Consider the following 121,896-nt stretch of genomic DNA (forward strand, 5'->3'; position numbering starts at 1 on the left):
CGGTACAAATTTGTCGCAGAGTCAGTACGCCGATCAAATAAATTTTCAAAATTAAATTTTCACCGTATAAGCCGCACTCCCGCTTTCTGGCGGGATCTCCATTTCTCGCAGCGAGGGGCGTTGGGCGAACACACCAAGATGATAAATTACGATAAAATAAATTTTCAAAATTAAATTTTCACCGTATAAGCCGCACTCCCGCTTTCTGGCGGGAACTCCATTTCTCACAGCGAGTGGCGTTGGGCGAACACACCAAGATGATAAATTACGATAAAATAAATTTTCAAAATTAAATTTTCACCGTATAAGCCGCACTCCCGCTTTCTGGCGGGATCTCCATTTCTCGCAGCGAGTGGCGTTGGGCGAACACACCAAGATGATAAATTACGATAAAATAAATTTTCAAAATTAAATTTTCACCGTATAAGCCGCACTCCCGCTTTCTGGCGGGATCTCCATTTCTCACAGCGAGTGGCGTTGGGCGAACACACCAAGATGATAAATTACGATAAAATAAATTTTCAAAATTAAATTTTCACCGTATAAGCCGCACTCCCGCTTTCTGGCGGGATCTCCATTTCTCGCAGCGAGTGGCGTTGGGCGAACACACCAAGATGATAAATTACGATAAAATAAATTTTCAAAATTAAATTTTCACCGTATAAGCCGCACTCCCGCTTTCTGGCGGGATCTCCATTTCTCGCAGCGAGGGGTGTTGCGGGAACACACCAAGATGATAAATTAGGATCAATGCCCATCCCAAAGCACAATTTGCCTAAGGGGTCATTCAAGTATTACGTCAGGATCGGGGAGGGAGTTTCGGATTTGTTGACTTTTGATGGCGGGGGGGGGGGGGGTTGAAGGTCGCTTACGTCATCAACCACCCCTTTTTGAAGATATGAAATATTCTAAGCTTCTGGTGAAATTTTGCTGACGGGGGAGGGGATGGGGGTCAGTGTTTTGCTGATTTTTGCTGACAAGGGGGAGGGGGTCAAAAATGGCTGAAAATCTGCTCACGTAATACTTGAATGGCCCTAATTCACTATTGAATATGTATCTGCCATGTAGGGAATACATCTTTGAGGAATTTTTTACCGACAATATATCTAAGGCTAGCATTACACTATGAAAGTGTTCTAAAAGTCCTTTTATAAAACTTGAAAAATTCAACCAATAAGATTATCGGTTGCATTTGCTCGAATGTAACCTATGAACTTTATTGGTTGGATTTTTTGAGTTTTTAACTTGAGCAACTTATCCGGTGCAAATTAAATTTTGAAAATGTATGTGATCGCAATTTATCATCTCGGTGTGCGCCCCAACTCCCCTCGCTACGAGTAATGCAAATCTCGAGAGAAAGCGACAAGTGTGGCTTATCCGGTGAAAATGAAATATTAATTAAATTAAATTATTAATTATTTCAGGTTCTTGTGGAGATACTGTAGTGGTTAATGTTGGTGGGAGTCTCGATTCCACATGGGACAGATACAAGTTTACACTTAAAGACAGCCTCCGCTGTACTGTAATTTGGGGAATATCATAAACACCGACATTTTTTTACAGAATTTTAAAATTTTATCATAGAAAAAATGATTTTTTTAACATTTACAATAATTAAATAATAAAACATTAATATCAATTGTAATTTTAATTTCGATGTAATTTCGATGATTTTTTTCGAAATGACAAAAAAAAAAATTTAGTAAACTGTGTGCATTTCTTGATGGAAAAAAACTTTTCTTCATGTTTATTTTTTCACGTATGAGACAAAAAAACCTACATACAGATCGCGTGACGAGTTGACTCTGCGATAAATTGACGTCCCGACGAATTGGTTACACGACAAATTGTCACTGCGACGAATTTGTACCGCGACGAATTGGCTCTGCGACGAATTTGTACCGCGACGAATTGGCTCTGCGACGAATTTGTACCGCGACGAATTTGTACCGCGACGAATTTGTATCGCGACGAATTGGCTCTGCGACGAATTTGTACCGCGACGAATTGGCACTGCGACAAATTGATGCGCGACGAGTTGAGCGCGACAAGTTGATTGCGACAAATTGACCGGCTACGCAGCCGGGCAAGCATGCGTTGTGCCTCTTCAGTGTAATTTTGAATAATTGTAAAATAATTTAGCGTCTCCTCAGGTCCAGCACCCGGGGCACCAGATTCACCTGCACCCTTATTTTAGGGGTGGGGTTCCGTTATAAAACCTTATTCAGAGGGTTCGATGTTTGAATTTGAGAGGTCTTGGACAAAATTTTAAGCGATTGCTTTATGAAAAAGTTCCTCAAAATGTAATTTAATTGTTTTTATCCCGTTTTTGCGGCCCCTGAAATTTAGCGGTTCCTCTTCGCACATGTCTAAGGTCTGGCTCTGCTTTATTTCACTGGGATAGATGTTCTCAAACTATGCTCTGCACGCGTCTTGGTAAGGTGGTGGGGGAGAGGAAACACGATACGTCTCACCAGATTTATTAATTCAATTGGATGACAGTTTATCAAAGCGTTTGTATTTTTTCCCTATACAATGCATTTTGTTTGGGAATTCGAATAATTGTCTTGAAATGAACCAAAACTGCACTGTAGCTGTGTAGCATAAGGTAAGCTTATGCTGTGGTTCAAGACAAAAAATTTTCATACTTTTCACCAGTGGCGGATCATGATTTTGGGAGGCCCCAGGCGCAACCTGATCTGGAGGCCCCCCCCTATCAGGGGCGGATTAAAGGTAGGGACTGTCAACCCCCCCCCTTCCCCCCCGAGAGCAGAAAAATTAAATGGAAAAAAAAATGTTTTCTACGTTTTTGACTGAGTAACAAACCAAGAAAATAAATTTGCTTAAAAAAGGGGGGAAATTCAGAATTTTTTCCAAAAAAAATCAGAACCGTCCTGAAAAATTGAACACATTGTCACAACCACCGCCCCCACCCACAAATTTGCGTTTATCCACCACTGCACCCTTTTGGCCCTAATAAGAACGAGATGGTTCACTAAAATGAACAATATTATGAAAATCATAACTTTTTTTTTATTTTTGCATCACCAAAACCATAAACACAAAAATAAGATAAGGAAATATAATGATATTCTCTGGTACTAGATGAAAAATAATCACACTCCCATTAAAAAAAAAAGTCACAGTAAAATTCTGCATCGTATTTTTAGTAATCTAAGATGTCCGTCCTGGTGCCTTCAGCCACACGGCAAAAATGGAGATCCGTCATAGTTTTAGTAATTTAATATTACTGATTAATAAAGATTTGATAATATCTCAAATATAATATATTTGATTTGATATAAAGATACTGATAATATTTAATAGAAAAACATTTCTTCAATAGAGGGAAGAAATTATATCAGAGTAAATATAAGAATTATATTTTTAATGGAAGAAATTAGTTCAGAATGAATTAAAATTATTGTCAATGAAAGAAATTATTTAAAAAATTTTTTTTAGAAATTATTATTTTTTATTTGTTTATTCTATTTTATTTTTACTATTATTATATTATTATTATTTTCTCTTTCAGCCACCTCGTTGGGCACTCTGCCTGTTGTGGCCTTTGCCTTTGTATTATTTGTATTCAGAGTGAATAAAAATCTTCTATATTATGCCCCCCCCCCCCGTTTCGTTTAATAACGAAAAATGCCACAGTATAACATTGTGGCCCGCGTACTTTATAAAATGTTTCAATATGGCCTGCTATGCCTCAAAGGTTGAAGACCCCTGCAGTAGACTCTCGCTAATCCGGTACGTATTAGACCACGGTGTGCCAGATTTTACCGAAATTGCTGGATTAACTTTGAAGAAACCCATTGAAATAATATATGAAATTTCGTGCAAAGACATAGTCAGGACTTGATCAGCAATTAAGAAATATTAGAACGTGTTAAGGGGTTAGGGCATCAGGAGAAAAGTGACACCACACCACCTAAATATCCTGGACTACTGGACGTGCTGGATTAGAGCACGACCGAATTCTGGAGACTACTGTAGTTGAATTGAAATGCTCAAATAAAAATTTATCAGATAATTTATATATTTTTAGTTTTGCTTACCGTTATTTTTGAAGACTCTGCAATCTATATCCTAAAGGAAATCTTGAGGATCGGCATGAAATTTTTTTTCATTACAATAACACACATTACAATTACATTAACAATAAACACTTTTCGGTCTGACACAAAGATGTTGTCTACCCAAGCCTCCTTGACCAATCCAAAAATGTAGCTCTTTTTTTTAGAAAGAAGGAAAAGAAACCCCCTTGATTTTTTTCAGCCGGGGAGGGAGTGTTAAAAGAGAAACAGAAAAATCACGTGATTCAGAATGCATGTCATTCAGCATTCATTTCAAACCCCACTTTTTTTTTGTCATATGGTCGTATGGTTCCAGTCATAGATTGCAAATGTATATGTTGTTTGAACCAGCTTATAGTATTTCATTCAAACAAGTGGGAGACAAAATCACAATAAGAGCTCTACTACATTCATTTTAATTAGTACGAGTGTCTCTTCCTGTCGATGTCGCCGCTTGCCGATAGCCATCTTGTCATCCATTATACTGTATACAAAAGCTTACACCAAAGCTGTCGTATTATTGGCGCCTATAAAAGCATTTAATACTGTGGAATGAGACATCTGTTTATGCCTTCACTCCAATTTTCATTTCGGACAGACATTAGGACCTGCTGTTCTCACCCCTCCTCCTGCTTGTGCGCTTAGGGAAATACTGTTTGAAAATGACCCTCCCTGAATGATCGCTTTACAATGTCTCTTCTTTCTTTGTCGGGGAAGAACTGGCCCTTGAGAGCTGCGTCTTGTAAATTGTTCTTTTCTTTCAGTTCCCGTTTTTCTTCCATAACTCTTATACGTACAGTATACATTAAAAAAAAAAAAATTGCGGTTAAAAAAAAAAAAGGTAGAGCAGATACTGTACTTAGTTCAAGAGATTTGTTGATGCGCATGTAAATTCATATGTAGGATGAAGCACACAACTATTTGGAGGCCCCCCGCTCTGCCGAGGCCCCAGGCGCGCGCCTCATGCGCCTGTGCGGTAATCCGCCACTGCTTTTCACACCTAAAGGCAGGGACGCCGGAAGTGTGTTCCTTTGCAAAAAAATATATATATATTAATATTTATTTAAAAATTTTATTTTTTTCCTCTATTATTATTATTTTTTACGAAGAGAGTCGACACCTCTTCCTCCCCCCCCCCCCGTTCCAACGATCTGGTCCGTTCGTGCCCAACCCAATCTTTATTTTAGACTTATTAGCTTGGACTGTTGGACAGAGGCGTCCTGCACAAAGAGCACCGAAAACCAAAAATGTTTGGGAACTGTGGCAATTTTTATGACTGTATTTTAGGAAATGGAAACACTTGTGAGAAGAAAGCATTTGAAAGAAATGCAGAGGATTTTTTCAAGAGCAGATTGAGTGGTTTTTATTGCCATTAGGAGAGATGTAGAACAGTTGAAAAAGAGTTATACATATACAATCAGTTCAGCTTTGTATGACCATAGATGGAACTCTTTTTCAGTACCGATCACATTGAGGGACGAAGTCGCCAATGTAAGTTGTCTTTTTCTTTAAAGGGGGGGGGGGGTTGATAACCATGCATCGGTTTTTAACTATAGGAAGCTAGATACAGCTATGTTGTCGGGGCGGAGTGAAAAGACAGGAATCGAAAGCGATTGTAGTGCCTCGTTTTTTGTGACTTTTAAGTGAGGGTGGGCTATTGATCGCTGTTCAAATGACAAAAAACATGGGTCACTCTTTTTGTCTCGCTCTGACCTGTCGTCTCTCACTCTATAGGCCGTCACTCTGTCGACCGAACTTGCTCTTCCAGGTCACTCACGTGCTTACATACTATTCAAGTCACTGTACATGTTCGCAAACTCTTTTGGTTTCCTCACTCACCTGGGCCCTCGTGCTGTAGGTCATTTTTTAGTCACTCCCAGCCAGGCTTACAAGCTCTCTCGGTCGGTGTTTTGGTCCCGCGATCTTTAGGCAGAAGAGGATTTGCGGTTTAACAGCCTGTGGGCAAAACAAATTTTTCCACCTTTCTCCGGTTATACTAATTTTCTTGACCACCCATTCCTAAAATTTACTGCCCTGTAAATACGTCTCTAGGTTCAAATCCCAGCGAGAGTATTCCACGGCCTCACATTATGGAGCCGGATCCCTAGGCCAAGGTCTTTGTCGACAGGCTTTATATGGCATAAAGACGGACTCGCACCACGAGGACTCAGGTTCGAATCTCACCGTCGCCACAGTGGTGTTCTTCTAAAGTTGGTTTTCTGTGATTCCCAACTTCGAAGTGCGATCGCGAGCCGATTTCCCCGTTGAAAAGTCTCGCCTCAGAGAGCAACAGGCTCACACAACGATTCGCTTATTCAATCTTATACCTCACTCATAATAGTTAGAAAAATTTATGACAGCACTAAAACAAGCATCACAACACACATTTCATAGCATGGCCCTTCGACCACCTGATATAATTTCTTCATTGAGACAGAGTGGCGGGACATGCATGATTCGGTTAGGAGGAACAGTGGTGGATTAAAGTCGGTCGAAGCCCCGGGCGCAATAGAAAATAACTCCTTTAAATTAAAGAAAAGTGCGAAGTTTGTTTTTTTGGGCCCTGGGAGCGCGCCCACCAATGAATCCGCCTCCGAGGCGGAGCCTGGATACGACTCTGCCGAGGGGCGCATGATGTTTTTCAGACCATAGGCGTAAAGCGCTTGGAAATAGTTTATTAAGGGCTCGAAGCCAATAAGGTTCATGGGCTTGAGCAAGGGGACAGTTACTCGTATATATGGATGACCATAAGACCAGTATTTTTGGCCAAAGCTTTTTATAAAATGTTCCACATTTTCAACGAGGCTTGGTTGCAAGTTTACTCTTTACTGAAATCAAGATAATTTTTATGCCTCATAGATTATATTATGATCATGGCTCCCCTCATCCTGGAACAGGGCCTTTAGGCTGGAATTTTTTGTGGGGCCCCTCGTCAGACTTTTCACGGGATCTTCTATAGTTAATTTATAGTAAGAAAAAAAAACCCCATGAGAATTGTCCTAGGCCCCAGGGCTGGAGCCTTGTCAGCCCCGCCCTTGGGGGGGGCGGCATGATTATGACTGTGTGATACTTAGTTGTAGTCATATAAATGTATTCGTGTCCCCATATTTGTCAAACACCTTCTTTTAAATTACATTTTAAGGAGACTTGAGGTAACCCTCTATTTCCCGTCTTTCTCATTGGACGGTTTTTCAGAAATTTTAATGATAGTTGGCAACGCGGACCGGAAATTGTGCACCCTGGGTTTGAGCCAGTGCCGTCTTATTACAAGGGCTTACCCGGGCCCCTAAGAGAAGATTGGGGGACCCACAAAAATAAGATCCGGGTAGGAGGTCATCCGCTGTGGTGGTCATAGTGACGGACCCGAGTTCGAGCCCCACCGTCGCCATAATTGTAGTCGGCTGAAGTTGGTTTTCTGTGGTTTCCAACTCCAAGGCGCAAATGCGAGCCGATCTCCCCGTTAAAAAGTCTCGCCACAGAGAACAACTGGCCTACAAACGGTACAAATATTCAATCATTACACTTCACTTCTGAAATATGGATGGCAGCACTGAAAAAAAAAAATAATCAGACACAACACCAGATATAATCACTCAGACTTAGGTACACACACCTACACTTTCGGCAACTAGATGCTTCGTCACCCGGGGCAAGTGCGCATTTTGGGCTCCCTTGTAATGTTGGAGATATTTAAGAATAAAATTTGCGCCCCCCCCCCCGCTTCCTCCCCTAGTTGTGGCCCTGAATGGCCCATGGCGATAGACCTGAATTGTGCTCGGTTAGAAAGTTAGGAGCTCGGAAAAATCGCTTGAGCCTAGGGCCAATGCTCTTGAGCCTTCTCCTGATGTTTCCCCACCATCTTCATAATACCGAAGAACAATGAATTTGACATACACCCCCCCCCCCCCCCCTCTGAAATGTCTAATAACCTACGCCTATGGGCCACTATACTACCATTGAAAAACAATTCATTCGACGATTCTGAAATAAATGTTTCGAAAGCAAAACTTTTTTTTTTCCCAAATGGCCATTTATCGAGCTTCAAGTTCGAGAATGATAACACGTGAGACAGCGACGTATTCAACACATTCAATTGTCTCTACAATACAATCTACGGTACAGTTACATAAATGTTCACGTGGCTTCGGAATGAGCGCGTTTCCACGACGACGAAGATTCCCGACGTGAGCTTCCCCGATGAAGCTCCAACTTCAGACGCGTGTTCTCGCTGACCAAGCTCTCGATGATTCTGTTGTGCACCGACTTCTCGCCGTCCACCTTTTTGATGTAGAGGCTGGCCTGCTGCATCAACTCGTTCAGCAGCCCGCTCAGCTTCCTGTTCGCGACGACAAGCTCCGCGAACAGGGCCTTCTCCTCGACGGCGTCGCCCGCCCGCTTCAGCGACGTGATGTCCAGCTCTATCTTCTCGCGGTGAACGGTCGTCGGCTGGCTGTCGGGGTGATGACCATCTCCGACGTCGCCGATCTTGGACGGCTGCGAGCGACAGTTTCCTTGTTGTTGTTCGGTCGCCGCCAGCGAGTCGAACGCCACGTCCACGGCCGAGCCGCCGTTTTCGGCCGTCTTCAGTCTGTCCCGAAGCTGCTGAGCGGTCTTGACCCTGCTCCTCATCTGGACGGGAGTTTCGGCGCCCGAGGAATCGGAGAACGTGATCAGGTCGACCCCGTTCAAACTGACGCGCCTCGACATCGGGGTCGCGGCGCGCTCGGGCGTTTTGTCCAAGTTCCAATGAGAAATCGGAACGTCTTCCGATCGCTCGAAATCGCGCGCCGCCGACGGCTTGCAAGGCGTCGAAAAGAAATCACCAAACTGATTCTCCATGATCAAGATTGATTGATTACCAGACGAGATACAAATGGACTTAAAAAGTAAACGACGATACTACAACACATGCACACGTATTTGAAGCACGCACATACACTGCGAATGAATCAGTCGCAACGGTTTGTTTTAGCCTTTACAACAGCTTACACCTAATGCAATTCAAAATAATATTGGAAATCTTTGCTGTCATCTATGAAATATTACAAGAACAGCACATGATTTCGTTTTAGTGTTTAGTTTTGCTTTTATTTGATAGAGGGCAGCAGAGATTCCAGTATTTAACCATTTCTGCCATTGACTCATCAATTTGTGAATCACATAGTAGGGGGCGGGAAAGGGGGTTTCGGATTTGCTGACTTTTGAGGACAAGTGGGGGAGGGGGGTTTGAAGGTTGCTTACGTCATCACCCACCCTTTTTGCAGATATATTCTAAGCTGCTGACGAAATTTTGCTGACGAGGAAGGGGGGGGTCAAAAACGGCTAAAAAATCTGCTTACGTAATACTTGAATGGCCCCTTATAGATAACAGTAAAAGTTCAAGGGTTCAAGTTAGAGTAGAGTTACCAGATCCGAGAGAGAGAAAGAGATGGCGCCACTATTCCGAACAACAAAACCCACCGCAACAATAATTTTCCCAACACAAGACACCACTGCTAAAAAAATTCTAGAAATTTCGACGGCTATTGGTGAATGCGTGTTTGGGAAAAAACACAAAAACAACTCGTATCAATGAAGAAATATATGTTTCAAAGTAGAGATAAAAAAAAATTTCCCCAGAAAAAATGAAAAATAATGCCGGAAACCTGGAAAGGAGGACAAAAGGATGGTTTTCCGGAACGTAGGAGGACGCGTGAAATGGCCCATGCGTTACGACGGCACTGCGTCGAAGTCTTTACGAGAAAAACGGCCATTTCTTAAGCTTTATTGTGCATTGAGGCTAAGATAACTCAAAAATCCGATTTTGATGACGTTATCAATGACTTTGGTAATATAGGAGTGCAAAAAAAAGGTTTTATTTAGTCTAAGATATTTCATAAAAAATTTAACATTACATTTTTCATTTTAAACAGTGCATATCGTTTTTTCATGTGTATAAAAACAACATTTACTGTATTTGCTGACGTACCAAATATCTTCGATCGTAGTCGAAAAGGAAAAAGAAGGAGGTGGTCACAATACCACCTTTGCCCCAGGCCCCATGAGGTGAAAGTCGGGCCCTGGAAGAAAAATCCTGTAAAACCTCGTCAAAAGTTTCACTTTGTCATTTCAACTGTCTTCGTCCGACACAAACAACATGGTTCAGGCAACCGCTTTTAAGGGGAAAAAAAGTTACGTCATTTCGGTTCCTTCGTTTCACTTTTTCTGACGTGGATCTGAAAATTCACTACCCCACCTAAAGAAGTTTCACTGGAAAAAAAAGACCAGTATTCAATATGTTATATCCCCTATGGGGGCAGAGCCTGGGCCATGTCTGGTACTACAGTATCCAAGAGGAATTTCCTATGTGTTCAGTTTTTCATATATTTTAATTTTTTTTCCGGTTTATTGCTTTCTTACCCATACTAATTTGATGAGCATTTTCCGGAATGAGTAATCTTTCTCGACAACTTGGTAATTTTTTTTCCCTTTTCTAATACATTATATTGTTGCATTAGTATAATAATACCTAACAAAATAAACTAGTATTTGAATTTGAATATTCTTATTTACAGTCGTAACTATCACTATGTAATTTATGAGCAGGGCTGGATCTCTTGAATCCTGCAAACTACGCGGCCGCAAAAGACGCCAACTTACAGGGAGGGCGATTTTCTCATCACCAAAATATCATTCGCTTACACTTTCTTTCTTTCATACCGAGCGCAACTTAAATCTATCACAATGGGCAATTTACTACTACTACTACTTAACCGAACATGCAACTCGCACACATTCCTCTACGGAATTTCTGACGAATCGGCACATGCCGGAATGTGTGTTCTGAGTGTATGCTTGGCTCTAACGTATTTATGTTGTCGAATTGCGCTTGTTTCGTGTTCATGCTGCCACCTGGCTTCCATTTTCTGAAGTAAAGATGGAGATGCCCGAATTTTTAATGTTATGTCAGTATCGTGTTGTGGGCCTGCCTGCTCTCTGCGGAGAGAATTTTTTTTCTTCAAACCGAGATCAACTCAGGTCTATCGCCATGGGCAATTCACCACCTAGTGAGCTGTGCCGGAAGTGTAAGTGTGTGTACCTAATAGCCTGAGAGCGTATTCGGTGTTGTGTCTGATCTTTCAGTGCTGTCATCTATATTTCAGAAGTTAAGTGAGTGAAGTGTAATGATTTGATATTTGTACCGTTTGTAGGCAGCACCTCCTAGAGATAGAAGGCCTCTGCACTGTTTGCCATAAACGTCATTTGGACTACCTAGCAAGTTTGTCACATTTTGAAACACAGCATCCTATTTCGTTTCTTCTTATTTTGGAGTAGAATATTCCTGATTGGCTCACAAATACCGTATAGTGATTGAACGTGGGGCATAGAAATCGCCAATTCTGAGACCGATCATTCATTTTCCTCACAACGATGATACTAACACGAGCAGGGAATTTTTTTCCCCCGAATATTCTGAAGAAAAATGGACTACTTACTGACGTCACAAGCAGAGTGCAGAGGCCTTCTATCTCTAGGAGGTGCTGTTATAGGTCTATTGCTCTCTGTGACGAGACTTTTTGAAGGGGAGATCGGCTCGCATCCACGCCTCACCTTGAAGTTGGGAACCAGAGAAAACCAACCTCATGGGACCACCACTGTGGTGACGGTCGCTTACATTTGAAAAATGTTCAGAACTGACCATGTTTATGAGTTGGAAATATAATTTTAATCGTTCGACTTCAATGAAGAATAAATAGCAGAGAGTTGGCTTCGTTGAAAATGCGTGATATAAACTAAACATTTTTCCAAAAAAAGAGAGATATATAATAATAATAATAATTTCGAGATAAACAAAATCACACGGGAATGCAAAATATCGTAAACGGGACGTATGGTCATGATAGCGACACTGTTCTTCTGATGACGTCATGAAAGACCTGAAATGCTTTTTCGGATATTTATCATATCCATGTATCGTCTATGTATCGTTTCAAAGGCCACAAAACATAAAACTTAATGTTTTGTTTCTTTAAGCGGTTTTTTAAATAGCCGTTGAAATATCTCTTTTTTTATGCATGGAGTTCATGTTTGTTGATGCAATTAGTTATTTCCCATAAGAAATATATATTTGTTTTTAATAAACCGTTAGTTTTGTATTCGGTGATGTGTCGTCATCCAGTGAAATAAATACAGACACACCACAGCTCACAAGAATGGAGATCTCCGAAGTGGTGGAAGGAAGAAGCGTCGAGGACTTTTGTTCCCTCAACAAACTCTTGAAAGTTTGTATCACTGTACTGTCCAGTCATGTTTTAAATTATCCAATCATTTACTAATTCGTGCTGTGAACTATACTTTTAGCATTTGTAGTTTATTCATTTTTAAATGATCAAGGGTTAGTCAAGAATAGAAATCAAAGTTATCTTGGCTGGTCGATAATTTGGCGTGATCTTGGTGAATTATCAATTGATTGGCATAGGGTCTTTGAAAAATTAGCATTGAAATTAAACTTTGGTTAAATGGGAGTGATTAATGATAAACGGAAAGAGTAGGTTGGGAGTTTCCTGTTCGAAACAACTAAATTAATCATGTCCCCCCCCCCACATACACACACACACAAATCCTGCAGGATGGCTTCTAAGCTTTGTCTTTGGCAGGCTCTACGAGACCAAACATTTCACGTGGAGGGGGGGGGGGAAAGCCCTTTTCATAGTGAATTTAATATCATTAATAATAAATCTCATCCTGGGGCCCTTGGACTGGAGCCCTGTTAGCTCCTACCATTGTCTGAGTAATGAACTAGTAGCTAACCAGTGTCGTCTTTGCAGTATCATAGATCCTTGACTTAAGTGGTGTTCTAGGGCATCCTACCCAGCTGAAGGTACCAGCCTTCTGTTAATTTTCCATAAGCGTGGTCAGCGTCAAAGTAGCGATTTTTTTTCATGCCAAAACTGGTGACCAGTGTTTGACCCTTCATCAAACTGCAATAATTAACCGCATATTGTTCGTCAATTCAATTTTTTTCGTATCATTTCTTCGTAGTTTATCTCATTTCCCGCATATATCAATTGATTTTCACACATTACAGCATATTAGATTCATTTGATGTAATGATTTTTTTGTGCAATTGTATGTGTTGTTTGTCTGCCTCAAAAAAAGCAGATGTTATTTTGGCTCCACAAAAGTTGCCACGTTGGCAGTCACCATGCTTTTGGAAAATTGACTCAGCCTTCTAATTTTCAAACATGCTATAAAACATACATGCTCAATCCCTGGCCAGCAACCCGCAACCCAATTTTTGTATATCATATTTCCAGATCAGTTAAGGAACCCGTGGCACATTTATAGGCTACTCAAGCAATCTGTGGCATATTTACCTTGAGTGAACTGTGCACAGCACTGAAGTGCTTGTGTCGCAGTTTTCCATCACTTAAATTAGCCATGGTATAGTTCCAGATCACTCAAGTGGCTCATGGTAGATTTTTGGATCTCAGGTGATCCATAATACACTTACAGATTACGATCTGCATCACTGTTCTAGATCACTTAGGGCGGTATTCACCGTCAAACCGAAAGATACCCAGGCCACATCGCCATATCACAATATCGGCTCATTGTCCACACGGACTGGATACCTCTGGTAATTTATTCATAAAAAAGCATACATTACAAAATATACATTACAATCATAACTATAAAATCATAATCTAAGTGTGAAATCATAATCTGAGTATAAAATCAATTGGGAGATCACAAATCTACGTATACAATCAGAAATCAAACATATAATCCTATATATTCCATATTAAATCTTAATTCGAATATAAAGTCCTAAATCACTTATTGAAATCACTAATAAATCAGATAAAATTCATAATCGATTTCATCCTCAATTTAAATCGTTCGATTTCCATGACATTATACTGGTCTTGTGCTATCAGTCAGTCTTCTTTGTAGTTGATCAGTTTCTTTTTTCTTTGTGAGCGGCGAGATGGTGCAGTTTGTACTTGTGCTATAGGCTGGTAAGGCGTCCGTGGGATCACTTTGTCTTCATTGTCTTCTATCCATCTAATTATTTTCTTGACTTTATTTATTCTACTTTTGTTTTTAAAAATCTCTCTGATCCAGAGTGTGGCATTTTCAGCAGCGGGCACAGCCATGTGCTTTAGATTGTAACTACAGGTACAATCTAAAGTACTACATTATATTGTTACTACATAAAGTTTACTACATAAAGTTACTACATTATATTGTAACTACAGGTTTAAACCATGTCAGTGAATACGGCCCTTAAGCAGCCTGTAAAACAGGTATTTGAAACCAATGAAGGGGAAGTACCTTTGGATTTGTCTCAAGAATATCTAACATACAACACTGTTAGCTTTTATTCACATTGCGAACATCCCTCTTCCTAACCATATCGTGGCCTGCCGCTCTGTTTCAATAAAGAGATTTTAGCAGGTGGTCGAAGAAGATAGGCCGTGCATGTATGTGTTTTGAACCTAACATGAAGTCTGTTTCTGTGTAATGTTTCTATAATGCATTGCAAACCTCCTGAGAGAGAGCTTCGTTATGAAAGTGGGCCATGGGCCTGTTGCCCAGACTAGAAGAGGTCAAAATAGTTTTAATCTTTGATTTCAGTGAAGAACAAATTCAAGTAGGTTTCATCAGAAAAAAGCAAGGAAGTGTACCAGATTCAAGAAAAAAACAGGAAAATACACAATGTCCCTGGAAAAAGGGTTATGGGCTCCGAAAGGCAATCCCAAAAAAATCCATATTTCTCCTTTTATTTGCATGACATGTTTTTTTCGGCAGCGAAGTATTACATCACATGCAAACTACAGATTTTTCATGCTTGGGAATTGGCAACTATGAGCGAAATTTATATAAAGCCTCTTAAAGGGTTGATACCATCAAGCTTATATTACTGGAGAGAGCATCCCGCTGCCCGCGACGGTTTCTTTTATTAAGGCTGAAATTATTTTCATTAGTTCTGGAATTATCTTTTATTAATTATGGAATTATCTTTTATTAATTCTGGAATTATCTTTTATTAATTCTGGAATTATTTTTTATCAATTCTGGAATTATCACTTTCATTAATTCTGAATTATCTTCCATTAATATTGGAATTATCTTTCATTAATGCTGAAATGATATCTTTCATTAATTTTGAAATTATCTCATCAATGCTGAAATTATGTCTTTCATTTATTGTTTTAAACTCCTATTTATGTCATAAGAAAATAACGGGGGATTGTGTGTGTTTTCACTGAGTCATGTAATCTTCTGATGAATGATGTTGTGGACAATGTTCTCAGCATTGCCAAGGCAAAGATCGCTGACATCATGTACTCCCTCCAGTAATATAAGCTCGATTGTTGATACTGAATGAACTTTGCCTGTTTTGAAAGCCATTAGCGTACAACAAGAGGTTTCGTGTTTTAACTTATTTTATGTTGCTAAATCTCTCAATGACTTGTTTTTTAGTTGCCGAGTATTCATGATTTCACTATTTCGAAACCAATTAGCAGAGGTGCATTTGGGTGAGTAAGATTTTTTTTTTTTTGTATTTGTGCCGTATTCATTTTCAAATATGAAAAGCAATGTGTGTATTTTTGTTTATTCAAAATAATTATGATAATTTTTTTTTTCCAGAAAAGTTTTCTTGGGCTACAAAAATGGCAAACCCGATCAGATGTACGCGGTGAAAGTTATGAAGAAATGTGACATGGTGAACAAAAACATGATTCAGCAGGGTAAGCTGTGTTCGTTATTAGATTTTAACACTTTTTGTCAAAGTTTTGTTCTAGTTAATTTTCAGGCAGTTATAACCTTTTCTTACTGAAAATCTTTTAGTCGACGTTGTGCACACAAAGTAAAGTTTGATTCACGTACATCAATCATTTCTTGGCTGTGCTTTGAAAGATCTGCCTTATTTTAGTTTTAAAATGGTTAGGCAGTGGCACAGTTATTTTTGTGAAAACATCAATCGTTTTTATAGTAAATTTGAATTATAATTTTTTATAATTACAATATAAATAATAATTGATGGCCACAACCGGCATAGATTTTAAAGAAATTTCATGTTAAATTTTTTTTTTTTATATATTGTTGTCTTACCAGTCCAATTTCAGGCCCCTGCCGCTGCATTGGGAATGCCAACAGAAGTAAGGTCGGGTCTGGGCCGACCTCTGTTTATTTTCTCCTATCCATTCTTCTCTCCTCCGTTTATTTTCTCCTATCCATTCTTCTCTCCTCCGTTTATTTTCTCCATGTTTCCTCTTTAAAATGAGACCGAGATGGCAGTACTATGTCTATTTGTGATGGAGTTATTGAAATTTAAATTAGTTAGACATAAAAACTCACTCATTTGGATGCAATTACCTCCCCACAACCGGCATCGATTTTAAGGTATTTTCGAGTCAAAAAAAAAAATTTCTTCCTCCTGCCAGCTTTTCCATTCATACTCATTGGATGCAGTTCAGAAATGTATTTTGTAGAGGTGAGACCAATCTCTCAGAATGGAGACAGGCATTTACATCCAGAAAAATTTCTTCCTCAATGTAAGCCCTATTTCATCGAGAAATAGAAACAACATTAGATAGAAATAAACAACATTATCCCTCTATACCAGGGGTGCACAACCTTTTTAGTCAGTGGGCCAGACACTTGTGTATATACGGTGACCATATTTTCTTATTTTATGGGATATTCCTATAATTTTGGCGTCTTAACTTTTTTTAATAAAATGTCCCATTTTCCCCTTATATTTAGTGAGACAGTTAAATTTTCGAAATCAAGAATTATGTTTATTTTCCTGATATAAATTATGTTATGATAATCATGGCTCTACAGAGAGATGCGGCTGTACTCTAATTTACCCATTTTTATGCGCCTTTTTCTGAAATTCCAGATATTTGATGCGCTATAGTACGTCAGTGGCATCTCTAACTCTTTCATACTAAATTATAGTCCAAAATGTATTCATTTCACATATTTGTTGCACATAATTTTTTTGGTGAATATCTTTTTGACAATTTTTTGCCTATAATTGGCAACTCTACTTGCTTTTTACAATTTTTTGGATATAATTGGTGATATATCCCGTGTGAATTCCGTATTTTTATGAAGGAAATTTGAACAGCTTATCTATTTATCATGTTGAATGTATTGGTACTTTTCTACCAGAAGACCTTCAATAGACCGTATTTGGCTTGGAGGTTGTGCACCCCTGCTCTATAATTTCATCACCTGGAACGGTTATTGCTGTAGTTAAGGAAGTCTGATGTCTCCACTCTGCACATCACGCTACTAATGGCTGAAGCATGATGAACCATTTTTTTTGTATTGGCTGTGAAGATTGTGCATACAGAAAATTATAATTTATAATTGTGGATGTAAATAATACACATTAATCCCTACGTTGGAAATTTTAAATGTGTGTTAAAACTTTCTATGTGTGTGATCACTAAATTGGGATCTGAGGATAACACAAAATTAGTGGAATTCATGTCTGCGTAACTACTTACATGATCTGATTGCCTTTCAATGTTTTTAACACTTCCATTTATCAGTAAAATCAAGGATTCTTGACCTTTTTCAGCTGTGACCCAAAATAAACGCCTTGATAAACTTCACAGCCCATTGGTCTATTTTTGATATTCGACCCCATTGGTCTATTTCTTATAAAATATTTATTACATCAAATTTTATATGGGCATCTTATTTTCTGCCATCTCGCTGGGCATTTTGCCTGTTGTAGCTTTTGTATTTGTAAATTTCTAATTAACAAAATAATAAGTTTTTGAAGTAAATAAAACCAGTTCATGTTGCTTTAATGAGTGGGCTAGCAGGGCTTGAACCTGAAGACCTGAATCAAACAAGGAGCCCTGAAATTAATGAAAGCTGTCACAAATTCTGAAATTATTTCTTTCAGAATTCAAATTTTTTTGTCTCATTAATTTCTGATTATTTCCCATTCATTTTATAATTATTTTTCATTAGTAATGGAATTATATTATTTTTCATTTTCAATTCTCAATTGAATTTCAAGTAATATTTGGTTAATCTTTTGCAATCCTATGTCAAGGTGAAATCAACATCAAGAACAAACGGTACTGCATTGTTTTAACAGTCCTTTACGATTACAAGACCCAGTGAATTCGGCTTCCTTGCAAAACTCATAATCTATACAAAAGACAATAATAGCTAGCATACAGAGGCCTTCCTCATTGTGGGGAAGGCGCTATAAAGTACAAGTTGTACCAATGAAGTACCTAAAAAGAGCTCTGGACCGCAAAGGATTAATGTGCTTATAATTTTACATCAATAATTTTCAGCATTCTGTAATAAAATCATGTTAAATACTAAATTCTTCCCAAAAATGCTGTACATAAAACATGCCTTGAGAGGGTCCCAAAATGGTGAGTAGGCTGTCTAAATCTTTGAGACGCCTCTGAAACCAGTGGTGAAACAAATAAATTTATTACTGGATTGTAAGTAGAGTCGTGTCTCAGGAGCATCTGCGACCCATAGGTTAAGAACCCCAGAGTTCTTAACCTATGAGTTAAGGCTTACTGTTATTGTAATGCATTTTCAAAATTGAAAATTTTTTATGAACCTTTTTTTTATGAACTTCCTTACATCATTGTGCACAACTTTTTTTTAAACACAATTTCTTTTCTATGTAGTATTAGCAGAAAGAGATGCTCTGGCATTAAGTCGTAGTCCGTTTGTAGTGCACTTGTTTTACTCGATGCAGTCGAAAAGTAATATATATTTGGTAAGTTCCAATTTTTTTTTTTTAATCTCTATTTTATATCTGTTACTTTTTTGAACTTAATATTTGCGTAAATACCAATGGAACAACAAGTTATAAGACGAACAACTAGTTGGTGGCTTGTGAGGATCCACCTGATGAAAGAACTTCCCAAATTGTGTGTGGCAGAAAGCTGTGGTTGTAATAATTTGTGGGCTAGTAAGGATAGTGAAATACAAAAGCCAGACATTTCCCTTGAAGAGTTTGAAATTGGCGTGCAAGAGTCCTGAACAAATGTAGTGCTGCCCCCACCTTGAGTCACACTAAAGTTCAAAGCATTTCAAAATTTTTTTTTTCTGAAAACCTTCACAATAATACACAAATCAGAAAGAATAAATAGAAGAAAAAGAAAGCTACTTTATTTGTCTGATGGGTGAATGGAATAAGAACATTTGATTTCCTTGATTAGCATACAGTAATAATCTGAAGTTATGTGATAGTTGGGGTGATGAAAACCGTGTAAATAAAATTTGCATAAGTACAGGTATAAGGGGACGTCGTGTCGGAGGTGCATCTCTTTTCCGTGAAATGGCGGAATATCCCGATACACTTGATATTGGAGGGGTGTCCAATTTATACATGAAACTACAGAACTTAACGAAGAAGCTTTTATTTTGAAGCACACTCAAAACAGACAACCTTCCAGGACGGAAGCCATATTCCAACTCACGTTCTCTTCTCTTGGAAGATAGATTTTCTCTTCTCACCTTCTTTAACAATGTATAAACAAACAAAATGCATTAAGTGCTGTAAGGCCACAGAGAGTTAGTAAAAATATCCATACTGGGAAAATAGATTCGTTACACAGGTACATTTTCCATAAAAATACATATAAATATAGTAATTAATTGGGACCAAATTTTAGAAAATACACATCTTTTATCTTCCCTACTGTAACTCTTGTACTCTTCTATGATTAGTACTTATGATTCATAAACTCCAACGTGTCTTGAACTGAAATTCGTTCCGGTAAAAGAAGATTATTTTTTCCCTTAAAATCTGTATAAATGAAAGTCACGTGTTAAGCGCTTTGAATGTTTTGATAGCATTTTGGCCCATCAAAAAAAAAAAGGGCTGCTTGTGTTAGGAGGCGCAAAAAATACCACTTTCAGCCATGGGTTGAAACTGGCGTTGAATTTCAGGTATGATATTATTACCTTCTCTGTAAAAATGGCAGATATTTAAAAGCCTTGGAATTTCATTTTTAAATATCCACAAAGTTTTCATCTTTATGTACTGTCATCTCACAAAAATCTGTGTAGTTTCATTTGATTGTGTACTGATTGAATTAAACAATTCTTTACAGGTTATCACTTAATAATGTCTACTATTTCAGCAATAATTCTTGATTATACTTGAATTTTGAAAATATGAATTTTTCACAGAATATCGTGTATCTTGAAATTGCATTAGTCGGGGTCCTACTGCATTTGAATAGATGCAATGATTATCTTTGTGCATGATTGCCGCTTACAACTAGTCATAAAAATGATTTGAGAAGAAAAATTTTTGTTTTTTAAGTGTATTTTCATTTATTTCCAAGGTTTAGTATGGAGGTATTTTCGTTGTGCTGTTTTTATTTCATATTTTTGTTGTGTTCGACAAATTCAAATCACAAAATTTATATCCAGACCAAATTTTTATATATTTCCTATTCTTTTTGTTTAATGTACAGCAGAACCTTGATTAAAATAGATCCTATCAACCAAGGCTTCGATTGGCCAAATCATGTTGCCAGATCCAGGTCAGCTGCTCATGTATATTTTTAACAATTACAGCCCTAAAAGACTCGAAAATGAAAAGTATCAAAAGAATTGCCATGGTAAATGGTAATTAACAACTGTTGGAGACTATAAATGGCGCAAAGTAAAAATGAAAGAGTTTCTTGCTGAGGGTGACTCAAATTCAGAAATGGGGATGCATATTAAAAAAGAAGTCTGGTTTGACAAGATTGGTAAAGCAGTTTTTGTTTGGTACAGACAGTGACATCCGGAAAGCTATCATTTCTCATGCCATTTTGCAGGACAATGATCCTCAATAAAAAAATAAAAGAACTGGATAGGCCTATGTATTAAAGAAAACAAAATAAATTTAACATTCTTTCTTTTTTTTTAAAGTTTTCAGAGTCGTCTCTATTAACTTGAAGATATATCCGAGCTAACTCCAGACCCCAACTAAGGTTCTGCTGTATGATGATTATGACAGTTTCATTTTTTGTTGTTTTATCCTTTTTTGATAAGTTGTTGCATCATGAATTTCAATTTCTGTCATTATGTTCCAGGTGATGGAATATATGATTGGTGGAGATTTGAAGTCATTGCTTCATGTATATGGATTTTTTGATGAAGAGATGGCAATATTTTATACAGCAGAAGCTGCAAGGGCTCTCGAGTATCTTCATCATCATAATATTGTTCATAGGTATATATTTCCAATATTTCTTTTTTGTTTAAAATCAGTTTACTTTTTCTTCTCACATTATAGTCCTCTAACCGCCAGATGAGAATTGGCTACGCTCCCTTATGTTGCATTGGACGATTCTTTCTTTTACTAGAAGGTCAAGCCAAACATGAAAGCTGAGTCACTGACAAGTTATTCAGCTATTCTCAATGTGTACAATCGTTTTACCTAATTGAATTTGATAAAATCATCCAACATGACATGACGAGACATGACATAACTGCCTTAACTCGTAGTTGGAGAACTGTATTTTAATGTTTTACATTGCAAACATGGTTATATTGGTTTTATTACTTATATCGATTAAAAACAGCGTAATTTTTTGAATATTTATAAATTTTGTACTTTAATTATTAGCCTCTTTGATTTTGCTTTTTCCGACTTCATTTAATTTTTTATATAATTGTCCTTGATTCCAAATAATTTTGCCTTGTAACAATTTCTACTGATTCATTGAGAATTAATAATACCAAATCAAATATTGCAATTGAAACTGTGACCTACATCATCACACCTGTGGCAAATATCGATAACTTCATGACATTTTTTATCATTATTTGGGACAGATTTTTGTTCACTAAAAGATTGCTTTTTGCAATAACAACCAATATCATTTGCTATGATCAATTATGTGCATTATTTGATCAATTGCATGCATTATTTTTGGTGACTTGCTTTACTCATGTATATATAACATTAATGAATTTTATCACCAGTGTGTAATTCTTTTTTTTAGGAAGCTCTTACTTAGATTTCTGTGTCAGTGAAAATTAGTTGTATTGCATGTTATTGAAAACTTGCAAGGATAATGTTATGCTGCATCAAATGTTTGAAATTTATATATGTTTTTAGGGATTTGAAGCCTGATAACATGCTTATTTCAGCAAATGGTCACATGAAGTTGACTGACTTTGGACTTTCCAAAATAACAGTCAAAAGACGTAGGTACTCTAATGATTTTTAAAAATGATTTTATTGATTAAAATTACATTTGAAAAGAAAAAAAGTACATAATAAGTGCAAGTTTTGTGGATCTGTTTAATCAATTCAGTTTCAAGAATCTATTCACATGGCTTCTTTTTATGTACACCCCCTTCTTTTTTTTTAACTCTCAGTAAAATTGAAAATGAGGAATATAATATTTTGTAATGAGGTCCATTGTATGATTGTGTTATCCACTAAGTTATATATTCTTGAAATAGTAAATGTGATCTATCCTGAGTGCAAATATTGTTTAATTTTGACCAAGCACATTCCATTTTCAAGTCGGTAAAGATGTAACAAATTTTCCACAGTTCCCTTCAACTGCATTCACCCGTGGTCAGGCTTTATCACTAAACCCGACTGTATTTGTGAAAAGTAATAAATTTCTCATTGTACAGTCATGCTTGATTTTAAATGAACATGTATTTATAAACTAGTCCTCTGGTTTCCAAATAATTCTTTGAATGTCTTTCTCATGTGTGAACTTTCAATTTTACAAACTAATCATTTTAATTCATTCAAGTATGTAGACTTTATTTTTAAAATTTTTTTAAATGATAAGTTTTTACATTTCAAGCTATACAGTTGAAAGACATTCTCGGTACACCTTCCTCGAATGCTGCTGGTGTCAAAGAATACTTGAAAAACCGCACACCTGGACAGCTGTTGTCATTGACATCTTCTCTAGCTTTTGTAAGTATTTTATGTAAGGAGTGACAGCTAGGAGATTTAGTATCACAAATCACATCTTTATTTCTGTTTCAAATAACTGATATTCTATAGTATGTTATGAGTCAAAAAGTGATAGCATATCAATTTGACAACTGGAATCTGAGTGGTTTAAAAGGTCTGGGTTCGAATTCCGGGAGTGACATGCTAGAACAATTATTTTGAATTTGGCTTAAAAATACAGATTTTGGTAGATTAGCTCCCCCATGCACTTATAAATAGGCCGAGGTGGGACAAAGTTATAAAATTAATCCAACTACTTTGGCATGTAATGCCACATTAATGGTATTAGTATATTTTGGTTGAAAACAGATTTTGATTGTCATTTTTGGGTGTTTTTTCTTTTTTGACGAAAAGCTATGGATTCTTGTACAATGAAACCCCCCCCCCCCCACCCGAGAGTCACACCTATTATACAGCCAAATAATAATAAAGTTTTATTTCGAAGGTGTCAATAATGCCCTCCTCTCTACTTTTTGTTAGTCACTTTTCTTTTGTAGATGATTTTTTTTTGTCCCGCTAGTGCCCGCAAAACAGGTGTTTTACTGTATTATTCTCATTGGTCATGTTTATTCAGTGTTTTTTCCCCCCTAATTATTCCTAATGCAGGACTGTTTGGGCATGTATATAACAAAAATCTATATACATTAGAAATAATGTTTACATCATCTCATATTTGAAATATTGAATTAAAGAAGCAATTTTCATGTGGTTTTTTCCCATTTTGTTAAAATTATTTTCATATGAATTCATTCCAAAATTATTTTTTTTTTTATTAGCATACTGCTTATAACAATAGTTCCAACTTTGGCATGTCAAGCAGCCCTAGTGCATCAGACATGGGAAGTCCATTGCTTACTCGGAGCCATAGTATTGGTGGAGAAATGAACTTGATGAGTCCTCAGGAATTTGGAAATTCAAAACATATGGAGGAGCAAGAAAGAATAGCTATGAGTGGAAGCATGTTGAACTCTCTCAAGGTTTCAAAAACACCACCAAACGATGGTAAGTGAAGTGCATAAATAACATATTTTTTGCTAAACTCTATTGTTGCAACATTAGTAAGCATAGGTCTTAGCATAGATTTTCAGAAAGAATAATGTTGATAATGACACTTTTCAGGATTTTCGTTTTTGCTTTGGTAATGTTTTTCTAAGAAATTTATAGAATTCAAAAAACAATGGCTGTTTTACCATCAATTCATATTTTAAAGATATGGTCCGCATCTCTGTGTACAGAGACTTCGTCCAAAGATGTAGTTAGCTCTGTTTATTTATGTATAATTAATATCAAGTTAAAATAGGTTGGCATAACCATGGTGGCATCTGGTTGTATAAACCCTGGTTCTCAATCTTTTTTGAAGGTGGGGAACTCTGGCATTTTTGTGTGTAACAGTTACAATAAAACACAAGCTTTGAAGCAGGAGGTGGCCACCCTTTTTGAAATCAAGAGTGCAATGAAAAAAAACTCATTGCTCACAAAAATAACTCCATTGCTGAAGAGGAGGAAAAAAAGAATCACGTCAGGGTGCATTATAGGCAGGGAGTTGGCAATCCCTACTTCAAAGTGTTACTTTTATGAAAGAATAAAATACTGATAATGATTGATGCTAATATATTTATTCAAGAATCAGTTAAAAAATTGCAGTACTTGAAAAAAATTCTCAAATTTAATGTGATATATTAGCTATGTGGTCTTTGCAAATTCTGGCAATATTAGGATGAATAAATTATAAATTATACAGCCACTTGCATCGCATCTTCAAAATTTTCTAGGCTTTCACGTTTCTTTCCTTCAATATTGGCCATTGTTGAAAATTCAGTCTTGCTAAGATATGACTTGGAAAATAATAGTAATGAGTTAATATATATATATATATATATTGTTTTTTTTTTATAAAGTTTCTCCACAGATAGCACTGAGGCCTAAAACATTTTAAAAATTCATGCATGACACAAGCAAAAAAAAGAAAAAGAATAACAACCAGCCAATTTATCTGCTTTCGAATTCAGAAGACAGATAGCAGCACTTGACAAGCAACTCAAAACAAGCATTCTACAGAAACAAGCTTCAGCTTAGGTTCATAACACGTACATGCACATTCCGACATATAGCCTACCCATTTTTTAGATATTCTGTAGAGAAATATGGAGGAGGTACATGTGCGATATAGTAATAGTAGTACAGAAGAGTTTCTCAAAAATTTGAGTCTCAAAAGTTCGAGTTTCGTGCTAATCTGAGGCACTGCAAATTTTTGAATTTCCTTCTTCAGACCCTTTTTCTTTTTTTTCCTCCAAGAACCCAACTTATTTTTTTCCCCAGGAATACTATATAGTACATACATATTGTGCAGTAATTTCAGTTTGAAAGGGACTAGGCAATCCCCCAGCCCTAAAATGGGTAACTGGTGTAATAGAATATTAGACTCTCTTGAATGGACGTAGACCATTTAAACTTTTGCAGGGTCGCTGAGAAAGAGGAGCAAGCAAGTTTGACCGTTTTCTTTGTAATGCAGGACAATGGTATTAATCCCTAATTGCTTATACTGTAAAATCATTGGAATTATTAAAATTAGAAAATCTGTAAAAATCAACTTTTTCTTATTAAATTGAAATTTACAGCAGTTTTTTTACATATTATGAATCAATTTTTGCTAATTGTGCCAAAATTGTTTTTATTATATTTGCGATTAGGTTCTGCAATGTTACAAGATCATTGTGTTTCTGGAGTGTCAAGTTCAAGTCGAAGTTCTGGATCAAGTAGCACCACTCCATTTCATCCGAAACACAAAAGGAAAATACTTTCTGCTCGCTCTACGAAGAACTTCAGGGAGATGAAGTCTTTGAGTGGTGGTTCTTCTGGCAGCTTGAAAGTTCTACAACACAAACCGAGAAGCAGTCTGAAAAGCCCATTGAGCTCTGGTGGAAGCAGGAGCAAATTATCATCGAAAGATTCAGTCTCAAAGCTTGATTCCAACTCCAGTTCAGAATGTTCCAGGGGTTCTAAACGAAAAGCCTCGAGTTGTACGGGTTTGACCTCTGTCCTGTCTGATTTGAGAGTGATAGAACTTTCAAAGCGACGGAAGTCCTCCAAGAAATTCCCAGATACATGCATTCCTATTCAGAATGAAGAAGAATTGGAAGATAATGTGTTTCACTCAACTCCATCTAGTCCCAAGCCTCGCCAACCATTATCAAAAATTTGTCCAAATAACAGTAACATCAAGCTGGTGTCCAGAAAACTTGGTGAACAGTTGTCGAGTATATCTTGTATTCACTCTTCTTTGGTAGAAGAACAAGAGAAGCCGAAAAAGTGTGAAAAAAATGTCAACTTTTTTCTGAGAGAAAACAGCTGTGATGCACACAGTGAGAAGGGGAATTTTTCAATCAAGAGCGGACATTCTGATATTCATCTTCACAGGATAAGTGAGCATAGCCCTGTGCGCATTGGGTCAGGTTTGGTTAAACCTACAAAAGAAGAGAACATCAGTCCCTTCATGCACTCGCCGTGCCATCTTTCACCCCGAACGACGAGAACACACTCTGTAAGCAATGCATTTAATTTTTTATTTATTCCTCCAAATGTTTTTTAAGGAAATTAAATTTTTGCCAGTTTTGTTTGCTTAAATGTTATTCACCATTGATTGTTTTTCAGATACAGTAGATACTGCTTATTAAAATCATAGATAATGGTATTTCATATATTCATATGCATTTTGGTATTGTTATCACTTTTGCTTAGTATGGAATGGATCAATATCATATCATGGGGAAAAATTATTTTTACTATCAGGGTAGTTATCAGGATTTCAGTTCACGTTATCAATTTTTTTCCATTGAAAGTTTTTTCTTTTTGCATATTTCAGAGCTAAGGGTGCACCAGACTAATTGTTTCCCTGTAATATTGTTATCAATCTGCAAGACTATGCAGGTCAGAAGGTTCTCTCATTGACAAAAATTGCCATAATTAGGTTCACAATGCCTTAATCAGGCTTTAATAGCTGATATGATCCATGTATATGTAGCTCATCTTTTGCAATTTCTTTCCTATACTGAAGGTATATGTAAGATAAAAAAGTCCCTTTTTTTCCAGGTCATAGTTATTCTTAAACTAACCACATTCACAGTTCCTGTCCCGGAAAACGTTCACAAGGGAATCTATAGAACATACCATTTATTATAAAAAGTATTGTAATTTGTAATACACAGACAATTCATTTCAAACTCCTCATAATTTCTGAATAAAAAAAAAAAGAATTTTAGTTTGTAGGGGGGATATGTTTTTGAATGATTGAAAAAAAAGTGAAATACAGGATTTAACATTAAAACCTATGATGTTGGAAGGGGGAAACAGAGTTGACCCATTTAACTAAACACTGCATATGGTCATTGTATTTACAACAAAGATTTTTTGATTTTGTTATCAATCTGTTATTGCTATCAAAAACCCTGCATTCTGATGTGATCACATTAAGTGGTGCGCACTGTATAACCAGAAATTAAGTTTAAAAAAATTACATGAATTTTTTCCCTTACATTTTTAAGTTGGTTTACAGAAAAAATATCACTGTGAGACTAAAATAATCGAATAACCCCATACCAAAATTTGTTGAATAAATAAGTTGAGATTTTCTTGAAACTGAATGATGTTTTTGTGGAAAATAAAAGTGAGGAAAACCAAAATAAAGTGAAACTTTGTAAAAGTCTTTTAGGACTATCAGTTGTAGATGTGACTACAAAATATCTGTCTTTATTATTATGTGTTGTTATCGTAAACTCTGAGTTGATAAGCAATTTTCAAATTTTGTATTTGTGTGCTGGTGTTTTCATTTAAATTATAGACACTGTGATTACTTTTCATTTTGCTACAGACCCCTGTTTCGTACACACCATTTCGAACCCCAAAAAGTGTCAGAAGAGGTCCGGAACCACTTTCGAATGACAGGATATTTGGTACACCCGATTATTTATCACCTGAATTGCTTCTACACAGAGAACATAGTGAGTTTATTCAGATATTTTCTCTCTCTTCAGTATCAATTTTCCTAAGATGAAATTGCGTGCTCACTAGCTGTAATTTAAAATACAGTTTACGCTCGGTTTTACAAACTAACACGCTTTTAAAAACTGATCAGGTCCTCTTCTCCCAAACATCATGTCATTTCTTTGAGTGTCTTTCTTATTTAGGAACTAATTTTTTAAATTCTGTCCAAGTTCCTAAAAGTGAGCATCAACTTTAGTAGCCAAAATAGCATATTTTTTCATACAGTGGAGAAGGTTTATGGGGCCCCCACATCCTAATGCTGGACCTCTGATCTAAGATCTTTTGAGAGACAGATTTTTTACTGGCGCTGTACATGTGAATTTGCAATGTGAAAAAAAAATAAGAATTGCCTCAGGCTCCTGGGCTGGAGCCCTGTCAGCCTCACCAGGCCATGAGACGAACCAGCTTATATCCCCTAGGGCAGGGGTCAGCAAACCGTGGCTCGCAAGTCACATGCAGCTCTTTGGCCCCTAGAGTGTGGCTCTTCCACAAAATGCCACTTTCGGGCTCACAAAAACTCCAAAATTTTTTTAAAAACATGTTTAGACACGCATTTTGTTCTCGTTCCTTTTCACTCTCTAGTGTGTCATCTTTTTCGCGGGCTTTTGCCGAAAGCCTGATGCTGCTGTCCTGTGACACTTCTGCGACCAATCAGGTGGCGAAACTAGGATGTTCGGGAAAAAGTTGTCGATAACGAGGCTTTTTTCTTAAGGTACTCAGGGACAGATAGATGCAAAAGACAAGATTCTCCTCTCGGAACTTGAGAGGGGGGGACATGCAATGTTTTCCATACTAAGGAACGTCAACCTCTACCCAGCCAGATCATAGAAGACGAAGCTCCTGGGCCACAATCTCTCATGACGATTCCCATGGTCACCTTTCTCCACGGGAGAGTTGTCATGAGAGATGGTGGCCCAGGTGCTCCCGTGGTCACCTCTCTCTGCCGCTGTGGTGGTCGAGTGTTCATAGTGATGGACTCGCAGGATCCTGGTTCGAACCCCACTGATGCCACAATGGTGGTTGGCTGAAGTTGGTTTTCTGTTTCCAACTTCAAGGCGCGAATGCGAGCAGTTCTCCCCGTTAAAAAGTCTCGCCACAGGGAGCAACAGACCTACAACGTTACAAATATTCAATCATTACACTTCACTCACAATTTGAAGTATAGATGGCAGCACTGAAATATCAAACACAACACTAGCTACACACTCAGACTGTTAGGTGCACTCACTTTGTCCCAGATTCTGCCATGAACCCAGGCTGGAAGAGATCTCAGCAATGGGATGAGTCTGGTGGCAGAGCCCCTGACGTTCATTCAGTCACCTCTCTCCATCCGCATCCAACATCAGTCATCACTGCTAGGAGCCATTCTCCCATGAGCCACACCTTTAAAGACGACGCTGCTAGGCCACCACCTCTCATGACGACTGTCCCGTGGCCACCTTTCTCCATCTGCATCCAACATCGGTCATATACAAGATGAGTGTGGATGGGAGAGTCTGAAGGGGCCGACCTCAGCGAAAGTACCTCAATCAGATCGAGGACGTTTTTAGCAAAAGCCAGCTTAGGGGAACCCTAATTAAGTTAATAACAATGTACCTACCTATATAGTTTAAGTTTAAAAAAATTTGGCTCTCGAAAGAAATTTCAATCGTTGTACTTTTGATATTTGGCTCTGTTGACTAATGAGTTTGCCGACCACTGCCCTAGGGGAACAGTGGGGCCACGGTCGGTCTGGAGGCCATGAGCAGGTTTCTGTTCTCAACTTGTTCACATTTCATTTCATTGTTCTTAATTGGCACACCTTTGGTTTATCACAATGATAAACATTTTGTTTTATTTTTTTTTATCCACATATACTTTATGAATTTCTTGTGAGCTTTCTCAGTGTTTCAAAGTCTTAAAAATTTATCTTTGTCTTAAATGATTAGAAATTTTGATGTATCAGCTTGCTATAGGAAGCTATTCTAAAATCAAGTAATTTCTCAATCACTTGAGTTTTTAAAAAATATCATTGATTTAAATCACAAAATTTAAATTTCACTTTTTTCTTTATTTAACTCCAATGATAATGAAGTAAAAGTAACCCAGTATGGTTATTGAATGCATGTTATGCATTTTATATGCATATTATTGAAATGTGTAATAAAATAAATATAGAATTGCTAGATACAATGCAGAAATATAGTTGATCTATTTCTGAATTTTGTGCATGGGAAAAATTGCAGAAAAATATAGGAAGCTGAACTTTGTGGTATAACTTTTCAAGCATTTGCAATGCATTACAAAGGGGCACTTGGGTTCCTCTGAAAAAAAGACAACAACAGAGAACTTAGTTTTTGTATTCTCTATGCTCTGATTACTGATTTAAAATAATAGAGGTTGTACAAACATAAATTCCATAAGACATAAAATTTTAATACATAAAGTTTGATTTTTTTTTTTACCAAAACCCATTGAATCTGTGAAGGAATGAAATTGAGCAAAATAAATTACTAACCAATATCATGGAAGTCTAAAACACATAATAAATGCATCCATTAATTGTGCAAGAAACTATCTTGTCAATGGAATGCATTTTTCATTTAGTTGATGCCGAATGACTCTCTGGTTGTATATCGAGTGAATCAAGAAACCCGCACTATATATGATACTGAGTCGCCAGCAGACATTTACTGCAAGGGGGGGGGGGGAGAAGCCCTCATGAATAAAAGCACTCTACAAGAAAAATTTTACCCATGAAGTTAGTTCAAACTCAACAACATTTCATGTTATGTAAATACAGATTTTTGTTCATATTTTGTGCTTGTAGTTCATTTGTTGATTGTTTGTTTGTCAGTTTATCCATTAATGCTGAATTAAATTTGAGAGATTAAGGGGGGAAAATATGCGCTCTCATTGATTAACAAGATTTTTTATATAATTAATAAGCAGTCAGTTAATTATTAAAAAATATGATTTAAATAAAAAAAATATGTTTTTTTTTTAATTGTTTAAAATAAATCATGATTTTTTCATACCTTGAAGCTGTGCTTTGTCTTTGAACTTTTGTGGATGTTTATTTCAGAAAAATAAATAGTGATTTCTCTGATATACAGTCTAACCCTGATTTAATGAATCTGTAGAATCCAACATTTTTATTCCTTAAATCGAGGAAGATTATATCGAAAAAGTTATATCAGGGCTGAGATTGAACAAATATAAGCCCAGAAACTTCTAAAAAAGAGGTTAATAGAGGATTTTGTCATATTGGAGTTCAACTATATTACTATGTACCAAAATTCTTCTTAAATCATTGTGCCATAAATAGTTTTCCCATGAATCGTTGTACCATAAATAGTTTTCCCATGTTGGCAAATTCATTCGCTGTTTTGCCACTTTCAATTTGTTACATATTAATATATTTTATTATTATTATTCTGTCGTGATATTTTTTTTTACAACAGGTTTTCCTGTGGACTGGTGGGCATTAGGAGTTTGCTTATTTGAGTTTCTTACTGGTGTCCCACCTTTCAATGATGTGTCTCCAGAAGCAGTGTTTGATAACATATTACGCAGAGGTAACATAATTTTGTTAAATCTTTTGATACATTCTTCATGTTTGTCATTCTTTAAGTTTTTTAGAGCTGCTTCAGCCTTATGATGAACATATGTTTTGGGTTTGTGTTATTTCAAGAACTGAAATATTTTTTTATAGACATTCCATGGCCAGTTAACGAAGAAGCTCTATCTGAAAATGCAAAGAGTGCTATAGACCTGTTGCTGACTTTTGAAGCTGAAGATCGACCAGATGCTACAGGTAATTATTCTTATTCATGTGTGATATCATATCGGTGCAAATACGTGAGATTTGTGTTATGGTGTTTGAATAAAAATTTAATGGATGTTCATTTTACAGAATTGAAAACATGGCCTCTTTTTGCAAACGTTGAGTGGGAAAATCTCCTTCAGAAGAAAGCTCCTTTTGTACCTGCTCCAGATGGCCCGAGTGATACAACATATTTTGATGGTAATGTCAAAATTATATGCATGCAGTCGATGCTCGATTTTATAAACCTTCAATTTACACAAACTGCATGTTTTTATGAACTAGTCTTTTTTTCCCAAACAATATGCCATTTCTTTAAATGTCATTTACATTTATGAACTTTTGATTTCACAAACTAATTATTCAAGTCTGTATGGTTTTGTAAAAACTAGCATCTGTAATTTTCAAATTTTTTTGTGGTTTCAGAGGTATACATTTTCTTCCAGAAACAGGCTAGTGGTCTTTAGATTATGTAAGATGGCATATACTGTGTCTGATAATTTGAATTAGCAACTCTATTAAATACCTGCGTACAGGCATGGTATACCTACATCTGTTGTGAACTGAAAATTAGCATACCATGGGCCATTGGATGGTGCAGATAAAATAATTGAAAATCTTCTACCTTTTCATGAATAGTCTCAGGTGAGACATAAGGCTATGTTATGGTCAGAAATTTTCATATGGGGTAAAATTTGCTATATGGGATTATTGATAGCAATGCTTTTCAAGGATAATTTACTGGAAAACTATAGCTGTACCAACCAAAGATTCACAGTTATTGCATGTCCGGAATCAACTTCAAAAAGTAGAAATAATTTCATCCATGAAAGCTACACAACATGCTTCCTTTATGCTCCTGTGATCTTTTTCACAATGTTTGCATCTTTGCCAGCCAACAGTCCATGGTATACAGATACAGTGGAACTTACGTTTGAAAGCATAATTCATTACCTAATATTGTGCTCACATAATTTGAAACATGAAACAAATCTAACTTCTCCCATAAAAATAACTGAAATGATTTGTTCCACAATCTTTTCCCTCACTCCATGACTTTTTCAAAGATATAGTCAGGTTGATTTATTTTAAAGTACTATATTGTATTTTTACTTATTTTGTATTGAAAGCTCAAATACCCCCAGAGCAGAATGTTTTGCAGTGTTCTGCAACAAGCCCTCAGCTGACTGAAAATGCTTTATGGTAAAAATTCCTATAATAGTACTTTCCACACTCTTCTGAAAATTCTTCCTGAGATTGTTCTACAATGTATGCTGTAGTTTTCAGAATATTCTGCTTTGAGGACTTGAGTATTTCTAGAATGATTCAGAAGAGCAAGGAGTTTCTCATTGGAATTCCCCCTTACATTAACACCCAAAAAGATTGTGCGACTGTCTTTCATGAGCTCATGCTAAGAATGCCACTCCTTCAGTCAGTTACTCCTAACGAATAACCCCAAGAGATAATCCAAACTCTGGAAATTTCACTATTTTTGTCATTGTACAAGGAGTGTTTGGAAAGTAAAGATACAACAGCTACTATTTATTCAAAACATTTTTGTTTCATAAAACGCCTATTACAAATTACTCACAAGTTCATGCATTAATTTTCTGAATAATTGCCACCAAAATGTTCCAACATTTATTCAGTCTGGGTATTTGTTTCTGTACCCCTCCAGCTACCGGAACCATATTGTAACTTCATTTTTATTGTGTCATGAATGCGTTATTTCTGAAGATGTTTCTTCAGTTAAACAAACAAATTAAAGGCACTGGGCAAAGGGTCCATGCTGTATGGTTGAAACTTACTACTTGGATCTGCTACAGACGTGTATTGGTGACATTCGCTGTGTGAGCCCGAGTAGGAAAACATCACTTGTCAACATAATACACTGTTTGTTTTGATTAGCCGATTGAAGGTGTTGTAAGCTTTAGCAAAACACAACAGCATTAATTATGCTGCTGGAAGGTATCAAGCCAATCAGAAAAATGCCTGCTCTGTCCCAGAAAACTGAAATCACATTCCAGAAAGGATTTTTTACTGATACTGAGGTTTTAAATTTCTTAGCTTTTGATGAATGCGCATGGTGCCATTGCTGCTGATTAATGTTTGAATTCATGAACATTGGTCCTTTTACCATGAGAGAATCCACAAAAACCACATCAATATATTTTGTTGATTCAGTTTTCATAAATGGAGACAATTCCTTTGTATGTTGGGCACTCTCACATTTGAGGAAATATATAACCGAGCGCTATTCACAATTGACAGGATTCTGAATCCGAGCCACCATTGTAAATTTGTGTCACTTGAGCCACATTAAGAGTAGTAATGGCAAAAGACCATGAGGGAAAAGCTAAAAAAATCAACATTAAAGTCAGCATTGCCAACTTATGCAATGAAACATTACTTTTCTGCCTATATGTTAAGTACCATTACTTTCTGAATAACCTTTGTAGTTCTAGCTCTACTATATTTCTAATGTTGCCATGGTTAATTGTTTTATAATATTATTCTTTCTCTCTTTCTGCCAATTAGCAAGGAACAGCATCCAGCACCTTGAAGTTTCAAATTTTGAGTTTTGAATTGATAGGCTTCAAATCCTTTTCGTGCAGAGTATTGCATATTTTCCAGAAAACCTTGGTATAAGAAAAATTTAGAAAACCTTTATTTGCCTTTGAAGAATTCTGTTTGAAAGGCAATGAAAGAAGTTTGTTGTTTTCTGTATCTATTAATCTGTCTATAGTTTCTTTCATATTCCATGTACATTGTCAAACTTAGAAATTATGAAGAATCCCATTTCTAGAAATGTGGAATATGATCAAAAGTGGAGTTAAAGTATGTACTTCATTTGAATGTGATGTGAAATTACAAGAAGCTGTATGGTCATAAACGTAAACCCTGATTCTACAATAGCTGATTGACTTACTTATTCATTTGATAAATATTGAAGTTCAGAACATTTATGATTTTATTTGTGGGGACAAAACAATATTTTTATCTCAATGCACTCATGTGTTCCCATGAAATACTGACTTCTTGATATTCATAAATGCATGCATTGTGATTGTTGATATTATAATGATTGTGTGTGCTTCAGAGAAGCATTTGTGTTGTTATAAATGTTCGTTCATTTTTTTAAAAGTTGTTTGTGATTTTTCCTTTATTTTATTAGACGTAGTTTTATTTAGTTTCCTTCCATAGGGTATGCATGATTCACATGGCTTTTTTTTACACATGCAAGTGATGTTTATTGTCATTCCTATCATTAACTTGATTCATGTGATTTCTACTTTTTAAATTTTTTTTAGTGAGAATAATACTTTGTTCAATCCTGTTTAAAAAAAAACCGTTTGTTATCTATTGAAAATTTTGCGCAAATTATAAAATGCTTTTTCTAATGAGTTATTATTCACCAAAACACCTTGGAAATTATACTACGTGTATTTTTTCTTCATGAACTTTAGAAAATTATCAGAAGTCAAGGATAGATTTCATTTCTGTAAAGATGAGGCTCAAAGTAAATTGTAAGTTTTGAGTTAATTGCCATTCTTTTTTTTTTAATCATCAAAGAAAGGGACGTTCTGGATATTAATGCTGAATAGTTGTAATTTTATTAATAGTAATTTTTCCTTACACAAAACATAAATTGCAGTGCCATAACAACTTTGTTTTCCATATCTCCCAAATCGAAGAGACAGAAAGACCATATCAGTTGAAATTGTCTCCAAAGGACCCATATCTATATATATATAATTGATTTTCTGTGTATGTGTTCTCTGTACAAATCTACAGTTTTAGACAGGCACCAAATTTTGCATATACATACGAAACAGGACCCGCGGATTGAACGATAGACTACTTTAAAAGTTTGTCAGAGGAGGAAATGCCTGAAATGGGTTAAAACCCATCTGTGACAAAAATGGTTCGTGGGGCCTCAACAATGACTTTCAGAATGTTTACTTTGGTTGCCGTGGCAATACTTTTCAGACATGTATATGCCTTTATAATTGTTTGTAACTTCTTTAATGCTTCCCGTGTATAGGAAAAAACCAGGGCAGTGCCAGGTATTATAGCCAGTCCAAAATATTCTCACTATATTTTGTTTTCAATAATTGGATGTGTCACATTATCAGATTCCAATGATGTTTGGCAATCATGCCTACCTCAACAAATAAGATTTTTCATAGACAAGAACTGGAGTTGAGCAAGGGATGATCACATACACAGTTGCTCAGGGCTTTCAGGAATGAACATGTAGTTTTAGAGAGTGCAAAAGTGTGCTGAAAGCGACACTTCCCCCTTTTCGGCTTATCATGCAGTAAAATAAGGACTCCTTTGGTTTTGTACAAAAAATATGGTGGTAAGAGTGATCCCATTTATTTTAGGGTTTTCCAGGAGTAAGACCACTTTACAACAAAAATTAGATTTTCAGAAAAATGAGAAATGAATTTGTATAGTGAAGTGGGTTTTTCCCCAGTATACCAAAACTTTATAGTTTTTTTTGAACGGCTTTACAGTTGTTCTACCCTAAAAAAAGAATGTTTTAGGAATAGTAACAACACACACACTTTTGAATGCTACAAGATGGAACAGCTATTTCATTTTTGAAAAAATTGCTATCAAGTGGTTTTACTCCTGGATCAGAGCTGTAATATGCCTCCTTGGGGGCCCCCAGGGCAGACCTTTCCCTTGGAGCCCTTCTTGAAAAGGTTATTATTATGCAAAACAAATGTAAACTTTTGTGGGGCCCCCATTTCACTCAGGGCCCAGGGACAGTGCCCCAGTTCCCCCAGCCTAGTTACGGCCCTGCAAACGACTCTTCTGTTTATTATTATTTTTTTTTTTGACGTTAGTTGTTTCACCATGATGTGAATGTTAGCTATTTTTAATTGTAAATTACATTGTCTGGATTTTTATAAGCCAAAGAGTAAATCATCACTTTATAATGAAAACCTTCTACATCAAAAATTCCCAACTTTACAGGAAGAGAAAAAAAGGAGGTTGAGACGTCCCATTGAATAACACACACAAAGAGGAAGGATCTATTTATTTTTCTCAAAAGAGAGCAAATAGTTGCCGATTTTTTTCAAAAGCCGTAATTGGTGAGATATGATCTCAATCTAAAATTGTCAAAAAGTCATTTTTAAAAAAAATTGATGAATTGATGTATGAGGTTTTCATTATAAAGTAACAAAATAGTCTTCTTTCTTAATTGGATTCGGTGTCATTAGTTATGTAGAAGTGTTGGTCAATAATTAATTGGTGCTATGCTTTCTTGGCCAAAATTTAAAATGTGTTGCAAGTTTATGTACAACTTTGGACTCTCAACCTTGTTGCGAGTCGTCAGTTTGATTACTCCAGTCCTTTGGACTCTCAACCTATCTATATTGATTAGTGCACTTACCAATGGATGCAAAAGAGCCGATCTCCCCATTAAAAAGTCTTGCCACAGAGAGAGACAAGCCTACAAATGGTATAAATATTCAACCATTATACTTCTCTCTCACTTCTGAAATATAGATGGAAGCACTGAAAAATCAGACAACACTAGATACGCACTCTCAGACTGTTGGGTACACACAGTTACATTTATGACACAACTCATTATGTAGTGAATTGCCCATGGTGATAGACATGAGTTGTGCTCAGTTTGGCAGAAAGAAAGAATGCAAAAGAACCATGGTTCGATTGCTGCTGGAGACAACAAAGTTTTCTTTCCGAAATTTGTGTTTCAGCATTAATATCCAGAAAGTCTCTTTCTTTGATGTGTTGTGAGCTGAGAAAATAACATCTTTCTCCAAAAATATTTAACGTTTTGTGGGCATCCTGATTTTTGATTTTCTTTGGAAATAAACAATGGTTATGTTTTTGAATTGATTTCGCTTTCACTGTATTGCCATCTAATTCTGTTCACTAAGCTTAAAATTTCGTTTAGATCAGTAATTGTGATCAATAACATGTGATGATGAAATGTGATGATCAATAACATCACATTATGATGTGATATCAATCATAATGTGATGATACTCTTCTTTTGACGAATTTTTACACTAAAATATGACATTCTATATATAATTGCCTTAACCATCAGAATGCACTCACCATCCACAGATGATGAGCGCATGAGCCTGCTTAATCAGCCTGTGGTGATCTGAATTTTTCTTCGTTTTAAAATGAAGTTCTTAAAATGACATAGATGGCATATGCTTATACAGGAGGCACAGGTAACAGAGCTTATGGCATTTCACTGCTGAACCGTTGTCACATAAATTAATGAAATTAATATATATCTAAGTGAATATTCACTGAGATATTTGAATATCTCAGTGAATATTTCACTTAGAATGTGGAATGTTTTTAGTTGACATCAGGTGAGACAGGGCAACGACTTGTAATTGGGCTTTGTATCTGTGGGGACGGTATAAAAAGTTAACATTTTTATTTTACTAACTATACAATCCCTTGCAACATGAATGACATATCTGAGTACTACATTTTGTTTGGAAATATGCCCCCTCCCTAGGATTAATGGTTTGCTAGTAAAATGTCATATGCCCTATTACCTATACACACTGTATATTATTCTTTTTTATTAATTATTTCACTGTTCTCTAACAGATTTGTTTGGACTATACAGGGTGATGCAAAACTCAAAGTAAAAACGTTAAGGGGAAGTATAAAATGGAATCGCATAGGAATGTATGACCAGAAACCCCTACCTGATCAGTTGGACGATAAACAAATATGCGGAAATGACAAGCCAATGTTAATCAAGCCAAAAAATTTTTATTTAGTGATACTTTACACGAGGACAGTACATGTATGCAGTGCCCGAGTGGCATGGTGGTAAGATGCTCGTCTATCATCGTGAAGGTTGTTGTCAGGGTCCCGGGTTCGAACCCAAGGGAGGAAATAGATAAGTTATTTTCCCTGACGAACTCAAGGCGACCACCGATAGGCAGCGCCTTCACTTCCAACCCATCTCACTAATGGCAGTAAATTGCAATATAGCGATATGGCCAGAGTTGGTGTTTGGTGAAGTAGTATGTGTATGCATTAAGTTTAACAACAAGTGCTCAAAGTTCTTACTATCCACAGTTATACATGTTTCGCAATGGTGATACAATAATTGTCGAACCCTTTAAAAAATACCTGGCATTTTGTGGATCTTTACAGCTGTGGCCGAGATTCTTGCGACGAGGTCTGTGACAGAGTCAATGGGCATCTCGTAGACCATGACTTTCAGGGTCCCTTACAAGAAGAAATCCAGTGTAGATAAATTGGGCGATCGTGGTGGCCCCACCAGGATAGCAGTGCCCTCAAGCATGCATAACTGTGGATGGTAAGAACTTTAAGCACTTGTTGTGAAACTTAACGTGTGCACGTACTGTCCTCGTGTAAAGTATCACTAAATAAAGTTTTTCCACCCATTATTGGCTTGTCATTTCTGCATCTCCATTCATCCTCACTGATTAGGTGGAGTTTCCGGTCATACATGCCTATGTGATTTTGTTTTGTTTTTGTGTTATTTACCTCCCCTAAAAGTTTGTACCTTCAGTTTTGAATCTCCCTGTATATAGCAGACATGCATTATTTAGTGGTAGAGTGCCTGTCTACAGCTAATCACTATTTTCTCAGCGATTGTGAGTTTGAACCCATGTTCTCTATTTGTATCACATCTTTCTCCCGATTGTATTATACCATGAAACCTATATGAAATATAATGCCAAAAGACTGAAATAATGTATTTTAGACAGGTTTCTATTTTATAAAGGTGCTCATAAAAGCATTAATGAACAATAGGATTATTTTTGATTCCGTCGAAGATAGGTTCCATCTCATTGTGTCCGTCTGAGGGTGGGATGACAAAAAATTTATATAAATGTTCTATAAAACTTGATAAATATAACGATACAACCAATAAACTTATCGGTTGCATTTGCTCGAATGTAACTGATTAGCTTATTGGTTGCATTTGCTCAAATGTAACTGATTAGCTTATTGGTTGCATATGCTGGAATGTAACCAATGAGCTTATTAGTTGATTTTTTTCAAGTTTTATAAAAGTTTAATATAAGATGCTTTATAAAACTTGAAAAAAACAACCAATAAACGTATCAGTTACATGGAATGTAACCAATAGGCTTATTGGTTGTTTTTTTTTTTTTTTGCCTTATGTAGATCTTTTATCAAACTTTTATAGTGTAATCCTGGCCTTTGATAGGTTTCACTGTATTTTCAATTGTACGAGTTTGAGTTGGAAAAAAAAGGGAAATTTTTTTACTCTGCCGTTTTGAGAAAAGCATTTTTCTGACTATTCTAGCAGCCTAGGGGTTAATTTTTCAGCTGATATACAAGACTAATGTTATGAAAGCAGCTGTTAATATATTTATTATGAACATTATTGGCTAAAGTCGTTTATGTGCCCTTTCAATGTTTTATATGAGTACATATTAGAACTGTCTTTTACAGTAAGAGTCTGCATTTTTTTCCTTTCAAGGATGACACAACAGTTTCGGTTATATAATATAATATATATTAATGTCTTGTGGATGGAAGGAAGAGTATTTCTTTCCCGAGATGATTTTTTCAAAGTCTTTCTTCCGCTATAACTTCTTTGTCTGATGTTTCCTTGAAGTTTCCGGATTTAATACTTTCACTTTTGTCGTAGACTTGGAAACGAACGCTCCGGTGCGATGTCGCTGCGGGTGATCGACGGTCCTTGGGCGACGAGTGTCGGCTTGGCTCGAAACTGTCGACGGAAGAGTCATTATCGTAGCCGTCATCGGTGATTCCACTGCAAATGCTTCCGTCACCGAAAGCTTTGTTCAGTCTCATCAGGTCGAATCTTTGACTTTTGGTCAGAGTGGGCGTCGTTGCCCTGGACAAGACATGCTCTGAAGCTCTTTTCTTCAAAGCTTTCAACGTCTCTGGGTTTCTACTGAGTCGTCTCAGTTTCTGTATCACTGGCGAATCTGGGTTAGAGAGAGAGAGATTTGTATCTTTTCACTTTCAAAATTTTACAAAGTTACAGGAACAAGCATGCATTTTGATGCATGCTCCGTGATGGTTAACGAGTGGTGAAATAAAGGATATTTGGCGCCCTCACCGGTTCGCGGTGCGAGGCCTTCTGCTCCCCTCCCCTTCTAGTGACGGCTCAACTTGACAGTTTCATTTATAATTGAATTATTGTGATCATCGGTACTTTGTGTATCTAACTAGGGTCGTCGTTAAGAGGTATCATATATAGGCCCACCCCCTCCTACCTATGTAGAAATACATGCCAACCAATTCACTTACTCTCAAAAACTGTAACCAGATCTTATAATCACGAGGTGCTTCTGTATTTGAGGCTTGGGTGGGCCCATGCTTTTACTTTGTGTGAACCAGGGGTTCATAACTTATGGCTCGCGCCACTTACGCTTGGGTCGCAGGGGCTTCCGAGATTGGTCGTTCAAATCCACTTACACCTAGAGATTCTTAAGTTATTGGTCACGACCCAAATTTGATTCGCAGGGGCTTCCGAGACGGGTCGTGCAAATTCACTTAGTGAGAAATTCTTGAGCTATGGGTCGTACAAATCCACCTATAAATACTGTTATAAATGAGCTTCCACTAGTCTTAATTTCGAAAAACAAGCAGTCCCATGGATCGCGAAGCAGATCTTGTTATTAATTTAAGGGTTCCGGCTGATCTAACTTGTAAGGAATTCGGTGACATATAGTAGCATAGGCGCCGGAGCTTAGGGCTGAGGCCATTTGAACCCCTCTCAATAATTTCGGAAAAACAATGCAATGCACCTTCCCTCTCCTGCATACGCGCTTGAATCTCGTATGTGCAGGACGACCATCAACTTTCAGCCGCCGCCCCCCCCCCAATGTTTTCTTAATGCCATCACCTCTGTGTAGTACATTTTATCAGAAAAGAAAAACCTTAATTATATATACCTGGTGGTAATGATACTCCGAGAATCTGGTACCTCTCGCGGAAGGCGTCGTCTAGAGTCTGGTACTTTGTGGGTCTTCTCGCGTTGGATGCTACCACTTTCTGGACCGATCGACTTTCGTCCGGCCTGAGTTTCTGCAAGACTCGCGCTATGGTCACGGCGTTTTCGTCGATCTTGTTCTCGGCGTTCGCTGCCGGAACCCGCTTGCGATCGCAGCAGCTGGCACCCAGGTCTGTCGACGCTAAGATATGCGTCACGGTCTCGAGTCTGTGGAAGAGCATCGCGACGAATTGTATGACTAGGATCAGAGTGAAAAAGAACGCGAGCACCAGGTTGACGGGTTCGAGCTTCATCGGGTCGGTCGCCACGAACACCTCGTTCAGTGACGGCACGTAAGTTATGTTGGCCTTCGCGTTCAACGGCCAGTCGACGTGTAAGGTCTCTTTCTGCATCTGCAGCAAGAAAACGATGAGTATGAAGAGCGAGTTGAGCATCAGGAGCCCGAAGACAACTTTGTTCCGGAGATCTTTGAGTTGCTTGGCGATTCTGGCTTTCTCCTGGGGATCGTCGTCCAACGGGTGCAAATATATTCGTATTAGATCTTTCCAGAATTCTGTCTCTCCATCTGCGAGGTATTTTATTGGACCGTTCTTCAGGTGTTCGTCGGTCAGCCAAGAAGGTATCGGATCTGGTTGGCTGTAGATGTGATTCTCTTCTGTAAAAGCGACATCAGGAAACATTAGCTTGAGATTTAACTCCCTTCATGTAAATGCTTTTGGCAAAAAATATGAAGGATGTCTATTAGAAGTATCGGCGATAATTCTAAAAAACTGGTTTCCTTGTTCGCATCATAGAAACAGGAGGAAGAAGGGGGAAAACATTGCTGTTGGCAAGTAAAGGATGCCCCATAAATTCGGAAATAGTTTAAGAATGCGTAAAAATTGAAGGAATTGGTATATTCAAATGCGGTTTGGAAAAAAAAATTATTCTCACAAAGTGATTTTTTTTGGTACTGGGAAAAAAAATTCAAATTTTTGTCGATAGAGCGCGCTGCATGAAATGACCCGAACCTTTTTTCAATCTCTTTTGTGTCCGAAACGTTCGTAAAGTTTCGGTCGGCGATTCGTAGCTAAGGTAAAACAACTTCACCAATAGTGCTTTCCCCACCAATGTCAAGGTCACAATGAGAACCTTAGGTAAGCGCCTGGAATAAATTCAGTAATTAGCTGTGAATCGTACACCTTGCATTTTGTAGGATTCCGATTTGCATATTTCCAGTGATTTGCTTTCGGGCAGCGCTCTCTGTCGACAAAAATGTAAACATTCTTTTTGTGTAACGAAAATAATCCCCTCCATGATAATAACTTTCTCGCGAACCGTAGCTATTCAAATACACAAATTCCTTCAGTTTTATGAATTTTTAAACTATTTACGAATTTATGGGGCATCCTGTTTATAAGAGTGCAGCAGATTTCTCTTTCCCCCATCTTCCCCTACGTATTTTTTTTCTCTTAGATGTGTATATAGTAGAAAGATACATTATTATTGGGGGGAAGGGAGGAAAAAAATAGCTTTTTCGTTCATAGATTTACAATAAAGCTTCATGGTGATGAAAAGAGCTCACCGTCCATGTAAGCTCCAGGAGAGCTGGGGATAAATTTCTTCCAATTGCGTTTGGACGCAATAACGTTTATCTCGTCCGAGATCGTTAAGGGGTTAAAAGATAATGGAGAATTATATTATGAGAAATCGAATCTTTCTATCTAAATGCTGGAAGAGAGTTTTAACTAGGGTCACCGATCAGGGTATTTTTTATTGATGAACGGCTTAGGTTTCCTGCACATTGTTCAGCGGTGGTCAAAAAATCGGATAGAATGCTCGGTTTCATTCTCAAAAAGGTCTCTGCGCTCACCAAAGGTGATCATTCCACTTTTCCGGGACTTAGTTCGTCATGGATCGGAGTATGCCACCAGGTTTTGGAGACCATACTTACAGAGGGACATTGACTTGGTCGAGGGGGGTGCAGCGAAGAGAAACGCGTGCACTTGATGGCACTCTGGGTTTAAGCTATGAACAAAGATTTGATTTTTTGAAAATGTTAACATCTTGGGGAATATGACAAGCGGTGAGTTATTAATGCATCGTCAAATCAACTGCTTCGACAAGGGGACCATAATTCTAGGTTGTGGTGTCACAGGGAATTTTTCTCTAATAGGGTTGTCAGTAAATGGAATAACTTACCTCCGGGGGTCGTGAATTCTAACACAATTGACACGTTTAAAAAAACGATAAACATATTAGGATAAATGGGGGTAATAATTATTGGTTTTTTATTGCCGGTTGCTGTATTTTTGATATAATTTAGATATATATTCGACATTCATATTGTTTATGGACATCTTTTTTCAATTTTGCCTGTTGAGGCCTTTGTATTTGTAAAAGAGTGCTCTCGTACCTTCTTCGGGTTGATTTTGATCGCCATCTACGACGTCATCCGTTTGATAGCAGTCGTCGTCTTCGTCATCCTCACCCCTATAGTCTTCGTATTCGTTCTCGGAAACTTCCGGGACACTGCGCAGGAGTTCTTTCCGGATATTTGGCATCCGGATCAGTGACGATTTCCTTCTTACGCCGAGAGTTCTATTGGCGAACTTTTCGAGCTGCTTCTGGAGACCATCGACTTGTTCCCCGAGAGATGTCAGCTTTTCTCCAATCATGGCAGACTGCCTGTCCACGCTAGAGGTCGGGTGAGCGCAGCAAACGCAGCGAAACACGTCTCCAAGAGCGAAGGTTACACCACCTTCATCCAGATTCGGGGTTCCTTCATTTTTTCTGTTACGCAGGATCCAGCTCTGGTATTTGTTCACCTTGACCTGTGGGTGAGCCAATGAAAACGGTTATTCATGGAAACGCCAATCAGTTCGAAGACAATACGTTAATTGTTTTCTAATCCAAGCTCACATGGACACCGTAAAATCTGTCTAAGGATCCCCAAGAGGTCCGTGGACCTCCTGGTTAAGAGCTTATACTCTCAATTCCTCAAACACAGTCTATTATAGACGTCAGAAGATGCATAAACTATGCTTACATAAGGAGTTCTTAACCTTTTGCGTTCCATGAACCCCGTACAATACTGCAGGGGTTCTCAAACTGTGTGCAGCTGCACCCTAGTGCGACTCCAACCTTTGTCAAGGGCGCAGCGGAGCTGTCACCCTAACAAAAGTTTTTCGAAAATATTCTTTGTTAAACAGCTCTGGGGAGCCGGTGGAGCTCGCCGCGGATAAACATTGCATCACTAAATAGGAAACGGGCCGCGGGTGGAAAAGGTTTGAGAGCCCCTCTGCAATAATGTATTAATAAAATGAAGGTAACGGACCCCTTCTATAAACAAAATGAAAGCCATGAACCACCTTGTTTCAATAAAATTAAAGATTCTTGTACCAATAAATGAAGGTCATGGGGACCCCCCCCCCTTTTTTTTTAGAAAAACATTCAGTACATACTAAAAAAATTAGTTAATCGTTTTCCCATCCAAAGTAAAGCTAGAGCCACACTCATGTCTAGCCTGGCGAATAGTCATTCACAAATATTTGCTTCCAATGTTTGCCTTCCTCTGCTAAAAAGAACGGGGAGATGGGGGGGTGGAGGACGAATCACCGAGGGTGTGTGTAGGGGACGAAGACGAATGTCCATACTCGCCCTTCCGCCTATGCCAATAATAAATTTTTCACAGAAAGGGGTGATCACCCCCTTCGCCCTTTCCCTGTGTCCGCTTATGGTATGGTGTTAAGAGAGGAAATCGTGCATACTTGAACAAAAACATTTAAGATTCGTGCTTGTCAGGCTATTTAAAAAAAAAAAATCAACAAAATTTATTGTTCTTGTTATTCTTTTACGGAGTCTGGCAACGATTTCTCGTCTGGAAGGAAGGAAGGGAGGGACGTCTTAAATGAAACTGATTAAGGATACTCACTTTGTCCGGTTTTTTAGCTTCCTGTTGGCTGGGAGGAGCTTTAACGGTTGTCGCCGCGACCTCTCTCGTGCCCCAAGACACCACGTACAAGTTGATCATGGAGTACAGGGTCAGCAGCAAGTACATGGACGGTACGCTCAAGAAGTAGAGGAGGCCATGCGCCACGCACCAGAATTCCTGGGGATGGAGAATCGCAGATACGAGGAAGCTGGCTGCAAGTGACAGCAGGAAAATGGCCGACGGTGAACTGATGCCGTCTTCGACTAACTGCAAGGAGATTCCCACCAGAACTGCCATCATCAGCAGAGCGTATCCGGCGCTTAACACTTCCGCAATAAAGATCTGCAGGCGACATTTTTAGAAAGTTGAGGTACGTTCAGATATTGCAGTAGCATTTTCAACATCCATTCAACCATTAGATAAATTAAAACAATAATATACTCATACAAGGATGACGTCACTCTCCGCTACCATACGAAGGTTTTTTTTAACAACTGGCTGTTGCGAAGATATATTTTGGAAAGAGAGAAAATTCAACTGCCCCTGCGGGGAATTGAACCCACGTCCTTTCACTTTCCGGGTGAACGCACTAGACTACAGAGGCACCGAATCCCTCAATCTTTCCTTGGAGCTCGTGTACACTGAAAGGGACCGTACATGGACGGCCGAACCAGACTCAAGCCAAGCTCACAACTGCTGACGCTGCCACCAGATGGTGACTTATACAAGGATTCAGTGTACACGAGCTCCAAGAAAAGATTGAGAGATTCGATGCCTCTGTAGTCTAGTGGTCTAGGGCGTTCTACCGGAAAGTGAAAGGACGTGGGTTCGATTCCCCACAGGGGCAGTTGAATTTTCTCTTTTTCCAAAATATATCTTCGCAACAGCCAGTTGTTAAAAAAACCTTCGAATAATAAATATACTCCCCCGGTCAAAAAAATAATGATAATAATAACGCACCAAGAAAGAATAGTCGAATCGCTACGAAATTAGACAAATAGACAGGCAGTTGCATTATATTTAGTAAGCAAATGGTTGGAATTCGCGAAAGAATCGTGCGAATGTTCCCGCCACCAGAGGGCGTAAAACTGTTTCTCCCGTTGCTGTTCAAGATGTCCTCGGAGACTGCTTTTGTGAACTGTACCTCTGTTTTCACTCGATAAACTATTGTTGATTGCTGAAAACTCCTTTAACCACTTCGCTTACAAGCGATTGGCAAGAAATTCGGATGATCTCCGTTTGACAAATTGGCGATAAATATGATGCCCTTGTTCTAACGTAATGGCATGTTAGAAAAAAGAAGGAAAAAGTAGAAAAGTAAGAAAAAATAGTAAGGAAAACGGCATATTATACTATTCTCTCTTATCTGTAGAGAGTAGGTATGAAATATATTTCTCTTTTCACCCTCACCTACCTGTTCTCTTTCCCATCTTATGTACATGTATACAGTAGAACCTATTTAACCTTAGAGTAGAAGCTTTTCACCTCCTCATCACGGTGGTGAAAAGAACTACTTTTTTTTCATAGGGTTGCAACAAAGTTTCGAAGTGATGGGGAGACAGGAAAGGAAACCGAGAGACTTGTTTGAATTTATTCCACTGGCTTTTGGAGGACGCAATATTACATAAAGTGGTTAAGACGCATTCAAGGACTTCTTACGCAACTGCGGGACTTGGAACGAAACGAGATGGCATCATCGAATTGAGCCAAGCGGGGTGGACAAATTGAATTATTGCCCTCAACTTGACCGTTGTGGGCAAGCCGTTAGGAGATGCTGGAAGCAGTGGATGTGTAAAGGCATGCACTGGCGTCAAATAGGCTCTCGGCCTGGTCGCTAAACCGTAGGGAGGATAGCTTCATCTGTAGGCAACCCCAAGCAGCGATACCCTCTACCAACGATGGCTGCACCGACCGTGCAATCTCAGATGCCGTATCCGCCAAGAAACTTTGTATCACACCGTATCGCTTCCAGACTGTTAAGAGAAGGAGGTTTTTTTCTCACAGCACAAGCTGTATCTGTGCCATTTTCAGCCTGACATCGTCTACTCCGTTTGTAATGGCGTCAGCAGCGACAAACCTGAACAGCTGTGGATTGGTACCTTATAGTCTTCAGCGCCGAATTGCTATTCTGTTTAACGTTCCAAAGTGCGGTCGGTTCGCCAACGACACCCCTTTGACCAGCGGACGAAGAGTGCCTATTCTTTGAAAACACATACGGTCCCAACTGTAGGTGTGGTGGTCTAGGAAGCCATCACTTACGATAGTCGGTGATCTCTAGTCGTGATACAGCGAATCATAATTGCTCAACGATATTGTCTAGGAAATCTGTCACACGTTTTATCACTAATAGCAGGACTATCAGCAGGAACGTTTCAGCATGTCTGTGCCGCCGCTGTGGTGGTCGAGTGGTCATAGTGACGGACTCGCATCGCGAGGATCCGAGTTCGAACTCCACCGTCGCCTCAGTGGTGATCGGCTGAAATTGGTTTCCTGTGGTTCTCGACTTCGAGGCGTGAATGCAAGCTGTTCTCCCCATTGAAAAGTCTCGCCACAGAGAGCAACAGGCCCTACACACAACGATACAATTATATAATCATTACACTTCACTCGTAGTTGGAAAAACTGGTGGCAGATGGCAGCAATACACATAACAAACATTACACAGAAACAAACTTCACGTCAGGGTTTCACTACACGTACACGCGCATTCCAACATGTACCAATTCGTTAGAGGTTCCGCAGAGGAATATGGACGAGGTACATGTATGGTTCAGTAGTAGTAGCATGTCTGTGCCAAATTGAAACGCTTCCCTGACCGGCTTACTCACCTGACTCATTGCCAATTGAGCAGATACGGGACCAGCTGGGACGACGACTTCACCTACCTGCGAGCTTGCAGGAACTAGAGGCCCAGTTGCAACAAACATGAAAAAATCTACACCAGATCAACACGCGGAACCTGTATGCATCAATGCCATGCCAGACCGTATTTTCTTTCCTTTTTCCTGTATCCACCTTAGAGGCGGCTCAACAAGGCACTATTCTTTTTGTGTGTCACTGTGCTGTTCAGCACTTTAAATTGACATTTTGTGCTGATATTGTTAACATTAATACACTTTGGATTCGACCGAAACATGGCTCATGTAATTGTTATAGTAAAGTGTATTAATGTTAACAATATCAGCACAAAATGTCAATTTATAGTGCTGAACCAAGAAGAAAACTTTGGATTCTACCGAAACATGGCTCATGTAATTGTTATAGTAAAGTTTTCTTCTTGGTGCGTTATTTTTGTTTGACCAGGAGTATAAGAATTAGGTGTCTTCAGGGGCTGTGTCTTTGTAGTACCATAGTCTCCTGGGCCAATAAAAAAAAGAATTATCCAATAACCTTTCCTCCCCCCATAAAAATTTCCCCAAAAGTGGGTAATATCGCCCCCCATTATGTTCTAGAAACTACGTACAGGGTGTTCTGTTAATGGACCGACAAACTTAGAGTGTTGTTAGTGGACATCAAGAGGAACAAAAATTTGCAATGGAACATGGTGTCGCAAACCATGTTGAGAGAGTAAAAATCGCGAAAAACGCATGCAGGTTTCGACGTCACGCTGGAACGACAAAAAGTACAATAATAACTACAAAAAAAGATTTATTTGATTAATTATTACAAGAGTAGCTGACGTCATTGCACAGTCTACAACGACGTAAAAACGATTCTCGGACGCGTTCGAAGATACTGAATATGCTTTTGATGTCCGTTTCGTCGTCCGCAGCGCGCGTGATCCTACCCCAGCACACGCGTTTCGCGACGCTGCTTACAATGATATGGTGAGCGAACCCAACGAACGCATTCAGCGATCAACTGACATCCACGTCAGTTCGTCTCCTCTGGACTCAGAGCCCGCATGCGTTTTTTCGCGATTTTTACTCTCTCAACGTGGTTTGCGACACCATGTTCCATTGCAATTTTTGTTCCTCTTGATGCCTACTAACAACCCTCTGAGTTTGTCGGCCCATTAACAGAACACCCTGTATAGAAGGAAAAGCAGTTATTTAATTTTTATTCTGTCTGTATTGTATCTGATCGTACGTTGTCTGAATGACGCCATTCTATGACTCCAGGGGTTTTTAAATTGATTCTTGGCCTCTCTCTCCCTCTATTGGCGTTCAAAATATTAATATTTAAAAAATCAATTTTTGCGCGACCCATAATTGTTCCGCTGGATTTTTTAAAGTATTTTGCGCATGTTTAAATGAGTAGAACCAATGGCGATTTTTCAAAACATTTTGAAGACGTCACCTTGGGACCTTTATTCGTGAGTTTACTCCTTTTCCACTCAAAATTATTAGAAGGGTTGTGCCGAAATGAGTACTAGAGGGTCGTACCGTGAATGGGACAGTAAATTTTCGTTTCTGGTTGTGGCCCTGGCGCAAGATAATGTGTATTGGAGGGGATATATGCACCAAAGTCAAAACTCGTATACTGTATAGGTACATACCTGAGTGTCGTTCTTTGCGAAGAAACAGATCACGATGAAGATTCCTATCGGCACGAAGTTGGCGACGAACGACTGCCAGTTCGAGATGCCAAGCGCGGACACCATCGCTCCGAGCAGCATCAAGAATATCGTGCCGGGTCCGAGAATCGTCCCCGCCATCAACAGCGCCTGGTAGGCTATGTAAGGTAGGGATATGCTGTCGTTGCAGGCCACCGTCCTCTTGTAGTGGAGGAGGAGGTCCATAATATTGGCCATGGTGGACGGCGCCCATCGACGCCTCTGCGTGTAGAACTCGGCGAACGTTTCGGGGCAGTGCGTGTACGCGTCCGACGCCGCACTGTACTCGACCCTGTAGCCTCGTTGCAACAGCAGCGTGCACAGCCAACGATCTTCACCTTGAGAGGGAAAAAGTGCCAAAATTTCATTTCCCACGTTCGTCCATTTCCCAAGTAGGCAGAAATCGAAATTCTGTGGAATACAACCAGTGTCGTATTTAAGAGGAGGGGGGACTTATACCGGGCTATACCTCAGGGTGAAAAGTTCGGAGGGGCGAAACATTAGTAGAGTAGGAGGTGTGCGGCAAAACTGGTATAGCTCCCACCATAAATCCGCCCTAGTCCAGAGAGCGAGGTAGTAGGCCACAGAATGTGACCAAAAGAGTGATTTAGATAGTTTGAAAGCATGTGAGTGAACAAAAGAGTGTGCAAGCATTTTAATGACCAAAAGAGTGACGCAGTGTGTGCAAGTATGTGAATTATCAAAAGTATGACTTAAAAATCGAGGGACCAGGTTAGTGAGTGGCCCAAAAGCGTGACCTCGAGAGAGTACGAGAGCATGGATCTGATCAAAAGAAAGACCTACAGCGTATGAAAGCACGTAAACCTGAGCTAGAGAGTGAGACCAAGTCAGCGAGTGACCGAAATCGTGAGCCAGAGTGTGTGTGTGTGCAAGTGCAAGCATGTGAATGACCAAAAGAGTGACTTAAAGACACTGGTTTATTTGTAGGAGAGGAGGGTTTAAGCGGGTTATATCAGGGGGGGAGGGTGAATTCCATGAATGAGTGATCAAGAAAATTAGAATAGAATGGGAGAAGGGCCGCCAAATTAGAAGAGCCCACTGGTGGTATAAAAACGTAAATCCGCCTCTGAATACAACTCATGATATAAATTACTAATGCGTATAGGAAAAGATAATCACCTTGGTCGTATTGTATGAAGTCCATGGCTTCTTTAGCCGTGGTCGTGTAGGTTTTCATGACGTTGTCGTCCATCAGAGCTTTTGCCCTGATCAGCGAGAAGCAACCGGGACTGCAGAGGACGCACCCGATCATGTGCTCCGTCGCTTTCTGCAACCAATGCCCGATCGCGTACTCGAACTTCTGATAATACGCCATCGCACCTGAATACCGGAACAGAAACAAAAATGTCTGCATATAGATCGAATCAATATATATATATATCTCTATTCTATAATATAAAATCACAAATTCGAAAAGGGCCTGTTTCTATGCAACGGAAATCGGTGACGATTTTGGGTGAAGTTTTCATTTAACTCTTGAATATATCGGGAACCGTTTGACCCATAGGGACTGAATTACGTGTATGTACCGAAAGGCGTGCCCCCCCCCCCCACACCCTGCAGCAGGGCCCCTTGGCTGGGATAGTTGGCCCCCCAAACCAGATTTTTCTCGGGCCCCTCTGTGGTTAATTTATGTTGTTAGTTTTTTGCTGCCTTCGTCTGAGGAGGTCGTGTTACATTGCTTTTAATAAAACTTTCCGGATACACCCATCCTTCGGGAACGCTTCGATATCTCTACGAGATGGGAAGCGGGGTGTGTCCGGTCGTCAAAGGTTAATTTATAGTGTGAAAAATCAGAAAGTGGTAAAAATCTTTCCGGCACCTGTCAGCCCTGCCCTTGTAGCAAGTTCTTTACCTGTCGATTCTGGGGCGATCACCGATGGATGGAGCCTTCATTTCCCACCCAACTCCTCTGGTTGGAAATTGCCGTATGGCGATATATAACCGGAGTTGGTGTGCGGTAAAGAGAGATTCCTGCCCTTGTGGGGGGGCCATGTCGAGAGGTATGTATATGTATAATATACATGTATCACCAGTGCTCGCAACACACAGGGTTGGAGTACCCAGGGCGTGGCATTGCACATATACCTTCATGGAGAAGTTAAATGATTTCATTTCCAGGGGCCTTTGACGGAGTATAAAAAGTAAAATGAGTATAAAAAGCTGAAAACCTGAAACCCTGATTGGTGATGCAGAGGTTTCAACGAGTAGCAATAACTCGTCAAGACCCTCTCCATCATCGCTCTGCCGATTCAACAAGCAGTAGTGCAAAAAATGTCATGGCTGGATAAGTTAACTAATTTTGGGGACACCTTACGTTCACCTGACGCCTTAAAGGTCTATGAGAGGGGGGAAAAACAAACATAACCGGGTTCCGCCGGGGCTACCCAAACAAAACAAAATAAATTGGTCACCCCAGTAATCCATAATGAAGGATTAGAATGCTTATTATGAGTAAATACGATTAAATATGAACGAGTGAAAGCTTCATACTTATGTACACTAGAATTTCCTACTCATAAAAAAAGACTGCCGTTCGGAATCGACAGCAAATTGTAGGTTCCGGTCTAATTAGCCCTCGTGTGCGGAATATGACGGTGGTGAGACAAAAATGATCATTGATCTAACAGGCACAGTAAAACTGCCGAGTGGTTTATTTCTGAATTCGGAAGACAGGTGGCAGAAATTTTCTTAAAAAAAGAACGCGCGAATCTTCTGCATCATTTATTTAGGGTTACCACACATCCTCTTTTTTATTTATGTCATTTCAAGCGTCTTCCTACGTTTCGGGAAATTCTTTTTTTGTCCTTTTTTCAGGTTTCCGGAATTATTTTTCTTTATTTTCTGGGGAACGTATTTTTTTTTGCACTTTGAGAAGCACACATGTATCTCTCTTCATGGATATGAGCGCTTATGTGTTTTTCCCCCACACACACGTTGACCAACAGCTGACGAAATCCCCTGATTTTTGTTTTCTTTACTTATTTAGCAGTTCTGTTTTAGATGGGCAAAATTATTGCTGTGGCCGGTTTTATTGGTTAGAATAGGGCTGTTGTGAAAATTTGAAAAAGTGACGTACTAAGGGTGCACGTGCGGGCGTCCTCCTTTCTTAGTTTTCGAATCCGTTAACCCTACATTCATTCGAATTCTTCTTCTGTACAAATATTACAAAGGCCACATCAGGTGTCCAACGAGGTGGCTGAAAAAAAAGATGCCCGTAAGAAATATGGATGTCAAATGTAATCGAGATCAGGAGGAAGAAGATATTGGAGGAACTTCATCTTTTTGTCGTTGCGCAGGTCGCGTGGGCCTCGCAATGGACTCGCATCGCGAGCAGCCAGGTTCGAATCCCGTTCGAGGCACAGTAGTGGTCTGCTTAAGTTGGTTTTTCGTGGTTTCCCAACTTCGAGGCGAGAATGCGAGCCGAGGGCTGGTAGACCTTCAACGTGATACTTACATAGCACGATAATTCACGCATCTGCCATTTTAATACAAGATTCATTGAAAGACTGGTTATTTGTGGAGATGAAGATTACAAGGAAGAAAATTAATCACTGCCCCCACGGGAACCGCATGTGGCCATCTGGTGGAGAGGCAAAGGGGCAACTGCCAATACAAGACGGAAAATTTTATGAGGAAACAAAAACACCCTTATAAAATAATTGTATTGTGAGTAGGGGTAGCAAAATCATGTTTGTAACACCCCCTTCCCTACAAAAATGCAATCGGGCCACGCACACGTACACTTAAAATACATATTCAGGCGTGTACCAATTCGTTAGAAGTTCCTCAGAGAAATGTTTACGAAGTGTATGCGCGGTTTATATAATAGTTTGGGAGCCATGTTCTGGTTTGGTGGTTTATATAATAGTAGGTAGTGTGTATAAATTCACTTACGATCCTGAGCTTTTTTAAATACCCTTGTTGCACCGCTAGTTTCACCATTTCGAAAAGTAAATTAATGAGGAATATTTAATAAGCATTTTTAAATGGAAAATAGACAAATGGGTCGCGTGCGAAGTTGATCGTGTTGCTTATTTTTGGTCGCGGCTACAAAACTCCTGCTGTACATGATGTGTATATACACCACACAATTAAGCACAAGTGTCTTACCAGATCCCACGGGATGGATCCTCCCGCAGGCGGCCCCGAGGCTTTTGTTCCTGTTCATGAGATCGACGAGTAGCCGGACCGCCCTGGGTCGGAAATCGATGTCTCCATCCAGCGCTAAGATGTAAGTGTTTTCGGCCAAGATGGTCTTCTCCTCGACACCCAGGTCGAGCTCGATGAGTCTGTGGCCAAGCAAGTAATACATGTACATCACCTGAGATGAAAAAAAAAACTCATCTTGTACATACAGAATATATACAGATATCGATTGCATTTATCGATTTATGCATCCAAATTTTGTGTAGTTTGCGCTCCTGTTCACGTGTGCTAATCTGGAAAAGAAATGATCCAACGAGCACCGATTATTTTCACGCAGAAAAAAAAGAGGGGTTCAAGGGATAGAGCGATCCCTACCACGATTGTACTCCATGAACAACAAATGAGTGGTGGTTATAATTCGATCAAAAATCAGATCGGTGCTTTCGATGAGTTGATTCAGAGCGGAGGATTCACTGCAATGATATCTACATTGCAGTGAAGACTCACACACACACAAAAAAACTGGTGTCCATTTATAAAGGAATTCTCTTCAGGGGCAATTTGAGGGCTTTCAATTACTAATTTATTTGACTTTCAATCTTGATCACATTTTTTCTAAATTTATATTGAGTTTTGAAGCAAGTTAGCACTCATCACCCTTCCACGCGACAAAGTAAGGAGGTATCAACTGCATGTGTGTGATGGGCCTGTGAGCAAAGTAATACTTTGGGGCCCTTCCTGCCTGGTTGGAAGCACCAGTCTGTCAATTAAGATTGTTACTGTTATTCTCGATAATCATAATACAGTCGAATACCGTTGAGCAAAAATCGCATTGTAATGAAATTTTAGATTATAACGATAGAACCTCAAATAGACACAACTTCTTGTATTCAACTCCAAAAACAAATATAAATACCTTGTTCAAAAAAGTATAAATTACCCAGGACCAACCATTTGTAACAAATTCGGAAGAAAATTATCAGACCTTAGAATAAATAAAAACATCTCAAGAAAGAAATTTTCACGTTTTTGAACTCTATAACGAATTTTGAAAAGTTCATTGAAAATATAAATAGGTATAAACAAGGCAAAATTTGAAATATCTATTATAACATAATAATAATAAATAGATAAAATGAAATAAATAAATCAAGACGTGCCGTTTATTATACATAGAATTTTTTTAAGCTCTAGGACGGACCAAATGGGTAGAAGGGCTGCATAGTATATGTTTTGTCTTTTGTTCTGTTGTCTTTATTTATTTTATTTTGTATATTATTTGTATTTTGTATTCATGCATTTATGTGTGCTGTTTTGTGCACACACAATTAAAAAAACTTTTCTAATCCCTCAAAAAAAAGTTTACATAGGAATAGTGCAGTGTTCGCCAATACGCCTCTAGATGCGTGATTCTCGCATCAAAATTCAATTTTACTTCTCGAAATTTCATGGAGGAGTGAAAATACTCAAGCAATCCTCCAAAATTTTAGGTAATTTTTTTGATAGTTATATTTCGTACTGATAAAATAATAATAATGCATATAGAAATGTCCTCTCCACTTGTCAATACAAGATTCATCGAAAGACTGGTTATTTGTAGAGATGAAGGTTATATGGAAGAAAATTCATCACTGCCCCCACGGGGACTCGAACCCCGGTCTCTCGCTATTAGTTGATTGTTGACACCGTCCATGTACGGTGCCTTTCAACATATACAAGTTGTACATACGCTCCAAGATTGAAACATTCTGTCTGCTTCCATAGCTTAGATAGTAGAGCACTCGTCCGGCAAGCGAGAGACCGGGGTTCGAGTCCCCGTGGGGGCAGGTGATGGTTTTCTTCCATGTAATCTTCATCTCTACAAGTAACCAGTCTTTTGATAAATCTTGTAATAATAAATATGTTATAATGAGTTTTTTCAAACACAAATTTCTGAAAATCACCAAAAGAAACAGAATGTTCCAAAAATGATCCCGTAAAACCTGTTTCAGAGAATTAACTTGTTGGGGAAGAAGGGTTGCTCTTCTATGGATTGTTGGGAAGAAATTTTAACCAATACGGTATGCCCAGTGGTATACGCTTTTAGGAATGTTTCATATTTCTGCTGTTTCAAAAAGGAGTGGTTTCGAAAATAAATAGTTTTCGATTAAGAAAAAGATCACGTCTGAAGTTGATGCTGAACTAAATAAAAACAACGTGGGCATTAAAATACGGCATATCTCCCTCCGTGTACTCTTTCAACATTTTCGAAAAATCGGAGTAAATCAGAATGTAAAATTCAAACAGCAGTTATAGAATCCCATAGAAAAAAAAAAGACTAGACTTTTTTCAAATTTTCAAGATGTGGATGCAGCTGTCTTTACATTCGTTCAAGGTATTTTCTAGAAACACACATGGTTTCAGGACATTTTCGTTTCCGAAATGTCCCTGCTCACACTCATATGAGAAAAAAGCTTTGGGATTTGCATATGTGCTTATGGAAGCATAATAGCATTCGATTCAAATATAGCACGCGTATACTTAAGAGGAATTTGTTATTTCCTCCAGTTTCCACAATACTTGTACAAAATAATAATAATAATAACAATTACTGATTATATTTGCCTCAAATATGTTAAGTAAAACTTATCCAAAAAGAAAAAACCCAATTCCCGACTGATTTGATTTGCTTTGAGTTACTTTTTAACAACATTCTTTTTATTATCTGGAACGTAGACATGGGCGGAGATACGGGGGGGGGGGGCTCAGCGTCAAAAGTGGAGTGGGCAGATCTAATGTATATGTGAATCGACATCATCATCATCGTGCCCTCCCCAGCAATAATGGCTTTGCTCCCCCCCCCCCAGACTTCCAAGTCTATATCCGCCTATGAACGTAGATAAGTAACTTTTTCCTTAAAATCAAAATTCCGTTACAACGAATTTTTTTTAACGAATTTTAAAATTCGTAAAATTGAAAACTGCATTAGAACGAAATAATTTCTTCAGTTCCTTGGAGTTCGTTATAACGGGATTTTACAGTACCAAATAATCATTCGGTTCTCCTTGCCCATCATGGGTTAAGAGGAAGCCCTGTTATATAACAAGAACTAATGATGATACGGATCTTTCCGTGTTGTTGATTCATTCATCTCGTAGTTGTTTAAATTGTTCTCAACTTTTAGTTGAGTAAAGGTCTGGACACACATATCCGCACCGTGCCCGACACGTGCGTCGGCCGAGTGTATGTCATCACACGGTCAAAGAACAATTCTTTGCTAAGCAATGCTGCCGTTCACACATATCCGCACCGTAGCCGAGCACCGTCACCAAGCAGTTTATGTTATATTTCTACGGTGACGGTGCGGTCTCGGGAGAGAGAGCAGATATATTTTTTATATAAAAGAGCTCACATTTTTATTTTATTTCACTTCTCAATTTTTATCAATTGCGGAATTATTAATTCTATTTATTTCTCGATTTTCCTCAATTCTGGAATTGTTATTTTCATTATAATTCTGAATTTTCAATAATTCCGAAATTATTTCTTTTGTTAATTCTAATTTTTCATTGGTGCTGAAATAATTTCTTTCAATTATTTTTAATCCATCGATTCTAAAGTTTTCATTAATTTCGGAAACGGTTTCTCACATTAGTTTAAAATTACCTCCATTAATTTTTGTGTTAATTCACATTTGTGTAGTTGTTTTTTTTTGTATGGGGTATTTCTTAGCGTTCGTGTATATTCATGATGCCGATTTTCTCTTCTCCATAAAATATATGGAATCTTGTTAAAGGGAGGTGGGTGTGTTCTAAACATTTTCCGTGCCCCGAAATTGTTCAGGCACACCTGGCCCCGGTTCTGTGGCACTAGCGTAATATGTAGAAAACATATGGATAAACATTTTCACAACTTTGATGGGAAAACAAAGTTTAAAAATTATGTTTCATAGCATATAACGAAATTTTGCCGGGGAGATTTTTGTTGAAATAATAATGTAAACTTGGAAAACTAACTGGGTTTAATTTCCGATGCTCTATAAATGAATCGGAAATTAAACCCAGGTTTTTGTTTGAACATAAATTAAATAGAAAAAGGTTCGAAAATTTTTGGGTTTTTTCTTATGCGAAAATATGAGACATTTTATGTTCTCCTATATGTCTCACATAAGACGCAACATGTTAAGCCATAAATGCTCAACCCATGTCCTGTGCTCCAAATGTGGCCCTCGGAAGCATTTGATGTGGCCCGTGACAACAAAAAACAAAACAAACCTCTCAAGTGGTCTCAAGCACATTTCATAATCACTTGAGCGACTAGCGGCACACCTCCAGTTCACTTAAGTGGATCGTGATACATTTGCTATTGAGTGGTTAGTGGCACATTTCCAGATCTCTCGAGTGGTCCGCGGCACGCTTGCAGATCACTTAAGCGGCACGTGACACTTCTTTTTAGATAATTTTGGAGGATCGAGGCTCATTTCTGGATAACTCAAGAAGCCCGCGAAATATTTCAAAACAATGAAGTGGCCCACACCTTCCAAAAAGTTGAGCACCTTTGTGCTAAATATCTGACAAAGGTATTTCAGCGACTGGGACTTCGGCAATGAGTGCTTTAAATTATTATCGAATACTGGTTAGGCTTTATCATTGAATCAAGTCCCGGCAGACTAAACACCCCAATCGTTATTGATTTTAATAACCATTTGCCATCTGCAGAGGAGCCAATTTTTAGTTTAGAAGATTCCGCGTATACACACACAGAGTAAAAGATATGCGAGCTCTTTCGTACAATGTGCTCCTACTGAGCTGAGATACACTTCTCCGAGGTGTTATCGGAATTTGACACCACCTGCCCCTACAGATGATTATATTTATGATGGCGGCTGACTCTGAATAAAAACGAGTGTGTACGTGAGGAAGAGAGTACCGCTCTCACCCACACGGATTGTTTTAATTTATATATATATATATACAAAAAATCTATTGGAGACCAATCCAAAATAAAAATTTCTATAGAAAATATACACGCACACATATACAGATAGATAAAAAAAATTATATATGATTGTTACAGATGATTATACAGATTATTTACAGAAATGTTTAGAACAATTAATTATTGTTAATTTACGCTAGGGCTATTATACTATACGAATCTTTCTTGTTAATTAATTTACTGAACATTTTTATTACATCGAATCGGTTGCGTTAAAGCTTTGAAGCAATCGACACAGCTTCAATAAGCTAGTAGTCAGCATACGGCAGCGACACGGGCAACACACGGAAATGTGTGGTCTGAAGAGGAACGAGCCGAGATCCTGGCACGGTGCGGATATGTGTGTCCAGACCTTTATTTATTAATTGGTACACAGGGATACAACAAAAACGGCGACATGACCACAGGAAAAATTGCTACCGCAGGGAGTCTCCCGTCGAAGGGTTAGCGCACCAACCTCTCGATGAGTATAAAAACAAGTCTGCCGTTCGGAATCGGCAATAAATTGTAGGTCCCGGTCTAATTAGTCCTCGTGTGCAGAAAATGACCGTGGTGCGACAAAAATGATCGATGATCAATTTATTAATTTACATATTGAGGGAGAATATGCACGCAGAAAGGCTCTCTGTATAACGTATGGGAAATACAAGTAGAGTGACAGACCTGACTCCACCTTTTCTTGTGCCTGATGAGTTCTTTGTTCTTGAGATGGACGTACAGGGGGTTGCCACCGGGAAGTGTCCAGACCAGGCGACCGCCGTATGGAGTCAATATTCTCGTGGGTGGTTTCAGTTCCATCGGCACTTCGTGCACTTTTCTGTTTCATAAAGAAAGAAAACGTTGTGAAACCATTATTTTGCGTTTCTTTTGTATATTAGTTGGAATAATATTTATTAATGAAGTAAGCCGAGTGGGGGGGGGGGGTCTCTCCATCTATTCGGGTGTCGATGCTCTTCGTCCCGAAATTATACATAAATACAGGACAGTGTAATGCAGGGGTCATAAATGTTTCAGACTTTACGGGCCAAATTAAAACTTTCCATCATGATCACAAGCCATCTCAATATACTACTATATATACTACTTGACCGCACATACAACTCGTACACATTCCTCTGCGGGATCACTAATGAATCGGAACACGCCGCTATGTGTGTGCTCCAAGTGTATGTGTGGCTCTAACGTATTTATGTTGCTAGAGTTGAGCTTGTTTCGTTTTCTTGTTGGTGCTGCCATCTGCTTTCCATATGCTGAAGTGAAGATCAGTGCCGTCTTAACGCATGGGCACACCCGGGTACGGCCCAGGGGCCTCACGAGTAGAGGGGCCTCATAAAAATGAGATCTGATTAAAATTTTACTAGAACTTACCAAGTACGGCATCAGAAAAGCCACTTGGCCCGGGGGCCCACGATGCTTTTAAGACGGCCCTGGTGAAGATGATGAATGATTGAAGATGATTGATGATTAAGTTGATTGAACTTTCATGTTTTGTTTGTGTTATGTTGAAGGTCTGCCTGCTCTCTGAGGAGAAGCTTTTGTAAATATAAATGCGGGTAAAAAAGTTTACTCTATTAATTTACTTTATACGTAACAGTTCACGTTATTTGCTTATAATGCCGTTTTTTCCCCAATTTTCCTTTGTTTTTCGAATTGGAATATCTCAGTGAATATCGCACTTAGAAATGTGGAACTTTTTTGTTTGCATTAGGAGAGAAAGGGCAACAACTTTCTAATTGGGTTTTTGAGCACAGAGTGTCCGCATGTAATGTTAATTTTTTTGTTTTAATAACTATAAAACCCCCTTGCAACATGAATAACATATTTGAGTACTACGCGTTATTTGGATGATTTTTCTGATGGGAAGTGTGCCCCTAAGATAAACGGTTAGCCAGTAAAAAGCCGTACGCCCTGTTATCTATGCACCCTGTATATAAAAGACATTGCAGTGACTCACCTGGCAGCCGAATCGATGACACTGACGAAGTCTTTGACGAATCTGTTAACGACAACTTCGTCGTCATCGCCGCTGGCCGTGAATGCGTCGTCGAAAAGGATGTGAACTGTTCGAGAAATATTAAAGCTTACCGTGAGACGTTTTACGTTAATTTCAACGAATAAATTTCGGAATGAAAATTTAAAGGCTACACATGTTATCATCAATTTTTGTTGTTTCAGTTTAAAAAAACAACCAGGTTTTGAGAGTAAAAATACAGTGTGTCACAAAAAAAAAAAATTATTTTGTGACGCGCTGTATTTTCACTCTCAAAACTGGTACAGGGTAATTTTTGGACACATTCTGAACACTTTTTAAATTGGAATCATACTTTTACGACGGGCGGTTAATGAGATAAAGGCCGTGCTAGTACTCACACGACACCCTGTATAATGCACTACCTGAATAATCGTGAGTAATCATTCTGTAAAATCTTTTCATTCTTAAGGAAACAGATATTTTCTAGATATTATGCTGAGGTGAGCTCGGCAAGAAGTCATCTTGTCTTCGTCTTAATATCCCTCTTATCTCTTTCTTCATTTTTGTTTGCCAACTAAGTGAATACTTTAATAGTCAATTGCGACCAATAAAGCTTACAAAGTTAAGGAAAGTGGCCATTTATCGCTGAAAAATCGCCAACGGTGTGAAATGAAGAGCTGTTGCAATTGAATGAAAATGTATTTCACGACAAAATTCTGACAATTGGCAATATTTTTGCCAAGAAATAAAGATGTCTCTTGTATTAATTATGCAAATTTCCCATATTTTTATCAATAAAATATGGTAATTCCAATCACAATTGAATAGTAGTTTCATGCACAGTATTTGATTGCATCTGATTATATTTTTTTTGTCAAAAAAAAAAGTTTGAAAATTCAACCTAGTTTGTAACGACTACTGGTTATAACGAAAAAACTTTGCGGAATCTTCGATGTCGCTATGCGAACCGGACGAGCACACCGACCATTATACCACAGAGACGTGACCTTTCTTCCTTTAAAACACGCACACTAGCGTAACTTGCTTAATAGAGACATAGCAGCCTCTCATAATTTCAGCGATTGGCCTCTAGGTGGCGGCTGTAGAGACATGATTTTTTTCTGGACCCAAGTTGCATCAAATCAAAAGATTTTCCTAGATATTATACCGAGGTGAACTTGGAAAAGAAAAGTTTTTTTTTGTCTCTACTGAGAATTGAACCCAGGACCTCTTGCAAACCGGGGGCAGAGAAAAAAAATCACCTGTTTGCACTGCCGCCACCCCGAGGCCAATCGCTGAAGTTACGAGAGGCTGCAGTCTCTACTCAGCAAATTACACTACTGAGCGTGTTTTCATAACGGTCAGTGCTCTTACTCCTGTTGCAAGAAGTCCTGGGTTCGGTAGAGGTGACAAATTTTTCTTTCTGAAATTCACTTCAGCATAGTACCTAGAAAATTTGATTTGATGTATCGCGGGCCGATGGATAAAATCTTCCATCTCTGTTATTTCGGTAGTTATTTTCCCAATAGAGTGCCTGTGGGTACCAGAAGGGGGAAAAAAACCACAACAAACCTTCCAAAAGGTAATAGTCGGGATCTGGTGCCTTTAGGTACAGCTGGGCATTCTTCCTCGCCGACTGGTCCTCGTCCATTCTGAAAGACAACGTAAATGTTTGGACACTGTTGAGAGAAAAGTATCTACTGGGCATTATGAATACAGTACAATATTAGTCAATTTAAATTTAGCGGGCTTTTAAGCGTGTGTTACCATTGAACGCAGGGCCCTCTTAACAGCTTCACGGGCCTCGCAGGAGAGCATAAATCTTACATAACTGATATTGATTGTTACATAATGTGTGGTGCACCCAGAGGCCCCCGGGGTGTGCCCAGGTGTTGAGACGGGACCCTGGTGGAGAGGCATCCTTACCTCATGATCGACTTGAGAAGTTGCTCCATTTCTTCGGGAGTCTCGTGCCACATCGTTGCGCACGCGTAGATCCTAGGCGTAGTATTCGGTACAGCTTGGCGAGACGTCGTTTCCTTATACCCGAAATCCTCACAATCATCGCTAATGGATTCAACCGAAATAGCGTATTGTTCTTTCTGTAACGAGAGGTCATTTTTTTTAGTGTACATTCATTTTTCAATTAGTAATATCCATCAAAAACCGTATTCACCCATATTCAGGGGTGAATGCGCGAGGCGGCGGGAAGATGGGCGCTCGTGCCCATCCTCCAAGTTGACAAAAATTAGAGAAAAAAACATTTCGGGAAAAAATATTAATACATCTAAAGAAAATATCTTTTATATGCTATTTTAACTAATTTCTGTTAATTTAAATGCTTTTTTGAAGGGTGGAAATTCAAAATCGAGGCCCCGAGTGAAATAAAAAATTAGCCGAGGCACAGTTTCAGAGCACTCAAGTGACCGCAGCACATTTCACATCACTAAGGGTCGTATTCACAGACATTGTTTAAACTGTAGTCACAATTTTTGGATAAGAGATCAATATAGATTGGTTAAAAACCTGAATTTAACCAATATCCGTGTCGATCTCCTATCAAAATATTGTGACTATAGTTTAATCCATGTCGGTGAATACCGCCCTTAAGCGACCTGTGGCACAGTTCCAGAGCACTCAAGTGACACGCAGCCCAGGACCAGATCCTTCAAGTGGTGTGCGGCACATATAAATCACTTAAGTGGCCCGAGGCACAGTTCCGAGCACTTAAGTTGCCACGGCACATTTACAGATTGCTTGAGTAACCTACGGCGCACTCTCTTAAAGGTCAAACACTTTGGTGTAAGGCAGGAAGTTCGTGCCGCACTTCGAAAAACATATTCATAGCCTACCACAAACAGTTATGCATGAATCTCTTTGTTATATCAGGAATTAAACGGTGTTACCTGATCCGGGGTGGCTCTAGTTTTCCTCCTGTTCAGGACGAGCGACTGATCCATCAGAACTGAGCAATACATCGGATTGACGAACAATCTTTAGGAGGCAACGAGGAAAAATACATACTGTTATGATGTGAGTTTCGATGATTGCAAAGTTATGTACTGAATAATCATGAAAATGAATGAATGCATCTTTTTTTGTTTCTAAACTGGTTAATTGATAAAAAGTGCTTTCCAACAATTAAATTGATAACAAGTGCTTTCCAACAATTGACTTCATAACAAGTACTTTCCAACAATTGACTTAATAACAAGTGCATTCCAACAATTAACTTGATAACAAGTGCTTTCCAACAACTAAATTGATAACAAGTGCTTTCCAACAATTAACTTCATAATAACAAGTGCTTTCCAACAATTAAATTAATAGCAAGGGCTTTCCAACAATTAAATTAATAACAAGTGCTTTCCAACAAATAACTTCATAATAACAAGTGCTTTCCAACAATTAAATTAATAACAAGTGCTTTCCAACAATTAACTTCATAATAACAAGTGCTTTCCAACAATTAAATTAATAACAAGGCTTTCCAACAATTAAATTAATAACAAGGCTTTCCAACAATTAACTTGATAATAAGCGCTTTCCAACAATTAACTTGATAATAAGCGCTTTCCAACAATTAACTTAATAATAAGCTCTTTCCAACAATTAACTTGATAATAAGCGCTTTCCAACAATTAACTTAATAATACGCGCTTTCCAACAATTGACTTGATAACTTGATAATACGCGCTTTCCAACAATTGACTTGATAACTTGATAATACGCGCTTTCCAACAATTGACTTGATAACTTGATAATACGCGCTTTCCAACAATTGGCTTCATAACAAGTGCATTCCAACAATTAACTTGATAACAAGTTCTTTCCAACAATTGACTTGATAACAAGTGCTTTCCAACAATTGACTTGATAACAAGTGCTTTCCAACAATTAACTTCACAATAACAAGGCTTTCCAACAATTAACTTCATAATAACAAGGCTTTCCAACAATTGACTTGATAACAAGTGCATTCCAACAATTAACTTGATAATAAGTGCTTTCCAACAACTGACTTCAAACAACTGACTTCATAACAAGTGCTTTCCAATAACTGACTTCATAACAAGTGCTTTCCAACAATTTACTTGAGAACAGCAACTTTCCAACTGTTTGCTTTCGAATAGTAGCTTCATAACAATAACCTTGATAGCAAGGTTTTTTTCAACAATTACCTTGATCTATTCAACAGATAACTTAAGAACACGTTTTTTAAAAACAAATAACTTGCTGGAATGAGTTTTCTGATAATTAATGGTTAGAATTTACTTGAAAAGAATGATTTTTTAGAATTTATTTGACAATAATGGATTTTCGTCAACAATAACTTGATAATAAGAGCTTTTAAACTATGATCCTGACAACAGTACCCCTTTCCACTGTGATAGCAATAATTTATTAAAAAATCTAAGTAGTTTTTATAACAATGATTTTTTTTAATAACAAACCTAAAGACAGTACTCAAAAAATTACCTTTGTTTCTCCTTGTCTTTTAAGCAATTTTCATCAAATGATAATCCTGACAAAATGGACTCTTGAGTAACTATCTTGACAACAATAACAACGTCAATACAATCAGCTATTGAATCATTTTTTTATGGGGATGAAGATTGCGTTCATCGGTTAGACTAATGATGGGCAAACTACAGCCCGTGGGTGGAATGTGGGCCGCTTGGAGGTTTTTTTCGGCCCGTCTCATATTTTAGAGGAATAGGATAGAAATTTACAATTTCAATGTGTTAAAAAGTTTTTAAGGGATGTTAGATTTTTTGCTTATGCAAAAAGGGAGCGTATACGAAATGAAAATCGGTTTAAGAACTATGCAAAAAAGGGAACACGCCCTAATAAATATGCATAAAGTTATTAAAACATGCTTATTTATTTTAACAGTTGTAATGGATAAACCATTGTATCTTATTTTCCATGAAACCATGGCAGCATTCAAAAAATAAAACATATCCTTCCACTTCACTTCTAATAGCATGACAATTCCAATTATGAATCGATATCAGTCTGTCCCGCCAAAATTTTTTATTTCGATTTTTTGGCCCGCTCTTAAAAATGTTTGCCCATCACTGGGTTAGACTTTTTTTTTTTTGTGTGGAACATTGAAACTTGTGTAAGAAAAAGATGAGAGAGAGAGTATTGCCACAAGTGCAGCCATTCAAGATCAGACACCCTAGAGGTGATGACCTAAAGGTCTTCAACCTTACAAACACGGCGGGCCGAATTGAAACTTCCCGCGATGCCCGCGGGCCACCAACTTATGTAATTTAGTGCCATCTTAATAGAAGGGGCCAATGGAGTCCCGAGTTAAACAGGGACAAAAAGGATTGAAGGCTTTTATTTGTTCTGAAATTATTTATTTTATTAATTATTAATTTTAATTAGTTCTGAAATCACTTTTTTCATTAATTCCGAATGAGTTTTTGATTCAATACCATTTGATTAATAGAGCCCGAAAGTTTAGGCACAAAAAATGCTTAAAATAGGCACTAAACAAAAGGCATTTATTTCTTACCGAAGAAAGGAAAAATAACTTAATATAAAGTTGCTAAGGGTCCAAACACTGGCTAAAACATCGGTTGCACTTGCTTCGTCCACTGTTTCAATTATAGTTTAACTTTTTTTTTGGATCATAATGTAGTTATTATAAGTTGATTTCATGCCAAAAAAAAAAAAATTAAGTGTTCGTGGTTCCTCAGAATTAGGTCGATTCCAGGACCACCGTTATCAGACCGTAGACAAAATGAGCATGGGGGCTCCATTTCTTGGGTTGAAACACAGTTACCTTGTTTTATATAGTTATAAAAAAAAAATTCAACTTTTTTTTTCATTTATATTGCAACGCATGCGGGAGGCTCGTTGTTGCCGAACTTGTCACACACCTCTGAGAGCAGCATTGGTTAATTTAATCGAACACTAAATATGCCCTGGTTTTTTTTAGTACATTCATAGTGTAAAAAAAATCAAATCAAAACAACATGCACCCCAGGGTCAAAGCCCCCTATCAGCTACTTCCGTTTCGGTGTGAGCCATGACAGCAACTGATTCGGACAGTGATCGGTCAGCTATACATTATACAACGTAGTCCAATGCTTGAGCGAGATATATATGTAAATCCTGGAAGAAACAAACTTCTTATTTTTCCTCATACAAAGGGTTACGTTCATCTGAAATAAAAACATTCGTGTCTAACAGTATTCTGCCAAAGTAAAGTTGGTGCATGACACCACAAAGTCTTCTATATCTCAGGCACTTACACCGCTAGTTTCGCTAATTTAAAATGGGATTGGGAGAGGAAGTACTAAGAATTTGAGATTTTAAGAAGAGTAATTATATATTTTTTGACGTTCTCTCAATGTTCAAAATATCCAAGTTCTTCAGAATATGGCTTCTGAAATTCACGAATGAACATGCAACAAAGTTAAATTAGGAATTTATGACACAAAAAAAAAATCGAAAAGGCATTTTTACATTTAAAAAATTTTGAAAATAGGCAAAAGAAAAAAAGGCATTTATGGCATTTAGCCTGGATTTGCGGACACTACTGATTAAATTAATCAAATCTGATATTAATTTTTTAAGAGTGACTTAGTATGTAAGCAAATGTGAATGACCTAGAGAGTGAGAAATATGATCAACAAAGAGATTGACCTAGAGAGCGAGGGGTCAGGTCCGTCATTGAGAAAAAGAGTGACCGATTATGAAAGCATGTGAGCAAACAAGTGACCTAGAGGAAATGAAAGCATGTGAGCAAACAAGTGACCTAGAGGAAATGAAAGCATGTGAGCAAACAAGTGACCTAGAGGAAATGAAAGCATGTGAGCAAACAAGTGACCTAGAGGAAATGAAAGCATGTGAGCAAACAAGTGACCTAGAGGAAATGAAAGCATGTGAGCAAACAAGTGACCTAGAGGAAATGAAAGCATGTGAGCAAACAAGTGACCTAGAGGAAATGAAAGCATGTGAGCAAACAAGTGACCTAGAGGAAATGAAAGCATGCGAACAACCAAAATAGTAATATAGAGAGAAGGGGTATATTTAACGGGGGGGGAGGAGGAGGGGTTAAGCAAGCCATAACCAAATGCGGCAAATTTGTGGGTCAAGAAAATTAGACTGGAATGAGTGAAGGAAATTAAAATTTTTATAATACACTTCACTCTTAGTTTGAAAAATAGATGTCAGCACTAAAAACATCACGCACAACACTGGATATGCACTCAGACCTTTAGGTACACATACAGCTACACTTCCGGCACGACTCATTCGATAGTAAACATGCCCATGGCGATAGGACCGGAGTTGTGCTCGTTTTGAAAGAAAAGAAAAAAAAAACTCACTTTTGTGTGGAAGCCAATCTTTCATTATTTGGAGCCCATATGTGAAACGTCGTCCAAATCTGCGACAGGAACCACAATATCCAAAGCCAACCTTTTTCACCGGAGAAAAATCCACCGAGAAAGTTTTGATCAGGGCACTGCCAGAATATGTAAGGAGAGAATTCTTTGAACGCGCACTCGGATTCCGCTCTCCGTCCGCACACGAAAGCCATCAACGTGAGCGTGAACGGTACAGTCAGGCACAGCGGCAACGAGAAACTGAAGGTCTGGATCCCGATTTTACAGGCGAACTTGGCGAAACTATAACACACGAAAGACGCGACGACGTGCACCACAAACGCCATTATCGGCAGGCTGGTGTTCGACACGATGTCCAGAGTGATTTGTCGGAACTGGGGCTGAACTCTACCCGGAATGTCTTTCTGTTCCGTCGGCAGCCAGTGAACCGTTATCGGACGAGACTTGAAAGCGCCGCCGTCGCCGAAGTCCGCGAACATACCGCCGACTTCCTCGCCGTTTAAGTGAAGACACAAACACGAGAAAAGTACGAGACAAAAGATCTTTATCACAGATATAAACGCGTACGCGAAGAACCTGCTCGTCGCCAGGTCGCGTTTCACCGACTGCAGGCAGGACATTTTCCCGAACCGCGTGTCCGCAAAGTTCTCCCACCAACCGACGGACGTCAGGCCGCACGCTACCAGCGACAACACCGTCAGCGTCGGGGCGTCATCCGCTTCTCGGTGTTCCCAGAGAACCTGTCCGAGCAACTGGAACACGAACGCCGCTACGCTCATCGACGGCTGTATCCATGAACGTAGATCGGTCCTCTTCCTGCCGAATTCACCGAGCATGTTCAGGAAAGCTGGCACGAGGCAGATGGCGTTGGACCACGCCGTCGATTTGGCGACGTCCCAGTTCGGTAGCACGACTAAAACCAGAAGCACCAGGCCGGAAGCGTTTGCGATTTCGGCAAGCAACACCTGCGACACACAAAGAAAGACAGTATTGAGGAAACAAACGTCTTAGAGCGGCGCATTGGGAATAACGTAAAAGAAAGTTATAGAAACGAATGATCTCTCTCGGAAAAAAATCTCACTCACCATTAAGAAAGTTTTCAGTTTTGGTTTCTTGTAAGCCGTGAACAAACATATTCTGAGGCTCTTCAAGAAAGTTAGGATTTCGGGGAAAGCCAAGCATAAAAACAAGCACAAGATCCAGCCCCGCCTTTCGCCGTCGGTCAGAATGACGCTGTAGGTTTTGTCCGCTCCCAGACCTGAAATTAGGTGTCGGACATCGATGTTGAACGAAAAATCACTAAATACGAAACCAAATACATATCAAGGGAATAACATTCAACAAAATATGCAAAAAAGGATTTTATTTTTGTATTTTATGTAGGACAGTTTATGGTTATTTCAGGGGATTTCGAACTGTGCGTCGTACCTCACCAGGAAAGCGTCAGTTTCCCCCTGGAAGGCTTCCGAAGAAATTTTTTTTAAAACCACTTACAAGGAAAAGGTCCCAAGGTGTCGTCCTCAAAGAATTATGAAACAATTGAAGAATATTCATCTCACCCAGAAACCCCATGAAAACGAAACCTTCAGCGGTGGAGTGCCATTATCCAAGCCGTAAAAAATTGTTAAAATGAAACAGATACTCATCGCCTCTTGGGTATCTTGGCGATATCTATAAAAATGTCTTTTCGCTCTTTTTATAAAGCTCTAGCTCTCTATTTTCTTTTCTTTTTCCTTCTTTTCCTCTTTCTTTTTTTATGCAAGTGATAGTGCTTCCCACCAACTCCAAGAACAATAAAACGAGGAAGATAAATACACAACCTTTTTTATTACTTATACTGTGCTCATATCCCTATGCTACTCTGAAAGGAAGAAACAAAACAGCGTCACCCTTCTTTTGTTATCAAACTTTGAATAAAAGCTGCCGCCCATTGGCAGTTGATCTGATGGGTTGTGGGGAATGAAAAAAATGTTGGATGCAGGTTGGGAGCTGGGCTCGTTATTATCGAAATAAAAGGGTTTTAAGAAGGCGAAATATCCCGTTATTGCCGAGATACAGGAGACATCAAGTTAGGCAAGATATCACGTCAATGTCGTTGTAATGGTCAGTATTTTCGTGATATAGGGTGTGTGGAGGCACATCTACTTTTAGGGAGCCTATGGAAAGTGTGAGTAGATTGTGCAAACAGTAGATTCTCCAAAGCACAAAGTGATCCGCTGCTATGTTCAGATCAATCAAGCGCGCGCGCGGCCCATCTGCAGTACACTTAAGTTGGCGGATTTACATTCGTAGATCATTTAAGTGACCTGCGATGCTGTTTCAGATCACTTGGTTAAGTGGCCCGGGATACGTTTTCAAATCAATGAAGTGAACACCTTACCTTTGATGTACGGAGGTGCATGTACGGTTAAGTAGTACTATAGTAGTAACTTATTTTTCAGTATTTTACGCAGCATATTTTTCAGTTTCACTATCGTTCTCTATCACTTGCGCAATATTTAGAATGATTTAAAAAAAACTGAAATAACAAATCTAATTTAGAGGCCTACCTATTCCTTTGCGGCATATGTCGAATTTGCGCCGTTTCTTGATGACTGAAGTCATAAGAAGGACCGTCGCCTTGCAGGTCACCGCACACGCCAGAATCACGACGAACACCAGCAGATAGACGAACGCCTTCAACGACTTCGCGAAGAAATCGAACAACCTCGACTCAGTCGCCTCGTCGTCGTTGGAATCGCCGAATTCCATGAACGCGTCCCATTTCTTGGCACCGACTGAGTCATTACTTCATGAAAGAAAAGAAAAATTACAAGTGATGAGATGCATATGTTACGGTAAACGTGATAAATTCGGTTACATATGCATAATCGCCAGCAGTTGGGCAATTTTTTTACCACTTTTACCGGTGATAATGCATAGTACCCAAGCGTCGCGTCGTTGGTGAACATGATAAATCATACTACAGTAACACCCCTCTTAACGGTCACCCCTCAGATGCGGTCACCACTTTCTTGCGGCCAAATAATAATTTCACATTGTATAACAAAAGTATGCATTTCAAACCTCTAATTAACCATCACTCCTCTTTTATGGGCGATTGTTTTTTTTGTCCAGTCGGTGTCCGTAAAAGAGAGGTTTTGCTGTACATGATATATTATGTATATGCTATTGCCAAAGTCCAATAACAAAAGACATGATTCGGGATTATCGTCAGGTTGGCGTATTTTTTCGTGAAAGTTATGTCCACGGTCGTTATGGCAATATAAATGCGGTAATATTTTTTCCCTTCAAATTTTGGCTGAAAAAGCTATATGCTTATATAATTATTTCTTTAGTTTTTTCCCGGATATTATGCATAATCGCAGATAAAGGCGGTAAATTTCAAGTATTTTTCAGATTTACCAACGACACTTGGTTATTATGTATAATTACCTGTAAAAGTGATAATGTTTTCAACATTTATAACATTCCCAACGATGCATGTGTATTATGCATAATCGCCAGTAAAAGTGATAATTTTTTTAGTATTTATCAAATTTACCAACGCCTGGTATTATGCATATTCGTCGGTAAAAGTGATAAATTTATCAAAAGATGATTGGTAATCATGCTCAATCAACCATTAGTAATCATAATTGGTAATCAATCAAATAATAATCTTTTAAATACATAGGTTATTATGTATAATATATAACCGATTTATCACATTTACCGTAACACATACAGTATGTCCAATTAGACGAAAACGAAATTCTCGGTTGCTTTGATTCTAGACTTTTTCAACCCTCGAATGCTATCCGCATTCTAAGTTTAATTGGGTAAAGTTTTACCCCGGGTAGCATTCCAGGGTTGGAGCACTCGTAACTTAATTTTACTATCTTGAGCCGGATCATCATTACAAAAGCATTAACAAGGCGACGTTTCTTGTATGAAATGGGGAACAATACCAGAACAATACCAAATGAAGAACAATACGCAGAGCAATACCAAGTTGTAGAGGTTGCGACGACACTCACCTTACTAGGCTCTCTTGTCGAAGCAGTTGATCGGAATCGAGATTCTGGCTGTCACTGCGTCCGCCACCTTCGTCGGCAGTTGCTGTCATTTCAGACTCTTGCTGAGACCCATAAAGTAATTATGACAAGTAATTAATTCGTCTGTGAAAGAGAAATAGTATTACACGTAATTACGATTGATTCAAATACTCGAACTGAAGTCGTTTCTTCTAACCACAGAATTTTCACATATCACTTGTACGACAAAATATCTTGTCACACATTTGGTTTTGAACAGAGCCAAAACTAGGGGGAGGGCGGCAACTGCCCCGGTTGGCAAAATCTAGTGAGCGGATAAAAAACAGGTAGGTTGTGAATTTCAACTATGTAGGGGCACCTGTACATCACTTGCCCGGGATGCACATGATGCGTTTAAGATGGCCACAAAGTCGATGCGCTGCCACGAGGTTGGAGCCCTGCCAGCCTATGGGGAGGCATATTCATGAATTAATAGCTTTGATTTTAACCATCACCAGGAAAAAAGCACCCATACAAGAACTCTGACTGAAACTGAAATACAGTACAAACCTCTCTATTACGGACACCAACAGGACAAAAAAAATCATCCGTAAAAGAGGGGTGACCACTAATCAGGGGTTTGAAATGCATACTTTCGGTATACAATGGGAAATTATTATTTAGCCGCAAAAGAGGGGTGACTGCATCTGAGGGGTGACCGTTAAGAGTGGTTTTACTGTAATCATGATGCTAATCATTGAATCAATCAGAATGTGCTCATCCGAGTTGTCGGTGAATATCTTCTGAGTACGGAATCAAGCACCCATCCGCAATGGTTCAAGTGAGCACCATTACCCCCCCCCCTCCAAGGGTATGTATGTCGGGACCCGAGACAAATCTTCTTTTTTTTTTAACTTCATAAATTCACTATAGTCCCACCAATATCTCAGTCCAGGTTGTGGGGGCCATTCATGGGTGAACACCGAGATGCTCGCGGGAAAGGGAAAATTTTATTCCCTTTCCCCGCGAAACACTTGGAAAAATAATTTATTTATTTTCCAATCTAGTCGCGGAGCACCAAGACATCTTTGAGAGCATAACACAGTTTGGAAACCCGGCTTTAGGGGGATGAATTTTGAGAAATCCCTTCTTAGTGATTTTCTACATTTTCAAATCAGAAACTACTGACCGAATTTCATATTTATAGCTTGAATGGTTTTGTCTCGGTGAGATGAATCAGTTAGTCAGTCAGGACATGTTATTTTATATGTATAAATTAGATGTCTCACTTGGAGCGGCAAAACCAGTTTTTTGTTCAAAGATGGACGACCAGTCCCCCTCTCCCATTTTGGCATGAAGCAAGCTTTGCTCACAAGAATTCGGTGGAAAATTCTCTGTCAATCAATCCTGAAATTTTCCTCCTCAACTAACGAACGTGTTGAGTTTTCGTAATGTCGTGTTTGTCTTCGCTCGTATCACTGGTGTCACCGCAATAGACAATATTGCCAAATGCCAAAACAAACATGAAGCGTTATCGGGATCATACGATGAACGCAATTGAAAATATGTGTATGTAATTCATGGTGTGCGTGTGTTTAAATCACCTGCAGAGTTCCGTTTTCCTCGTAGGATAAGCTGATAACGGACCCAGTGAATCCAATCAAAACTAAAATAAGATTGAGAAACAAAATCTCTGGAATTCGTGTCTTGACAAACGTAATACTTACTTTGAAAAAGAATTTGTGGGGGAGGGGCTGTCGAAGATTCCGGCTATAATATAAACTGTAGCGATAGATCAAAGTTAGCTATAACTTGATAGGTGTTATGAAAACATGACAGTCCTTATATACCGGTCACTTTTCTATTAGATAAATCATGGTTTCTGGAGAATGATAAGGAGCCAGATTTTACAAGATCATGTAATTTAATTTAAAATTATCGCTAAATACTACTTACATGAATTCAATATGTACCAAACTAATTGAGATAGAGAGATACTTCGTGAAAAATTCAACCTTAAAATTATTCAAAAAAAACATACAGGGTTCTATTTTTTGATTGAGCGCAGGTCTTTTTAATGATTTTTTTCCCCAGTGGATAATTTTTTTTCTCTCGCGTAAATACAATAAGCCTTTCAGACACTGTAAGCACAAATGCGGGGGTTGTTCACTGTAGATATGTATACATTTTTTAATCTTAGGAAGTTAAACCCTGACTTGAAGTATTGTGGGTGTTTTGAGTCAGAAACATGATGAACATGAACTTGGGGAGGGGTGGGGGGGGGGGGTAGTCATCAGGAGGAGCCACTTGAAGTTGGTTTCTTGAGAACTTGCTGTTCTTTCAAGATGGTTTTCAGGAGAAGATGCCTCCGAAATAAATGTGAATTACATAAAATTTATGTATAGCAATATGTATATATAGCAATATCTTTTCATGTGAATAGAAATATACCCTGCATCATCTTAGTTAAAATAATTTGAATGAGATGAATTAATTCTTCACTTATGAAGATCAAAACTTTAATGTGTACAATTTTGCGTGTCAGGACTAAATTTCGTTTCTTTTTCTTTATGTGACAAACCGTGTTTGAATAATTTTTGAACTTCCTGGTGATTTTTAAGCAGTTTTCGATGCTAACTGATGCTTTATTTAAAATAAATGAATAGTTACTACAGCGAAACCCCTCTTAACGGTCACCCCTCAAATGCGACTACCCCTCTTTTACGGCCAAATATTAATTTCCCATTGTATAAGAGAAGTATGCATTTCAAACCCCTGATTAATGGTCACTCCGCCTCCTACGGAAGATTTTTCCCCCCCGTTGGTGTCCGTAAAAGAAAGGCTTTACATGTACATCCTTTAAGATTAAAAACAGTTCACATTCCTTGTAGTTTACAGATGAATAGCATTTGATTCGAAAAATTTCTGCTTGAACAATAAAAACTTGACGCAATACACAGATGAAATCAAAATGTACTGGCAGAGAAAAGCCAATTTCGGCCACTGGCTAATTGTAAATAATCTCAAATTTGCTAGATGTTACAGACAGATAGGCTGCAAGAGAAGGAGGAGGAGTCACAACTTCGACATACACAGTAAAATCTCTCTTTTGCGGTCACCGATGGTACAAAAATAATTGTCAGTAAAAGAAGCGTGACCGTAAATCAGGGGTTTGAAATACATACTTTTATTATACAAGGGAGAAATTATATATTATTTGTCCGTAAAAGGGGGGTGACCGTTAATCAGGGATTTTACTGTATTCATGTCTAGCAAAGAATAATTGAAAAAAAAATTATTATTATATTCGAAAAAAAATAAATATTTGCTGAAATTTATGGCTTAATTGCATTTTTTGAATATCAATAATGCAAAAACATTTTAAAAATTCCAAAAATGAATGCTGAGGTGTAAAAGGGATAATAAGATTAAATTGCGAAAAACATTATGTAATCAATACAACTCACCGGATTTTTATTCCTTCTGATGCACAGCGAGGCACATTAGGCAAATGAAGTAACGAGTAAAAAGCTCCCTCCCTGCCGCGTTAAAAATATATGAATATCATAAGATAATGTAAGAGGCGATAATGGCTTGTCACTTCTGTGACAGCCTGTCTGATTCCGGGAAGCGTCAGTTTTTGACAGCCAGTATTTTACGATTGGCCAACGCACAGCCCATGTGAGTCTCTCTTATCTCGAACCGCTATAATTCGAAGAAATAAATAACAATATATAATACTGCTTTGCTGCCAAATTACTGGAAACATCTAAGGTTCATCGGAGAGGATTCCTGGATACGAGAGGGTCAAAGTTAAAAATGTCATATCAGCCAGTCAGCTGAACACCTAGTTCTCACCAACCTTCAATTGAAAAGAAATGCAAATACACGAATACAAGGTCACAACAGGCAAAATGTCCAACGAGGTGACAGGAAAAAGATGCCCATAACAAACTGAAATTACAACCCCCTCCCCCCCCCCCAATTAAAAATGCAATCATAAAAACTAAAAAATATATATACACATGATAAAATATTATACAATGCAAATTATTAAAACAATGCAGAAATAATTAAAACATTAATGGGCGAGAAATTTCCCAAATTTCCCCTCATTCAGTTCATCTCATTGAATCGTGGCATGTACACATGGGAATTCGGGGGCGGATAATATGGAAATAATTGGTCTGACTCGTGAAATACCCATGAACCTACCAATTAGTTGCCCCTTCACGTAGCATCATCCTGAATTATATATAGGTGGATACGGGGGGGGGGATGAAGGGGGCGACACCACCACTGTTCATCTCCCTTTGTTCACTTCCCCCCCCCCCACCCTCCGTTCGAGGAGTATGTATCCTCTTATATCCTGGATCCGTGCCTATGGTCAATGAACTAGGGTCCATCTTAAGATTATCATGGGACTCCTATGTAAAATATGCATCAGGATCCCCTGCAAGTGTACATTTGTGATCATTTCATGAGCTATCGGTTCCAAAAGAGCAGATTTCCTGATTAACGAACTACGTGTTTTTGGTGGCGAAAGTAATTTAATAATTACAGTAAAACCTCTCTTTTGCGGACACTGGTGGGACGAAAAAATTCGTCCGTAAAAGAGGGGATGATCATTAATCGGGGGGGGGGGTTGAAAAACATACTTTTATTATGCACGGGGAATTATTATTTGGCTGTAAAAAAGGAGGTTACAGCATCTGAGGGGGTGTCCGTGAAGAGGGGTTTTACTGTGCTTAATACGAGTAATAGTGCGACGTATATAAGCCATATGTATAAGCGTATAGCCCCTGGTTTATTTTAACTCCTTCACGTAGAGGCTTATGGCAACAAATTTGGATGATCATATTTGCAGCATCGGTGACAATTCTGGAAAAAGGTTTCCTTGTTAGCGCATGTTAGGGGAAAGAAGAAGAAGGGATAAAGAGAGAGAGAGAGAGAGAGAGAGAGAAATAGAAGAAAAAAATGAAAAAAAGAAATATAAAAGGAAAAAAACAGTACAGTAGATAAGTAGGTTGGATGGAGTACTCGCGTTCACCCTCACCCTCTCGCTTCCAAACCTGCCCCATATGTTCTCTTTCTCTTTATATTACATAAATGCTGAGACAAAACTTCATATGCATAATTTCAACGATATCTTTAGCTTGGAGATGGTGAATCAGTCAGGACATGCTATTTTATACATATACAAATATGCATATTATATAGTAGAAAGATAAATTATACGAGGGGGAAAAGAAATCACTAAACACAGGACTGCTGAAAGAATGGGGAGGAAAAAAACTTATGTTCATAGGGTTACAATGAAGCTACGTGATAATGAAAAAAGAGGTAACAAAAAAAAGGAAGAACACTAGAATAAGAATTTCCTCCACTTGCGTTTGGTCGAGATATCTCGTCCGTTATAGTTAAGGGGTTAATTGAAAGCAAGGCTATCGAGGGACTCCCATGAGCAGGTTGAACATAATGGGTAAAAATGGGTAAGAGAAAACTATAAACAAAAGTACCATAAACAAAATTATAAATTGATTAATTAAACGGATTGGGCATATTTTTCCCGGGCAGGGTGTGGATGCTCATGACGCTATTAACACAGCCCCTGCTAATGAATCAAGAGCCTGTAAGTCGATTCGACATCGTAACATGCAAAGGTGGATTAAGGTCGGTTGAGAGCCCAGGCACAGAAAAAAATATTGGGCCCACTTAAATTATAGAAAAAAGTTTAAAGATGGGGTTCTGCGGATCCCCTCAGAAGTCAGGGCAAAGAGGTTTTCATCCGGGTTTTCATATCTTTTCATTTTATCGCTTTTGAATTATGGTAATTTTTTCCAGTGCTGGTTACTAATGATAACCATTGGTTATGCACAGAAGCTGCCGTAAAAGTTCACACTAGAAATCTTCGGAGTCCCAGGAACGGATTAATTCATTTTACATTGATTCCCACCGGGAAAATGATTTCGGTTTGCGAACAATTCGGTTTACGAATGGACTTCTGGAACGAATTAAGTTTGTAAACTGAGGGTTGACCCTCAGTTTGACCCTCTACGGAGGGGGGGGGCACGAAGGCATTGCCCCCTCAGCGTCAAAAGTGGAGTGGGCAGATCTAATGTACATATGAATTGACATCATCATCATCGTGCTCCCCAGCAATAATGACAGTGCCCCCTCAGACTTGTAAGTCTGTCACCGCCTATGGGGTTGACCGTAGATAATAACCGCATCCCATTCATGATTAGCCAGGAAATGAAAAAAATTCTTTATCGATGTGTTGAATGTATGCCAGCTTAGCCGTTTCACGTACAAGCTTTTGGCAAAAAATTTGGATTACCGTTATTTAACGAATCGGCGATAAATCAGGTAACCTTGTTTTAACCTAACCGCACGTTAGAAAAAGGAAGAAGGGGAAAGAAAGAAATATAAAACGAAAAAATATAATATAATATACTGTAATATAATATAATATAAGGTAGATACTAGAGTTTTTTAGTCCTCTTTTTTCATCTCGCTTTCACTCTTACATGTTTGTAGCAGAAAGATGCATTATGTGTGTGGAAAAAAATCATTAACAGGAGTATAGAAAGAAAGGAGGGGAAAGAAAAAGCAACTTCCACAGATAGGGTTACTACAAAGCTATTGAAGCGAGAGAAGTTATTTGAAACTTATTTGTTACAGAGAAGTTATTTGAAAACTGGTGTTCGGACGTAACATTGTGACTGAAGTTAAAGAGGGAAAAATCCTATTTTACGCATTGAGGATTATTTCTCCTCTAAATTTCAGAACAACTGAAGAAGAAGTAAAAAAAAACATGATTTTTAACATTTTGAAACCTGCTACGGGGGAAAAGAAAAAAATGGAGTTGTGCCATATCCATACGTCCCGTTTGTTAAACGGGACATATGTTGATCTTACTTACAACCGGCATTTTTTTCTGATATAGTTATTAATCAGTTATTATTATCAGAATACAACCATCGATGCTCCGATATGAACACACTAAAAGGCGTGCATTTTAATATCTAAAAAAAAAATATATATATCAGACTAAATTTCAGTAAATTTCTCACCAGATTGTTCGAATGTATTTGGAAAAAAAATGTCGTCTGGCAGTTCTGCGATTGGCCGTCGGTCTCCCTCGGTGTATGAAGTGACCAATGAGATGCCGGGTTCCGAATCGCGGGTTTCTGACCGTCGCAGTAGAGTTGTGCGCACGCCATTGCCATGTGGTGGCTGGAAACGATTGCAACTTCGCACTTTGCCGGTTCTCTTTTTCTCGTGAAGAACGCACCGATCGGACTTTTCCTCTCTCTCTCTCTCTCTACTCTCGGTCGGGGGAAACTGGGGGCTAATAATTATTTCAAAGCTGTAAATATATATAAGTAAGCGGAATCTAATTTTATTTTTAATGTAGGAGTCATGCATACAATGGATTTGACTGGAATATTAGAGAAAACCGTTTCGCCCGGTGAGTAAAATGCTTTTGTTTGTTCTTCCCCCTCACATAGACCATAAAAGAGAAGAAAAAAAAAAATTACTAACCGGAATTTCTCAACGTGCATAGGATAGGCCTAATGTCAGTTCCTCGCTAAGATTTTTTCTTGTTAGGATTATCTCGCTATTTGTAATTATGACAATTATTTGAAATGAAAAATAATTGTAGGTTTAATACCATGATAATTGGGCTTAGGGGGGTTTCCTCGTTCCCCGTTAGATTTGGTTATAAGATGGCGGTGCTCGAAAATGACGTTATCTCGGTTTTTTTTCGGTTTTCATTTTAGACGGCGGAATCGAGTTGTTTTTCCGATGCGGGGAATCGATTTATTTTGGGATTCAATTAACAATTGAATTGTTTATGAGTGTTTATTTAATAGTGGTTTTTCTTTTGTTGTAATTGGTGGTTGAGAGAGTGGTCGCTGATCGGAAGGTGTGTGTGCGCGCGTGCCGACGCGGCATTTATATCATAGGACATAAAAAGAAATAGTCAGCTGTTATCGCTGCCGTAACTACGTAGGGGTTCCTGAGGTTATGCTAATTGTTTGTTGAATGATTAACGTCCGTGGTGGGGGAGGGGGTTAATCTGCCCCAGGGGGTCCAGAAAATTGCAGCACTGATGTCCTTGGTGATGTGATGTGAGTAGGAGTTGTGGGTGGTTTGATTGTTTCCCCAAAGTGGGTGATATCCTCCTTTTAGACAGTGTTGGAGGCCATGGGTTTGGTATAGGATCCCGTAGGTGGGTGCGAGTTGTGGGGCGCTGAGATTTTTTTTTTGTTGAGGGTGGGAGGCTATGGTACAATGTTTAAGGAACTGTAGATTGACTGATTGAACCAGCGGTCTACAGAACCTGGCTCTGTGTGGACATTATAGGGACCCACATTCGATCCTTGTTGACGTACAATGGGGGGGGGGGCACGGCTGAAGCTGGTATATTACCTTCTAAATATGGAACCTGGTGGCAGCATGCCATCTTCAAGTGGTCATAGCGAGGGCCCGGGTTCGAACCTAATTGTTGCCACAGTGGTGAGCGAGTTGACGTTTGCTTTCTGGTGGTCCTGACTTTGAGGCGCAAATGCGGGCTGATCTCGTTGTGTCTCCACAGAAAGCAGGTCTATGGCAGTACAATTATTCAATTATTGCACTTCACTCAGAAAACTTGATGGCAGGTGGCAACACTACAGGTTTTTCCATAAGCGGGGTCAACGCCAACATAGCAAATTTTTTTGGCCACGAGCAATCACTGCTTTATTAAAAAAAATTGAAATAATGGAAATTGACAGCCGTGCTAGGTGACGAGGAACATGCAATTGCACAAAAAAATTATATGTGAAATTAATCTAACATGCGGCAATATGCAATCAAAATATGCGGAAAGCTATGAAGAAATTATACACATTAAAACAACAAAATATTCGGTTTGATAAAGGGTTGCGAAAAATAGCAAACACTATATCAGCTATCAATGTTGGCGCTGGCCACGCTTATGGAAAATTAACTGCACTATGTATAGGAAGCATTACACAGAAACAAACGTTAGGTTCACAACAAGTATGTGCACGTTCCAACGTATACCAATTCGTTGGACTGTGCACGTATGTGTTGTGAACCTAACGTTCGTTTCTGTAGGAGAATGTGAATGAGGTGCATGTGTGGTTCAGTAATAGTAGCACTAGCAAGAACATAGAATAAGCAAAACTTTAATAACATGATTACATTGGGGCCATGCAAAAACATATGCTCGCATAACATATTCAGACTCGTTAGAAATTCCTGACTAATGTGTACAGGGTGTATGTTCGGTAAAGTAGCAGTGGTCTAAAGAACCCTTAAGGGGGTCCTTGGAGAGGTTTCGGGGGTCTGCAAACTTGGATGAGATGACTTGTTTTTTATGATCGGAATATTACTCTGCAAGGGGCTTTGTTACCTTCATAACACATAAATTAACAATAGTAACACCATTTTGGAATGAATTCTTGGGAATAAAACAAAAAATAATGTAAAATTATAATATAAAAAAGGAAAATATATAAAATACAAACTTTGTCTTTTAAATGATACTCGTCTCTCCTGATTGAAAAAATATTCTCTATAATAAAAAAAATAAACTCAGATGGTTTTAATCAACAGTGGTCCTTCTTATTGTATAAATATTCTGTATTAAAAAAATTAAAACTGCCTCTTAAATAAACTGATGAGGGTATGTCTCTTTGGTCAATAAAAAAAATGCAAGATTTAAACTCCAGATATAGTGGCTAGTATGTAAAAGAGTAATATAAATAGATATTAAAGGTGCAGTCTGATAGGCAACAATGTCCAAAGTGAAATAATCCACCATTAACATTTAAAAGGCTGTTTAAAAAAAGACTCAGGTAAACAACGGACACAAAATATTTTAAAACTGCAGAACTAGTGCCATCTGCACACACATGTCCGTATAGAAGGCAAGAGGAAACGACAACTCTAGGTCCTCCTGCACAGAATGTTCTACAAGGAATGACTGCAACACCCATCACCATTATGCCGGTCTTGCTGTTAAGAAAGTCACCAAAAGAATCTATAGATTATACTGTACAATAGCTGTTTCGTAGTAAAAATTCCCATAAGTTTTTTTAAAATCTTACAAAATAAAAATGAATGAAACCATAAATTTTGAATTCTTTTTTTGTGATAAATTATTTTGCTTCCACATATAAATAACAATTTTTATGTGGGAAAATACACAAAACTATTTTGGGGAACCACAGATAAACCATAAATTGGGCAAGGGAGCCGGGCATGACTAAAGTTCTGTAGTAAAAAGCAGACTGTTCTGCAGAGAACCGCTGTGCTAGGGTATGTAGTTGCATTATCCCGACCTGTTCCCAGCTCTGTGGTAGTCATAGTGACAGATTCACATCTTGAGGTCCTGGGTTCGAACCCCACCGTCGCCAGTGGTGTGGTCAGCTGAAGTTGGTTTTCTGTGGTTCTCCCAATTTCAAGACGTGAATGAGGAGCCAATCTTCTCTTTGAAAAGCTTCGTCACAGAGAGAAAAAAACCTATAAACAATGTAATTTAATCATTACACTTCACACCTGAAATATATATGGCAGCACTGAAAAATCAGAACACTAGATACGCACTTACATTTTCGGCACAACTCACTAGGTAGTAAATTGCCCATAGATAGTGATAGACCTGAGTTGTGCTCGGTTTGAAAGAAAGACCTATTCCCATTTGTTCTCGCCTTCAATTAATTGCACTACTTTACCAAACACCAACTCTGGCCATGTCGCTATATTGCAATTTACTGCCATTAGTGAGATGAGCTGGAAGCGAAGGCGCTGTCTATCGGTGGTCGCCTCGAGTTCGTTAGGGAAAATATATTTTCGATATCCTCCCTTGGGTTCAAACCCGGGACCCTGACAACAACCTTCATGATGGTAGACGAGCATCTTACCACCATGCCACTCGGGCACTAATTAATTTCACTGTCCTTGGATTATATTACACCCATCAATCTTATATATGAATGTGAAAGTATGTCTGTTCTTTGTACACATTTACAATTATAGACTGATCATCGCCAGATTTTACATATATACCAAACAGGACCGAAATTGAACCTTAGGCTACTTTAAAAGTTCGTCAGAGCTGGGCAAATGCCCGAAATCGACGAAAAACTGTCGTGCAACAATGATTTTGGGGCCTCAACAATTACTTTTAGAATGTTTACTTTGGTTACCATGGTTCCCAACAATGCGTTTCAGACATGTATATGCCTTTACAATGGTTTGTCACATCTTTAATGCTGCCATTATAACAGTTCATTGTTTTATAATGGTTTGTCACTTTTCCAATCTTCCCTGTAATTGAAGAAAACCTGGGAAGCGCCGGGTATTTTTACTAGCCTATATACAGGGTGTCCTGTAAGTGCTAATGCTGCCTTTATCTCATCAACCACCCATCTCGTAGAGGTATAGTTTCAATTTAAAGAGTGCTTAAAAGGCGTTTGAATAATATTCGTTGCACAAGCTGGACATATGACGTCACTAATAACAGAACTACTACTACGACAAAACTGACACTAAAAATGTTCATCGCCAGCTGATGAACTCAATGCTTGTCTCAAATCATCAACACTCTGGCATGAAGTTAAAAAAATTATCAATATTCACCAACATGTAAAATTTAGATTCGTTTAGCTTTTGCCATGACAATCAACAAAGCGCAAGGCCAGTCGTTAGCAGTGGCAGGTATCAACCTACTTGAGCCCTGTTTTTCACACGGATAGCTTTTTGTTGCCTGTTAGCGTGACAAATAGAATTACTCCTGTTCATGGGAGGCGTTCTTTGCAAAAAGACTGGTTTTGAAAAGGAATTTGAAACTCCAGCACCTCAAATTATCCAGAACCTTTCATGTTGAATAAGAGAAACTGCCAAAGAGCTTCCTTTTGTGGTTTAATTTTTATTTTGTAAATTTTGAAAATACACAATTATAGTCAATTTGATTTGATGGTCAAGGTGAACTACGATTTCTAATAATAGATCTTATTGATTGCACTGTAGAATATCTTTAAGTTGTGTTCAAAGCTGCCAGGCCATGACCTGATCAACGTATGTATGATATTTTCTCCTGAAAGCAGTGTCTCTTGGGCTTCATTTTATTGAATTGGTGAATTTTAATGAATTTTTTGTTTTGGTTTGTGCATGTCTATATCCAGGCAGAAATCTTGGAAAAAATACTTTGAAATTCAATTGAACCATCGTGCCATCAAATTTTACTTTTACTTGGCAAGGACCTCAAACTGGATTCCAGGTTTCTGGGATGGAAAAAATCCAAACTCTTTATAAGGCCATTAAATCTGGGCTTTTGAGTGATGTAAATTCTTTTTTCAGTTTCTATTAGAATCTGTGACCAAATGGGCTTGGGCATTTTTAAATCTTAATGTAAAAAGCATCACATTCATTTAAAGCATGATGTTCACTTTGCATGTAAAAAGTATGATTCGTATGATTTTTTTTTTAGATAAAGCTGAACTAGAAGCAGCACAAAATTATTTGGAACAAGCTGCCCAAAGCAATTTGGTATGTAAAATATTAATTTTCTGTTGACTTTTTGTGTTTCAGAATGCAATGGTCTGTTGTACTGATTCAGATTTTGTACTGATCTGTAGGCCTATTATACTGATTGTATAATTTTCTCTTTTGTTTATGTGTAGTTACAGTGGTAAAATAATTTTTTCTTCAAAATTTTAATATTTCCCTGTTATGCCTTGGCGAGAAAAGAGAATTTGTTGAATTAAGGTTAATATTTTAAAGTCAAAATGTATAGTCTCATTTCTTGCCAATGCTATTATAATGGAAAAGTCAGTTTAATTTTTTACAATGTGTTGTGAATTTATTTTTAATCTTGTATGTTTACAGATGAATAATAACGTTAATTATGACGTTTGGTTTGCTTTATAGCCAGAGTTTTTGAAATCGTTATCAGACGTCTTGCAACATGCTGGAAATACACCCGTTGCCCGCATGGCCGCTGGCTTACAGCTCAAGAATGCTCTTACGTCTAAGGATCCGGACATCAGGGCCAAGTACCAAGAGCGTTGGTTGTCTTTTCCTCAAGATATTCGCAGTTACATAAAACAAAAGGTGAGGGATTTTTCTAGATATTAGTTTTTTCAGTTGTCATTGCCTGTCTATAATCTGAAAGTGAGTTTGTTTAGCTGGACTTGGAACTTCTTGATCTATTCTGTATTTTTTTTTCCTTAGAGCAGTGGTTCTCAACTTGGGGTATGCCCAGGGGGTTTCAGAGACCAGATTTAAAAATTCTGCTTTAATGTTGACTGATTATTCCAGGAAAATTGAAATAATGATAAAAAATAAATTTTTCAATTCTTAAAAGAATGAATTGTACTGATATTTTGACACCTCATTCATACAAAATTTGTACTGTAAAGTTTCCCATAGCTGCCAAGCAGGGTTGGCAGGATTTTGACCATGGCAGTTTTTTGTTTTTTTAGAAATGAGGAATAGAGAAAAAAGGGGCGAAAAAAAAAAATACAAAGGAGCCAAATGGCCTTTACTGGCAATCACGATTTACAATGCTTTGATACGACGGTTTAAAGTGTCACGTCGAAGACCTCAAATATTGCTTTTCAATATTAAAATTCCTGTTGAAAATACACACATTAATTACATGTAATGTTTAAAGTGACTATTATATAAAGAATAAATACTTAATATGATTGTAAAATAGTTTTCTACTCTACAGAATTATTTTGAAAATATTTTTTCCCTTGTGAAATATACTATTTGAATAGAACATAGCATGAAGGGTAAAGGAAAAACTATGGAACTATGTTTGGTATTATTCAAGATTCTTAACCTTCTAAAATATCCCACTGCTTATATATGTGTATTGATATAACCATATCTGTACACTTTTCATAACACTTTTCAAAGTACTTTTGCACCATGTATGTAATGTTGAATTCTATTATCAAATTATCTAGATAATCACAGTATCTTAAAACCTTAAAACAATACCCTTATTGTGTGTATAATGTTAGAATATAGTTATCAATATCAAAATACATACTGAATTGCAAGATTAAAATAGTGTCTTAATGTGGTAGTGATTATTGCACGAGATGCTTTAGAAACACCTATAACTGTAATGTAAAAATAAGAATGACTGAGTTTGATTTTGATATGGTATATATACTAGTATTTATATAATGCAGTGGTTTTCCAGTTGAACTTTAACGTGCAAAACAATGCTTTGGCTATGAAGTACTGCCAGCTCTGCATTGATATAAAATGAATGCTCTTTAAAACTCATGATTTATACAACCTAAGTTATAAGGAATTTTTAGGTGAAAATAAATTAGTTAAATTGGTGCATTGACAGAGGTTGAGCAAGAATTTTTACTATGGCATAAAATTTTAGGCAGATTAGAAAATTTAAAATATCAAAATTTGTATTCTATACTGTAGTTATAATTCAAAACATAAAGCACTTTAAGTTACAAAGAAGTAAGTTTTTGTTATTTAACATATCTATCACATTAAAAAAATCTGACATTGACAATAAGTTTTTGACCGTTTTAATACTGAATCAGCTTTTGAGGTCAAAAACCCAACCCTGTGATCTATCGCACATATTTTGAATAAACAGCTCTTTTTCGCTTAATAAATTAAGCACAGGTAATCAGTAGTTTGGATAAAATGAACCAAAAAATTATTTGTATGTCAAAGTTCAAAATTGCAGCAATAAATAAATATAAATATATTTGTTCACTTATTGTCATAAATTAGTGTTTAAAAATAGAACATTGTAATATGTAAAGTTTGTTACATATCTATTGTGTTCAAAACATTATTCAAAATTGCAAAAAATCTCAAAGCAGGGTTTTGTTTTTGATCCTGTCAAGTCTCCCGGATTCCTAAATTCTTTTATCTCCTGAATTTCACCCATGATTGTAAAAAAAATCCCTACATTTAGGGAAAAAAATCATTCCCCGAGAATTTACCCCCAAAAAAAACTGCTTCATAAGCGTTGTGTGAATTGTTGCAATTTTGTCAAATCGCAAAAAAGTTAATTTTTTGGGGAGAAAACACAAAACTGGCAATATCTCACATATCTGCTTTATCCAAATGGGGTCCCAGTTCGGGACAAATCAAATCTCGCACTCCAAATATGTGCGAGATTTGATTTTTTTAGGGGTAATTTAACCCAAGGACTTTAACCTACTGGTTGGCCATGATTAGCGATGGCTTGCACGGTGCCACAGTTTTTGCAATGGAAAATATCCCTAAAATTTCCCTTCTACTAATGAAAAATCCCTAAAATGTTTTGAAAGATCTTTTATATTTTTGTACAGAATTCGGATCTGCTCGAAACCCTCGAATTCTCATTCTCCAAAAGTTGGCAGCTATGCTTTCCGATTAGGTGAGCATACTTGTTTCCCATTTCAGTTGGGAAAAAATAACATTATTTACCCAAACTATTTCGTGGTTTGTTTGCATTGGTAACTTGTGTTATTAGTATGTTGTGCTTGGATTGGATACGATACTGTCGTAAACAAGACTCGGGGGGGAAAATATCAGAAAATTCAGTCAAGTGTCAAAGCAGCATTAATTTAGTTTTTGCGGTTGGAATCGATGAGTGAACTATTAATCTTTTCTTACAAATCTAAAAAAGTTGAAATTAATGTTTTTAGTTCATTTTTGAATTATTTAAAAAACAATTAAGCTAAAATTAGCCTCAGCCGAAAAGTAAAAATTCATAGAAATTAATTATTGGATGATTAATGTAATCAATTACAGAAAAAACCTGAATTTTCTAATTGATAAAAGCGTATTATCGAAGGGGGTGTGGGAAGGTAAGTCACATTGCTCTGCTGGTGCGGGAAGGAAAATAGGTTGGGAACCACACACACACACATTGCTTCAGAGGTTGGATTAAAGATGTTTTTTAAAAATCTAGTTTTCTTTTTCTATACAGAATCTTTAAAAGCATGGCAGATATCTTGAATTTCTTTGGAATTCATAAGTTGTAGAGATTTGGCCAAAATGTCATGTATAACAATATTGACTCTCTGTCCTCAGACAATGCTTCTGACCATATTCACGGAGAGAAATGTAAACTGGGATCTTAAATCCATTAAATACGGGGCATTGCTAGTCTTCATCAAAGAACATTGCAAAAAGTAGGCACAATCACAGATCGTAATTAAAATTACAGAAAAAATTTTATACTTGAACTATATTCACCTCATATATTTGTCTTGCCATAATTATCATATAATTTATATGAAAATACTGTGTATTACGACATTAGTAAGAATTATGAATTCAAATAAATATACCATATATACTCGTGTATAAGCTGACTGTTATATAAGCAGACCCCAAAAAAATCAGTGCGTTTCAGAAAAAAAATTCTTATATTTTCATACGAAATTAATAGCTTACGGTAATTTACTATAGAAAAAGATTCAAACTTTTTAATCCGTTTCTTCTGAGTCTCTAAGCTCATGGTGATCCATCAGATCATCGGAGAGGGTGCAGTATATTCATTTTTATCCTCACCTGGGCTGTCATCGCCATTGTCACTTTCAATGAAGATATCTTCAGTTCCGTCCATCACATTGCTGATGCAACACTTTGGATAATTTCAGATGATAATGCAAAGGTTCGGATAATTTCGGTGGAAACAGAATTCCATGACTAGTGTACCCAGTGTCAGGTTTCTTCAAGACACCACTTTTTGAAGCTTTATCATTGGAACTCATCTATTCGATCCACAAATTCCTCAGTCTTTGAAAGATCTGTTGATGCTTACATAAGGCTTTACAATTGACGTTAGCCCACCTGGTATCAAAGCGAATGATGTTTTCAATTTCTTTGCTTCGTCTTTGACATTATCAGGGTTTTGAACATATCCCATACCAATGATGCCAGTTTCTCGAACACTGCTACAAAAATGATTACTGATTATGGGAGTCGATAATTTCTCATCAAAAACTGACCAGAGTATAAGCCGACCCCCTACTTGAACGAATTTTTCCACAAAAAAACGTGGCTTAAGAACGAGTATATACGGTATTTATCTTGAAAAGAACAGGACAAATGTATAAAATCGTAGGTTTGTCAAATTATTTCATTATTTCAGACAGTTTACTGGTCCTTGTTTTGCAAAACACTTATCTAGATTAATAATATAAATCAGCATTTACGGTGCAAAAAACTTGTTAAACACATCTGTACTTTTTCCATAAAAGATAATCGGTTTATTCTCGAGTATTATGTCAGCATCGGCGGGGGGGGGGGGGGGGGTTGAAGGTTGCTTATGTCATTACCCACACTTTTGTAAGATACGAAATATACTAAGTGCTGATGAAATTTTGCTGACAACGGGATCAGTGTTTTGCTTACTTTTGCTGATAAAGGGGGTCAAAAATGGCTAAAAATTTGCTGATGTAATACTTAAATGGCCCCTCAGATGTTTATATCTGTACAGATAATATAAGCAGAGTTGAAATTTTCTTTAAATTTCCCCCCCCCCCCATCATGATACATTGATCACAGAAGAATCTCCTATGGGAGAATCATTTATTTGCTGTAAAAACTATTTAGATAAATGTTTGCCGAAATTCAAACAATTATGAGCGAATCTGATTTTGATGTACTGCGTGTATACATACAGTATATATACCATCTGGTGCTTCACTACCTTTGCGTCTATTTGATGAATCAATATTTGGACGACTTTTATTTAAAAGGAACCAAGCACCATTTTCAATATTTTGGAGATATACCAACATCTGAACTATTGAAAGAGGTGACTTTTTTTTATCTAAATAGAACCAAGTGACATATAGGCTGTGATGCCGTCTGTGTGTACTTGAACCAACTACCAAACTGAAGAGATGAGATGACTGAATTGAAGAAACTTTAAATGGCTTTTTCTCAGTTTTGATTTAATGGTGCTTGGTTCCTTTTATATAAAAGCTGTCCATTTTTCGGGCATTTGCATGCCATCATAATCTCTTATGCTCTGGTAAATTAAATTGAATTTTTGTCTAAATAGAATTGCACTAGAATATCACTAAGTTGTGAATATCAGCTGATTCTCAATTCTTTAGGATCCATCTAATTTTTATTTTTTGTGACAAAAAATATTGGTGGTTCTTTTTGCCCCTTATTCCAGGGTGCATAGGCAGCACATTCCAGTTCTTTTCTGTCTTGGCTTCCCTGACACCTGAAAATGTCTATTTTTTGCTGAATATGTTAAAAAAACAAAGGAATGTACACACATTTATGAAGATATTTTGTTCTAATTAATGTTGCCATTTGAATCTTAGCAAACCGTTTAGTATGTATCTTCATAGAAGGAATTATCTTTTACATAGTTTTCTGAGAATGTAATTTAAAGTCCTTTTAACTCTTCTACACTTGGTTTTTCGATAAAGCCACAACACAAGATCTATTGTTTATCGGACCAGTCATGATGTCTGTGAAACAGCAGATTTTCATATTTGTTGGACCAGTGACTTTAATTTTTTTAATTTTAATGTTAAATTATATGGAGAAGCTACCAAATTTTACAGGTTTTGGATTAAGTTTGATTTTTAATCCTAAAAATCAGCTTGTAAATTAAAGATGGCATATTTAAAATTTTCTGTTATATTTGAGGATTTTGGACCAGGCAATTGCTAAAATGCTTAAATCCAACTTGCCAAAGCTCATGGACATCTTTGGTAATACATTGATAATATCAGAATATTAGAAAACTATCCTAGTGAGAATAGAATTGGCACAGGAAAACATGGACTGAAAAAACAGAAGATTTTCTGAATTTATATCAACATAGCTAATAGCATGGAAAAGTTCCAAGTCCTTCGGTTATAACAGTCAAAAGATTATTTTGGAGTTTTTTTTGTACAAAAAATAAGTTTTGAACCTAAAAAATTTGGTTCGTGCTTAATTTGTCAAGTTCTGGTAGTTCGTTCATGTTTCTGACTTAGAAGCATTCACTGAGATTTCGTTCTTGGGTAATAATACTTTTTCTAAAATTGGAGGAATTTACATGAGGGGATTATTTGTTACAAATTATATGTTGGATATTAAATAGTAATGAGGCATGAGCTTAAATACATGCATGAAATCTTGGTATAAAAATATTTTGCAGATAACGTTGAAATGGTAGTCTGCCTCTATCAAAAAGGTTGTGTTGATTTTTATTTAAAACGAAAACTTACTTTTTTTGCAGGTGTTGATCTCATTGGGTACAGAGACGATTAGACCAAGTTCTGCTGCACAATGCGTTGCTTATATAGGTGTTGCAGAGCTACCTCATGGAGAATGGCCAGACCTTATACAGCTTCTCACTCAAAACGTCACTAGTCAGGGAAGCAATGAGATGACCAAAGAGGCTACTCTGGAAACTATCGGATATATTTGTCAAGATATAGTAAGTGATCAGCATTTATTTTTATGAATGCTTGGTTTTGTCATTTGTGCAGTCTTTATTGAAATTTTTTTATTTTAGGATCCAGAAGTATTAGTTTCCCAGTCCAATGACATTTTGACTGCTATTGTTCATGGAATTCGCAAAGATGAGCCCAGTGATCATGTCAAACGTGCAGCTACAAATGCTTTGCTTAACTCTCTGGAATTCACAAAAGCAAATTTTGAAAAAGAGTCTGAAAGGCATTTCATTATGCAAGTAGTCTGTGAAGCAACACAATCTACCAATACTCAGGTAAGTAGAGAAAATATTTTTAAGGTTCTGAAAATATTTGTGGGGTTGACATAGTTGTGTAATTTCATCCAATTGCAATACAGTTGACTCTCTAATCTGGCACATATCAGACTTGGATATGCTGGATTACCAAAACTGCTGGACTACTGGAAGTTAGTTGAAAGAGCCCATATAAAATTATTATATATATAGACATGCAGTGACATGGTTTCTTCCTCTGCAACTTCAGAAAAAAAAGTAAAAAAAAACCCCTTAAGTAGTGAGGGCTGTTTTCTTGCCTTAAAAATGAGGCAAGAAAACGGCTTTCACTACTTAGGGGTTGAAATTAATAGTTGCAGGTTAGATAAATTGTTGAATAAATTTTTTCAGACTTCATGTATGAAACAGTGGCCAGTCTGTAAAAATGGAAAATGCTATGTAAGCTTTTTTACAGTTCCATTTCAAAAATCGTGAAGTTTTCATCTTTAACAGCTGATGCTATTGCCTCTCAAAAATCAGTAGTTTAATACATATACTATCGGATTGATCAAACAATTCTTACTTGATTATAAGTTAATCCAGTAATTCAGCACTTACTTACCTTGTGGTTATGCTTGTATTTGAGGAATATGAATTTTTCATGTCCTTTCAACAAAACAGACCCTTTTTCCAAAAGGCATTCTTATCCTTGGTGAGCTATTATAAATGGTTTTCTTTTGTATAAACCAGGACTTGACAAATTGGAAAAAACTGGCGCCAGAGTCAAATTTCTTGAGCAAAGCATGGTTTTTTACTCAAAAAATGGTATTGAATGTTCATTTAACTTTTCCAGGTCTTAATATTCACGTTCCCATGTTTTAAAAGATAAATGTTATGAAATTAGAAAAATTTAACAATTGTATATTAGAAAATCTTAGGTGGCATATACGTAATGGATTTCGGTAGTCTTGGACAATGTTTAAGGCTTCTAATTACTTTGTTATACTTCCATATGTTTAATGTTTTAATAAATCTAATAAGGTGATATGCATGTGTGCATATTCATTTTTTATTTATGATGAAAGGGAAATATTTTTTTCTAGGTGAAAGTGGCTGCGCTCCAGTGTTTGGTGAAAATAATGTCTCTTTATTATCAGTACATGGAGCATTATATGGGTCCTGCTTTGTTTGCAGCAAGTATCTTTTCTGTTTATTTAGTTGGAGTTTGTATGACAAAGTTCTTGTTATGGATAGAACAATATAGTTGGGTAATATTGAATATGAATTTTAGATTACCATGGAAGCTATGAAAAGTGATATTGATGAGGTTGCACTTCAAGGCATTGAATTTTGGTCTAACGTTTGTGATGAAGAAGTAGATCTTGATATTGAAGCTACAGAGGTAGTTGATTGATTTTCAACTTCAGAAAACTTTAGGTTTCACGAAACTAATATTTGATTTGCAAAGGCATAGTGATTTACTGTTTTTATAATGTATTGATTGTATGGAAATTCTATTAGGCTGCTGAACATGGCAGACCCCCAGCAAGAACATCTCGTTTTTATGCCAAAGGCGCTCTTCAATACTTGGTTCCAATTTTGATGCAGACCCTTACCAAGCAGGTATGCATTTGTGTGAAGATACATAAGTACGCTTAACAAATAATTGGTAGCTTTTATTAAAACTGCTTAGGTAAAAACCTCACACTTTAATTCTATCGTGTAATTTAACTTATCTGATCTTGGAATGGGATAAGAAAGTAATGTGAGGGGATATCACAGCAGATGAGCTAAAATAAAGATATCTAGTACCAAACATTTTTATCCTTTTTAGTCGATTCTGATATTACTCTCAAATTTTTTTGTCAACACTGCTTAATGTGTTTACCAGGTTATGGAGACTGTCTCACTTGTAATTTTCAAATACAGTAAAAACCTTACGATTGTGCAAACTTTATCCGTTAGATTTTTTTCTTCTCACATTAAGGTCTTTTATAAAAGGTGGCTATAGTTAGTAAATTGCAAGAGTCTAAAAAATATTTGATTTAATCAAGTGTATCAATATTTTTAACTGAAATTTCCCGTTATGCTTCCATTCTAACATAATAAACTATGAAGAGCACAACTGCAACCATGAAATATTTTTTATTGTTTAATAGCCGTAATAAAACAAATTGATAACAATATTGATCAATTTTACATATGGCACATAATGTATCATTTAAAGGGAGAGGAGAAAGGCTTTAATTTAAAAGTTTCATGGAATTAAAAATGAAAAAATACATACTTCATAGTCCCCAAAGCAGAATGTTTTGCATTGTTCTGCAACGAGCTCTCGGCTGACTGGAAATGTTCAGCAGTTCCCATGATAGTGTTGTCTATATTTTTCTTAAAATTTTTCCAGATTGTTTTGCAGTAGCACTGATTTCATTATGTGACTTGGTGATTTTTTATTATGTGACATGGGTCAGATTTTGGCATATTTTGCTTTGAGGTTCATGGTATTTTATCTTTATTTTTAATAAGCAATATTTTAACAGGAGGATCATGATGATGAAGACGATTGGAATCCAAGCAAAGCTGCTGGTGTCTGTCTTATGTTGATGGCTGCATGTTGCGAGGATGATATTGTCAGCTATGTTCTTCCATTTGTTAAAACAAATATAAATCACCCAGAATGGCAGTTTCGTGATGCTGCTGTTATGGCATTTGGTGAGTATGCTTACATGAACATGACTGAATTCAATTAGTATTTGTTTTAGTCATGTTTTTTCAAAGTTATTTTGCATGCATTGCTAGGTATAAAATTTTACATGCTGTGATTATAAATTTTTAATTTCTAAAAATAGAATGATTCTGGTAGATTTTTTCCATAGATAGCACATCATTTATTTGAAAATTTTAACATGTATATTTATCCGAAATTGAACTTTTTTTATTTTGATGCCTTTTGGAGCCTGTAGCAATATTGGGGGAAATATTTTTATAGTTGGGAATAGGGGGGGGGGGCAAGGATCTACGAGAATAGGGACACCCAAAAAAACATTTATGCGAAATTTAAATCAGATTTTTAATTTGAAGCTGACATATTTAATTTGAAATGTTAGTTTATTAAGAATATTTTATATAACTTGCGTAACTGTTGCAGTTCTTATTTAACTTAAAAGGTCTTATTTTAAAAAACCTTGATTTAAATTTTTTTGACATGCAAATATTAGAACAAAGTTGTTTGTAATATGGAGATATCAGATATAGCTTTTAATTAGGGCTGGTCTGATTAATTTGGTAAGTTAATCTATCAATTTTTAATCCTTGTCGATTCCACCAATTCGGTTACATAGCTGCTGTCTCCTGGATTTTGAGAGTCTAGAAGTGCTACTGTCCCCCGGACTACCAAAAAATTCTTATCTCCTGAATTTCTACCATGATTGTAAAAAAATCCTTTTTGGGGATAAAATTATTTCCAAAGAATCTGCCTGGAACGAAGACGGTTGCTTTCATCCCTAAATTTTCCCAACATTACAAGTGAAATGTAAATTATTGCTATTATGTAAAATCACAAAATACTTCATTTTGGGGTTCATTTTATTTTTTCACCACTGTTAATTCTGCCTTTCAACATCTGAAATTGGCAAGATTCTTTGATCCTGTGTCCTGTTGAGTCTGTTTGGTTTTAGTCCAGGTGGTAGTTTTTTGCTTCCAAAATTTGGTTTGAGAGAAGTAATGATATATAGCCATAGCCAAGAAATTTCAGAGGATGCTGCTGTTTCAGGGTGGGGGGGGGCCAAAGTGACAGAACAATACTTAACTATTCCAAGAAATTGACTATTTTTTAACATTTTGGGAGAAACCTGCCTTCCCCCCCCCCCCCCCCACTATGCTTTGTAATAATTTAATTATTTACTGGTTGTGATCAGTGACTTGCTACTAATGGATAATAGCTTGCGACGTCACATTTCTGCAAAGGGGAGAAATCCGTATATACAATTTTACTTTTATTAATGAAAAATTCTGATATTGTTTTAAAAAATCCCTTTTATATTTATTTTTGTACGTAATTTGTGTCTGCACAAAAACCTTGATTTTCAGTTATGCAGTTCAAATTTGCACAAGTTTTTTTTTAACCAATTAGATGTCTTAAATTATATAATATTTTGTTTTGAGTAAGTGACCATATTTAAAAATATTTGAATTAATATCTTGATCAAATTTTTTGTTGGGGGAAATACAAGTCAGTTTAACTAAAACTGATCATTTCAGTTTGAAGTAGAATATGATGGGAGTTTGAAATTAATGATTGTTAATCATTAATTTTTAGTGCAAATAATATTTTTAAAAATGAATTTCATAATTTGCTGTGCATTGAAGAAGAGTTGACAGATTGGACTGTGGAAGACTCCAAAAAAGAATGTAATTTATATTGTGAGAGGAGATACTGTTTTGGCCTAAAATTGTTCGTTACCAAGTCATTTCCGTCGGCTTGAGTCAATCTTATAGGATGCTAAAATAGTGCTATAAAAAAATTTGCTTAAAAAATTTTTTAGGGATTTTTATTATATTATGTTGTCTGAGGGGGGTACTCTCCCCATCCTACTTTTTAGTCCTCTTTATAATTTTTTTATTGGCAGTCCCCTGCAATAAAATTTGTTTAGTTGATGCTGAATGGCCCTTTGGTTGTGCATCGGGTGAATCGAGAAACCTGTACTGCGTATGTGATAGAGTACCCACCAGGCACTTTTTTAATGGGGAAAGGGAACCCTTATGAATGCTTGTGCTAGTATTGTTTTCACCAGAAAATATTTTTACCTAGTCATTTTGCTTTAGCTTGAGTCAATTGTATAGGATACTGAAACAGTGCTATGTATTTTTCAAATTAAAAAAAAAAATTTCAGATGGATTTTTTAAAATTATGCTATGATTATGTTGTCTAAGGGGATAACCCCACCTTATCTTATTTTTTAAATTTTAGCCCTTAGTTAATCATGATTTCGATTTTTGAAGCGCCACAGAATTTAATAAGGTTTTTCCTCTTTTTTTCGTCTTGACACCACTCCTTCTTAGTACTCTTTTTCCGATTCATTTTCAACTCTTTCCTGTCTTATCCCAATTAATAAATCAGGATCTCTTTCAAATCCCTTTAATTTCAGACCAATTGCTATCACCTCTACTTGCTGCAAGCTTTTTGAGCACATAGTTGCCAAGGAAATCTGCTCACACCTTGATTCAATAAACATTTTCTCAAATCAACACATTTGGTCATCAGTAACTACCCAATTAGCTCTTATCATACATGATTTAGCGAGCAGTATCGACAAAAACGTCCAAAACTGATCATTTTCTTGGATTTCTCTAAAGCTTTCGACGTGGTGCCCCACAATAAACTTCTATTCAAATTCCAAAACCTTTGCCTATGTTTTCAACTGCTTAAATGGGTAGAAGCCTTCCTTACCCACACAGTCAGTTTGTCCCCTTCAAGAGCCAGAACTCATTTCTCTAATTTATTCTGGCACGCCCCAGGGTTTTGTCTCCTCGTCATTATTATTTTTGATTTATATAAACGATCTTCCTAATTCTATTAATTGTCATATCAGACTCTTCTCCATATCAACAGTTTCTGATTTCCTTTGTAACATCAATCATCTGTTAAACTTCACAGCATTCCCTTGTATAGGCCTCGGCCAAGCAATATTGTAATTCCATATTTATTGATGAAATTGTACAAATTAAATTTGCAGGAAGTATATTAGAAGGGCCAGACCCTAGTAACTTGAAGCCAGTTGTTGAACAAGCCATTCCAATGCTGATAGAATTGATGTCAGATGAAAGTGTGGTGGTTAGGGATACTGTAGCTTGGACTATTGGTCGTGTGTGTGAATTAATCCCAGATGCGGCAGTTAACGAGAGCTACCTGAAGCCATTATTAGAAGCTTTGGTGAAAGGATTATCCGCTGAACCACGGGTTGCTACAAATGTCTGTTGGGTAAGTTTTTCTTAAACTGAGCCAAGATATATAACTTTAAAAAAACATAGTTCTTTGAACAACTTATTTGGAAACATTTCAGGTATTTGTAAATAGTTGAAAATTTCATGCATTCATTGAGAAACACTGGTTCAATGTTTTTTTTTTTTTCACAGGCATTTAGCAGCTTAGCGGAAGCAGCATATGAATCTGCTGATGCTCCAGATGATGGTGAGCCAGACACTTATTGCCTATCTGGTTATTTTGAAATTATCGTTGCCAAATTGTTGGAGACCACCGAAAGGTATACTTTTGATAACTGTTTCAATTTACATTTTTTAAATTGTGTGATTCATAATCTCAAATTTCTAAATTAGTTATTGTAGTTATTCAGTGTTTTTTGAAATTTTGGGAAAACGAACTGTTCCTTATGTGAAAATAATATGCAATCTTTCTTATTTAGACCGGATGGTAATCAAGCAAATCTGAGAAATGCTGCCTATGAGGCTCTTATGGAATTAGTGAAGAATAGTCCTAAAGACTGTTATGTGTGGGTGCAAAAGACTACCATGATTATTCTGGAGAGGTTAAACCATGTGCTAGCTCTTGAAAGCCACATACAGAGCTCTTCAGATAGAGCCCAATACAATGACTTGCAGTCATTATTGTGTGCTACTCTTCAAGTAAATATTTCTTTTGAAGCCATGTTAAATTTTTTTGAAAAAGCTTATATTTATTGCAGTCCAATATTACGTTTGTATTCTGGCTGATGTCTGAAGCATGGTCAGTTTGTAAAAAGAGACAGCAAACTGGCCAGACTTTGTACATACTAGGAGGTCAATATTTGTGTATAAATCTTAAATTTTTCTTTATTTGTATGGAATGAATTTTCACTGGATACATTTTGCCTTTGGTTCATGTGTTAAAACATGTTTTTCCTCTTCCCCATGTATATATAGAGTGTTCTCAGGAAGATGACTAAAGAAGATGCTCCAAAAATATCTGATGCTATCATGACAGCCCTGATACAGATGTTTAACTCAAACAGTGGGAAGGCTGGAGGTGTGCAAGAGGATGCTCTTATGGCTGTTTCTATGCTTGTTGAAGGTAAGAAAATGCTTGTGGATAAAATTTATTTGAGGTGTTGTATTTTTCTTAGACGAATGCTGTGAACTGTGAGTTATTCATGGACAATCTATAAAGAAGTGACATTTATTATATTGCATTTATGGCTTTGGTACACGCTAACATTAGAATGACAGGAATTTTGAATCACTTAGAAAGATGAAAAGTGGTTATAATAACAGCAATAGTAAAACATACCATAAATTTTCTTTTATCTTTTGCTAAAACTTCTCAAAATAGCACTTACTCAGTTGCTTTGATACATTTTGTAATTTTATCAGATTTATATCATTTTTTGGCATTTCAGACAAGCTTGCTGCATGACTCATTAATTATGTTTTACAAGATATACAGAAGACTGCAATCGAGGGACCCGGGTTCGACTCCCGGTAGAGGCAGAGATGAGTTTTTTCCTTCCTTAAAAAATTAACATCTCAAATAATAAATATCTTCACAACATCCAGTCTTCTGTATATCTTGTATTAACAAGTGGAGAGCGGCATTCATGTCAATTATGTTTTGTTTCCACAAAGTTTTGTCATTTTTCGAGCTCTTGTTTGTTGCTTCATTTTAACTCAAATCACTGAAAAATTTGAAGGTATTTTAAACTGTTGCAGCCATTCCAGGTTAAACTTTCTTGAATTAAATAGTTTTACCACTTAGTTTGTATTAGGTTTCTTAATTATCTTCTAGAATTTTAAGAGCATTTGATAATTATAAAAATATTATAAAGTTATAAAATTTTAATTTTTTTCAAGACTGACAGTTTAGAATCATATGCCAAAGTAGCTTTGCAGTGAAATGACAGCTTTCATCATTTGTGTATTGACAATTTTCAGTTATTTTGCTTTATTAAAGTAAATTTTTATTCTATGCTTGATTTAATGGAAAGTGATAGATAGCAAAAATGTTTTTATCTTAATTTTTATAGCTCTTGGGAAAAAGTTTAATTTATATATGGAAGCTTTTTCGCCATACCTAGCTTTGGGTTTGAAAAATCACGCAGAATATCAGGTAATTTTTTTTTTTTTTTTGATTTTTTATTTTGAAATCATTTTTTACATAAAAATCCAGAAGGGAAAGAATTGAAAAGGAAATGAACTCTTTACAGGTATGTGGTGCTGCTGTTGGCTTGACTGGAGATATTTGCAGAGCATTGGGACAAGATGTTCTACCTTATAGTGATAATATAATGACTATGCTGATGGAAAACTTAGGGGTAGATATAAGTTTTTTTTCTAAATTTTTGATGTTGCATTTTCTATAAGAAAGTGTGCAGCATTGTTTTATAATTGTAGAAATCTATATTTTGACTTGCATTGTAGATGAAATTTAGTGTAGTTTTAAAACAGAGTCATAATTTTTGAACATTGTTGCTATTGAATGGTTAGATTGTCTAAAAACTGTTAGTCTCTAATTTTTATTTCTAGCTTTTAGGTTATTTGTTTTAGCATCTGTACCTCGATTATTCTATGGAAATTAATTTAGGTGATTTAAGTACAGGGTTGGGTTTTTGGCGTGCAGGCATCAAAAACAGCTAACAACAATGCGTAAACATATATTTGAATTGTTTTTGTGGCAGCAAATATGTTGGGTATCATTTTTCACACAGCCTTTTTTTTAGTTTGTAGCATAAATTTAATTACAATTAAATATAAAATATCAATTTTAATTTTTCTAAGTTCTTTTAATCTAGGTTTTGTAGATTTTCTTCCAGTGCAAAATTAAATTACTGCATAACATCTGATAATTTGTTATTATTTTTAGTGGGAATAAAGTGTGATTTTATCTGTCCAGAGAAGATTTAGTCATTGCTGCTTCTAATTTTATATTTCCAGAAACAATTTCATATGATAAAGTAACTAAATGGCTTCCCCCTTTCAAATTCCCATCGAGTCTGTGCATGGCCATTTTGAAAATATGTTGTTAAATTTTTATGCAAATCATTAACATTTGGCAATTTGAATGATAAATTTATAAAATTTAGACTGATTTACAAACATCATTGGTGTGAAAATTTTGTATTTAATCTGTTTTTGTAACTAATACAACGAGTAAATATGCAATGCTTCAATAACTTGACTGATAATGAATTTGTTTTCAGAATTCCTCAGTCCACAGGTCAGTCAAACCTCAGATATTGTCAGTTTTTGGTGACTTAGCTCTTGCTATTGGTACTCATTTCCAAAAGTATTGTCAAATCGTATTTCAGACTTTGCAACAAGCATCTCAAACAAGAGCTGACAAAGTAAGGCAATTTAATATATTACCTTGCACTTAATTTTTGTAACACTTTGTGCAGTGGTGTGTATTATGGTCATGATAGTAACTAGAGGGAGAGCAAAGGGATTTGACTAGATAAGGATGACAAATTCTTTTCTTTTTAATGTGAAATTACAGGGAAGAGTGTTGAAGTGGGTGCGTGTCACACAAAATCATTTTAATTTCATTTGAGGCCAAATTGCTATTGCTTTCTATTTTTAAAGCTGGAAATTCTGGTTTAGCACAGGGGTAGCTACCTAAGTTTGTTGCAGGTGCTGTTTCTAAATTCAAGATAGATATAAGCTCTTACTTGTTAGTGTCTCACGGCAGCAATAAGCCTATAGCCACCACTCTTGTGTTAAATTGCTATGAGATTTTGCAAAATGTGGTTGGAAAATTATTTGGTGAGTTTAATGTTGATAGTGTTTGGCTTATCTTCTCCCATGTGGAAATAATTTTTGTTGTTTAGCTTAATTTTATTCATCTGTTTCTGGTGTCTCTTCCAATTTTGAAGCATGTGTTCAGATGGCAGAACAGTGAGTCTGTGGATTTAAATCTGCTGTTCTTGTTACATTTGCATATGTAAAACTTGTTATTAATTAGTGAGCATATGCACAGGTGGAGGGGGTTCTTTATTTCAAGTGTGATTGTCAACTTTGGTCTTGGGGAAAATGTCAAATCGCCTAGGTCCAAGTAGAGTCCAATATTTACATGTGAAGGTTGATTGCATAGCTGCCAAGTCTCCCGAATTTTAGCTTCATCTCTCGACCTCCTGAAAAGTTCTTAAATCTCCTAAATGTTTACGAAAATCACAAAAAATCCCTAATTGTCCCTAAAAATTCCATACTTCATTTAAAAAGAATCCACTTCTGAAAACAATTTCTAAGGAATTTCTTGTGGGGCAAAAAGCACCACAAGAAATGTTGTGTTTGCCTGTTTTTTCCCTTTTCGAACTGTCACATCATAAATAGGGGATTCGCGGGAAATTCCTTTTTAAGGAAGTTTTACAAACCCTCTGATTGTAACAAGAGAAGTTGTTTGTCTTATCGTGCATGGAAATAGCTTAGCATCCAATAGTCGTGGATAATAATTGAAGACTATAGTGGCGCGCGCATGTGGTCAAAACTTCTTTTGTTGAAGTTACGTACGTGCGATAACAAAACAAATACTGATAAGCAAAAGAATATTTAATCAATTTTAAAGATATTTATTCCGATGAATTTCCTTTTTCGTCAAATGTTCCAGAAAAAAACACTTTTCTTTTTGTACAAGTTGTGTTAAGGACGTAAACATCTTGTCATAGTAAAAGACTGACATCACCCATGTGAAGTCCATAAACATCAAGCAAGTGTCACAAAATGTCAGTGTTCTTCAAAAATTAATGTTTTTTTACTTCATCTTGCGATGATTTTAGGGTCATTCATGCAGAATGTTTGTTCACACTGTTTGATTGAACACAATGTTTTTTAGATCATCATTGAAGTTTTGGCCTCCAATTTCACTTGTTTTTTGTGTAGGGATTTTATATCCTATGTTTCAACTCTCATGCATGGGAAATCCCTATTTAATTTGGAAAAATCCCTTTTATATTTGTTAGGGTGTGGTTTTAGTATAAAATATGGACCTGTGCGAAAATCTCCCTAATTCTTATTTTCAAAAGTTGGCAGCTATGTAATTGGGACATGCATATTAAAGATTTCAAAATGAATAGGTATTACTAATTTGTAATTTTAGTACTGGTTGGTTATCAGGACATCTACTGGCATACCTTATCAAATTGGTTAGATCAGGGCCAGTATGTTGAGATTTGTGCTGGTTAAAATGTCTTGGGCCATTGAGTGAAATATAGCATAACATCGATTATCTGACCGGGTGGAGGAAGATGAGCACGGTTAAACTGTTGAGAGTGAAGAAATAGATTAAAATAACAAAAGTACAAAAATAAATTACGTATTTTATCTGTTTCAAATGATTATCTAGTGTACATATTCATATCAGTGTGAAAAGTGTATTTTTTATTGGATTTTATTTACACAGTTACTTAACTACACTACTGATTCATCGGGTAGAAATACAGTAGAACCTCAGTTATACCCAGGGTAATGGTTGGGAAGGTGATCACTAGAGCCCGGAAGTTCAGGCAAAATGCCAGATGTCTTTTTCAAAATATTCGTGCCGTAAATGCCTATTTTATTAATTTTAAGTTTATTAGTGAATTTCAAAGGCCATAATCTATAAAACTTAAATATTTTAGGCATTGAAAATTTCAAAAGAATTGCTCTTTTTGAAATTTTCCAACTTTCAGTATTATCAGTAAGTCCTTCCAGCCCATTTAGACAACTAAGTGATATGAGATATTAGTGTTGGGTGCATTAATTTTGCTTTGACGGGATGGCATGAATGATTGTTTCAGATAAACGTAGCCCGTGCAAGGAAAATTAGAAGGCTTCAGGCTACAAACTACAGGCTTCACATCTTGCTCATGCATTGGACTGCGTTGAATGTGTATAGTGGACCAATAATTGTTCCAAAGATGTCTTGAATTGATGTCAGACTCATAGAAGGCAGAGTAAAAGCAGTCGTTCTCTGGGGCCCATGTTTCGATTTTTTTTTTTACACTGTAAACCACCATGGTTATTTATTAAACATACATATTTAGTATTCGATTAAATTGACCAGAGTCGCCCTGAGGGGGGGAGGGTGACAGATGCAGCCACACAGGGCCCGTGCTTGAAGGAGTCCTGCATACGTTATATTAAAAAAAAAACTTTTTACAAAAAAGAACAAGATAGCCAGGTTTTTCCAACTATAGAAACCATTATTCCAAATTATACAGTAAATAAATGAGTCATTGCCACTCGAGAGAGTCCCTCAGATCATTATCCCTACAGACTGTGTGGGGTAATGGTGGCTCTGGAATTGACCTAAATCCTGGGGGTCTAATAACATTTTATTTTGGACTTGAAATCAATTTAGCTTGGATAATAATGCAGTTACCATAAACTGTAATTAAAACAATAGAAGGATTGAGTGCAACAGATTTTTCAGCTTGTTTTTGGACCCTTAATACCTTTGTTTTTAGTTATTTGTAGTTATTTTTCTTCCTTCTAAAATTACAAATGGCTTTTTTGTGTGCCTATTTAGGTTTTTTTTCGGCTGCTGCTTATTTCGACCATTTGTAGTGCCTGAACCTCTGGGCTCGTGATCACATATAACCAAATAAACAGTTATCTTATTCCTGTCTGCCATTCTATAGTTCCAAAATATTCAATAAGAATGACATTAGGGAATAGCGCTGTGCTTTTCCAGCTGATGAGTCATGCGGTCAGGGGACCACATCTGAAATTACACTATCCTTGCCCTGTCTTTTAGTTGTAATATAAAAAAAAACTTGTGCCCTTCCTATACATAAGCTTTTACCCAGTTTTGTCTGTAATCGGCTGTAAATTTTCAAATGCTGAATGTCCCAGGAAAATGTTTGGTTGTGTGTGCATATGGGGACTTTCTTCTCTTTCACATCAAACCTGGCCCAGGCTCTATTGGCTTTAGCCATTGCCCCTGTGAAGGGGTGGGACAGTGTCGGAGAAAACTTTATTGTACACAATCAAATGTGTACATAAAGTCTCCCCCACATGCTATAATATTTTGTGTGTGTGAGTTGCCATTTCAACTCGACATTAGACTTAACTTTTAAAATGGGAGTGGGGAGGGTTTCTGCAACTGACCAATACTTTGATTTTGGTCAGTCTAACCCTGATGTAATGGCACCATTTGTCTCAGATTTCTGGCACCATAAGTAATTTGTATTATATCTAATCACAAATTAACGCATGTAATCCCTATATAAAGATTTGTTAGCTGAAAATTTTTAGTGTTAAGCGAGGCTAGTGCGGAATTAGGGTATTACAATGGGGTTAGACTGTATTTTTTAATTGTTATATTTCTTTTTTTAGAATGATTATGACATGATTGACTATGTGAATGAACTCAGGGAAGGATGCTTAGAAGCATATACTGGCATAATTCAAGGGTTAAAGGGTGAACAAGCAACACCACATCGTAAGTTTCATTTTAAAATTTATAAATATTCTATTTTTCTCATTTAGTGTCGACACAGCTTATTAGTCATGGATATCATTTGGATATTATCACTTTTACAAAGAACGAGTATATAGAAGACTATACAGTGGTCTCTTCTCTTATTGACAAGCATTTCCATATTTAATGTTGTAATCTGGCTGTAGTATTCGCTGTGATCCATATATGTACAGAGTGCTGCTTTTGTATATAGTAAAGCACATGCTTGACAAAGTCTTTATTTTTTTTGATCAGTTTCTTTTAGTTGACCAGATTTAAATTTCTTTTTCCAAGAGACTTAAGTGATCTATGAAACATATATTAAAGTATAACTCGTGATATACATTAGTTCTAATGCTTTACAGTGACTGAATTAAAAAAAATACAGGATCTTTGCTTAAAGGAAAGAAATCCAGTTCTAGAATTTAAAAATTTTAAATGATTTTGGAACCAATTATGTGGGAAAGAAAAAAGTCCCATTTTTTTTACCAATACTCTGTAAAATGGTGCGTAGTGACCGTGTATCCCGTTCTACCAAACAGGATGTACTATATTGACAAATAAGATTTTTCTAAGATGTAGCCTGGTTGGTTACATGATGTGATTACATTAAACTGTGTTGACTATTTTGAAAACACTAAATTCAAATGTGCATATAAAGGCGTTTCCTAATCACAAACTTTAAGTTTGCATGATTATTTTATTGGGTTTTTTTTTCTTTCAGCTGATGTGCAGTTCATTGAGCCTAATGTACCATTTATAATTCAGTTCATAACTCATATTGCTCAAGATTCTGAACAAACGGATGGCATCGTAGCTGCTTGTGCTGGTGTAATAGGGTAAATTGATCTTTATAGTGAAAATATTTAAAGATTTGCTTCATATAGATTTCACTGATCAGTGTATGAATTTTGATCTCTGAGTGGAAGGATTATTTAAATGATCGTAGCTTATCTTACATTATTACATAATGTATCAATGTTAAAGATCTCTCTTCCTATTTAGGCGAGTGTCTCCGGGATTTTAAACCTTATTCCTGCTGTCCCAAATTTTAAATTTCTCCCTATTTTAGCCAAAAATTTATTTTCTCTCAATTTTTGTGGAAAATTATGAGTGTGCAAGTATGCCATTTTCGGCATACGCTTTGTGGGTTGATGCAGAAAGTTCAGATTGTAATATGTTAATGAAAATATATTTCCTTGGTAGCGAAAGTGTGATAAGTGAAATTTGGGAAATAGTTTCATAATAGATGATCATGAACTGTTTCTGTAAATCATGCTTTGAACATTGTCAAGAAATTCTGCAGCGATATTCCAGAATAGTGTAGCAACCAAGATCGATTATAAATTAAAATTTGTTGAAGCTTCATAAGTGATAAAATTTTAATAATTGATAAATTATCCTTCTGAATGTTGGTGGTTAAGTTGCAATTTGTAGACATTTTACAAATCCAGGATAGATTAATTGGATAATTCGAACTTTTCCCAGTGACTTTAGATTTAATAGTTAACCAAGTTAGACTGTATAAAGACTATGAACATAATCAAAGCTCATTTTCAAAATAAACCTATTGACAAATACTGTTGCACATTGTTTAGGAGAATATTAGAAAAACACAGCTTTTTGTCTCACAGTTAAAAATTGAGTTTTTGATGAGAGCAAAACTTGTTGCATTGTGAAAGTTGCAAAAGTTGATGTGAAATTTAAATTGATGTTTTTAAACCAGTGTTGATTTTTCTTCGATTTCTGTTTTTCAGTGATTTAATCAGCGCTTTTGGTGCAAATGTTCTTCCTTTACTTGACAATGATATCATAAATAATTTATTGGCAAAAGGAAGGAGATCTAAAGTTAATAAAACCAAATCCTTAGCACAGTGGGCTGCCAAAGAAATTAGACAACTGAAAAATGCTGCTTCATAATGGTAAGTTATTATGGTTTCATGACACTCTAGGCCAGTTAATTTGCATCCTTCTTTCAGTTGAGTTTTTATTACTGTACTAGCTATATTACCCGGCGTTGCCCGGGTTTTCCTCAATGAGGTTTTTTGGATCACGTGATATCTCCCTCTTTCTTTGAGAGACATACAAACTGTATCCAAGTTAACCAATATGGCAACTTCCCGCGCGACTCATGAAATAAACAAATCTAGATTCAAAGAAACGTAGAAATGAACATTTTTTTCTTTTTTTAAAGGGCGCTAGGTAGTTCGATTTCCCCCCCCCCCTCCCTTTTTGAACTTTAAGTTATGCATCTGCCTGTTTAAGCTTCTAAAAATGCTTAGTTAAAGCTGTGGAATTTCTTTGATGCACTTTATGGGCCCATAATTAATTTTAAAACAACCTATAAACTATATGAATTTATGCAGTTGAATATTGAAACATTAATTTTCATGCTTGAGAAGATATAAATGAAAAGTTGAAATCAATGTTATTGCATGAATATCCAACTCAAAAGTAGGTCCGTCTAATCACTTCGTATTAAATTTTCTGGGCTTCGTATCTCTAAGCGAACTCAATATTTCAAAAATTGAGAATTCAATACATTTTTTTAAATTATTGATGTGACGGATAACCCCACTGAATTTCCGCATTTCTACAGTAAAATCGGCAATTTTAACACTGATTTCTATGAGGATCACCCTTTTCCCGACCCTCAAAGCGATGCTGATAATGATTATGACGTCATTCAGAAAACCTCATTACTGGGAGAATTGAAAATGTGGCAAACCATTATAAAGGCATAAATATTATACATATATTGACAGCGTTGAAGTGGCAAGCCATTGTAAAGGCATAAACATGTCTGAAACGCATTGCTAGGGAACCACGGTAACCAAAGTAAACGTTCGAACGTGATTGTTGATGCCCAAAAACCATTGTTGCCCGACAGTTTTTTGCCCACTTGGGGCATTTGCCCTGCTCTGACAAAATTTTTAAGTAGCCTATCGTTTAAGTCGGGTCCCGTTCTGCGATTGTCAAAATTTGGCGATGATCGATCTAAAATTGTAGATTTGTATAGAGAACATATACACACACACACACACACACACACACACACACACACACACACACACACACACACACACACACACACAGGAAATCAATTTTATATATAGATATCGTCAACCATCTTCAATCCACTACTGGATGTAGGTCTCTAATTTAATATTTTTCTTTGATGCTTTTGCCATTGAATTGACTTCAGCCGTCTTTCAGATTTCATTGTTCCATCTTGTTTGAGAACTCGTTCTTGAATGTTTATTATAATTTTGGAGAGTACCAATTTAGAAAATTTGTTGTCCATCTTATTGTCCTGTCTTCTTGCAATACACTATAAGTCTTTTGAAAAGTTGGATGTGTTTTAGAAGGAAATATATATATTTCCGCAGCTGCCAAGTTTCCTGAATTTCTACTTCTGAACTCTCAAAAAATTCTTATCCCTGAATTTTTAGTGATTGTGAAAAATCTTTACTTTTGGGAAAAAATTATTCCCAAGGAATTTACCCAAAAAAAAACTTAAATTTTTATATGACATGAATGTCGCTCTCCACTTGTTAATACAAGATATACAGAAGACTGGATGTTGTGAAGATATTTATTATTAGAGATGTTGATTTTTTAAGGAAGGAAAAAAACTCATCTCTGCCTCTACCGGGAGTCGAACCCGGGTCATCTCTAATAATAAATATCTTCACAACATCCAGTCTTCTGTATATCTTGTATTAACAAGTGGAGAGCGACATTCATGTCATATATATAGCCCTCTGGTGGCTCGTCGTCCATGAGCTATTAGCTGATCGGTTTCACCGTCCATTGCACGGTTCCGTTCGGCATATATACGCTCTAGCGAAGGAAAATCTCTATCTCCTCTGTAGCTTAGTGGTCAGAGCACTCGTCCGGCAATCGAGGGACCCGGGTTCGACTCCCGGTAGAGGCAGAGATGAGTTTTTTCCTTCCTTAAAAAATCAACATCTCTAATAATAAATATCTTCACAACATCCAGTCTTCTGTATATCTTGTATTAAATTTTTATCTCCGAAATGATGTCACAAGCATAATGTCCTAGGGCAGAAGTTTAGGCACGAAAAATGGCCAAATAATCAAGCAAGTTTATCGCACACCCTTGATAGCGACTGAACAGCTTAATTGAATACAAAATAATTAGCTAACATGCAAAATTATATTAGCTAAGGTTGAAAAATTATTACAGTAGGCTATATCGAAACCATAAAGTTTACATCTTGCATGATTTTCAAATGTTGACCTTTGTATTCGGTTGATCTGCATTGTTTTGAAATCTCTTCAATTCAAAGATTTTTGCACAGCAAAAACAAATTGCTATGTTTTCAAAGTGCATTTATAATGTAAAAAAGGTAAAATCAAATACATGTGGCTGGAGGGGGTGCCTCCAAGGCCAAAGCCTTGTTGGCTCCTATCCTGCCCTTTAGGAACCATGATTTTAACTGGTGACCACTTGAAACAGTCAGCTATCCATATACAATGAAAGCAGTGACGCTGGGGTGCTGTGGATGTTCAATCACCCACAGAAATTTGTAGAATAGGTCTGAGCGCCCCCCAGAATTGATCCATAAATAATTTTGCACATAAAACTGGAGACGAGCACCCACTGGTTCAAACACTTCAGGCGCCAGTGCAATGAATGGGCAAGACTCATTGTGGAGAAACAAACTTGTTTTTTTTTTTAGTTTCTCATACATAGGCTGCGTTTGTCAGAAACAAAAACATTCACAACATATGTTCAGCTCCATTCTCCTTAAGCAAAAGTAATGTATGACAACTTTCTCAGGCATTTACAGCTATTCGTATTTCAATGTGGCTAGAAGAAGGGTGGTTTCTGATAATATTAGGAGTTCAAGGTGTTATAAAAAATTTTTAAGTTCTCAATGTTCAAAATATGTAAGTTTTATATAATATTTCCTTTAAAATTTGTGGTTAAAATGTTGAAATAGGTATTTATGTCGAGAAAAATTATAAAAGGGTAGTTTTACAACAAAAAGCAAAAAATAGCATTTATAGCATTATGTCCGAATTTCCAAGCTGCAGTAATGTAAATTGTTGCTATGCCTTGAATAAAACTCATTTTTGGGGAGAATTCTCCAAGCAGCCAGCATCAATTCAGCCTTTTGACGTATAATTTAACCTTCTGGTTGGCGATTTGGTGCTAATCATCTACATTATGTTATTACTATGAAAATAGCCAAAACTAAATATATTTGAATGACTGTTGCAGGAAGCAATGTTTTCTATCAATGGCTACTACATGGACAAAAAGGTTAGCAATGTTAGTTTGCGGGCCAGATATGCAAGATTGTTATCCACAGGTCACAAACTGGTGTACTTATGTTGTGAAGATTGGTTCTTTTTTAAATATTTTTTACTCATGACCGTCTTAATGTATGGACGGCTGGGGGCGGTGGCTGAAATGACCTTGCATAGCAATTGCCATCTATCATGCTCAACCTGGGGGGGGGGGGGGTATCCTGACAAGATTTAGTGTATTCCTGCTATATTGGGTAAATGTTGTGAAAAAAAAACTTGCTGTTTAAAATTTCAGACCCACATAAAAGCTGATTTCCTCTTCCTTCTCCCCCCCCCCCCCCCCCCCCCCGAAATATGAACAAATTTATAAGCAAAAAAAAAATTTCGCTTATGCTGTGAGTACCTACTGTATTTTTGCAATAAAATCCTTGTAATAAAAAAATTAGAATTTACAGCAATTATATTTTGTATGGCTTGAAAAATTGATTATAATGACATTGGAATCATTTCATATTTTGAATTTGAAGTTTATTTAATCATATAAAGCAGGGAAATTTGTATATGGTTGAAATTGAACATTGGCTCAGAATCTAATTGTGATGTATTTGTTAATATTTTAAGTATGAATTTTGTGAAATGTATATGTGCACCTACGAAATGATTTTTTTCCCTTTCTTTTCAGACTTTATCTGCAGTAACTATTCAGTGACACCTTTGAGCTGCCATGTGCACTTAAAAAAATTTTGTTTGAAAAATGGCATGGCTGTCTCAAGTATGGCACTGTCCAGTGCCACCTAATGTTTGACAGGAGAGCATGTGAGAGAGAATGTGCGTGTGTTCCATCATTCACACATAAAAGAAAACAAATCGTCTTTCTGTACAATAGCTGGTTTCCAGTCAGAAATTCTTATTCACAACCAAAGGAAAACAGTTACTGGATGCAGTTCATTACAGGAACAAAAAAACAAAACACTGTAAAGAAATTGGAGCCCATTTTCCTTTGAAGGTTTTCCTGCCCCACTTCATATTCGAATCTTCGATTTCGGCCAAACATTCGAATGCCTTCATTGGTTCCAGTGAAATTTCGGCTACCAGTTCAGAAGTTTGCATCATCTGGAATAGACTTTTGTTTTTCTTTCTTTCTTCCAGATCTTGCGAAAATTATGATCCATTCCAAACTACTGGATGCTTTTGCAACCGGTAACTTTTTTTTTTCGTAGACCTTTTTGAGGAAGTGCCTTTGATTTTTCTGAGGAATTTTTTCAACCACAGAAAGTCAGCCGAGCAATTTGCCTAAAATTAAATATGGCTTGTTAGAAAAATTTACTTGTTATATTGTTCAAACAGAAAAATCGTTTTATAGGCTAAGGTCCGAGGCCATCTATAATCAACAAGGGTAGCTTGTTTTTCTGCCATATTCTACGTCCCATTGAAGTTTATTCAGCAATGAATCATCGAAAAAAGAATCGCGTATTGGCTGCAAAATCAAATCTACCATATCTGTTGTCATTTTTGGTCGTAATCGTTCTATTTGGCAGCTGCGATGCTTTACATTATTTTGAAATTTTAATATCGTTTAAATCGTAACACTATTTTTGGAAGAGATGTTTTTAGGTATATTATGACAAGTTTTATGTATTTTCATCCCCGTGGGTTTTTCCCTAGCCGGTTGTCCGTGATGGGCCGTTACCCTTGTTTTACTCTGTTTAAGAGAAAGTTATAGCTTTTTCGTAAAACAAAACACTCGAGATAGTTATACAAAAATGCCAACAGTCATAAGTATGAAAATTCTCAACTGCAAAACCAAAGCAAAAATAAGACCGCAAGATCATGTCTTTTTATTTTTTAACTTGTGTTACTGTTTTGTGAATGTTTCGTTCTTTTTTCCCAGTTGTTGAGAAAAGAATTAACGCTGTCAATTTTTCATTTCCTTCACGTGTGAGTGGTGTGCATGTATAAAAAAAACTTTTTTGTTTGTTTTGAATTTCTTTCTGAATTCCATACTTCTAATAAAGTGACCAATAAAAATTATCGAAGCAGTTTTTTTCCAAGTTGCATTTGTATTTAATTTTTTTCAATCCTTATTAAATGAGGTTAAAAAAATATCCTTATTAAAAGAGAAAGTAAAAAAAAATTATGCATAGGCAACATGCGTTTAACTAGCATGAAAGTCAACAATTTAGAAATTGTGATAGGACTTGCACAGCACAAATCCTTTGTGCTTTGTAAGTTAAATGCAACTTAAGTTTGATTCTAAAAATAAGAATTTTACACAAGTTTTTGTAAAAATTTTCAAACAAGTCTTAGTACTTAAACCAAGATGCTATTTTTGGTGAGCATTAAAGACTTATAAAATTTATGCGAGTTTTTAAAGCTTAATTGAAGGGGCATTACAGAAATTGTTAGTTTTTCTGTGCTCTTTAAATTGTTTGAAGGTATTTGATATTTATAATTAGATTTTTGAAATGATTGCAACTAGCTTTGCAATATAGGCATTTATGGAGAAGTGCTACTGCTATGAGAAATTAACACATTCACAAAACTGAATATGAAATACCTTACCGTCAGCGCACTAAAAGAAAAAGCACGGTGAAAATACATTCCGTTGCTTTTTACTTCATGTTCGTTTCTCAAGATTCTACTAAGAAATTTATTCCCATTTATATAAAGTTATGGCACAGTTCTCAACCTGGAGCGCCATTGTAGTTCTGGGATATGTAAACTGAAGAGCCAAAAAAACTGGTAAGGTATGCAAATAGTGATATGGAACCAATCGGAGTACGGCGCTGCGGTCGGCCACGCGTATATAACACGTGTTAGATCGGTTACTACTGCAGGTTATCGAGATTTAAGTGAGTTTGAACGTGGTGTGATAGTCGGCGCACGAGAGATGGGACATAGCATCTCCGAGGTAGTGATGAAATTTGGATCTTCACGTACGACCATTTCACGAGTGTACCGTGAATATCGGGAATCCGGTAAAAAAATTAATTCTACGACATTGCTGCGGCCGGGAAAAGACGACCGACGAGAATCATTAAACGTGACAGACGTGCAACCCTTCCGCAAATTGCTGCAGATTTCAATGCTGGGCCATCAACAAGTGTCAGCGTGCGAACCATTCAACGAAACATCGATATGGGCTTTCGGAGCCGAAGGCCCACTCGTTTTTTTATGTTCCTCCAGAGATCTTTTTCTTTAAAATCGAGGTTTTGGAGAAGCTGTGAAATTTAATATTTTTTGAGAAATTTTTGAATTTTCTGGTTAAATGTCGAAACTGATAGTTGGAAAGAAAAGTGATTTGTCTTCGAACCCGGATCCCCTTGCATGCCGAGCAAGTGCGCTAACTAATACACCACACACTTTTCAACGCCTTATAACACGCATTAGTAGCGTGAAGCGCTGAGTGGAGTCATAGCAGTCTCCCTTAAGCGGCAAATTTCAATTTTTATTAAATCGCGACGATCTTTACCGACTAGCCGATCGAAATCGTACGGGTGACAGAACGAGTGTTCAAGAGAAGACAAACATCGGACTCATTTGCCATTAAATGTGTTGCGACGCAACATTTAGGCGGAATTCAAAGGAATATACCAGTGTTTCTAAAAGTGCGTCGCGGCGAGCTGAAAATATTGATGTGTGCTCTTATTTAAACTTTGAGGTGGTTCTTTTATATGGAAAAATATCAGTTTTTTTGGAGAGCCGCGCCGGACGAACCATGAATTACCCAAGGGAGGCAGCTGACAAAAGGCAACCATTGGAATACGATGGCAAGTTGCGATCCGAGGCCATTAATAAATAAAAATTACCATGGCGAGCCAATCGTTTAATATCGGACTTCGAAAAATATGAAAAGGAATATGTGAAATCCGCGTCATTTTTTTTCGGAAGGGACCTTGTCGTGATTTTTTCCCTCGTACTGGAGAGTAAGAGTATTACTGGAGGGGAAAAAATGAACACAAATGCCTCGGCCTAATGCAGTTTCTCAACCGCCGGGCTCCGACATCGGCCAAACCGGGCCATGAGTGGTCTATTTCATTTTTACCCATTTATCGTGTGTATGGCCGGGCCTTCCAGTCAAGAAAAAGAAATCAACCCCGCCGCGGGATTCCAAAAGTTGAGAACGACATCCTGTAGTAGGGCCCCCGTGTAGTGAATTGATAGTGTGAAAAAAAAAAAATTGAGAATTATCTCGGGTCCCCGGGCTGGAACCCTGTCAGCCCCCTACTGTGATTCCCTGCGAGGGTGAATGGGGCATTGACTCAGAATTGGAAAATCGGCCGGGCTATGTTTGTACCTTTACACTATAGTTTACCAAACTTTTCGTTCCATCGCCCCCTTCAGAAATTTTTCTCATCGCCCCCAACTCCACTGAACCCATGGGATTCTATGCTAAATCCGTAACTTCTATCGGCCCCTGGACCATCCTATCGCCCACTTTGGGAAACGCAGCTTTACACGATGGTTTAGGCTCTCGTATATACAGTATAAGAAACGTTTCTTTTGATTTTTTTATTTTACATGCACCGATATGTTTTGTCAGCGCGCGGTAATGCAACATCAGTAAAGAAATTGGCTCGTTTTCATGCACATTCTATCTATGTAGACGGCGTTTTCTTCTGATGCACATCCCTGTCTTTCAAACCGAGCACAACTCAGGTCTATCACCATCTATGCATGATTTACTACCTAGTGAGTTGTGCCGGAAGTGTAACTGTGTGTGTACCTATAACAGTTTTTTTGAGTGCATATTTGTGTTGGATTTTTCAGCGCTGCCGTCTATTTCAGAAGTGAAGTGAGTGATGTGTTATGATTGAATTATATTTGTACTGTTTGTAGGTCTTGCTCTCTCTGTGGCAAGACTTTGTAACGGGGAGATCGGCTCGCATTCGCGCCTTGAAGTTGGGAACCACACATCCCTGTCTGGAGGTGCGCATCGATTCCGATGGCAAACCGCCGATTTCGATAGTCGACGCCTATTGTTGAACGATGGAACAAACTGCTCGATCATTGATTGAGTATTCATAATCTACTGAGGGCTTAGGCGACCTCACAAAATTAGTTGAAGGCATCGGGGTGTGGATATTTGTGCTCTCTTGGTTCGAGAAACAACCTGTAGCCGCGTATGCTTTTGTGGAGGCGGATTATGTATCTTGAGCCCTTAGGGTTCAGTTCCTATGGGGAGTGTTGTATTGAAATCTTTAAATTTAAAAGTTTTTTAGAAATTAAAAAAAAATTGAGTTTTTTTATTGTGGTTGGAGGGGTTGGCCCCCCCCCCCCCCCCATTGTGATGAAGCTCAACATTCAGCACTACTGAGAGGCTTCATGCCAATGTTGGCATGTCTATTGTATTAATGCATTGACATCTTCATCATGCTCTGTGGGAAAGTTTCAAAGGATTAAAATAATTGATTTCTTATCAAATGTTTTTTATTCCCACTTTCATTATTTTCTTAACCCCCACCCCCAGGTGGTCGCTACTCACAGTTCGGAAACCACTGATATAAGAAAACAGTCTAGCATGGTTCATTTTGTCTAATGAGAAAAGTCACCGAATTTTGCTTTTGGTATTTGGGGTCGAGACACTGAGCGATGCCGATTCTGGAAGAATGGAACTATGTAGCAGTTAAGATCAATTATGTAAGGGACCATTCAAGTATTACGTAAGCAGATTTTCAGCCATTTTTGACCCCCCCCTGTCAGCAGCTTAGAATATTTCATATCTTCAAAAAAGGGGGTGGTTGATGACGTAAGCAACCTTCAAACCCCCCTCCCCCCCTTGTCAGCAAATCCGAAACCCCCCTCCCCTCTTGATGCTGACGTAATACTTGAATGACCCGTAACTATGAATTATTAAAATTTGGGAAATATTTCGTGATGAAATTTTAATTGGCAGTTATACGCTATGTGTGAATGTTGGAATTTCTAGTCCTTTCACAGATTCAAGATAGATTAATTTGATAATTCGAACTCCCTTTTTCCTCTGTGACTTTGGACTTCTGCAGTCGAACTTGGTTCAATTCGTTTTGCCGCTAATAGTGATGTCTAAAAGCAGGATAGGGAGGATCTCTGTGGATTCTAAGCTCGGAAGGGTGGACATGGACCATGCTGGAAAATATGCGTGCATGTGTTTATACAAAGGTTATTAACAGCTGGCTGAAGTCTAGTGGTCTAGGGTAGTGTTTCTCAACCGCCGGGCCGCGAATGATCAGCCGTTTCATTTCCTCATTTATTTGCCGTTGGTTTTGTGTTTGACTGAGCCTTCCACTCAAAAATGAATGAAACTGGGCCGTGGGGTTACCAAGGTTGAGAATCACTGGTCTAGAGCGTTCACCCGGAAAGTGAAAGGACGTGGGTTCGATTCCCCGCAGGGGCAGTTGAATTTTCTCTCTTTCCAAAAATATATATCTTCTTCGCATCAGTCAGCTGTTAATAACCTTTGTATGGATAGCGGAGAGTGACGTCATCCTCGGACATGTGTTTATACGTGAAGTTTGTCTCTGTGTACTGCTTGTTTCAGTGTTCCATCAATTTTTCTAACTATGGGTGAAGCGTAATGATTGAATATTTGTACCGTAGCGGGCCTTTTGCTCCCTAGATGCCGGACACCGAACTTATTTTCAAAATTTTTGTTCTCTGTAAATTTATGGAAAAATTCAATGAGTAGCAAGTGTCTCGCTCTTCGGGAAGGGGGCTTGGGCGAAAAAAAAAAAATTGTTGAGAAACACTGTAATAGAACTGTTTCGTGGAAACCATCTGTGATACATTCTGTTCAACAGCGAATTTTAGCTGCAGGTTTATTCACAGTTAAGGCCAACAATAACAATTGTATTAATTCCTACGCAGCCACCTCTCCGGAAGTAAAATGGTAGTGAATTGCTTTTCTCGATGGCGTGCGGACCGATAACCATGAGATCTCAAAAAGTCCAGAAGGTGGCGTGTGAATATTATGTTCTACTGTAGCTAGGGGTCACGCTCATGTCCAGCGTGACCCAATATGTTCCCAAGGGTAATCATGGGCGAGTAGTGTCAAAGCCTCCTACACAGACTAGTAATATCTAGGAGGCTTTGGTAGTGTGGCTGCTGCACCATTGACAGTGATCGTCAAATGTTGGAGGCTGGTCGAAGAAAACGACCTGGACCTTTCAGTTTCCACCCCATGTCAAAGGAGCCACCTTCTCCCCCTCCATCAGTCTGGCCACACATTGGTCGAATATCGTCAACAGTCGCAACATAGAGTGTTCTGTAGCTAGGGTCCATACTGTTATTCAGTCATGCCCAATAATTATTTGTCAATGTTTGCTTCCCTCTGCTGCAATGAAGCACCAGCGACATAAGCTGTCTACACGCTAGCCCAATATATCCTTGGTGAATATTTGTGCGTCTAAAACATTCTCCAACACCAACGCGTGCTGCGACTGTTGACGTTCTTCGATTAACCAACGTTTGGTTAGACGGATTGGAAGATCGGGAAGGAGAGCGACTTCTTTGACTTGGGGAGGGGGGGGGGGGTTGCTGAAATTCCCTGGTCATTCTTTACGACCAGCCTTTCAATACCTTCCAGCTTCCGACATTTACGATCATTGCTAATAGTGGAACAGCCACACTATTTATTGCGACCAACCTTGAAACGTATTGGCCAGACTGGACATGAGAGTGGCCTCGGCATTGTTCTGGAAGCAAATGTTTACCAAGGAACATTGGGCCATCCTATGTCGCTGGTGCTTCATTGCAGGAGGTGGGGGGAAGGGAAAGAAAATATTTGCGAATGATTATTGGGCCGTGTTGGATACTAGTTGTGGTCCTAGTTTAAATAATTTTCCCAAACTTTTTGATCCATCTCCACATTTTTCATAATTTTTATTATTATTGTTGCTCCCCAACCCATAGGATCCTGTATTATACCCGCAGTTCATACCGCACCCCCCTCCCCTTTTCCCAGGATCATTCCAAGCATATCGCATCTAGGCACGTTCCAAACAATATTACTCCCTACATCGCCCACTTTGAGAAACACCAAAGTTTCCTTTTGTAGAAGTGAAGAAATGAATATTATTGCTCCCCTCACCTAAATCAATATTCAGCAGTTATCTCTTCTGTAAATGAATAATTAATTATCGCGATGATCCCGTAACTCGGATGGGCCTGTTCCCCCCCCCCCCTTTCTGTGGCCCATATCTAAGCTTTCTCTGAAGATTCTTCCAGTGCCACCTGCTGTTTCAGAAAAGAAGAGAGGGGGGGGGTTGAAAGGAAAAAAATCGGTCGTTTCGATTATATGCATTTTTCAAAATATTCAGGCCAACACACACACACACACACGATGATGATGAAGATGATTATTAACTCGTTTCTTCAACTCTCTGCTGAGAGAGGGTGGACGAACGGCGAGTTGAAGCAACCAAAAAAAGAACAGCGCGATGTCAAAGATCGTTCTTCGATACCAAAACCACTTGTTTTTCAATAAGCTTTAATAACCGTTTCGCTCGGTGCCGACAACCTGTAATTTCTATCATCTCCTTCAAGCTCATAAACACTACTGTATAATTCGGCTGTTCCTCGTGTTTCCGAGAACATTCACACACGCAGCCTCGTTTTCTTCTTCTTTTTTTTTTTTTATAAAACTAACGCATAATGATAATCAACCTGATTATACAGTAGACCGAACGGGTTTTACTTGGTTTCAATCATTTATTTGAGACCGCAGAATAATTAATGTACCATATGCACTGACACTGGCTGACCGGTAACACTGGCCCATGATTCTAAATTCATGGGCCAAACAAAGACAAGGGTTTTCAAGCAAGGGCTTCTACGAGCTTTTTTTTTGTTGAGGTCCGCCGACAATTTTTAGAAAATAGCTACTTTTACATAGAAAAACGAATAAATTCCAAAAAATAAAAATTGGTTAAAGAGCTCTGGCCACTACCATGCCATGCATGCACCTCGTCCATGTTCCTCTGCGGAACTTGTAACAAATTGGTACGTGCTGGAATGTGTGTGTGTGTAGTGAACCTGACACGAAGTTTGTTTCTGTGTAATGTTTGTTGTGTGTAGTGCTTCCATCTGCCATCAAGTTTTCTAACTATATGAGTGAAGTGTAATGATTGAATAATTATATTGTTGCGTAGGCCTGTTGCTCTCTGTGGCGAGACTTTTTACCGGGGAGATCGGCTCGCATTCGCACCTGGAAGTTGGGAACCACAGCAAACCAACTGCAGCCGACCACCACTATGGCGACGGTGGGGTTCGTGCAGGGTATTGTGATGTGTTTGGCCTTCTCACATAAAGTGCATTAAACCACTGGTAACGCAAATTCCACCACAAGTCATTTTGTACCGCTTGATCATTTTTTGGCGCAGCATAAAGTTTTTGAGGGTCCTTGCACCAATAAAAAACTAACTCCAATCCAATCCAAAGGTGCATATACACCCTCGAATGGCCGACAGTCGGAAAAATACGGTATTTGCTTTTGGTGAAGTGCCGTCGAGAGCACTCTCTAAAAACAACCCTCTTCCGCTTTTGCTATTGCGATTCGACCGCACGTTCTATGACCAAAAGTACTTGTTTAGGTGTCTTTTGTCACCTCTTAAAGTTTGTACCATGAACAGGGGTTCTTAATTTATGGGTCCCGACCCAAACTTGATTCGCAGGAGCTTCCCAGAACCGAGAAGGTTCGTATCAGTTCACTTAAAGTCAGAGCTTCTCGAGCTATGGGGTCACGACCTAAACTTGATACTACCGAGATGGATTGCACAAACCCACTTGCAGTCTGGGATTATTGTGCTGTGGGTCACACGACCCAAACTTCATTCGCTGGGGCTTCCAAGATGGGGTCCTTCAAATCTATATACAGTCCTGTTGTAAATGCACTCTCTCATTGCGTCACTGGTTTCACTGATTTCGAGAAACAATAAATTCCATGGGTCCCCGAAGCTGATCTTGTTGGGGATTTGGTCGCGGCTGAAAAAGGTTAAGAACCCCTGATTTAGAATCACCCTGCAATTGTCTTTTTTTTAATTGACCAAAATTCATGAAATGAATAGACTTAAAAGGGGAAGAAGCGCGATTATGATGATGATAGTTTATGTACATTATATCGGTCAGTCGGTCCCACTATTGATGCTGCGGAGAGGGTGGGCATTATCCATCCCTATGTCCTGGCACAATTTTGAGGGAAACAAATACGGTCGTACATAGGCAATATTTGGCGAAAATTGGTGATATACTGTATATACACTGGTGTAAGAAATTAAGAGAATTTGCGGACTTGGTCGATTATCTCTAGAACTACTGTACCGATTTTGATGAAATTTGATATGTACATATATTGATACAATACAAAACAAATAACCGTTCAATAATTGTAATACACACGCATGATCGTGCGTAACACTCGTTGGAGTCGGAAGGTATGAAACAGCGGTTGCAGAATAAACAAAAAAAAAAAATATGGGTTAATAGGGGGTATGGTCCCCTCTTACAGATATAAAGGTCTCGCAGCGTGATTTCATACTTGAAATAAGGCAGTTTATCATTTCCTGTGGCAATTGGTCCCACTCGTTCAGCAACGCTGTTTTCATTCCCTGGATGGTTCCCGGAGGGG

At 37.5% G+C, this 121,896-nt stretch overlaps 3 protein-coding genes across 3 annotated transcripts; 2 read left to right on the forward strand and 1 right to left on the reverse strand.

The window, feature by feature from the left end:
- Positions 1-12,062: 12,062 nt before the first annotated feature.
- On the forward strand, positions 12,063-37,776 carry gwl (serine/threonine-protein kinase greatwall). Its single transcript, XM_089244592.1, has 14 exons — positions 12,063-12,343; positions 15,552-15,607; positions 15,720-15,820; positions 18,755-18,846; positions 21,164-21,303; positions 22,195-22,283; positions 22,904-23,019; positions 23,835-24,060; positions 25,749-26,599; positions 27,926-28,055; positions 31,542-31,655; positions 31,793-31,894; positions 31,994-32,104; positions 34,442-37,776. Exons 1-14 carry the CDS (start codon positions 12,275-12,277, stop codon positions 34,486-34,488), a joined length of 2,244 nt encoding a protein of 747 aa, XP_089100718.1. The 5' UTR covers positions 12,063-12,274; the 3' UTR covers positions 34,489-37,776.
- A 2,339-nt stretch (positions 37,777-40,115) lies between these two features.
- Positions 40,116-72,992, reverse strand: LOC149076869 (chitin synthase chs-2-like). Its single transcript, XM_089244593.1, has 16 exons — positions 72,886-72,992; positions 71,416-71,654; positions 69,952-70,124; positions 68,849-69,831; positions 64,406-64,493; positions 63,426-63,601; positions 63,072-63,151; positions 61,482-61,587; positions 60,191-60,344; positions 54,515-54,725; positions 51,521-51,721; positions 50,324-50,718; positions 45,826-46,167; positions 44,308-44,725; positions 41,854-42,567; positions 40,116-40,881 (listed from the first exon to the last, which is right to left on the reverse strand). Exons 1-16 carry the CDS (start codon positions 72,972-72,974, stop codon positions 40,496-40,498), a joined length of 4,755 nt encoding a protein of 1,584 aa, XP_089100719.1. The 5' UTR covers positions 72,975-72,992; the 3' UTR covers positions 40,116-40,495.
- Positions 72,993-80,106: 7,114 nt separating this feature from the next.
- Fs(2)Ket (Importin subunit beta Fs(2)Ket) lies at positions 80,107-113,324 on the forward strand. The gene is made up of 20 exons (XM_089244594.1): positions 80,107-80,356; positions 85,391-85,449; positions 85,831-86,013; positions 92,141-92,341; positions 92,420-92,632; positions 93,694-93,783; positions 93,882-93,992; positions 94,112-94,213; positions 95,131-95,302; positions 98,326-98,570; positions 98,726-98,853; positions 99,013-99,232; positions 99,509-99,656; positions 100,606-100,688; positions 100,786-100,893; positions 101,779-101,922; positions 105,890-105,995; positions 106,738-106,852; positions 107,771-107,935; positions 111,976-113,324. The coding sequence occupies exons 1-19, from the start codon at positions 80,308-80,310 to the stop codon at positions 107,931-107,933; spliced, it is 2,640 nt and encodes an 879-aa protein (XP_089100720.1). The 5' UTR covers positions 80,107-80,307; the 3' UTR covers positions 107,934-107,935; positions 111,976-113,324.
- Positions 113,325-121,896: the final 8,572 nt, after the last annotated feature.

The sequence above is a fragment of the Pholcus phalangioides genome, unplaced genomic scaffold, assembly GCF_987345545.1.
Source record: "Pholcus phalangioides strain wild (caught in Gottingen) unplaced genomic scaffold, Ppha-v1.0 ptg000015l_1, whole genome shotgun sequence".
NCBI classification, from domain to species: domain Eukaryota; kingdom Metazoa; phylum Arthropoda; class Arachnida; order Araneae; family Pholcidae; genus Pholcus; species Pholcus phalangioides.

Bases quoted from the DNA above. Each gene is read 5' to 3' on its own strand.
- gwl (XM_089244592.1), top strand. From the start codon at position 12,275: ATGGAGATCTCCGAAGTGGTGGAAGGAAGAAGCGTCGAGGACTTTTGT. The intron at 28,056-31,541 runs GTGAGTTTATTC...TTTTTACAACAG, and splicing joins GCTTCTACACAGAGAACATA to GTTTTCCTGTGGACTGGTGG. The intron at 31,895-31,993 runs GTAATTATTCTT...TTCATTTTACAG, and splicing joins AGATCGACCAGATGCTACAG to AATTGAAAACATGGCCTCTT.
- LOC149076869 (XM_089244593.1), bottom strand. From the start codon at position 72,974: ATGACAGCAACTGCCGACGAAGGTGGCGGACGCAGTGACAGCCAGAAT. The intron at 64,494-68,848 runs GTGAGTTTTTTT...TGCCTCCTAAAG, and splicing joins AGATTGGCTTCCACACAAAA to ATTGTTCGTCAATCCGATGT. The intron at 42,568-44,307 runs GTACGAGAGCAC...TCGCTTTTACAG, and splicing joins TCAAAATCAACCCGAAGAAG to AAGAGAATCACATCTACAGC.